The sequence below is a fragment of the Sorex araneus genome, chromosome 1 (genome assembly GCF_027595985.1).
Source record: "Sorex araneus isolate mSorAra2 chromosome 1, mSorAra2.pri, whole genome shotgun sequence".
NCBI classification, from domain to species: Eukaryota; Metazoa; Chordata; class Mammalia; order Eulipotyphla; family Soricidae; genus Sorex; species Sorex araneus.
The window spans coordinates 5,821,177-5,959,882 of NC_073302.1; the positions used below are offsets into that span (position 1 = coordinate 5,821,177).

Genomic DNA, 138,706 nt, shown 5'->3' on the forward strand with positions numbered 1-138,706 from the left:
TAGTCCAGCAGTTGTCTCTGAATCACATGATGTGTCTGACCCATCTGATTTTCGATGCCTTGGCAAACGAGACAGCGTCCCTGATTCTTGACCGTCGACGGAGGTCGGAACTCAGGATTCCTTCTCTCACTTGAGTGAAACGTGATACTCCAAGCATAGCTCTTTCAGTTCCTCTTTGGGAGACCGGAATAGCGTTCTCATCCTGTTTGCGTAGAGCCCAGGTCTCTGAGGCGTCTGTTAGTGCAGGAAAAACGGTGGAGTCGAAAAGATGCGCCTGGAGCCGGAGGTTCTTCGTCCTCTTAACCACTTCTTCGACACTCTTGAAGGTGTTCCACGCTGCTCTCTTCCTCCTGCGCAGTTTGGCGCCAAGTTGTTCCTCATGTTGAGTTCTCAACCCAGGTACACATAGCTGCTGCATTCAGAGATGTTTGTTCCATTAAGAGCAAATGGAGCATCAGGGACTAGTTCGTTTTTCATGAACATTGTTTTGGTGAGATTCAGCTGCAGTCCGACCTTTCCACACTCGCAGTCGAAGATTTCACTCATGTAAATATATTCATACTGATATGTGACAATTTAATATTAAAAACAAAATAATACTATATTTGTGTAGTTATCTACATAGGTAGAAGGGGGAAACATACCAACTGAGATTGGGGAGATGGTTCAAAGGGCTGGAAGGAAGGAAGAAAAGGAGGGAAGGAAGGAAGGAAGGCAGAAGGAAAGAAGGAAGGAAGGAAGGAAGGAAGGAAGGAAGGAAGGAAGGAAGGAAGGAAGGAAGGAAGGTGGTTGCCTTGGAGAACTGTAGTGAAGCGACTAGTGAAATGTGGTAGGAAGGAAGGCAACATCAAAGAGAATATGGCAAAATGTTAATGGCTGCCAACATGCGTGATTAAAGGAGGATTTTAAAAAATAATTTCAATTGTTTATTTTATTTTTAAAATTTTATTGAATCACCATGAGATAGTTACAAGCTTTCATGTTTGGGTTACAATCACACAAAGATCAAACACCCATCCCTCCACCAGTGCACATTCCCCACCACCAATATCCCGGGTATACCCCCCTTTCCCACCCTCCCCCTGCCTCCATGGCAGACAATATTACTCTCACTCTATTTGTGAGCATTATGGCTTGCAACACAGACACTGAGAGATCATCATGTTTGGTCCATTATCTACTTTCGGCATGCATCTCCCATCCCGACTGATTCCTCCAGCCATCATTTTCTTAGTGATCCCTTCTCTATTCCATCTGCCTTCTCCCCTCCGCTCATGAAGCAGGCTTCCAACTATGGGACAATCCTCCTGGCCCTTGTATCTACTGTCCTTGGGTGTCAGCCTCATGTGATGTTATTCAAAAGGAGGATTTTTTTTTTAAAGAATCATATTACTCTAGTCTTCCAAATGTGTGAGATATTTTGTATTTAAATCTTGAACAAAGGAATTTCTAAAACTTTCCAGTCAGAGAGATAGCATAGCACAGGTAAGGTGCTTGCCTTGCCACAGAGCGGACCTGATCTTCCTCGGCCCATAAGGACCCCGGAGCACTGCCAGGAGTGATCCCTGAGCGCAGAGTCAGGACTAAGCCCTGAGCACCGGCGGGAGGTGTGGTTCCCAAAACAAAATGAACAAGAGAATTCCTAAAAGGGTCTAAAATTCCAGGGAAGGATTGCTATTGGCCAAGCCTGGCTCGGTTGCCTCTAGGGACCAATCAGCAGAGTCCAGGAAGAGTGGGGCGTGTGCACGCCACAGGCAGGGAGAAGCCCAGGGCTGGGGCTGAAGGGTTCACATTTCCCCCAAACCTGTGGCCATCCCTAGGCCTGGGAAATCCGAGTGGGAGGATCGTCAGTCCCGGCCTAGGATGCAAAGCAGGTGGAACGTCTGTGGCAGGTGGGGGGTGCAAGCTCTCATCTGCCCAGCATGAACCCGCGCAGTGGCTCCTGCCGCCCCAGAGACGGTCAGTGTCCAAGGAGAGACGCGCAGAGAGAGCCGGCCTTCCAGGAAAACTCCCTCCTCCCGGGGTACCCCGGCCCCCATCACCTACCCGGCCCCGGGGGCGTGGCAGGTTCCGGAGGAGAGGAACTCGAGCTCCCCCTACAGGCCAGAAGTGTTAACGTGGGTGATTCGCCCAAGGTCCTTCGCCCGTGGGTTGAAAAATAGCAACGATAAAAACGGTGATGCCGCAGCGATGGTGCAGAAGTGTGCGCTAAGAACCTCCTCCCGGGAAAGGCGAAGTCAGGACACACCCCAGGTCGGTCCCCAGGGCCGCGTCATGGGGCATCTCGGGTGGTCTAAGCATCTTCCCGGGTGCAGCCCGATTTCTTCCCTCCCTGCAGGCCGGGACTAACGACCCCCCGTCCCACCCCCACCCCGAGCGCCAAGGCGGTGAGGCTGCCAGTGGCCTGACCGTTCTCCAGGGCCACGCCGTGGGCCTCAGGGGTCCCCCCCCTTCTGCTGGGCGTCCCTAAAGGTGCACACTAACGGCCTCCCCTGTGAGCAGAAAGAACGAGGGAATGAGTGAGTGAAGGAATGGTAATGAAGATGGCAAGCAAAAGGTAGTGATGCATGAGGGGGCTGCGGGGCCCGTAACCATAGCAACAGGATGGAGGTGATGGTGCTGGGAAGAGGGTAACCATGGCAACACGGCTGGCGAGCCCTATTTGGAAAGTCTCGTGCTGCCCGCTTCCCGGCCATGCCCAGCCCGACCTCATGCCTGCCCAGGGCAAGTGGTCACCGGGGTCTCTGCCGGCCCCAAGACACACCCCATCTCCCCAGCCGGGGCTGTGCTTCACAGGGGTCACGCCCTCTTCCCAGGCTGCTCCTGGGGCCCTGGCAATGCCATGTTGCGGGGGTCTGTGTGCCCGCGCGTGTGTGTACAGGGGTGCTGGCAAGTGTCCTTCTGACGGTGGAATGGGCGTGGTTTGTGCCAAGGACAGTCTGATTTGCTTGTGGGGCGTTCCAGCCAGATGCAGGAGGGGTGGGGCTGGGGGGCATGAGTGTGTGTGTGGCCATAGTGCGGTTCGGGGAAGTTGGGGTGCAGTGGCGGTTAGAGAGAGACAAAATGCCTGTGTTGGGGGAGGGGCGTGGAGTGGGGTGGGCATGGGAAGGACTCCGGGTGGGTCCTGGGCAGGGGAGCGGGCTGTGGGACTGCGGGGGTAGGGGAGTTGCAAGGTGCGAGCTGGGGGCTGGGGTCTGCGGGAGGGTGCAGCGTGTGGGCCGCGGGGCTTCCCCGGGGCTGCGGGCGGGTGCAGTGCGCGCGCTGGGGGGCTGCGAGCGGGTCGGGGCGCGGGCTGGGGGTTGCGGGCGGGTGCAGGGCGCGGGCTGGGGGCTGCGGGCGGGTGCAGGGCGCGCGCTGGGGGGCTGCGGGCGGGTCGGGGCGCGGGCTGGGGGCTGCGGGCGGGTGCAGGGCGCGGGCTGGGGGTCTGCGAGCGGGTCGGGGCGCGAGCTGGGGGCTGCGGGCGGGTGCAGGGCGCGGGCTGGGGCTGCGGGCGGGTGCAGGGCGCGCGCTGGGGGGCTGCGGGCGGGTCGGGGCGCGGGTTGGGGGCTGCGGGCGGGTCGGGGCGCTCCATCCATCACGCGCGCGCGGCGGGTGCGGTCTGCGCGCCCGCAGATCTTATCCTCTTCATTTCCGCCCGCCCGCGCCCGCTCCCTGAAGGCTCCATCCATCACTCAGGAGAGCTGGGGGGGCTGTCCCGGAGGGTCTCCGCGGCGCAAAGAGGGAGGGGGAGGCAGGAGCCACTGCACCCTTGGACGTCCGCAACCGCGGCAGGACGAGATGGGGGGCATTTCCCGGCCCCCTTTCCAGATGAGGGAGAGGCCGCCCTCTGCCAGAGGGGGCCTTGCGCGGGCAGGTCCAGTCCCGGCGGTGGGGGGGGGGGCGGCCTGGCTCTCCCACGCTGGGTGGGGGGACCGTGTCAACCCCCGCTCCGGAGAGGGGTTGCGGAGCGCGGGGCGCGCACCTGGACCCCCGGGGGTGCCCCACGGCGCGGGCGGGGGCGCCCGAAGGGCCTTATTTCATTTCCCCGCGCAGCCGGGCTCTGCCGAGTGTCTCTCGCACCTCTTTAAATTTTACGGCGCTGGGATTGCGGCCGGCGGCCCCGCCCGGGGAGGAAGCGGGAACCTCCCAGCCGACGTGGCCCCCCAGGCCCGCCGCGGGTCAGACGTGGGGCGCCCGGGTTCTGCGGGTGCCCAGCCCGCCCCCTCTCTCGAGTGTCCACGGAGGGGTCCGGGCCCAGGGGATGGGGTTGGCTTCCAGCGCCCCTCCCCCCACTGTGGGATTATTGGGGCATGGGGGGCTGCGAGAGGAGGGAATAAGAGGAGCAGAAGTGGAAACCAGACTAGAGCCCTGTGCCTTGCCAGCGACCCTGCCTGCCAACGTCTCCTGGCAGCGGGGCGGTGCCCCAGTTTCCCACGGGGTCAAGGGTACTGACCAGGGCTCACCTGTCAGGCTGGGAGCTGGAGGTGATAATGGGAGGGGTGGTCCCTCAGCACACTGAGAAGACCTCCAGGTGGCCAGGGGGACCCTCTCCAGGTGCCTGATGAGACTGAGAACAGAGACCTCTGTCTGGGGGCCCAGGTCAGCACGGGGTGGGGCACTGACCTCTGTCTGGGGGCCCAGGTCGGCATGGTGGGCACTGCACAGAGGCACACAGGGCTTCTGGTTTAACTGGATCGAATCCCTTTCTATCTGCCCCCCTGTTTCCCCCGCACCCCTCTCCCAGTGACCCCACTAACAGCCGATCACACACTCCAGCCCCCCGCAGAAGGAACCAGCTCAAAGCACACACTGGGCTCCCCCCACTTGGGAGGTGCGGGTGGAGATTGAAAGGGGGTGAGCCCCGCTTCCTGGATTGCCCCGTTCAGGGGGTGTGGGGAGCCCCCCCCTTCGGAGGAGAACTGGGCGTGGGGCTCAGCTGCAGCAGGGAAATGTTCTGCCCCTCCCTGGGTTGATGTTGGGGAAGTCACCCCAGGGTGCCCCCTGCCTCTTTAGAGGACGATTGGTCATCGCCCTGTGAGCCAGCAATGTCCCCCTGTACACCCCCGACCTCAAGGTCACTTCCTGGGCATGCTCTCTGTTCCCTACAGACTGGGCCTGTCTCTGTCCTGGGGTGACCCCCCAAGAGCCTCTCCCAGGCTGCTCCCTCCTCTGTCCCGGTCCCCAGGGCCAGCATCTGCCCTTGTGGGACCCTTCTGCACCCCGCCCCAGCTGTGGGGGCCTGGAGTCGGGACACACTGACCCCATTACCCCTCCCCTGGGGAAGCCAGAGCCCAGCATTGCCTCTGAGGCACCCTCTGGCCAGCTGCCCTGTGGCCCATCTGGCCCTGGCAATGTCACCTCACTCATGGTGCCAGCCTGTGCCCGAGGTACCCTCCCTTCTCTGCCAGGCTGCTGGGACATAAGTGGGGGACGGCTCTGCTCTGGCCCATCGTCCTGGAGGGACCCCCCACTCCCGAATTCCGTGGCCTTGTCAGACCTGGCCGTGGGGGGGCTGTCTGGGTCTCCTGGGGGGCGGGACCCTCATTGATCAGAGGTGCTGGTGGAGGGGAACTGGAGGGTTGGAACCCAGAACCTCGGGTGGTTCGGGATGGAGCACCTCCTGCCTCTTCCTCTCCTTCCTGGGCTCGGGAGCAAAGTTCCTGGGTGTGGAGTGGGGGATGGAGAGTGGGACTGTGTGGACATCACCCCCGTCCCACGCGCCCTGTGTCTCTCCTCTGAGCTGCCCTCACACTGCCCGCGAGGCTGCAAGAGACCTACCTGTCAGGGGCCTCCAGATTCCCGAACCTTCCGCTGGCCCCTGGTGGCTTTTGCATCTTCTCACAGAGGGTGACTGGTTGTCATGGAAACCTGGTGCTTCCAGCGCCTGCCCACTCCCCACCCTCCCCTTCCTGGGCGGAAGTCCTGTGTGGGCTCCGCTGAGCCAGGCTCAGAGGGAACCTGACTGAGTAGAGGGAACCTGACTCGGTACCCACAGTCCTCCCTGTGGTTGCACCCAGAATGCTGACCCGGCCCGCGGCACCGCGGGCACCAAGGGGCACCCTAGAAACAGGAAGCTCTGGGCGGGACAAGCCTCCCTCTGGCTTAACCATGCTCAGGGGTCAAAATGTTTGATTTCTCTCTCTCTCTCTCTCTCTTTCTTTCTTTCTTTCTTTCTTTCTTTCTTTCTTTCTTTCTTTCTTTCTTTCTTTCTTTCTTTCTTTCTTTCCCCCATCTTTCTTCCTTCCTTTCTTCCTTTCTTCCTTTCTTTCTTTCTTTCTTTCTCTCTCTCTCTCTCTCTCTTTCTTTCTTTCTTTCTTTCTTTCTTTCTTTCTTTCTTTCTTTCTTTCTTTCTTTCTTTCTTTCTTTCTTTCTTTCTTTCTTTCTTTTTTGCTTTTTTGGGTCACACCTGACGATGCACAGGGGTTACTCCTGGCTCTGCACTAAGAAATTACTCCTGGCGGTGCTCAGGGGACCATATGGGATGCTGGGAATCGAACCCGGGTCGGCCACGTGCAAGGCAAACGCCCTACCCGCTGTGCTATCACTCCAGCCTCTTCTTTCTTTAGTTTTGCTTGTTTTGCTTCTGGGTGACCCCCGGAGTTGCTCAGGGCTTCCTCCTTGCTCTCAGTCCAGGAATCACTCCTCGTGGGCTCAGGAGACCATATGGGTTGCCAGGACCAAACCTGGGTGAGCTGCTTGCCAGGCAAATGTCCCAGACTCACCATACCATCTCTCTGGCCCCTGTTTTGGTGTTTTGGGGGTCACACGCAGAGGTACTCAGGACTTACTCAGGGATCATTTCTGACAAGGGTTGGGGGACCATATGGGGTGACAGAGATGTAAGACTGCACCTTACTGGCTGTTCTTTCTCTCCAGCCCCCAAATATTTGATTTTCTGAGATTCCATTTCCCCATCTGTAAAATGGGAATAATAGGGGCTCCCAAGAATTTCTATTTGGGGCCAGGGGCTGAAACCGTCTGACTAAAAATACCATAAGGGGCTGGAGGGAGGTATAGAACACTTGCTTTGCACACGGCCAACCCAGGTTTGATCCCTGGCTCTGCATATGGTCCCCCAGGCCCCACTAGGAGTGATCCTGAGCACAGAACTAGGAGTGAACCCTGAACCCTGCCGTGTGTCATCCCCAAATGAAAAAATAATTACAAATATGATTAGATTCTGCCTGGATTTCAAAACAGGACCAATCACCCACAAGTTTTTTCTTTTTCTTTTTTTCCTGTGTTTGGTTTTTGAGTCACACCCGGCAGTTCTCAGGGCTTACTCCTGGCTCTGTGCTCAGGGCTCGGGGGACCATACAGGGTGTGGGGAATTGAACCAGGGTCAGTCACATGCAAGGCACGTGCTCTGTTCCCTCCACTCTCTCTCTAGCCCGCACCATGATTCTCAATGCACTGCTGGGCTTGTTAGACTCTAAGGGGAATCTCCACGGACTCAACATCTCTGCCCCCACCCCCCGCAAAGCACTGCAGGACAAGGCAGAGAGGTGGCGCAAAGGGCTGAGCCCCGAGTTCCACCCCTGCACTGCATGAGCACTAGCAGGAGTAACTCCTGAGCACTGAGCTGGGAGTATCCCCTAAGTAGTACCACCTGGTGTGACACCTCTCCCTGAAACGTAACAGAGGGAACCATAAGACAACGGGGAGCAGAAACCAAAGCTAGAAAACTGGCAGCAAAGCAAGCAGGTCAGGCAGGGGTGGAGAGGAACGGGGCGGGGGGGCAGCGGCGAGGGATCCTGAGCAGCCGTCCTGACCCAGGGGGGCAGCCAGCGCCCCCGGGGGGGAATGCACCCCAATCCCAGCCCCAGCCTTCCCCGAGTTAGAGGCATCCTTGGGGAGCTCGGGGCTGGTGGTCCCCTGCATGAGACAGGAAGGGGCCTCGGGGACTCAGCTCACATCACGACCACACGGAGGGGGCCGCAAACCCCCGCACAGCCGAGACACAAACCAGGGAGCGACAGGAAGCCGTCACGGCCCCAAACCGAAAACCAAGCACCAACCGCCGGGCAGGTTGGAAGGCAAACCAAGAAGACTCGGGGAGAGGAAACCGGTTCTCGGTGACGAGAGAACCTTCTGGGAGAGATTAAAGAGCAATTGGAGGCCGCTGGTGAGGGAAGTGTGCGGCGGGAGACAAATTCCACTCGGGGAGGGAAGGAGAGCAGAAAAACGGGCTGGCTCCGCAGGAAGGAGGGAGGGCACGGCCAGAGGGGCCCGAGGGGGTGGGCAGGGGAGACGCGTTTAAGCAACAGTGGCCGTGTCAGACACCAGCCTCCAGCTGGGCGCGCTTGCTGGGCTCCCAGAAGACCAGAGATGGTGAAGATCACACAAGCACCCCGAGGAGGGCCTGAGCAATTGCACAGCGGGTAGGTGTTAGCCTTGCACGTGACCGACCTGGGTTCGATTCCCAGCATCCCATATGGTCCCCTGAGCACCACCAGGAGTAATTCCTGAGTGCAGAGCCAGGAGGAACCCCTGTGCATTGCCGGGTGTGATCCGAAAAGAAAAAAAAAGCACCCAAGGAAAGGAGCCAATCGGTGGCGAGAGAGAACGTCGACCAGCAGCCGGCTGGCCAACTGGCCAGCAGGAGTTGGGGCCAGATGGAGGAGTGGGGGCCAGGGAGATGGCACAGAGGCCTGAGTCCGGCTTCGCACATGGAGAGCCCCAGCTCCGTCCCAGCTCTGCCTGGTTCCCCCTGCCAGACCTCACAGGCCCTGAGCACGGCCAGTGGGGCTCAAAGGCCAGATGGAAAAACCTGTGTGTAGCCATCTTCCACGGGCTGACACAAAATCATCCTCAGCCTTAATTTGCAATCTCAGTATAAGTCTTTTTTGAACAACAAAATTCAGTCCCTACCCCCAATTTTTTTTTCCTGTTTTGGGCCATACCCAGCGATACTCAGGGGTTACTCCCGGCTCTGTGCTCAGGAAAGCACTCCTGGCAGTGTTCAGAGGGCCATATGGAATGCTGGAGATTGAACCCGAGTTGGCTTTGTGCCAGGCAAGCGCCCTACCCACTGTAATATCTCTCTGGCCCCTCAACCCCAAAATGGAGCAAAATGGAGAGAATTCACCAGCAGATTTGCATTTATGGAAATGAAGACCCTTCTTCTTTCTGTTTTATTTTATTTTATTTTTTTTGCTCTTTGGGTCACACCCAGCGATGCACAGGAATTACTCCTGGTGATGCTCGGGGGACCCTATGGGATGCTGGGAATCGAACCCGGGTCGGCCACGTGCAAGGCAAACGCCCTCCCGCTGTGCTATGCTCCAGCCCCATGAAGACCCTTCTGATATGCTGAGGACATGGTGGGTAAGCTGGATGCTGGCCAGACAGCGGCTCAGAAGGTTGGACGTGTGTCTCATGGGTGAGGTCTTGGACTCAGTCCCCTGACGGCACACGTGGGCACACACAAAGTAGGGAACATAGGTCAGTCTGAGCCAGGCTTGTGTCAAAGGGCATCAATGACTTTTAAGGTCTCTAAGGTCAGAGAGAGGGCGGAAGGGCAAGGCGCTTGCCTTGACGTGGCTGACCCTAACCCAGTCTCTGGCATTGTGTGGGGTCCCCTGAGCACCGCTAGGAGTGATCCCTAAACTCAGGATCCCTTGGGTGGGGTGTCCAAACAAAACTAAACAAAAAATCAAGAAAGCATTGTGGAAAAATGCAACAATTTCTTTTTTAAGTGAACCACTGTTAGACACACAGTTACAAAGTTGTTCATAATTGGGTTTCAGTCAATGTTCCAACACCAGTCCCTTCACTAGTGTACATTTCTTTGCTACCAGTGTCCCTAATTTCCCTCCCATCCCCCCTACCTGCAGCCTGCCTCTATGGCAGGTACTTTTCCTCTCTCTCTCTCTCTCTCTCTCTCTCTCTCTCTCTCTCTCTCTCTCACACACACACACACACATACTCTCTCTCTCTCTCTCTCTCTCTCTCTCTCTCTCTCTCTCTCTCTCTCTCTCGCTCTCCCTCCCTTTTAGGCACTGTGGTTTAAATACGGTTGCTGAGTTTATTGTGCCTATCACTTTGCCTCCTTTCAGCACTCCGTTCTCGTCCGGAGAGATCATTTCCAGCTATCATCGTCATAGTGGTCCCTTCTCGGTCCTAACTGCCCTCCCCCTCCCTTTGTGGCAAGCGTCCTAGCATGGATCAGTCCTTCTGTGTCCTGTTTCTACCCTCTTTGGGTATTATTCTCATAGCATTTTTTAAAGAAATATCCCGCAAATGAGTGTGGCCAGTCTATGTCTGTCCCTCTCCCTCTGACTCATTTCACTCAGCATGAGACTCTCCAGGTCCATCCATGTATCAGCAGATTTCATGACTTTGTGTTTTCTAACAGCTGTGTAGTATTCCATTTTGTAGGTGTACCATAGTTTCTTTATCCACTCATCTGTCCTTGGGCCCTTGGGGGGTTGTTTCCAGATTCTGGCTATTGTGAATAGTGCTGCAATGAACATAGGAGTGCAGATGGCTTTTCTGCGTTGTGTTTTTTAGGCGACTGCCACCATTGCTGGGTCATATGGAAGCTCAGTTTCTAGTTTTTTGAGGAATGTCCATACTGTTTTCCACAAAGGCTGGCCCAGTCAGCATTCCCACCAGCAGTGAAGGAAAGTCTCTTTCTCCCATATCCGTGCCAGCATTGGTGGTTCTTGCTCTTTTTGATGTGTGCCAGTTTCTGTGCCAAGGAAAAAAATTTAAATCATGACCAGGGGCTGGCGAGAGAGTACAGGGGCTAAAGGACTTGCCTTGCATGCACTCAAGCCCAGTCTAATCCCTGGCAACGCTCACCCCCTGAGCACCACAGGGTGTGACCAAAATAAATAAATTAGACCAAACTGGGTTGATAGCATGGATGTAGGATAACTTCACATATATATATATGTTAGTATAATGTTATCAACAATATTGTGACTTTTTATAGATCATAATTATATATGATATTTCCCATGTGTGTGATCTGTTATCTGCTATATATATTATATATTGTAAAATGTCATTGATAAGTAAATATAGGTGGTGGCATTCAGAGATGAAAGAAGAATAGTTATGCATAAAAGCACTTCCTCAAGACCAATGTTTTCTTCATTAAAATTCTTACGAGGCATAAAAAGGAATTTCCTTGTGAAGTTTAAGAAAGTTACAGTAGTGAAAAACTAAAAGCCTTCTTCTTAACAAAACAATATCTTTCTAATCAACATTTTATTGGAAGTTCTAGTCAATATGTTCGAGGCAGACGGAGAAGGGAAAGAAGGAAGTTTTAATGATGAGAAAGAAACAAAACTATCATTTCCAGATGATATGATTATCTACCAAAGACCAAAGACAAAATAATATGCCGTGATTATTAGAATTAATAAGAGTTTATCAAGGTGGCAGGATATAATATTCACAATATAATATAAATTTCTCTGCTCTGCGCCTCCTTATAAAGCAATTCAGAGAATGAGAGTGTTTAGGAGAGCAAAGTCAGGAATCTAAAAATAAATCTAATAAAAGATGTACAAGGCCTGATGCAAATATAATGACACAACGTTATTGAGAGACATTAAAGAAGACCCAAATAAGCAGGAAAATTTATCTGTTCAAAGGGGGCAGACTCATTATCTGAATTCCCCCTGTTCTCCCCCTGTTGACTCATTCCAATTGAAATCCCAACAGGACTTTTAACTTTTTTGTTGTTTGGGGGCCACACCCAGTGATGCTAAGGGGTTACTCCTGGCTCTGCACTCAGGGATCACTCCTGGCGGTGCTTGAGGGACCCTAGGGGATACCGGGGATCGAACCCGGGTCGGCCATATGCCAGGCAAGTGCCCGCCCCGCTGTGCCGTCGCGCTGGTCACAGCAGGAATTTTAAAAGTCCTTCAGAAGCGGATTCTAAAATCTCTGGGGAAGACTCGAAGTTGAAGGTGGCTGTGCTGGGGAGAGAAGCGGCGCCAGCCTTGCCCTGTAAGCGGCTGCGTGTGACTGCGGCACTGCGGGGCCGACGCCAGAGCAAAGCGTCAGCAAGAAGGAGTTGGAGCTGGTGCAGAAGGGAGCATTCCCGGGCTCGTCCCGCTGGCCTGGGGAGGATGACCTGGCACGCCAGGGTGATACACACACTGGACACGCGTGAAATCCAACCCTAGCCTGGTCCCCGGAATCAGTTCTCGGGAATTAGATATTTCAATGGGAACGTCGGAGTTTTAGAATATGCCGGAAATGCATAGGAGAATCACCACGTGACTTGGTGACTCGGCAGGGAAGGAGTCTTAAAGGACCCCAAAAGCAAAGCACTGAAGCATTAAGCGTGAGAGATGACCCATTCGGCCAGTGCTGACCGCTGTGGTTCCTTCCGACCTCATTTCCTCTCTGGGCCACCCCTTGTCCTACCTCCTGGCCCCCTCTGCACCCCGAGATGCTCTTTTCATCTTGGAATAGCCTAAGGAGTGTGGGGACTATTTGCAATAACAATATATAATAGCAAAATATTTGGATGGAGAATATATATTGTAAAACCCTAGAATAAGAGACCCGCCCTCTTCCCCCCAATTAAATCCAGGACATAAACAAGCACTTTACAAAAGGAATAAGGCAGGAAAAGATGTTTCATCTCATCAACACGAAGGTGGCAGCAGATGACGATTACCTGGGCCAGGTCGAGACGGAAGGGCCCAGAGGGAGGTGGGGAGTGGAAGGAAATTCTTTTTTCACAGTTATATTCGTTATTTATTTTTCATTTTTATTTTTCATTTTTTTAATTGTTAAATCACCGTGAGACACACAGTTACAGAGCGGTTCATGGGTTTCAGTCATACAATGTTCCAACACCCGTCCCTTCACCAGTGCACATTTCCCGCCACCAACGTCCCCAATTTTCCTCCCGCGCCCCCCCACCTCTGTGGCAGATACTTTTCTCCTCTCTCTCTCTCTCTCTCTCTCTCTCTCTCTCTCTCTCTCTCTCTCCCCCCTTTTGGCATTATGGTCTGCAATCCAGGTACTGAAAGGTCACCGTGTCTGTCCTTTACCCACTTCCAGCGCTCAGTTCCTGTCCAGAGATCTTTTCCAGCCCTCCTTGTCGGGGCGGTTCCTTCCCTCTCCTGACTGCCCTCCACCTGTCACCACGTGTGGCAAGCTTCCAACGCTTACTGATTCCTGGTGTCAACGGTCAAAGCACTTTGGAGAACAGACCTTGCCAAGCCGCTCCTGTCCTACCCTGGCACCCCGACAGGCTGTGTTCTGTGTTCTGTATTCACACCTTTGCAGCACCGTTCATTCTGGTGAAACAGCAAACACCCAGATTCTGCGAGGGGGAGAATTAGCCTTGGCCATTGTCTTTGGTGACCCGCATACCACAGTGACCTGAAGAGGCTAGAACAGCGGCTCCCTGCCTCCGGGCTGCTGGTGTCAGTGGTGGAATGACTGGTTGTTCCACACAGTCCCGGGTACAGTGGCTGCTGTCGGCTTACTGGAACTGCACTCCTCCATGGTGGTCATGCCAGGACACTGCATTTCTCTGAGTGGACTGTTGGCTCTTCAGTGCATTTTGCTTGTTCAATTTTGGACCCCACCTGGATCTGTGCTCAGGGATCACTCCTGATGGTGCTCAGGGAACCACATGTGACATCTAGGGCCAGGTCTCAGGTGAGCCACATGCAAGGCAAACACTCGAACCCCTACGCCATCTCTGGTCCATAAAGTACTTCGGGACTAAACAGAAAAACATATATTGTGTAGTTGCTCAGCTTATTCTGCTTTATAACTTAGTTATGTGTTCCTATGCTTTATGTGTGTGTCAAACATAAAATAATAAAAATGAAAATGAGCTCAAATTATATGCTTAAAAAATATCGGGGGGCTGGAGCCATAGTATAGCAGGCAAGACGCTGGCTCTGCAAGCAGCCCATCTGGCGTCAATCCCTGGCATCTTATGTGGCCCCCAGGCCCTGCCAGGAGTGCTCCCTGAGTGCAGAGCCAGGAGTCAGCTGAGTATGGCCCCAAGACAAAACAAAAAGGAAAAATAAACCCCATCCGGGCTGGAGTGATAGTACGGCGGGTAAGGCACTTGCCTTGCACGTGGCTGACCTGGATTCGATTCCCAGCACCCCAGATGGTCCCCCTGTACCTTGCCAGAGGTGATCCCTGAGCTCAAAGCCAGGAGTGAGTCCTGCACAACGCAGGGTAAGGTCCAAAAGACAAACAACAACGGCAAATAGCACGGACAACTGAGAAAAGGAGCGAGAACGAATGTGAAATAAACAGCTGGGCCGAGACAGACAGGAGAGGGAAGGGCAAGCCAGAGAGAATGCCGGAGTCTGAACACTATTATCAAAGTGAAGTTAAGACCCGGTGCACTAAGCAAGACAGAGAGGACTCGATTTAATCCCAAGAGACACATCCCCCGGAGGAAACGAGGCCGTTATTACGCTTGTACCAAGCAGCAAAGCGTCTGACTACACAGGACTGGGGCTCCAGGGAAAACGGGCGTCTGCGAGAGCTCTGTTCCTGCTCAGGACCTGGCGTGTGTGTGTGTGTGCATGCCTGTGTGTGCGCGCGCGCGTGCGTGTGTGTGCATGTGTGTGTGTGCCCGTGTGCGTGTGCACATGTGTGTGCATGTGTGTGTGCCTGTGCGTGTGCACATGTGTGTGCATGTGTGTGTGCCTGTGTGTGTGCATGGGTGTGTGCGTGTGCGTGCGCGCGTGTGTGTGCCCGTGTGCATGTGCACGCGTGTGTGTGCGTGTGTGCATGTGTGTGCCTGTGTGTGTGCGCGTGGGTGTGTGTGTGTGGGTGTGTGCATGTGTGTGCGTGTGTGCGTGTGTGTGCCCGTGTGCATGCGTGTGTGTGCCCGTGTGCGTGTGCACGCGTGTGTGTGTGTGTGCATGTGTGTGAGTGTGTGTGCGTGTGTGTGCACGTGTGTGTGTGCTCAAGAGTGCGTGTGCAGGCCTGCATCCCACCACCACCCAGCCTGGAGAGGTCACTGTGACACAGTGATTAGAAGGGCTCAGGGTATGCCCAGGTCCTGGGGTCCCCTGGGGCTTCAGCCCGAGCCTCAGGCCCAGGCCTGCCATTGCCCACCCCGCCCCCCGGGCATGACGCCCAGTTCCTCCTGCCTCGCGTCTCTCTCCCAGCCCCCACCCTACAAGAGGGCTTCCCTGGGGTCCCCGCGATGGGGCGGCTGCACATCTCTGCCCTCCCTCCTCTCTTCTTTGCCCCACCTTCCCAGCTGACCGCTCCCAGCGTGGCCAGTCCCGGGGGCAGCCGGCGTGGGCGGGCCTCTGTGCTGTCAGTCTCGGGCTCCTGTCCCGGCCGGCCCCAGCCCTCCGCCCTGCGCTGAGAACACCCGGCTCCCGGAGCGGAGGTCTCCGGTTCCCAGGCGCTCCTCCTGGGGCCCGGCCTGGCCACCCCCCGCCCGCCCCGCTGGGCAGGGAGGGCTGCCAAGGACCCGGCTTCTCCTGGGTGGCCTGGCCCTGCTCCAGGCAGGGCTGTGAACGCTGTGAACCTGCTGGCCCGTCTCCCCTCAGGAACTCCGCCTGTCACCTCCACCAGGCCCCGGCCCTCGGGCCTCGGAGGGTCCATCTGCCAGTGGGGACAAGGGTCCAGTGTCCAGTGAGGGGGGGAACTCAGAGGGAGGCAGGTGGTACTGCCCCAGGCATCAGGGGCATCCTGTCCTCTCTCCCCTCTCTCCCCCTCTCCCCCTCTTCCTCTCTCCCTCTCTCTCCCTCCCTCTGCCTCTCTCTTCCTCTCTCCCCCTCTCCCCCTCTCTCTCCCTTTCCCTCTCTCCCCCACTCCCCCTCTCTCCCCCTCTCCTGCTCTCCTTCCACCCTCTCCCTCTCTCCCTCCCTCTCTCCCCCACCCTCTCCCTCTCTCCCTCCCTCTCTCCCCCACCCTCTCTCCCTCTCTCTTCTGCCTCTCTGCCTCCCTCTCTCTCTGTCTTCCTTTCTCCCTCTCTCTCCTACTCTCCCCCACCCTCTCTCTCCCTCTTTCTCCCTCTCTCCCCCACCCTCTCTCCCTCTCTCTTCTGCATCTCTCCCTCTCTCTCACTCTCTCATCTGCCTCTCACCCTTTCTCTTCTGCCTCTCTCCCTCTCTCTCTCCCTCTCTTTTCCACCCTCTCTCTCCCTCTCCCCACCCTCTCTTTCTCCTGCCTCTCTGCCTCCCTCTCTCGCCCCACCCTCTCTCTCCCTCTCTTCTGCCTCTCTCTGCCTCCCTCTCTCCTCCCATCCTCTCTCCCCCTCCCCACCCTCTCTCTCTTCTGCCTCTCTCTCTCCCCTTCTCCCTCTCTCTCCCACTCTCTCTACCTCTCTCTCTCTCTCCCTCTCCCTCTCTCTCTCCCTCTCTCTCTCTCCCTCTCTCTCTCTCCCTCTCCCTCTCTCTCTCTCCCTCTCTCTCTCTCCCTCTCTCTCTCTCCCTCTCTCTCTCTCTCTCTCTCTCTCTCTCTCTCTCCCTCTCCCCACCCCTCTCCTCCTTTCTTCTCTTGCTTCCTTTGTTGCTCACCCCCCCCCCGTCTGTTTTCATTTCTGGGCCACCCCTGGTGGTGCTCAGTGGTCACCCTGGCTCCGCACTCAGGGGTCAGCCCAGGGCCTTTGCACCGAAGCCTGTGTGCATGAGCAGCCCAGGCCCGTCGGCAGCGTCAAAGGTCGGCCCAGGGAGGTGCTGCTTCAGGGTCTCTGCCACACCTGGGCGCACAGAGGCCACGGCAGCTTCCTGCCCTGACGGTCACGGCCGGCCCCTTGTGACGGCTTGATTCTGGCGTTCACCAGAGAAGTCGCCCTGCCTGGCCTCGAGGCACAGCGTGTGAACAGGGCGGGGCGGGGGGATCCCGTCTCCAGAGGGGTGGGGGCAGAGGGCCCCCCAGACAGTGCTCGCAGAGCAGAAGCGCCCCCTCTGCCCTGGGCTCAGGCCAGCACTAGGCTGCCCGTCAGCTCCTGACACCGCAGAGCGCAGACCCCTCGCCCCTCGGGAGTCCCCCTGGAACACGGGCTCAGCCCCGAGCGCACGAGGGTGTCGCCAGCCGGAGCCGGGCGAGGTGGGGGCTGCTGGGGGCTGCTGGGGGCCGCGCCGGCGCTGCCGAGGTGCTCTGTGGCCCTTGTCTTTTCGGAGCACTGGTTTTGAGGCCAGAAACTTGCTCCCTTCGTCCCCCATCGCCGCCTGAGGTGGGTCGGGTCAAAGGCTCCTGGGGGTCCTCTGATCCTTGCGGGGGGTCCAACAGCCCCTTAAAGCCAAGCCCGGGGTGGGCCCCGAGCCAGAGTGCAGCGGGAAGGGCACAATGCCCGGCGTCCCAGATGGTCCCCCAAGGCCTTGGGGAGTGATTCCTGAGCATCTCCACATGTGGCCCCAAAACGTCAAAACAAGAATAGTGACGCCTGGGGCCTCCTCCTCCTCTTTCCTGGTCACTCCGGGGGCCTCTAGGGCTCCCCCTGGTGGTCAGGAGCAGAGTTGCCAGCACGCCCGTAACTACGCTGGCGTCCGGGGGTTAACCCTGGGACCACCCGTCAGGAGTCTGGCAGGGACCCGCCCCCGCCACCTGTGCCTCAGAGCTCCTCCGGCCTGGCCCTGGCATCAGGGAGGCCAGCGTGCATGCCAGCCTCGGGGCAGAGGGCAGGAAAGGCCGGTGTGCCAGGAGACAGTTTCTGGAAGCTTCCCAGATCCAAGGGGCGTGGGTGGTCACTGCTGACTGAGGCCAAGGATGGTTCATGGGCTCCTCCAGGTTCAGTGTCCGGCTGAGACTGAGCTTCCGGGTAGATGAAGTCAGGGGCATGACTCAGTCTTTCTGTTTATTTGTGTCTGGGCCACACCCCGCAGTGCTCAGCAGTACTCAGGGCTGACTCCTTGTTCTGTGCTCAGGAATCACTCTTGGTGGGTTTAGGGGACCTTTTGGGGTGTCGGGGATTGAACTGGGTGGGCTCCGTGCAAGTCAAATGCCTTGCCCGCTGCGCTATCTCTCTGCCCTCCACTTGCTTAGTTTTGGTCTTTGGGGCCACACTTGACTGTGCTCAGGGCTCACTCCTGTCTCTGTGCTGAGGGGTCACTCCTGGCGGGCCCGGGAGACCACAGGGGGTGCCGGGAACCAAACCCAGGTTGACCGCGTGCAAGGCAAATACTGCCACCACCACCCCCGCCCCCATCACCATGACTCCGACCCCCTCCCCCAGCCTGTTTTTGGGCATCCTGGGTGGGCTGTGCTGTCTCTTCCCCTCGCGCTGTGCTGGCCCCTGGGTCTGTCAGGAAACTGCGCCTGAGCGGTCAGGGGGCTTGGTCCCGGCACGTGGCCAGCGGGTGGCAGCCTGGGATTTCGCCATGACCGAGTCATCCTGGAGCTGGGGACTCGCGGTGGGCACCCCCGAACCCAGAACCCAGGCCTTCCCCGTTACCCCCCACCCCCACCGACACGTGTCCGTCGGTCCCGAGGACTGAAATGGCCCAAACAACACGCTGGCCCTGGACGAGGGGGCCTTGGTGCCGCGGACCCCAGGCGGGTCAGCACCCTCGGACATGGACGCAGCTCTCCTTCGGGTGGGGGGCTGCCACGTGTCCCTGGGCCTGCCCACCCGCCCTGAGGAGGCTGGGAGGGGGCCGGGCTGTGTGTTGGGGGGCGGGCGGCCCCTCTCCTCTGGGTGGCCCTGCCCCAGGAGCCAGAGCGCTGAGGACAGCCAGCTTCCCCCCAGGCTTGGGACCTCCCCTGACAGACCCCACTTTCCTTATGAGTGAACTAGGTGTGTGACAACAGCCCCCACTGAGGTCGGTGAGAGGGACAAGCACGGTGGCAGCACAGAAGCAAGACGCCCGCCTTCCGCTCCCTCCTCCCGTTCCCCATCCCACTTCTGCAAGCTCCCGGCTGTGTGACCTCAGGCAGGTTAATCAACTGCTCTGAGCCCTCTTTCCTGTTCTGTAAAATGGGAATGTTCTTACAGTTTCTCGGGGTGGGGGTGGGGGGAATCATGAGGGAGGTGACCCTGTAAACTGCCCCTCCTGGTCACGGGCACAGAAGCCTTTTCCCTCCGGGCCTCTGGCCTCCACCCCGCCCTCCGGCCTCAGGCGCCCACCTGCCTGACTCCCGATCGCCACCTCGTGGCCTGATGGGAGACTGCAGGCTCAGAGCAAAATCCAAACTGCACTCCCGCCTGGTAGGGGGAGGGCCAGGAAAGCGGGGTGTCGCCCGGGAGAGACGGGGGGGGGGGGGGGGGCTCACAGGCTGGGGGCATCAAGAGCCCCCGCCACTGGATCCCTTCCTGTAGACTGTGTGCTAGAACTCCCTGGCGCCTTGGAGGTTGAGTTAGCTCTGCCCTGGGTCGGTCTGGGGAAACAGAGGCGCCTGGGCTGGAGGGGGGCCGCGTGGAGGGTCCCCGCGGCTGAAACGCACATTTCTTCACTCTTCTGTGGAAACCAGGGTTTTGAGGCTTCATTCTTCCTCAGGGCTGTGTCCAGCGCCTCCTGCTGAACAGCGCGGCCACCAGCAGCACCTGTCACCTGCCCTGTCTGTCATTCAGCCACCTGGGACCCCAACTCAGCCTGGGTGCACCCTGCTTCCTGGCCCCGGTGCACACACGCACACGCATGCACACATGCATGCACACACATGCACACAAATGCAGACACGCGCACACATATGCTGACACACGCACACGCATGCACACGCACACACATACATGCACACACGCACACACATGCACACGTATGCACACGCACACACACATGCACCCATGCACACATGCACACATGCATACACACGCACACACATGCACGCTCATGCACACGCACACACGTATGCACACATGTACGTGAACACGCGCACACACATGCACACACACCCCACCACCCACCACCTCTCAACCTCTGAGCACTGGGTCCTGGCTGGCCCTTCTTCCTGAGTTCCGGTCTTCCCCACGCTGGCCCTTCCTGGGGGGGCTCACCCCACAGTTCCTTCTTCCGGGAGGCGTTTCCTGACTTCCCAGACCCCACTCCCACCCCACGTCTGCCTGGATCATAGTAGTTCCTTCCTATGCCCTTCCCGGGAGCACTGTCTTGGGGAGCGCTGCCTAACAAGCAGGGGGTGGGGAGCAGCAGGAAGAAACGATTGAGGCCCACCACCGTTGGCCAGCCAGGCCCCAGGGTGGGGCGGGGGTCCTGAAATTAAAATTCGGCCCTGGCGCCCCTCCTCCAGTACCCGGGGTCGAGGTGGCCTGGCGCGGGGTGTGCTAGCGGGCACGGATGGGAGCCTGTCTGGGGGCTCTCCGCAGCCCTGGGCTCCGGGCGCCTGGGGACGGGACTCGGGGGCGCCGGGACCCCCGGCCGGCCGCCGGGGCGCGTCAGCGGGGGCAGCGCCCGCGGCTCCGCGCGTCCCGCCCCACAGCGGCTGCCGCTGCGGCTCCTCTTCCCTGGGCGCTGCGGGTCCCTCCTCCCGGCCCCGGGCCGCGGTGCTGCCGCGGAGGTGCCCGGGCTCCCTGGGGTGCGGGGAGCCGGCCGCGGAGGTGCCCGGGCTCCCTGGGGTGCGGGGAGCCGGCCGCGGAGGTGCCCGGGCACCCTGGGGTGCGGGGAGCCCAGCCGCGGAGCTCACGGGGGCGGCGCTTCGGGTCCCGAGGCCCCCACCCCCCGCCGCTTCGGCCGGACCCTTTGCGGTGCCGCGGACCCTTTGCGGACCACTTAGCGGGGCCGCGGGCAGGACCGGGAGGGGCGGGGTGGGCGGACCCCCGCAGACCCCTCAGACCCCCTCAGACCCCGCAGACCCCCGCAGACCCCGCAGACCCCGCAGACTCCGCAGACCCCGCAGACCCCTGCAGATCCTGCAGACCCCGCAGACCCCGCAGACCCCCGCAGACCCTGCAGACCCCCGCAGACCTCCTCTGCGCCCGCCTCCGCGCCCGGGGCCAGGCGCTGCGCGTCGGGGTCGGGGCCCCGGCCCGGGGCAGGCAGGGGCAGGCTCTGGGCTGCTGTCCGTCTCTCCGTCCGTCTGTCCGTCCGTCCGGCCCGAGGCGGCCGGGCCCGCTCCCCCCGCCCGCCCCCTTCCCCGGTTTCGCCTTGCGGGCTGCGAGAAGACTCGGGAGCGTGGATTAGCACAGCGCGCCTCCGCCCCCCACCCCCACATTTTTTAGTGACAGGGCTCAAGGGTTGCTGCAGGCGAGAGGGCTGGGGTGGGGAGGGGGCGCGCAGACAGCCGCGCGCCCCGCCGCCCGGGAGGTCGCGGGGCGCAGGGCCCCGGGCAGTCGGGGGTGGGGGTGCGGGCGCCGCTGCCCCTAGGGGGCGCCAGTGCCCCAGGGCGAGGGAGAAACCTGCGGAGGCTGCCAGGAGGAGCCGGTGGGAAACCCGCAGCGCAGCAGGACCCCCGGACCCTACACACACGTGCGGCGACACAAGCTTCTCCCCCCGTGTGGGGTCACCAAGGAGCGCACGTCCAACCAAGCCTTGGACTCCGGGTGCAGACACAGCGAGAGGCGGCTGCTCACGCCGCATTGCACGCATCTGGCAGGAGCCACGGAGCCACGCACACGCGTGCATGCACACGCGCACACACACATGAACATGTATTCACATGTGCACACGCGGACTCACAGAACATGTTCATGCACACATGCACACACATGCACTCAACGTCCACACATGCACACACACATGTACATGTGGGCACATATACACATGCACACACATGCACGCACACACACATGCACTCGCCCAGGTTCTCTGAGGAACCTTGGGGCATCGAGGAACACACTTTGAGCACCACGTCCCTTTGTGTCTCTGGCAGGGCCCCTACATTCCTCCCAGAATGCTCGGGGTTGGCGCCACCACCCCCCCCACTCCAGTCCTCTTTTCTGCAGGACGGCACCACCCACCAGGCTTTGCCGCCCTGCGGACCCTTGAGCCCTGCCCAGGAGGTGCCCAAGACCCTCCCCCATGTGGAGGCGCCTGGCCCTGCTGGAACCCACTGCCCCCCCCCAAGTCAGCGTCCCCCTCTCTTGGCGGCCGGTGGCCTCCCTCCAAGCTCCCAGATGTCGGCCCCTGCGTCCAGCTGCTCCTCCCTGTCTCCAACTGAGCCACCCGGAAGTTTCCCAGGAGCCCGGTGCATTCCGGGTGTCACCCCTGTCCAGACCCCGAAACTTCGGGTCGCAGCTTCGCTTTTCTTCCTGGGTCACACCCGGCAGTGCTCTGGGGCGACTCCTGGCCCTGCACTCGGGAATGACTCCTGGTGGTGCCCAGGGGACCACACGGGATGCCGGGGATCCAACACAGGTCGGCCGCGTGCCAGTCAAGCACCTCAGCCACAGCACCCTCTCTCCAGCACATGTCTCATGCCCCTTCCTCCAGGAAGCCTCCATGGAGGGGGTCCCGTCACCAGGCGCCTGCACCTCTCGGAGGCGCCTCCTCTTGGTCCGTGGAGTGAGGGGCCCAGGGCTGCTGGGAGTGGCGGTGGGGGTGAGGGCCCAGCCCCTCCCGGCCGTTGTGGTCATCAGGCTCACACACAACACAGTGCACGTTTCAGGGGTGGGGGGGCCGGGGGTCCCCAACAGCAGGGCCACTGAGCGCGTGCGTGGCCCGCTCTGGGCCCAGCCATGGAAGGCGCGGCTGCCCCGACACAGACTCCCCACCCGAGACCACACCCCGCGGTGCTCAGGACTGACTCCTGACCCTGTGCCCAGGGGTCGCTCCTGGCGGGACCCGGGAGCCCTCTGGGTGCCGAGCACTGAGCTGGAGTCTCGGTGGGCCAGGCAAGTGCCGTCCCCGGTGCCCTGGGCCAGGGCTGGGCAGCTGGGGGGGGGCTCGCCCCCCCTCTTCACAATGCTGGTTCCAGTGGCCACCGGGAAGTCCGTCCTCCCTCCGGGACTGGCCTTGGCCCCCCCCCCCCACTGAAGGAGAGGCGGTGGCGGGTACAGGCTGGTTTATTTACAAATATACCGATGTCTTTGTGGCTTCCACTTTCTGCTTCTGTGGGGAGAGGCGGAAGGCGAGTGTGGAGGACGGGGGCGGGTGGGATGTGGCAAACGCTAATAAATAATTTAACAATGACAACTTATTAAATAAAATGTGTCTGGGACGGCGGCGGGCAGTGCATCTGTACAAGGAAACAGAGGCGGGGCCGGCGGGCCCGGGGACCCCATGCCAAGGGCGGGCACCAGCACCCGAGCGTCTCCCCGGGGCCAAGCGGGGGGTCCTTCCTGCCCCCCCAGCCCACGTGTGGGTTTGGGTCCGGGTGAGGGCCTGGGGAGATGCCCAGGGCTCCCGGGATGGTGCTGAGGGCCAGGCCGGGGCCCGCGGCCTCACGGGTCTACACGTGGGAACCCTCCCCTGCGCCCCGCCTGGCACCGGCTCCTCTCGGGGACTCTGCAGCAGCTCCTTGCGTCCCTCCTTGGCCGGCTTCTCCCTGCAGGCCCCACCTCTGCCTTCCCTTGTGGGTCCCCAACACCCCCCCCTGCCCTCTTGGTGCAGCAGGGCTGGTGGGCCAGACCCCTTTGAAGCCTCAGTTTCCTCGCATGAGAAACGGGACCCCCGTGAGGCGAGGGCGGGCAGTGGGAGCCCCTTGTCCTGTGTCCCCATACCCAGGCCGGGGACAGAGAGTCAAGTGAGCAGCGCCCGGGGGGGCTCACCACCGTGTACCGGCATTGCCAGCTCCCGGCCGGGTGGGGGGGCGGTGACCCAGGAGGTGGTGAGGCCCCAAGCGGCCCGGCTGTCCCCCTGCGGGGCCCCGTGCACGGTCACCGAGAGGGTCCCTGCTGGAGACACGAGCAGGGCAGCGTGGGGTCCCCGCCAGGCCAGGCTTGCCCCGGCACGAGGCGGGGTGGCCGCCGGCTCTGAAAGGCAGAGGGTGGGGCTGGCCCCCCCTCCAGGGGCTGGTGAGGCCCAAGGGGGCAGGGGGAGAAGCCACAAAAGCGAGGGGGCCCCCAGATGGGGAGTTCTGTTGGGGATAAGAGGCGCCTGGCTGGGGCGGGGCCCGGCAGGGAGGGGCAGAGGTGGGCAGAGCTCCAGCCCGTGCCAGGGCAGGTGGTCACTCTGGGCTCAGCTTCCAGGTGGGGTGCACCTGTGAGCACCTGCACGGCGGGGCTGAGCGGGCCGCGTGGGCCCCCCACAGGAGAGCAGGGAGACAGACGGCGGCGTCCCCATGAGGGCGGGGCAGGGGCCAGGGCGCCCCCGGGAGGGGCAGGGCCTGGTTCACAGGCCACCGCTGCCACGCCGGCGGTCACGGAACTTGGGTGCAGAGAACTCCCCGGGGCCAGGGACAAGGAAACAAAGCGAGATCGCAAAGCAGGCGCCTCACTGGGCCGGAACAATAAATAGCCCCCACCCCGCTGGCACCCAGGCCCCTTCCGCCTCCCCCAGCACGCGGAAGAGAGGTGAGAGTTGGCGGCTGTGTCACAGTTGGGCAGGGTGGGTCTCCTGTGGCTGTGACCGGAAGCACCCGCCGGCTGGCAGGCCACATTAACAGAGGCAGGGGACCTCAGACAGGGGAGGTGACGGGCGGGCTCCCGGGGGCGGGGGCGGGGGGGCTGGCTGATGTCAGTGGGGCCATGCTGGCTTCCCAGCCTCAGAGGGAAGAGCCAGAGCCTGGCGCAGGGGACAGCTGTGGGAAGGAGGGCGGGAGAAATGCAAAGCCCAGCCGCCGCCGAGGCGAATGGACAGGAAGGAGCCGCTGACCGGTGGGGGTGCTGGGGAAGGAGGGGCTCCCCGGCCCAGGAGGGGTGTGAGAAGAGGCTTCCCGTGGTCCCTCTCCACACGGGGCGGGGAGGGCTGCCGGCTGGGGCATCGGATCCTGCCCCCTAGTGGGTGGGGGGGCCTCACTCAGCCCAGGCCCCCCGGGAGCTTCCCACTAGCCCCGTCCGTCAGGGCAGGGCAGGGCTGCCCACAGTGCGGGTGTCTGGGGGCTTGCGGAGGGCGTGCCCCGCGGGCGAGCCAGAGTCCCTTCTGAGCTGGCCCGGGCTGGAGCGGGAGGGGGCCGTCGCAGGCTTGCCCCGGGCTTGGGGCCTGGGCTGGGGGACAGGCCCGGGGGCGGGGCGGGGAGGGGCCCTGCTGTGACCTGGGCCCAGGCCGTGAGAGGGGGCCGGACACAGAGAAGGCGTTTAAAAAAATAGAGAGAATTTACACTTCCCAAAAAAGAGAGAGGGCGGGAGAAGGAGGTGATGGAGGCCCAGGCGGGGCCGGGGGCCAGTGGCTGTCCGAGGACTCGGGGTCCCAGGGGGCGGGGGGTGCCAAGCCCCTGCCCGGTCCCGGCCAGCGTGGACCCACCGCAGCGGGAGGGCACCGTATGGCTGTCTGCAGTCTGTGCGGGCGGCGGGCGTGGGGTGGGGGGGGCGGGGCGGCGAGCTGGAGGCCGCGGGTTGCCCCCCTCCACTTCCCGCGCCACCCAGAACGCCCCCATCCCCACCCCCGGCCCCAGCGTCCGTGCGGCCCGGCCGGCCCTCAGGAGGCGAAGTAGGAACTCTGCATGGAGTAGAGCCGGTCGATGGGGTTCCCCACGCGGGCCTGCAGGGAGCCCACGTCCGAGGAGCCCAGGAAGCAGTCGCTGAGGCTGGTGAGGGAGGTGTCACTGTCGATGTCATGGAAGATGGAGTCGCCCCCTGCAGGGCAGAGGGCCATCGTCAGCGGGCGCCAGGCGAGGGCCAGGGGGCGAGGCGGGCGGGTGGGGGGCGGGGGGGCTGAGGGTCCGGGGCTGGGTCCCCGGGGCGGGGGAGGACGCCCCTGTCCTGTCCGGAGAGGAGGCCTGGCTGGGCGGGGGGGACCTGCGTGGGCCCCGGGACAGGAGGTGGCCGTCGAGAGGGGGTCCCGCCCCTCCCTGCCGGGGGGCGGGGCGGGGCGGGGCCGGGCGGCTTACCATAGGGGTTCATGTGGTCACCTGGCATTTGGGGCGGCGTGAGGCCCTGCTGGAAAGGGTCGCTGCTGCCGTACGGGCTCTGCTCCATGGCCACGATCTGCTGCTGCGGGGGCGCGAGCGGCGTGTACGAGGCCATCATGCCCTCCATCCGGCTGGACAGCACCTCTGGGGGCACAGCGCGCCGTCACCGCCCACCCGGGCCTGCCCGGGGAGCACCTCCCCGCCTCCGACGCTGCCTGAGGCTGACTCCCACCCTCCCACTGCCCTCCACCCTCCCCACCCCTCCACCCCCACTACTTCCTCCCACCCCACCTCAGCTCCCCCCTCTTCCCCTCCTCCACCCTCTGGTGCCGGGTCTCAGGGTCTCAGGCAGGAGACTCGAGTCAGCCTGTGTGTGAGAGCACTGAAGGGGGACACCACGCTGGGTCAGAGCGGCCCAGGAAGACTTCCTGGAGGAAGGATCCTTTCCACCCCGACCCACTTTAAGGTCTGAGCTAGGCTGGAACAGGGGTTCTCACAGAGGGTCCCCCGCCCCGGGGCCGTCCAAAGCCAGGAGCATCTTATGTGGGGAGGCTGGGGGTCCGTCTCTGGGCTGGTGGGAGGAACCAGGGGTACGAGCGGGCACAGGAGGGAGGATCAGGGTGACCTAGGGGAGGGGATGCCCCGCCTAACGTGCAGGGGACAGACGCGTGCGTGTGGAGAAGGACGGGGAAGGAAGTCACTCCCCCGGAACTGCAAACTGGCAGGGACGCACCCCAAGAGCTGAGACTGCAGGCTGTCGGCGGGGGGTGGAGCTCCGGGTCCAAACCTCCACCTTCACCTCCCGCCCCCAGGGTCCCGAGTCCAGTCAGGGACCCCCACCACGTCAGCGGCCCCAGGGAGCCACTTCCACCCCCATGCTCTCCCTTCAAGACCCCCAGGACTCAACACCCCCACGGGCCCTGGGAGACCAGCCCCGGGCCGCGGTAACAGCACTCTGACAAAGCCCCGAGTGGACCACCGAGACTGACCGGACCCCCACAGCCCCACACTCTAAGCTTTTCTTTTTAAATGAGCTGACATATCTTTATTTGTTTGTTTGTTTTGTTTTTGGGTCACACCCAGCGATGCACAGGGGTTACTCCTGGCTCATGAACTCAGCAATCACTCCTGGCAGTGCTCAGGGGACCATATGGGATGCTGGGATTCGAACCCTCGTTGGCCGCGTGCAAGGCAAGTGCCCTACCCGCTGTGCTATTGCTCCAGCCCCACTCTAAGCTTTTCTTGTGGCTCCCCAGTGCCTCAGTCTCCCCATCTAGGGACCAGAAGAGGCAGTGTCTTTCCTCATGGAGCCCACGCAGGACAAGCTGATGGAGTGTCCAGAAGGAGGAGCGTGTCCGGGTCCGTCCCTGCGTCTCTCCCCTCCTCCAGGCTGCCCACACTGGTCAGACACAGGCCTCAGGTGGACTCCAACTCTGACCCCGACCCTCGCCCTGGCCCCAGCTTACCTTGGCCCAGCCGCTGGGAGTTCTGCTGCTCCTGCTGCTGCTGGTGCCTTCGTGCCAACTTCTTCATCTGCGGGAGACCCAGTTGGTGCTGGTCCCTACCTCGTAGTCCATCGTGGCCCCGCCCACCGGCACCACCCACCACACCCCCCCCGCCCACCGACTCCACCCATTGCAAGGCCCCGCCCACCAACCTCACCACTGTACTGGCCCCGCCCACTGACTCCACCCACTGCACTGGCCCCACCCACCAACTCCACCCACTGCACTGGCCCTGCCCACCGAAAGCACCGCCCATCACACTGGCCCCACCCACAGACCCCACCCACTTCAGGGTCCCGCCCACTGACTCTCCAATTGCCGCCCCCCCACCACACACCTGGCCCTACCAGACCCAGGTCTTTCCCTATTTCTTCTGTGCTCACCTTCGCTCTTTGGTTCTGGAACCAGACCTGGACCACACGGACGCTGAGCCCCGTCTCTGCGGCTAGTGTCTCTCGGACCTGCCCAGACAGGGGGAGCCGGGTCAGCCTGGGGGGCGGCAGCAGCCCACTGGGACGGGCAGGGGGCACTGCAGGAAAGGTGGGCAGGTGGGGGGAAGCCTCGGGCCCCAGCGGGAGGGAGCGAGGGCGCCCCTCACCTTCCGGCAGGGCTTGGAGGAGACTTCGAAAGAGGCCTTGAATGCTCTCCGCTGCTGCGTGGTGAGGATTGTCCGGGGTCGCTTGGGCCTCCGGGGGTCCTTCCCGTCGTCCCCGCTGCCCTTGCTCTGGCCGCCCTGCCCCTTGGCCGGCTTCATGTCCCCGTCCTCATCCTCGCTCTTTACTGTGGAGGACACGCCAGGCCTGTCAGGATTCCAGGGGCAATACCTGTCCCAGCCCGGAACCCGAAGGCCGGCTGCCCAGCGCCCTCCTCTCCCGGGCCCCTCGGCCCCCACCCCGACACACTCCTCTGTGCTCCTGCCAATGGACACACACGGCTGGGGGGCCCAAGTGGGAACGGGTCTGTCAGCCGGAAGCAGTACGGGGTCCACATGTGGCCTGTGGCTGCCCCTGAGCGTGCACGGACATGGCGACGTGCTCCCGAGACCAGACCTGGACATGGGCCCACTCGGGGAGGGGCTTGTTCTGGCCTCAGCTCTCCCAAGCCCGTCTCTCCCCAGGGAACCCACCTGCTCCCGCCGGCCCTGGCCTGCTGGGGAGTGCAGCCCAATGTCAACCTTCGGGGGGTGGAAATCCCAGACTGGGGTGGGGCAGTGGAACAGCGGGTCGGGCACTTGCCCTGCCTCTCTCTGACCCAGGCCTGATCCCCAGCGCCCTGTGTGGCCCCTGAGTGCACCGGACGTGAGCACATGCTCTGCAAGCAGGAGGCTTGGGCTCGGGCCCGGCCTCCAGCACCACAGCGGCCCGGGCCCCACTGAGAATGAATCCCCAGTACCACTGGGGGCGGGCCCCCAAAAACCCAATCCCAGTTCCTACCACTCCCACCCCAGCGAACCGGGCCCAGGGCAGGTCCCAAGGAGAACCCTTCTTTCTTGAAGTGTCCCAGACTAAGATACACCCCGACATGTCACCCAGGGGTGCTGGTGACCTGGGAGGCCTGTGTGTACACACCTGGTACAGACGTGTACACCTTCCACACACTGCCTCAGGCTGCAGGGGGGCCCCAGGGACTGTACCCATGCTGCTCAAGCATGCACACGTACAGCTCACAGAAGTGTACATGCATAGCTCACTGGCATGCACACACAGCTCAGACACGCACATGCACAGCTCAGGGAGTGCACACGCAGCTCACAGGCATGTACTCACAGCCACGCACAGGCGCAGCTCACAAGCATGTACCCACAGCTCACAGACATGTACGGGTGCGGCTCAAAGACATGTACAGACACAGCTCACAGGCATGTGCAGGCGCAGCTCACAGGCATGCACACATGCAGCTCACGGATGTGCACACACAGGCACTCTGGCGAGCACGGGTGGGACCGGGCAAGCAGGGGCGCATCTGAACAGGCACACGTCTGTGCTGTCGAAGCATGTATACCCCAGACCTACTCTACCCACCATGCACACGTGGCACTTCCAGGCCCGGGAGCAGGTCCCATGTTGGCCTCCCCCACACCCCCCGCCCCCTGTGCCTCTCTGACCCCACTAGTGACCCCAGCGCCCTCTGCAGGCCTATTTCTCAGGGGGGCTGCTCTCCTTTCTGAGACCCCCAGGCCTGGGGTACTTGGGCTCTGGGAGCCTCAAGTCACTGGCCCTCGGGCCAGGTAGCCAGGGGCCAATGGCAGGTGTGGACAGACGGGTGGGGAGCCCCAGGCCACCTCCAAGGGCACCAGCAGTGACCAAGCCTGTCCCTAGGGCCTCTGGGTCACCAAGGGCCAGCAGACTGCCTCTTCCTGCTCCGTCTGTCCTCCTGCCCCGTGCAAAGTGCTGCTCTGGCCCGCACTTGCCCTCTGGAGGGCTTGCCCAGCTGCCCCGAGCGTCCCTTCCCCCAACCCACAGGGAAGGCATACAGGGGCCACGGAGAGACGGGCCGGCGCACGTGCTCCACGCCGGAGGCCAGGGTGCAGTCCCGGGCACCACCTGGCTCCCAGCACCATCAGGAGCCCCCGCCCCCGCCCAGGGAGGAAGCAACCCCAGAGCACTGCTGGGTGTGACCCCCCCAAATCAAAGCATCAGCAGGAAAGCAGGCGTGCAAAGCAGATGGGGCACCCGAACACGGGAAACCGTGCAGCCCAAGACGCAGGGCTCTGGGCGAGGGACGGGAGGAGGCCAGAGGACACGTCAGGGCCCCCTTCCCGACGCTGAGACAATGGCGGCAGGCCAGGGCGGGCAGGGCTGGAAGGGGAGCGCGGATGTGTGGGGGCACCCCTAGGCCGAGCCAGGGCACGCGGGCCCCCGAGGGCCGGCCTGCTGCCCGGGGGCGGGGCGGGCGGCTCACCCGAGTCGGACTCGTCGGGGCTGACGGAGCTGAGCAGGTCCTTCTCCTTCTCGTAGTCGCCCTTGCACAGCAGCTGGCCCTCCTTGAGCACGAACTCGTCGCCCTTGCGCAGCTGCCGCTCGCACACGCAGCAGCAGAAGCAGCCCAGGTGGTACACGCACTCCAGCGCCCGCATCACGAACTCGGTGGGCGCGATCTTCTCCATGCAGCCGCTGCATTTGGCCGCGAACAGCCTGCGGGCACAGACGGGCGCAGGGCCGGGCTCAGGCCCTTCCGGTGGCCCCTGCTCCCCCCCTCGCCCGCCTCTCCCTCCCCACGGGAACCCCGGGGCGCGGGCGCACCCTCAACTGGGCACCGCGCGTCGTACCACAGGGTGGGCCAGCCCCGGGCAAGGCAGGCCCAGACACAGTGGCCAGCAGACGGCACCCAGGTCCTGAGCCCCCACATCCCCACAACCATCCCTCCTCTCGATCTCAGGGACCCCCAGTTCCCTCCCGGGGCCCTTCGTCATCCCTCCAGGATGAGTTGGAGTCTTTCTTGTTTGGTTTTTGCGTGCATGTGTGCGTGTGTGTGAGTGTGCGTGTGTGTGTGCATGTGTGTGAGTGTGCATGTGTGTGTGCATGTGTGTGCGTGTGTGAGTGTGCGTGTGTGCGTGTGCATGTGTGTGTGTGAGTGTATGTGTGTGTGAGTGTGTGTGTGCGTGTGCATGTGTGTGTGTATGTGTGTGTGAGTGTGCATGCGTGTGTGTGTGTGTGCATGTGTGTGTGTGTGCACGCACGTTGGGCCATCCCCACCAGGGCTCAGGGGCTACTCCTGGCTCTGTGCTCGGGAGTGACCCCTGGCAGTGCTCAGGGAACCCTGCATGGTGCCGGGGATTCGAACCAGGGTTGTAGCTGCTGCTGCCACGGGCGGAGCAAGTGCCTGAGCCCTGCAGGGCTCCTTCTACCCCCCAGTGACGGGGCAGCGGCTGTGTCTCAGAGCTGGCACACGGCCCTGGCATGCACGGAGCCCTGAGTTTAAGCCCCCGAACTGCACAACCCCTGAGCACTTCCAGGTGCTTTGGTGCTCCGTGAGCACCTCCCCTGCAGACCCAGCACCTGGTCACCACAGCTTGGGACCTCCCCCGAATAGGGCGAACAAAACACACACCTGGGGCTTCCCCGGGGCCCTTCGTGGCCCTGCGGCCCTTTGTAGGACACCGCACTCTGCCCTTCGGGCCCCCTGGGGCCCACCTTCTTCTCTCACCAGCTCTGTGTCCCCAGGCCGGACCCCACCGGGCGGCCCAGTGCCGGCCCCTGGCTCCGTGCCCTTGGCCTTCTCTGCCTGGGCACGCCCATCCCCCAGGCCCCACTGCACGCGGCTTCTCCCTGGCAGCGTTTCCAAGCACGTGCCCCGGGCCCGCCCCTGGGCCCCATCTGGGCTCTGACCCCGCGGCAGGGCCGGCGCACGGGGGGCACCCACCTGGTGCCCCTTGGAGAGACGCGGATGCCGAGGTGGGCGAGCCAGGCACAGGCACCCGTGCAGGGAAGGTCGGCTGAGCTCGCCCCTCCGCCCCTCCACGGAAAGTGGGTCGCCCTCCACGGCGGGAGACAAATCGGGGGAGGCGGGGGGTCCCCCATGGCTGGCCCGGCCCCTCCTCTGCCCGCACCCACTGACCGCCCCTCCTGCCCCTCCCCCTTGTCACGTGCCCTGCTCTGTGGGAACTCGCCTCAACCACACTTTGATGGAAAAATTTATGAAGAATCAAATCATTGCTGCTGGGAGGGAATTAAAACCATTTTTCATTCCGCGCGTCCCCGGGCCACGTCTGCGGGCGCCACCTTGGGAGCGCCGCGCACATCCCATCCCTCTTTATGGCCCGCCCGCCATCGCGGCACAGATTACAGCTGCAATTCTCCACTAATCGGTTCTGGAACAGACACGGCCATAAATGCCAGGCCTGCCTCCTTCCCCGGGCTGCCATCCGCGCCGCCCACGGAGGGCTGGCGGGGCACTGGTGGGCAGGGGCCAGGCGGAGCTGTCTGCTGCCTGGACACCGGCCGGGGGCACTCGGGTGGGGGCCCGCCCCAGTCACCCTTGCCACCCCCTCTGCAGTCCCGCCAGCAGGCTCCTACTCATCCTACAATGCCCAAGTCGGACACCACCTCCTCTGGGCAGCCTTCCTGGATGCCCCTTCTCGATGTTCCCCCGAGCTTTCTCCTGGCCTTAGCTCTGTTCCCTACTACAGTACAGATGCCCCGAGGTCATCCTGCAAAGGGCGGCTGCCAGGCCTCCGTGAGACCTAGCGTGTCACTCGGGGAGGGCCACGGGGGCACAAAGTGTGCTCCTGTGAGCACCTGGACCCCTCCCTCCCTGGCCCTCTGAGCGTGGGTGCGTAAAGGTGCAGGGGTGGTGGGCACCCTGCAGGGGCTCCCGGTGGGCGCTGGGACTGGACACTGGCTCCGAGGAGGACCCCCACCCCGAATGCAGGAGCCTCGGCCGAGGCCCCTGGAACGTGCGGCCACTGCAGCTGCACCCGGACAGGCGCAGCTTGTGGACCTGCTGCTCGGACCCGAGACAGTCCCCGATGTCCCTGTCACTGTCCCGGTCAGTGCTCTACCCTGGGCCCCCGGCGTGTCTGGGTCAGCGGGGCAGGGCCTGGGGCACGCTGGGGAGAGGCTGGCGGCAGCGGCAGCGGCAGCGGTGGCGGGCGGGTGACCTGCATTCACAGTTGCCGGTGCAGCCCCGGCGCAGGGCTGCCTTCTGCCTTCCGAACAGCCATGCTAATGCCTTGGCAGCAGGGGGTCGATTGCTACTTTCTCCAAACTCATCAACACAATCTATTATTAATACTTCTCCGAAGGCGCTGAGCCGCCATTACAGAGGCAGCGCCAGCCACTCGGGGCCTCATCTGTTATCTAGATTGCAAAAACTCGGGAAATAAAACAAGCCGCGCGCACTTTATAAACGGAATGTGCCATCCGCTGAGCCTCCGAGCATCTCCCCACCCAATAAAACATCAGGGGGGGGGTGCATGAAATACTCGCTCCCGATTACGGGGCTGCCGCTGTCTACTTGCCGGGGTGAGAGCTACTAAGGGCATGCGCGGGAGGGGCTGGGGGCCAGCAGGGTTCCTCCTCTCCCCCCCCCGCCAGTCCCTCCCGCCGTGCCAGGGCACCGAGCAGCGGGCACCTCCCGGAATGATGTGGGGTGTGAGTTCCAGGCCCGGTTCCACCACGTGCTGGTCGGTGGCGACTCGCCGCCTTCCCAAGCCTTAGTTTACCCATCTGTAGAACAGGCTCGGCGTCCCTGCCTGCTTCTTGAGCGGGGAGTGGGGTGGCAGCAAGTCCAGGGCCTGGTGGCATCACTTACCAGCAATCTGAGCCTCAGTTTCCCCCCCCAGCAACTCCTCCTGGGGTTGGGGGAGGGCAGGAGCGGCCGAGGGGTGCTCTGGGTGCCCCCTTCTAGAGGGCAGATTTCCAGGGGCTGCCACGTGGCATTTCCCCCCGGAAAGGGTGCGCTTGCCTCTGCCTGGCAGAGCCCGATGCTCTCATCTCGCTCACATCATTGAGCCCCGGCTGAGCCCAGCCTGACGTCACAAAATGCTCCCAGAGACCCACGGGTTACAGAAGGACACACGGGCGCAGAGAGAGGACGGCTCAAGGTCACACGCAGCAGCTCAGGTATCAGGGGAGAGCCCCCCACACCCAGGGTCTCCAGGGGTCTTTCTGCCCCCGGCGGCTCTCCTGGTGCCAAATCTCCCACCCGTCCGTGCGCCCTGGGCAGGGCTGCGGCAGGCCGACTCTCAGGCCTCAGCCGGAACCCGGGGGCCGGGGCAAGTGTCTGGGCTCTCCTGGAGCCCTCTGGGGCCCCGTGGTCGGCAAAGCACCCGGCCCCAAGGCACAGGGTTGGGCCCGGCCCCGCCCCACGTGCTGGGTGCAGACCTGGGCATCCTTGGGGTGTGGCCCCCAGGGACCATGACGCCTAAGTGCTGGGGTGCCAACAGCCAAGCCCTGCTCGCACTGACGCCCGTGACCCCGGTCCTGGCTGGCAGCCACCCCCGGGGGCCCCTCTGAGGGCCGGTGCTACCCTGAAACCTGTCAACTCCGAATACGGCTCGGCCGGGCCCTCACTGGCTTCTCTGTCGAACACTCGGTTTGCTAAGCTTGTCGGCGAGGAAGCAAAGTTCTCAGAAACTCGCTTTTTCCCTGTGAGCTGCAGATGGTACATCAGGGGGTGGAGGGGGGGCATTGGCACGCATGAGGCCAATCCAGGACGGATTCCCGGTGCCACATCCCGCCCACTGAGAGCTGCCACGCGTGAGCCCTGAGCACAGAGCTGGGGGAAGCCCCGAGCACCATCGCGTGTGTCCCTCAAACCAACCCACCACACAACATTTAAAAAACATTTTTTTCTTTCTTTCTGGAGCCGGGGGAGAGGAACGGCCAACTGAACGTGTCAGTTTCTCTGAAGCCACCGACACAGGCCGTGTGGCCGGTCCCGCTCGCTCCAACAACACCGTCCTCCTGGGTCGTGTTGGGGAGGGAGGGTCACAGCCTCCCCGCCCCCCTCTCACCCCACATCCCGCCGTCCATAGTACATTCACCTGGACTCCGAGCTCTGTCCTCCCGACCCCCGAGTCTGAGACATTGCTCATGTCCTTCTCTCTGAGTCTCAGTGTTCCCCTCTGTCCAATGGGGCCACTGCCCCCAGAGATGGTCCCGGCGGGGTTGGGGACCTCTCCCAGCCCCCCTACCCAGCACCACATGCCTCTTGGGGAATCCTCAGCGTCCCACTCACGGTGCTGCAGTCCACTCCCCTTTCCCCAGCCACCTGTCGGGTTTGTTGCCCCGGGATCACCCTACGCTTTCAGGAGGAGTGACACGTCCGAGTCCCGGCACTGGGCTGGTGCCAGCTTCCCTCTGCCCCGCCCGGCTCCGCACCCAGAGCTCCACCTGCCTCAATGCCCTTCTTCTCTCCTCTTCCTCTTTTTGTTTTTGCCTGGGGGCCACACCTGGTGGTGCTCAGGGCCTACACCTGGCCCTGCGTTCAGGGGTCACTCCCGGTGGGGGTCGAACCCGGACTGGCTGTAGGCAAGGCAGGCGCCCTGCCTGCTGTGCTATCGCTCCAGCCGGGCCCAGGGGACCCAGTGGCCACTCCTGGTGAGGGCCGGAAGGTTGGACAGGACAGGTCTCAGTCTCGAGGTGCAGCAGTGCCCGGGATGGGGGCTCCGGGGCGTCTCCCGGCCCTTCTCTCCCGCCCTCCTCTTGCTTCTTGCTAAACTCTCCTTCACCCTTCTAGCCCTGAGCTTTCCAAACGTATCTGCCCTACGGCCCCTTCTCAGAAAAACCAAACCAAGCCACTTCGTATGGGGAGGAGAGACACACAGGAGCTTCCAGAAAGGAGATCGACAGCTGGCCAGTGGGCAGACGGAGGGTGGCTCTGCCTCCCGTGTCCCTGGGGAAAGGCAGGTCGGAACAAGGAGACAGCGCCTCCCTCCGGTGAGACTGGCACCGTCAGAGCTGGCACAGGCATGGGAAGAGGGACCCTCAGCCACTGCTGACGGAAACGTCGAGGGGTTCAACCTTCTTGGAAAACAGTTTGGAAAGTCTAAAAAAAAAAAAAAACACCCACTGGGGCTGGAGCGATAGCACAGCGGGTAGGGCATTTGCCTTGCACAAGACAGACCCGGGTTCAATTCCCAGCATCCCATATGGTCCCCTGAGCACCGCCAGGGATAATTCCTGAGTGCAGAGCCAGGAGTAACCCCTATGCAGAGCCAGGTGTGACCCAAAAAGCAAAAAAAAAAAACACCTAGGGTGGAGCTTGCACATAACCCTTCTCGGCATCGACCTTAAGGGCCCCAAAGGTTTATTCCAAGAAGACATTTGCTCCCTTATCCTCATTCCAGCACTCCTCACAACAGCTCCACCCTGGAAACAACTCCAGTGTCCAAGACAGATGGCTGGATAAAGGAACTGCGGTACCTACACTCACTGGAATATTACTCAGTCAGAAGGAAGGGCAAGAGCACGCACCAGGAGGAGAGGGACAGGAGCAGAATGCAATGCGCTCTCATACACAGGATACAAAGAAATATAAATCATACATGGGATACAGAGAAATACAAGTCATCCATGGGATACAAAGAAATACAAAACGAGCAGATGACCGGATGTAACAGAACCTAAAAGCTGGTCTAGGAAACAGCTTCCCAGGGTGATGAGACTGGGTGAGCGGCGAGGGGGGTTCTGGGGAAGGCTGAGGGGGACCCGGGGTCAGTGCTGGGGGAAGCCGCACGGGTGGGAGGTGTTCCACTGGAATGGTTCGTGCACGAGACCCTCCCATCAAGAGCGTTGTAGAATCCTAAGGCACCGTGGCTGGGGCCAGAGCTGGAGAACGGAGGGTAGGGTAGGACGTTCGCTTGGCACAGGGTTTGATCCCTGGTGCCCACACGGCCCCCCCAAGCCCCACCAGAAGTGATCCCTGCGTAGGGAGCCAGGAGTGACCCCTAAGCACTGCAAGGTGTGACCCCCAAACAAAACAGAACAAAGGATGTTACAGGAACTAAAATCACATCCAATCAAGGGGCCGGAGCAATGGCATGGCGGGTGGGGTGCCTGCCTTGCACGCCGGAGACCTTGCACGCCGGAGACCTTGCACGCTCAAGCCCTGGCACCCCGATGCTCCCCGAGCACTGCCAGGTGTGATCTCTCAGTGCAGAGCATCGCTGGGGGTGCCCCCGCCCCCCATTTTGTGTGTGTGCTTTTATTATTTGGGAAAAAGAAATCCACGCGGCGCCTCCTTGGAATTCTGCCTTCTCTCAGTGGACAAGCAGGAAGCAACCCCAGTAGCATCCCAGGACACGACGGCTTCCCTGCCCAGCCCCCCTGAGGTGCCGCCTCTTCCGTGCAGCCCTTCCCCGTGCCCACGGGCCCAGGGATTTGTACCTGAGACTGCCTGAGCCCCACCCGTCACCCGTCTCTCCCTGCTCTCAGGAGGGCTGTCCCCAACCCCCACATCCTCAGAGATGGGGTGGGGGTTCCACACTCCCCCCGGCCCCAGGTATTCTGTAAAATGGGGGCTCACCCTCCCTCGCTGGTGTCCCCACCTGGGAAACCGCCAGAGGTGCGAGAAGGTCCAGCCCCTGGTCTTGGCAGGTGTGTGCCCACCCCCCCCACCCACCTCCCGCACAGTAACCTGGGGCAGCCCCCTGGGCTTCCTCCCCGCCCCTCCTAGCCAGCACCCCGCTGTCCACTGTCTGTCCTGCAAGGGAGGGTGATCAGAAGCCCTCCTCCGCCTCCCTGTGACGGCCAGGGTTCAGGTCCCACTGTCTCCCCCCACAACATAAGCCCTAAGGCCGGCACCGGGAGCTCCAGCCCCTCAGGGGACCCAGCAAACACCAGATCGGGGAGGGGGGCTCAGGTCTTGGCCAGGAGGAGCAGGGCAGAGGGAGGGGCAGGCAGGCCTGAGGTCCAGGGTCACCCGCACTGTCTGAAGCTGGGACCCCGGCCCTCCAGTAGGTGACAGAGTCCTGGGGCAGGTGGAGGCCCGGGGAGGGCGGCAGACGCCGGGGCTGCGGCGCTGCAGGGCTCGCTGACATCTCCCCCACGTGCCTGCCGCGTCCTTATCATTCCGGGCGTAGCTGTTTTTTATTTTGAGACAAAAAGAGGCCTGTTGATGGGGCTCCAACTCAAACCAGCTGCAAACATCTGCTTTGATGCGGCGGCGGCGGCGGGCGGGCCGCAGGCGGGGGCCCGGGGCGCGCGTCAATCACGCGGCTGGAATGCGCGGCGCGGCCGGGCTCTCGGACCCGGGGCCAGCGGCGCGCGCCTGCCCCGGCCTCCCTGCTTCCTGCGACCGCGCGGGCCCCGCTCCGCCGCCCTTTGATCCGGGCCGGGGGCGCTGCTGGGGGCCCCGGGGGCCGGGGCTGGAGGTCAGGGCCTGGCGGGGCAGCTCGGGGACCGCATTCCGCGCTCGCTCCCACGGCGGCCCGGGGGGGGGGGTTGGGGGACGCGGCGTGGGCCCGAGACGCAGGGCAGGGGTGCCCACCCCGCGGGTGAGGGCTGCTGGGCGAGGGCCACGCAGGTGGGGGCTCCCCGCCTCCCGGCCCTCACCCGAGATGCCAGCCAAGGGCGAGGGGACTTCAGGTTGGGGTCCTGGGTGATCCGGAGGGAAGGGGGGCTGGGGAGCCCCAGACTTGTGCTCGGGACCACCAGAAGGAGGAGCCGCAAGGTGTGCAGGAGGGACAAAGGCCAGCGCTGGCCCCTCCCCCACTGCCCTGGATACACCCACCCAGGTGGGGCCGTGCAGACCTTCCCTGGGAGTGGCCCTCCTGGTGACAAGGGGCAGGCGGGAGGGCCAGGCTGTCCCCTTGGGGGCTCCGAGCAGGTTCCGTAACCCCCAGGGCCTGCTTTCCGCCCCTCACGGGTGCAGGGTGGGAGTGTGGGGGACACACCTGCTCCCGGCCAGGGGCTGACCCCGGGCCCTTCCATTCCCACACACACCCAGTCACCCTCTCCTGCCGCCACCCCCACGGCCATTCTGACTGGCTCCACTGAGGTTTGCTGAGGGTCTCCCGAGGACCCCTCCAGCCCTGAGCCACCCCCTCCCCCCCATGCCCACTCACACCCGCACCCCCAGCTCACAGGGCTCCCGGGAGGGGTGCTGGGCTCCCCCCTCCCCACCCTTTGGAGTCCTGGAGAGGCTCAGAACCTTATACTCTGAACAGAAGGGAGCTGCTGAGGTTTGCATATGAGGGAAGACTTCCTGGAGGAGGCAGCTGCAGAGCAGAAAGGCAGGAAGGGGGCGACTCCTGGGGCTGGGAGGATTCCAGGGGCGTCTGAGCTGGAATCAGGGCAGGGGAGGGGGGTGAGGACTGGGCTACAGGCTCTGAACCCAGGGCTGAAAAGGGCTGCCCTTTAGTTCCCACCCATCCACGTTGAACCCTCCCCTTCCCCCCGACACGTGAACTCGCTCAGTCATCCAGCCCTCCAGGTGTGACAGGCCTCTGGACCGCACACACCTGCCCACACAAACATGCCCCCCAGGCCCCCCCTCCCCTGACCCATCCAGCCCGCTCCTTCCTGGGCGCCTTCTCTGTCTCGGGAGCCAAGCCCGCCTTTACGGGGTCTCCCGGGCGAAGGGGGCGCTGGGCGGGCAGGCTGTCAACCCAGGCCGGAGCCCCGACATGCCCCCTGTGATTCCCCCGCCCCCCACGCTGCCAGAGCTGAGATCACCGAGTGCCTCCCACCACACGAAAACCCAAACCCAGGGGCTGGAGCGGTAGCACAGCGGGTAGGTTTGCCTTGCACGCGGCCGACCCGGGTTCGATTCCCAGCATCCCATAGGGTCCCCCAGGCACCGCCAGGAGTAATTCCTGAGTGCAGAGCCAGGAGTAACCCCTGTGCATCGCCGGGTGTGACCTAAAAGCAAAAAAAAAAAAAAAAAAAAAAGAAAAAGAAAGAAAGAAAGGAAGGAAGAAAGAAAGAAAGGAAGGAAGGAAGGAAGAAAGAAAGAAAGAAAGAAAGAAAGAAAGAAAGAAAGAAAGAAAGAAAGAAAGAAAGAAAGAAAGAAAGGAAGGAAAACCCAATCCCAAACCCCAAAACGTCCTCTTCAAGGCTTTTGCTCTGAGACTCGTTTACCTGAGTCCCAGGACGGCGGGAGCCGGCAGGGCTACCACATGGGGTATTTCTCTCCAGAGAGGACCCGGAGACGGGCTGCAGGGAGAGGGGGTCCAGGAGACACTCAGGGAGCACTGGAGCGTCTCAGCTCTGACCCCACTGTCCTGACCCCGCGGAGTCCCGGCTCCCTCATGCACAGGCCACGATATTTTAATTAGGGTTGTAACAACATTGATAAACTTCCTCGAGCGAGTGTTTTTCTGGAACAAACTCCATTAAGGCAATTTAATTTTTTGATCAATTTTCTTTCCAGTGCAGTTAAATAATTTACAACTTTTCCCATTTTCATTTTTATTTTACTAACATTCTTTTCATTGAGATAAATTATTTTCCATAAGGAAATTTCAATAAAGGTTTGCTGGATGCTCAGCCTGGTGCCCCGATTACCTCTGACTGATGACGGGCTGCCTCGGTGCGTCTGTACCAGTGAGGCGTCTCCCTCTCACCCGGGGCCAGTGAGGCGTCTCCCTCTCACCCGGGGCCAGTGAGGCGTCTCCCTCTCACCCGGGGCCAGTGAGGTGTCTCCCTCTCACCCAGGGCCTTCACTGTGGCTTCGGTGGCATTTTCTGCTGGTTCATTTCCCCCGTCAATTCCCCCCACCTCTGCCCCGGCCCGGAGGTTCGTGATCACCAAACTTCCCCAGGGAACCCACGGAAACTCGGTCCAGGGTTACAGCCATGTGTGGGTGCCACAGGATGTCACAAGCGAGGTGCTAAGGTGCAGTTTCATCTGCCACCACACGGACCACGGATTTCGCGGTTTTTTGTCCTTCACTCAAAGCTCTGAACCCTCCCTCTCTCCCCCCCACCCCGTCTCTCGAACAAGCCTGAGTGTGTCCGAGCGGTGCTTCATGCCTGGGTACCTGGCCAAAAGAGTTCTCAAAAGGAGAGAAGTGACTTCCCCCTCCTCCCTTTCAAACCCTATACTCCTCATGATGCAGCCACGCGATACCACTAACTTTCTGGCCCGGTTCCCGAAGATTCCAGTCTCTTGCCAAGTGATCCGGAGCATGTCACCCGCGTCTCTCAAAACGCACGCAGGAGCAGGAGGACTCCTTCCTGGCAGTGCCCCCCACTTGCTGAGTCTGTCCATCCCTGGTCGGCCGGGCGTGTTAGCGGGCCCGTAGCCAGAGTGTGGCTGAGCGAGTGCAAGTGTCCTGGGCCCGAGGGGTGGGTGTGGGAGGGGCGTATTCTGAGGGCAGAGGGGAGCCCCTCTCCTCAGCTCCCTGGGTCTCGAACTCAGGTGAGGGGCGCTGGGGTCCGGGCGGCAGCCTCGAGTCCCCCTCCCCAGGCTGCCCGTTTAGTGGGTAACTGATCGCCCCGCGCCCCGCCCCGGCCGCCCGCGGCCCGCCCGAGCCGCTTAATCACCGCCGCCCGGCCGCATTAGCATAGTAATGGCCTTTAAATTGAGCCTCTTTGTTTTTTAATTAAGCTCCCAGCAGGTACAGGGAAGAGCGATTATTGAGGAAGCTGCCAGCGCTAATCGCCCGCAGTCATTTGACAATTAAAAAGCGCCCGGCTTTAACCCTTTCCCCGGGCCGAGGGCTCACACACCTTCCCCGGGGCATCCCCGGGCCTGCGGGGCGCACGGCGCTCGCCTTGCACGCGGCCGGCCCGGGTTCAATCCCGGGCACCCCCTCGGCGCCCTGCCAAGAGGGATTCCTGAGCGCAGGGACAGACAGAAGCCCCGAGCACCGCCGGGTGTGGCCCCAAAAACAAACAAGGAAAAGCGGTTTTCCAGGAGCCTGCCCACGTTTCCCCTTTCCCGGAGGGGCAGACTGAGACCCAGAGGAGGGAATGTGGCCCCCGCACCCCGCCCCCCCGCGAGAATCACAGCCCGGGCAGGCCCGGGGCGCGGCTTGGAGCAGCCTCGCATCCCGCAAAACCCCTCCTGGGGCCTTCAGGGCTAGGGGTAGCCCCTACCTCCACGCTACAGCCTTCCGCCCCCCCTCGGAATTCCCTGGGTCCTTTCCCGCCCCCTGGGACGGACTGGGCCTTTGGGGCTGGGGGCGCAGCCTGCGGGGAGGAGAGGGGCAGGGGCAGAGGGCCGGGGTCCGCGGCACGCGGGGGCGGGGCTGCCTTGCTGAACTGGGAGTTTGGGGATGGGCCAGAGGGGAGGGAGCCCCAGCCGGGCCAAGCGTTTGTATAGGCTGCGACGGGAGGGGAAACAGAGGCAAAGCGCAGAGGAGGCGAGCCGGGGGTGAGGGAGCCTCGGCCCTCACTAGGGAAACGGGCAGTTTTACAAACCACATTTCGCTCAAGGAGGGTGCGCCGCACGCGCGCAAACGCACAGACGGGGTCACTGGACGCTGCGCGCCTGCGCGCCTGCGCCCCCGCGCCCCCGCATCCAGGTCCCCCCCAGAGGCAGCCAGGGAAGGGGTCGCACCCGCTGCCCGAGACCCAGGCGGGCAGCGACAGGGGAACCCCCGGAGTCTCCCGTCCTCGGCCAGCGGGGGGAGGTTTGTCCACGCTCTCTCCCTTTTACGCAAACGTTGATGTACACGCTGTGGTCCCCAAGGCCCCTCCCGGCCATATCGGGGGACCCCACCTGATGCCCCTGCAAACCCTAATTTACCTGACCGGTGCCGCCAAAGGCCTGGGGGTCACTAAAAGGACTTTTTTTTTTTTAAGTCTTAACCTCAAGAACTCTGGGGAACCCGCTGGAACCTGGCAAGTGGGGAGTGGCCTGAGTAATTCCCGTTTTAAAGGAGCACTGAGGCTGCGGAAAGGGAGGGGGGGCTCCGCTAGCCCAGAGAGACAAGCGGAGGGAAGAGGGCCGGGCGGGGGTGATGCTGAGAGGGGCCTGCGACACGGACATGCCCCGGTTGGGGTGGGGGGTCTCAGGGAGGATGGGCGTGGGGTGGAGGACCTCGAGGAGCCCCGGCACCCAGCCGGCATCGGCTTGGACACGGGTTGGGACCTCTGTTTGGGAGGGGCAAAACCCTCCATGTTGTGCTGCTGGGGGGACCCGCCCCCTCGCGCCTGCAGCTGGAGCTGGGCTCCCTCCGCCCCGTCCAGCCCTGGACACCCTGCAGCTGGGCCTCCTCCCCCAGGTGGGGGGTGCCCTGCACGGAGGAGCCTCCACATTCAATCCTGAGCACCGGGGGCAGGGGCGCGGGGTGGGGCCAGAAGCGCTAGTCCAGTGGGCAGAGACCCTAATTCCATCCCAATTCCCCCTGTGGCCCCCGAGTCCCGCCAGGAGTAAAGACTCAGGGACCAGCCCTGAGCACTGCTGGGTGTGGCCCCCAAACCCAAAACAGGGGGTGTGGCCAGCCGCGGGTCCTGGAGTCCCGCCTTCTTCCCCCATCCCCTCCTCAGGCTGGCGGGCCGGAGTGCCCGGGGAACTGCGGGGAACTGCGTTCCACAGCCTGAAGGCGGCTCCCTCGGGCAAGCAAGCAGGGGGCCGGCGCTGCGGACACGGAGGGCCCCGTCCTGCCTCTGGCCACCTCTGGGGAGACCTTTGCTTCTGCCCGGGCTCCCGAGTTGCAGAGTTGCATACCGTGCGTGCCCTGGACGCCCCCCCCCCCCGCCCCCGCCATCCCCGACCCGACCTGGTATCCCCTAGGGAGGGCGCCCGCCCTCCGGTTCCCTCCTCCCCGGGGAAGCCTGCTGAGCGCAGGGCTCTGCAGGCAGCGAGGGGTTAAGCGCCCGCCCAGCCCCCCGCCCGCCCGCCGCATCTCCCCATCTCCCCGCAGACGGACAGCCGAGGCAGCTGTCCAAACAGGCCTGTGTACCTGGCCAGCCGCTGGCTCCGGCCCTCCCCCACGCAGCCACACTTGCCCCGTCGCCCAGCGCTCCCGGTGGGGACGCGCCCTCGCTGCCCCTCCCAGTCCCGCAGCCCGGAAGATTCCTCCGTGCTCCTCGCTGAGCCCAGGAATGTCCTTGCTCAGGGCTCTGGCGTGGGGGAGGATGGGGGCAGGGGTGGGGGGGGACATCTCAGGATTCCGTGATGTGCCGGAGGACCAGCCCAGTGGGGCCGCTAGAGCCAGGCCCTGGGGAGGCTCGGGGAGCACAGAGCTCACCCCCAGTGCTGGTGCCCGCGGGGCCTGGGGTCAGCACCTCCCACCATCTCTCAGGCTCCCTGGGCTGCCCGCCAAAGCCTCCTGGTCTCCACACCCTGCCTCTTCCTCTGACTCGACCTCCCTGATGTCACTGTCTCTTCCCTCCACACCAGCCCCACACCTGACCAGAGCTGGTCGCCAGCAGGTCTCAGTCCCATCCTTCACTTCTTCTGTTGGTGACTCCTCCCCAGGCCCAGAGCAACCCCCCCCCCACACTGCCATCCCCCCAGTGAAGGGGCCCCTCTCTCTGACCTGGGCTCTCACCATCCCGGTCCCCGCTGCTGTCTGCCTGGATCTGCCTCTGAGCCAAGATGGACCCATTGTACAGAAGAGAAGACTGAGGCTCAGAGCGGCCGTGTATCGGGGGACACATGCTTCAGAGCGCCACGTTGTCACAGCGCCAGAGGGAAGGGTCTTGGGGACTTGGTCACAGACATAAGAGCCTCTGATGGGTCCTCAGAGGGCTGAGCTGCTGGGCTGAGCAGGACAGGAGGGGACAGGACTGTGACTTCTGCTGTGTCCCCCAGAAGGGGGGTGTGAGGAGCCCCTCCGGCCGCCGGGTCCTGCTGGGCTCTGAGGAACCCACTCGTGACACCTCTGGGCACGTGCTGGGCCTGTGCGGGGCTGGCGGGGGGCGGGGAGGCCCCTCTCAAGTCACGGATTGTAAATTCCTGGGCCCCGGTTTTTCCATCCCTAACAACCTCCTCCCGGGACCGCAGCGCCTGTCCCTTCGAAGCCAATTTAAATGAGGGGTCCCAGACCCTGGAGTAAAGCATTCCAGGCCGCGGGGAGGGGGCAACGATTGTTTCTCCGGGAAGAAATAAAATAAAATCAAATCGACCGGCCCCCGGCGGCATCTAATCACTCTCACATGTGTGGCGCCCGGGACAGCCCTCGGGCACACGCCCGGCTGCTCCCCGGGGCCTGTGTGACCCCCAGCCCTGGGCTCCAGTGGGAGAAACTGAGGCCGGGGTGAGGTAGGGACCCCCACACTCCCTCCCGTCTCCCGCCAGACCAGGCTCTCATTCTGGTGCCCCAATCACCACGTGCTGACAGACAGGGCCCCTCTCCCCCCCGGGGGGGCCAGGGGGCGCCTGGTTCAAGGTCAGTGGCCCTTGTGTGGCCTTGGCCGGGCCACCATCTGCAGTGGCGGTGGCCCCTGGGGCCCTAGGAGCCTGCCCCCGAGGCCCCGTCCCCACAGCCCTGGCCGGGGCAGGTCCCCCGTGGGCTCGGGAAGCAGAGAACATACAAGCTGGTTTTTAATAACAAAGATGAATGTATCTGGAGGGCGGCTCGGGGAGGAGGGGGGGACCCCCGAGGTGGCCCCCGGGATCCCCCTGGACTCGGCGAGGGCTGGGGGGCAGGACTGGAGGCCTGGGCCAGTGGCCTCTGGGGGCGGCCGAGGGGCCCGGGCCGCGGGGGGCCTGGCGTGAGCTGTCTCCGCTGGCCCTCGCTCTCCCCGTAAGCCACAGGATATTGCGCTGCCTTTGTGTTCCCGGTGACCCAGCTGCCGGTTATTGAAAAATTCCACCGCGCGGGCGCAGGGCAGGCCGCTGACCCCGCATCCCGGGACGCGCCTATCTTTCAAAAGATACGGGATTAGAGCGGCAGCCCGACCCCGAGCAAAGCCCCGTCTGGGGCGTCTGTGTTTTCCCGGCCCCTCGGGACGCTGGCGAGAGCGGGCTCTTGGCACGGGGTTTAATTAGTTGGACTCAGCCCGCGATTACGGCGGCGACTATTTACCCAGCCACTCGGCAGTCTGAGCCCCCGCTCGCGCGGAACAAAGATGGGCCCCCTCAGCCCTGCCGGCCCGGCCGGGGGCCCCAGCTGAGCCCGGGCCCAGCTGCCAGGGGGGAGCGCGCCGAGGGCCGCCCAGACCTTCGGTGGGGGGACCCCACTGAGCCTGCGCTCGTGGGTTTCCGCAACGCAAAGCATCGATGTGGGACTTTAAAAAAATAACAATAAAGCATCTCGCGATGTTTATGGCCCACTTCTGAGTGGGGGTCCTGGCCTCCAGCTCACGGCTCAGGGGCCAGGGCAGGAGAGAGGGTCGGGGGGTGGGTGGGGGGTGCGGTGGGACTGACTCTTGCCCGTGGCACGGGGGATCTGGGTGCAGGAGCTGTGCCCAGGGTGTCCGGGCGGGGCGAGTGTGGAGGTGGCCTCACTCGGGGCTTCCCCAGCCCCACTCTGGCCCTTAGGGGCGAGTCTGTCTGTCTGTCTGTCTGTCTGTCTGTCTGTCCACAAGCAGCCAGAGCAGCCAGCCGGGCGGAGAGGAGGCCGTGCATGTGTCTCCCGACTCTGGGGCCTGCCCCCGGTCCTGTCCATGGGCCTCCTGCCTCCCGGACATGCACCGTGGACACCCCCCCTTTGCCTCCCACCCCCGCGCCCCAGCCCACTGGTCTCCATCAACCTGCTGCCTGCAGGGGCAGCCGCTCCGGGCAGCCAGTGGCCTTGGAGAGCATGTCCCCGTGCTTGGCTTTCGCAAACGCCTCTGTGTGCCCCCAAAGGGTGTCACTCACCAAAAGAAGCCATTGGGGACGACTCTTCTTTGGGGACCAATGTGGAGATGGCACCCAGGAGGCCCGGGTGGGCTTCGCAGCAGGCACCCGAGGCAGCAATCCCCCGGCTCCCTCCCGGGGGTCCCAGATGCGGGCGTCCTGCTACTCTGGGCCGAGGCTGCTGGCGGGACCTTCGGGGGGTCCAGCTGGGCATTTCGAGCGTTTCTGCACCCGTGAACAGGCGCCGCTTGGCTCCGCGCCCTCTGGCTGGCAGGAGAGCTGCTCCAGACAAGGGGGGAGCCCCCCAGACGAACCCCGACCCCGACAGCCACCCCCGTGCACACCCACAGGGAGGCTGCACCCCCAAAGCGCCCTCGCTCAGGAGGCTGCGGGGACAGCTGGCGGGCACCGCTCCCCGTGTGCACGAACCATCCCCGTCACTTCACACGTGCACATACATGCAGGTGCGTGATGGGGTCTGCCCCACGGGCCACGGTCCTGCTGGCCGCCCTCCGGAGAGGAAGGGAGACTGTGCCCCTGGGGAGGCAGGCCAGACCCAGGACTGCCAGGCTGGGGGTCTGCCCTGCCCCACCCGCAGGAGTCTCTGGAAGGGTCCATTCCACCTACCTCCCCCCGCCATGGTTCTGGGGTGCTGGGGGTCACCCTGAGGCCCACCCCTCTCGACACAGGTGCCCTGGCCCAGCACCCGTGCCAGGTTCGGCAGGGAGGGGTGGGTGCTTCGAGACTCCCATGGGGACCAGGACAGCACCGGACACTCCGGGCAGACGTGTGGGGACAGACACTGAGGCCCACACGGGGGGCTGAGAGACAGCAATGTGAGCACACAGCCGCACACACGTACACGCATACCCACTGTGAACATGCACGTGTACACGTGCACTGGTGCACACTCACATGTAAGCACACCCCCCCTCCCACAGGTGTACGTGTGCACACACAAACACACATGCACACAGACACAACGTGGGCCTGAGTCAAACTTCTTTTCGGAAGAAAGGTCCAGCAGAAGGGTTGGGGCTCTGTTTCGTGACGTCTGGGGGCCACACCCGGGAGAGCTGATGGCTGACTCCTGGCTCTGTTGCCCAGGGGTCACTCCTCGGGGGGCTTGGGGGGCCGCTTGGGGTGCTGGAGACTGAAGCAGGTCAGGCAAGCGCCCTGTCCGCCGGACGACTGCTCCGGCCCAGAAGGAGTGGTCTGACGGGAAGGGTGACTGGCCGAGGGTGGGCAGGGAAGCGGGGAGGCCCAGGTGAAGTGGGGGTGCCCAGGCCCGCCCCCAGCTCGCTGATGCTCCCCTCCCAACCCCCCAGTCCTACCACTGGCCTCTGCCCGTGGGCCCAGCACGGCTCCAGGCCTCCTCCCCTCCCCTCCGAGGCCCCAGGCACTGCCCCTCGGTGCTGCCCACTCTGCCGCCCCATCCCCGCCCGCCCAGCCACGCTCTTCTCCCCTCCCCCCGCCTTCATGCTCCCCCAGGCCAGGCCGGGCCCCTCCTGTAGCCTGGAGAGCCTGGGGGACTCCAACCCCCAGGGTCTCGGCCTCTGTTCTCAACAGAGAATTTCTCTAAGGCTTCAAACACACCGAAGGCATCCAAGGGGGTTGCTTTGTTCTTCATTTTCTTAATTTTGTGGAGGAGGGGACTGGGGCCACACCCGGTGATGCTCAGGGCTTACTCCTGGCTCTGTGCTCAGGGACTGCTTCTGGCAGGCTCAGGGGGCCCTCTGGGGATAGAACCTGGGTTGGGCGCATGCAAGGCAAGTGTCTACCCGCTGTGCTATTGCTCTGACCCCGTTTAAAACACAGTTTTGTTTTGGGATCACACCCAGCTGTGCTCAGGACTCACTCCTAGCTCTGCACTCGGGGACCACACTGGGTGGGGGGTTCAGGGCACCACACAGGGTGCCCGGGATTGACCCCGTGTTAGCCGTGTGCAAGGCAAGTGCTCTACCTGCTGTGTTATCCCTCTGGCCCCAAGTCACATTTATTTACTTTGGTTCGGGGGCCATACCTAGCGGTGCTCAGGGGTTCCTCCTGGCTCACATGGCAGGAATGACTCCTGTGGTGCTTGGGGACCACGTGGGATGCCGGGGACCCAACACCCTACCTGCTGTCCTTCCTCTCCAACCTCTTCTGGGGTGGGGGGCAGTTCTGAGGTCTCAGGCATGGAAAGCAGCTGAGTCCCAGACCCAGCGTGAAGATGTTTGGGGTGGCGGGGAAGGGACAGCGGGGGGGTCTGCTCCCTGCCGCTGTGTCCTCTGTGCTGAGCCCTGGGGGATCAGTGTGCATGTGGGGTTCTGGGTGACGCGGACTTGTCTCAGCTTTGTCACCTGTTTCAAGGACCCCACAGGAGGGGTGCAACGCCTGGTGGGCTCAGGAGGTGCCATGAGGCAGGGACAGTGCTCAGGAAGTGACGGCGAGGCGCCCCGGGATGGAGGTCCCTGGGGAAGCTCGGCCTCTGTCAGAATCCCGGGCCCAGAGCCCCAAATAAACACCGAAGTCCACCTTCATCCTGTCGTCTGCTTCCCGGCCCCGAGCCCTCACCTCCTCAGCCTCACGGTGGCCGCCCGCCTTCCCGCGCCAGCCTTGCTCTGCGGGGACTGTCCATACCCGCCGTGCCCCTGTGCTTCCTACACACACAAATGCACATACAGGCACACACACACAAGTGCACGCGCACTCAATGCACATACATGCATGCACACATGCATACACATGTGCGCACACACGCACACACAAATGTAAGTACACATGTACACATGCACATGTGCACACATATGTGCGTATGCATGTGCACACACATGCGCACACATTCATACACAAACATGCGTACACAGTCACATGCATGTATGCGCACACATGCACACACATGCACATGCACACACGGACACACAAACACATGCATGCACATATGCCTGCCGGGTTTCGGGGCTTTATCTATTCCCCCACTTGTTCCTGTGACCCGCTAGTGTCCACAGAGCAGATAACCTGTGTCCGGCCCTGCTCAGTGCTCAGGGGCCACTCAGGGGCCACTGCTGCCTCAGTGGTCGGGGGCCCGCCCTGGCTCTGTGCTCAGCGCTGGGATGCAAACCTTTGTCAGGGCCGCAATGGGAGTGCCTGGGTCTCCCCCGGTCCCCCTCTCTGGCCCGCTCACACGCCCTCCTCAGCCCCCGGCCACCGCCATTGTTCCCTGGCAGTGATGGGCCACGTGCCCTTGTCTCGGAGCTTCTCCAGCTGCTCCCAAACGCCCCTCCCCAGGGAGCCCCCAGCTCTGCCCAGCCCCTCGCCCCGCCTCCCCAGGGCCCAGCCCCGAGGCACGGCCCGCATGCTCCACCCCGGGTCCGACACGCGGCACATGTGCGCCAAGATCTATGGGCCGGGACGGCCGCTGGGGCTTTGTGTCGGCCGCCGGGACACGCTGGCGGCGGCCCAGAGTGCCGTCGGGGGCGACGGCGGAGAGGGACTGACTTCATAAATCAAAGCCCACCCAGTCCCCGGGCCGCTCCTGGAGGGGGGCTCCCCCGGGGGCCCACGTGGGCAGGTGTCCCCAGCACTGCTCCCGCCAAGGACAGCCGCGGGCAGGCGGGCGGGCGGGCGTGCCGGGAGAGCTGCCATTCTGGGGCTGAGGATGACCCCGTTTTGCTTGACTTAAAGCTGCTTCGTCTGAAATTTTTTTCAGACCTCGGAGCACTTCCAAGCAAGCGTCCAGAGCCAGGAGTGGCCCCAGAGCATGGAGTCTCAATGACTCAGGGAATCAGAAGGAGAAGAGAGGGGCTGGGAGGGAGGGAGGGAGGGAGGGAGGGGGGCAGGAGGGGCCGTAGGAAGGATGGAGGGTCTTGGCCTTGCACACCCCCGCCCCCCCCATCCTCAGCATCCCATATGGTCCCCCGGGCCTGCCAGGAGTGACCCCTGAGCACCACTGGGTGTTACCTAACCCCAAACCAGACATTTAAAAAAGGAGCAGCAAGGCCGCAGGCAATGGGCCGCTCTCCGCACCCCCCACACTCAGGCCCTCTGGACCCGGTCTGTGGAGGTGGCAGTGGTCGGGGTCCTGGGCCTGAGTGGGGCCTGGTCCCCACTCCTCGGTCCCCGAACGGCCCAGAGAGCCCCCACCTCGCGGGCCCTGGTCCTGTCCCTGTGCCCCGCCGCGTCCACCCCTGCCGGACCCCACACACCCTGCTGGGTCTTCTGGGGGCTGACTGGCCCCTCTTTCCTCTGCCCGGCTCTCGGGGATGGACACCAAACATCACGGCACGGGCGGGGTCTGGCAGGCCCCTCCCTAACCCCCACCCCCCCACCCCGCCCCGCCAGCAGCCTCGCTTCCCTCCCCCAGGCCCACAACGGCGAAGGTGGGGACCCGGGCAGGGACGTGAGTCTTGCCCGTTTCCTCTTGCTTTCTTTGGGGCTCCCCCACCCCTCTCCTCTCTCTCCTACCACCCAGCCCTGCTCCCTGGCCTGGCTCTGCTCCCTTCAACACACCCCTGCCTCGGGAATACGGGCTGGACGCCCTCCAGAGAGCCCTCTCCGCCCTGCGCCTCTGCTGCCCCTCTGGGTCCCAGGAGCCTCCCGTGTCCGCCCTCGTGCCTGGCGCCTCTGGAGGTGGGGGTCCCAGCGCCTAGGGCTCCCTGCAGGCTGCCCCACTGGGCAGGGCCACGGAGGACAGTCCCGTCCATCCGTCCAGGGCACGGGCACCTCCCCGGCTTTGGCGTCGACGCTGCATTAACCCGGGAGACAATGTGCAGCCCTCGGGAGGGCCCGTGCCCCCCGCCTGGGGGTGGGGGGTGGGGGGCGGGGGGCACAGCTGAGGAGCCCTGGGCTGGCACAGGCTGGCCCTGCAGGGAAGCGGCTGCCGAGGGCTGGCGGGGGGCAGCTGGTGCCTGCTCCGTTCAAAGGCCGCGATTCTCCACGCTGGTGGGTGGTGGCCACGGGGGTTGTCAGGCAGCGACCCCCCCACCCCCACCCCATCAGCCCCTCCCCGAACACACACAGCCCAGGGAGGGGGCTCGGAGACTCGCACGGGAGCCGTGGTGGGTGGGGGCCTTTGTCTCTGTGTGAAAGTGCCCCCCCCGCCCCTCCAGACAACCGCGGGGCCCTTTCCCGGCACTCAGCAAATACTCCGCACTGCGCCGCCGAGGCAATAAATAGTGCCGGGAAGGAGCCGGACCCCACTGGCCACCAGAGCGGGAGGGCGGTGAGCAGGGCTGCGGAATGTCACCGCACAGCTGGCAGCCCCGCCCCTCCCCCCAGGCCAGGCTCCCCAGGCGGAGGGGGGGCGCAGGGGGGGGTCTGGGGAGCTGGAGGAAGCCGGGGAGGTGGGGGCCACAGGGCCTGGTGACAAGGACCGCAGCAGGGGTGGCCCCGGGCCCACAGGGCCTGGTGACAAGGACCGCAGCAGGGGTGGCCCCGGGCCCACAGGTGCAAGAGGCCACGGCCACAGTCGGGCGGGAAAGGTCTTGCCCAGTGCAGCCATCAGTGAAGACCCCCGTGTGGCCACCCCCTGCTGGGGCCGACCCTTGTTCCTGGTCCTAAAACAAAGGCCTTGAGGCTGGGCCCGAGGGTGGCATCCGGCAGGGGTGCTGCCCCCGTCCGGAAGGCCTGGCCTGCCCCGGAGGTGGCCGCTGCCCCCTGCCCAGGGGGACAGCAGGGGTCTGCTCATCTCCCTGCGCCCAGGCTGCGCCTCGACTCCGGCTGCTGAGTTAAACGGGAGAACGGACAAGGCTCCCGGGGTGAAGGGCTCTGCTTGCTGCCATGGAAACACACGGGGGTTGTCGGGGAGGCTGCACCCCTGTGACAGATGTGCACCCCCCCTCGCCCCAGTCCCCAGCCAGCTGCGGGCGGGAGGCAGGACAGACCCCCGGCCCCAGGTAGAGGCTCTGGGGGCAGGCGCAGGAAACACAGGCAGATGCAGCCGCCTCCCACCCGCCCCGGCTAAAAATAGCCCCGTGCTGGGAGGTGGCTGCCAGGCGGGGATTCCCCAGACACGCTGGCCGGCTGCCCCTGCGCCGTGGGGGGCCCACCGGGGTGGAGCCCACTTCCCAGACAGGGAAACTGAGGCGGAGAGCGGTGCACGAGGCCTGGAGCATGCCCTTGGAAAAGGCCTACTGGGCTCGGAGGCAGCTGGAGTGTCCTGCTCACTGTCCCCGCCTCGCACCCGCTCACTCCGGGCCCCGTTCTACCTGGCCTGGGTGCGAATCTCACCTCAAAAGGGAGGGAGGTGGGCCAGAGCCATAGTGCAGGGGCTAGCGTGTTTGCCTGGCGTGTGCTGACCAGGATTTGATCCCCGGCATCCTACTGGGTCCCTGGAGCACTGCCAGGAGTGATTCCTGAGTGTAGGGCCAGTAGCAGCCTGTGAGCACTGTCGAGTGCGACCCAACACACACACACACACACACACACACACACACACACACACAAGATAAAGGCGGGGAGAAGGGCAGGGAGATGGCCCAGCGGACAGGGCATTTACCTCGACGCAGTAAACCCCAGCTCCGTCCTCAGTACCATATACGGACCCCTGAGCAGTGCCAGGGGTCGCTTCTGAGCACAGAGCCTGGAGCAGCCCCAGAGCACCACTGGGTGAGGCCCCAATCCCCATCGCCCCAAGGATAAAGGATTAGTATCCCCACTTTACAGATGACAAGATGGAAGCTCTCAGATGCACTGACCCCCCTGCCCCCCGCAACCAGGTCACGCAGCTGCAGAAAATGACGGAGCCGAGATCTGAACCTAGGTTTCAAATGGCTCAGTTGAGACCAGCAAGGTTCAGAGAGGGGCATTCACCTGCTTCGGGCCACACAGTGACAGAGTCGGCATTAGAACCCGCACCCGGGTGCTCCTCCAGCACCCCCTGGCAGCGGCCAGTTCATTCTTCCCGCTTGGCAGCCCCGCCCCCAGCCAGCCTCTGCAGCCTGGCCACGCTGAGGGCACCAGCCTCCCCGCCCGGCCCCCCGTGGCACGGCCAGGCCAGGGCCTGAGGCTGCCCCGTCTAGACGCTTTTCGAAACTCGGCAGTGGTGGCCGCGCTCAAGGGCCTGGCCCGGCGGGGCCGGCAACAATGAGCCCTCTGTGCCCCGCGCGGGGCCTGCTCCGACAGGCCGCCCCCGGCTCCCGGCCCAGCCCCAGCCCCACACGCTTCTGCCCGGGCTGCACAGGCCTCTGTGCCCACCCTGCGCGGGGGCCCGTGCCCCGGGGCCCGGGCGTGGGAGTCTCACGGGGCCAGGCCAGGCAACTGGTTCTGCGGAGTTCCCAGGCCTCGGCGCCCAGGCGGTCTCCGGGCGCCGGGACGGAGGCCACATGCAAGCGGGGACCCTGCCGTCCAGCACCACCGTCTCCCCCGGGAAACTGAGGCTCACGGGGACGGAGCCTCGTGGCGAGAGTCAGCCCTGGGGCTTCTAGCTGGGCAGGGAGCGTGATGATGACGACGAGGACGAGACCTGCGGGGAACTAGACCTGCACGGGCCGGGCACCGGGGTCTGGCCTGAGCAGGGGCCGGCGTTCCAAGGAGCTGCCTTAGCGCCATCGGTGAGCCCCAGAGTCCTCCACCGAGCCCGCTGCCCTGGAGGTGCCCAGGCCGCCCCGGTGGGCCTGGCGCTGGGGGCAGGCCCCGTTCCCGCGCCATCCGCCCCCACAATCCCCGCATTGTTGATTCATGAGGTCATTTCCCTGGAAGCACTGGCTGCAGGGAGTGGGGGGAGACGAGTGTTGGGGGAGGCTGGGAGGCTGGGGTGGGGGGGGTGGTGGCTGCAGACCTCCCCGGGCTGGGGCAAAGGTCGCACAGGCCAGGTGTCCGGGCCACACCGTGAGTGGACGCTAGGCGGGCTGGGGGAGAGGGGGGGGCGGCGCGCCCCTCCTGCCTCCCAGGGCCTGGCATTCCCTGGCCCGGGAGGGGCAGACGGAGCCCCAGGCTGCCGCTGGTCCAGCTGGGCCGGGTAGTTAGGGCGGGAGGGAGGGGGGCTCCCTGGACAATGGCCCCGGGGCTGGGCCACTCAATCTGCTCTCCTGTCCTCAGCACAGACAGCAACCCTGTGTCGTGGCTCAGCTCCAGCGCCCTCACGCGCCCGCCCTGCCCGCCTCTGGCCCTGCCTGGCCGCGCTCCTCCTGCCGGCCCGCCCCGCCCTAGAAACTGTCCTGTGAGGGGTCGGCACTGCCCTCAGACATCGTCCTGTGGGGAGTGGGGGGGGGTCCTGTGAGGGGGTCCTATAAGGGGGTCCTGTGCGGGATGTGCACCGCCCTCAGACACTGTCCTGTGAGCGGCCTGCCCTGCCCTCAGCCACCGTCCTCTGAGGGGATTCTGTGAGGGTGTCCCGTGAGGGAGGTCCCGTGAGGGGGCCACAGTGCCCTCAGACATAGTCCTCTCTGGGGCTCTGTGAAAGGGTCCTGTGAGGGGTCCGCGTACCCTTAAACATCATCCTGTGAGGGGCTCACACTGCACTGAGGAATCGTCCCGTGGGGGTGTCCTGTGAGGGAGTTCTGTGCGGAGTCCGCGCTATCCTCAGACACTGTCTGGTGGGGGTGTACTATGAGGGGTTCGCACTGCCTCAGATATCATAACTGGGGGGGGGATGTCCTGTGTGAGGGCCACACTGCCCTCAGGCATCGTCCTGTGGGGTTGTCCTACAAGGGGGTCCTGTGAGGGATCCTCACTGCCCTCAGACATTGCCCTACAGGGGCCGTCCTGTGAGGGTGTCCGGTAAGAGGGTCCTGTGAGGGGTCTGCACTGGCCTCAGGCATCATCATCCTATGTGAGGACAGTCCCCTTCCTTCCTCCCCAGCCCACCTCTTCTCCGTTCAGAGTCTGCGCGCAGGTGTTGCTTCTTCGGGGGCACCTTCCATGAGGCCCTCTGAAGAGCTCCTGCTTTGATCCCCTCAGCTGAGGGGTGTCTCTCTCCTAGCACCTACCACAGGCCTGTCCTCTGCCACACTGTGTCCCAAGTCCAGTCATGGAACCACAGCTGATGTGGTGTGTAGCTGATGGCACGGCCCATACAAGGCGCTAAGGAGACGGTAGTTAGTGAAAAGAAGGGAGGGAAAAATAGATCTCATTTTACCAGAGATGGGCCAAAGGGTTCACACACGCCTGGCAAACGCAAATACTGTCTGTGGTATTCCAAGCCCTGCCACAGCGCTTACTGTGCTCCAGAATCTAGAACAAATGTTTAATAACATCACCTCCATTAACCCTCACTGTGACCCACTGGGTGTTGTTACCACCCCGTTACACAGGAGAAAACGGGACCGAACAGGTAGGAGAGACAGTAAGGTGCTTGCTTTGCATACGGCCGACCTGGGTTTTAACCCTGGCACCCATGTAGTTCCCTGAGCGCAACTAGGAATGATCCTTGAGCACAAAGCTGGGAGTAAGCCCCGAATACTGAAAATCAAAATCAACCAACCAAAAAAAAAAAAATCAAAGAAAAACAGATGAGAAAACAGGCACAGACCAAGCTGGGGTCTGGCCATCAGGCCCCCAAATTCAAGGCTATACTGTTCACAGTGGCTTCAGAACTCACTTTCTGGGCTTTGAGAATCCTAGACTGACCAGGGAAGGCTTGTGTCTTCTTGACCTCACCAGATAAGCTTTAAAGCCAGTGCATAGACCCATAGGCCGGACCATCTCTGAGGGCAAGTAGACAAGCCCTCGAAGGACATCTCTGGGGCCGGTGAAGACAACTCCTTAAAGGACATCTCTGAGGCCAGTGTGGACAATTGCTCACAGAACCACTTCCAAAGCCCGTGGAGACAACACTTCATAGCACTACCTCTGAGACCAGTGTAGACAACCCCTCACAGCACTACCTCTGAGGCCAGTGTAGACAACCCCTCACAGAACCACCTCTGAGACCAGTGTAGACAACCCCTCACAGCACCACCTCTGAGGCCAGTATAGACAACCCCTCACAGAACCACCTCTGAGGCCAGTGTAGACAACCCCTCACAGCACTACCTCTGAGGCCAGTGTAGACAACCCCTCACAGCACCACCTCTGAGGCCAGTGTAGACAACCCCTCACAGCACCACCTCTGAGGCCAGTATAGACAACCCCTCACAGAACCACCTCTGAGGCCAGTGTAGACAACCCCTCACAGCACTACCTCTGAGGCCAGTGTAGACAACCCCTCACAGCACTACCTCTGAGGCCAGTGTAGACAACCCCTCACAGCACCACATCTGAGGCCAGTGTAGACAACCCCTCCCAGAACCACCTCTGAGGCCAGTGTAGACAACCCCTCACAGAACCCCTCTGAGACAACTCAGAGGACCAATTCTGAGTCCAGTATAGACCACCCCTCACAGCACCACCTCGGAGGCCAGTGCAGACAAGCCCTCACGAGAAAGCAGACACTCTCTCCCAGGATATTTGTGAGGCCAGTGGACAGGATTTCTCACAGGGCATCCCTGAGGCCGGGCGGCAGCTGAGAGAGCGAACAGGGTCCCTGTCCCGACCTGAGCGCGGAGGGGGCGGGCGGGCCTGGCGAGGGGGGAGCGAGTTGCTTGCGGGCCCGCCCAGCCCGGCCCAGCTGGGCCACAGAGGGCCTCCCGGGGCCAGCGTGAAATCGCCATTCTCTGCCGAGGGGCTGCAGCAGGAGGGAGCCTTCTGGGCCCAGCTTGGAGGGGGTCAGCCGGCGCCTCTGGACATGTTCCTCCCCGGCCCGGGACCCTCCTGACCACCTGCCCAGCACTGGTGGCTGGGCCGGGAACCAGACGGGCCTGCGGCACGAGCTGCCTGGAGCTGTCGCGCTCGGTGGGGGCGGGGGCGGGGGGGGGGTCCCATTCAGGCCTGTGACAGGGCCCTCCTGGCGGGGCCAGACAAAAGGCACCAGCTCCCAGCAACACAGCCCGGGTGTGTGCGAGTCTGTGCGTGCGGCTGGGTCCGCGGCGCCTGAGGGTGTCTCCGTGTATGTGAGCAGTCGGCGGTCCCAGCAGGCTGGCCCTGTCCTCAGCCGTGGGGAACACAGCCCCCGGCCCCCCCCCCGCGCCAGCACTGGACCTGGTCTGGGGTTTCCTGCCCTGCACGAGCGCCCCCCCCCACACCCCCTCTCCCCGCCTTTACAGGAAGTCCTGCACCCTCGCCCGCCCAACGTGGCCTGAGCAGGGCAGGGGCGAGGCCTTCGGACGCCTGGCCGCCCCGGCGCTAATTAATGCAAATGGTTTCCCAAGGTTTGGGTTTGATAATTTGATTATTTGTTCAGCATTTATCTTAAGCAAAGTGGATGACAAATAACTGCAAACTAATGTGATAAAAACCATTTATAAGGCGGCCTCGTTCGGGGGCCTCCCCCTAACTATTTATGACAAGGTAATAACGCTGCTGCGTGCGTCCGCCTGACTTTAAATTGGTTACTTAGAGGCATGATGGATGAGGGGCGAGGCCACCTTCTTCTGAGGAGCGCTCCTGATTTCTGATCTCATTTTTGAGGATAATGAATTATATCTAATTAGTCCTGCCCAAATCGAATCAGGAGGTGGGAATCGGGACCGGAGGGAGGGGCTCGCAGGCGGCGCGGAGGGCAGAGGGTCAGGGGCGACGGCGGCCTCGGCCCCAGAGGCCGGGCTGCCCGGGGGAGGGCCGGGCCCGGTGGGCCCCCTCCCCCCCCCCATGACTCCTGGTCCACTTCCTGCCCTGGCCAGCGCGCTGCAGAGCCGACACGTCTCTCCCCGGCTCACCCTCCTCCCGAACCCCACGCCGGGCCTTGGGGGGGGGGCTTTGCAGCCTTTGGCCTCCTGGCCCCCGGGTTACCTCCCCCCGACTCGCGCCTGCGCACTGGGCATGCCCCCAAGGAGGCCCTGTCGGCTCTGCTGTCCCCGCTCACCTCCCCGAGCCCCACCCGTGTCAGGATTTCTCAGATTTCTCCCAGCCCACCGCTGTCTCCTCCAGGGAAGCCTGACTCATCCCTTCACCCGGTCCGGCTCTTGGAGCCCAATGAACCAGGCACCCACCCCTTCCTCTGGCCAGAGCCCTGAATTGGGTGCGTTTCCGGCTCTTGCTAACCCAAGGCTGCAGGCCCTTGTTCAGTGAACAGCCTGCACAGCAGTACAAGGACAGCCTGGGGCGCCCTCACCAGCACCGAGGCGCCACCCCCACCCCGCCCCCGGGTCCCCCCCTTATCTTGGCGTGTCTCAGACCCAGTGCGGGAGGGGCCACACAGCACAGCCCCAATTGCCGGCTGGGCTCCTGGCGGGTGAAAGGGGAAAGCAGTGAGACCCCTTTGCAAGTCCCTGGCCCTGGAGTTGCTGGCCTGGAGGGGTGGGGGAGGACTCACGGCCCTTCCTTGGGGAAGGAGGTTCTGGGACGAAAAGGCCTCGCTTCTCCCCTCTCTGCACAGCATCTCCCACCCCTGCAAGCCCCGCCTCCCCGCCTCCCCGCAGCCCCCTCAGCCCCCGGCTCGCTCCTGGTTCCCCGTCAAGTCTTGCCCTATTGTTGCATTTTGCTCTGGGGACATGCCTGGTGGTGCCCAGAGCTCACAGGCCTGGCCTTGCGCTCACAGATCACGAGAAGGAGCGCTGGGGACTGAACTCCGGTCAGCAAGGCAAGCGCCCTACCCACTGTGCTATCTTTCTGGCCCCCCGCTGCTCGGTGATGCCTGTGAATGAGCGGCCGCCACCCGGGAGCACTGACTCTTCCCGGGTCTGCGTCCCACTCTCCTCATTTTTTTTTACAAGCTCAGAACAAAACCGGGTGAAACGTGTTCTTAAAAAGCTGCACACGGGTTGCTTGGAAGGGGACAGACACTGGGGTCAGGAGAGGACTCGGGGAGGCAAGCGCCACCTCAGAAGGACGTGACATAGGCTGGAGCGAGTGATGGCACAGCGGGGAGGGCATTCGCCTTGCACGCGGCCGACCCGGGTTCAAATCCCAGCATCCCATAGGGTCCCCTGAGCACCGCCAGGAGTAATTCCTGAGTGCAGAGCCAGGAGTGACCCCTGTGCAGAGCCAGGTGTGACCCTCCCCCCAAAAAAAAGACGTGACAGTCTCCCCCATCGGGGCACGGGCAGCAGCTGGACTCGGGGAGAGGAGCGGTTTGGGGGGTTGGTGCTGAGCAGGGCCCAAGTGTCCCCCTAGATGGGGGCTCAGGGTCTGTCGCTAGTGAGGGGTGTGGGAAGAGGCGTGGGTGCCAGGGACGGCTGGCACGAGGGCCACCGAGCCAAGGAACAAATGAGGAACCAACGGTCAGACGGGGCCGGGGGCCACCACCCACCCACAGATCGGGGACCCTAAGTCACAGCCCCCAGCCCCCTGTGGCCGCACCCTTCCACACCCCAGAAATGCTTTTTCCAGACCACCACGAAGACTCTCAGGGCTGGAACCAAACTCGGGGGCCGGGGGGGGGGGGGGAGAGACGTTTCCGCTGCGGCTCTCACAGGCAGCACCTGGCAGGGCTTGGGGCTGACGCCTGCCTGGGTCCCACCCCGAAGACACCTGTGGCATCTGGGCCTAGGAAGAGGGACAGAGTCCCCTGCCACGACTCATCGGAGACAGCGAGGGGCCTGGTCCCCACGGCGGCTGCTGGCTGCTCAGAGCCTGTCACCGAGGGAGCTGGGGGCTGCTGGCACCTCCCCTGCCCACAGCCCGTCGGTCGCAGGCCTCACCCCGCAGCACAGGAAGCAGAGCGTGCCCGCGGGCAGGAGCCAGGAGCAGCCCATCCAGGCGCTCGGCGGGCACACACAGGCACACACGGGCACACACGGGGCGGGGGGGGGGGGGACAGGTCACGTTACTCGGACTCTTGGAACACCCCAGACAGGACGACGCGGCACGTGCTCTCCCCACTTCCCGCACACGCGCCACGAGGGAAGGCGGTTTCCCCGGGGTGGTTGACTCCACAAGGGTCCAGGCCCCCGCCACAAGCCACCTGTGGTGAGGGGCTCGTGGGCTGGCCACCTTTCCCGCCCCCCAGACCTGGGACAGGATATTGTTTGGTCTCGGGGCCACTCCTGGCGGTGCTGGGGGACCGTATGGGGTGCCGGGAACTGAACTGGGTCGGCTGCATGCAGGGCTGATGCCCTCCCCACTGTACTCTCACTATAGCCCCCGACCTGGGGCAGTCGGGTCACTGGCCGCCCCCCTCCAGCACCCTCGTGCCTACCTCCCTCTGACCACCACGTCCCCCCGCCTGGTCCTCTGAAAGAACAGTCTGGGAGAGGCGGAAGACTCAGACTGTCACCAGAGGCTGCGGACACCCTCCTGCCGACGGCCCCCAGCGGGGGACGTCGGGGTGAGGGCGGAATCACCGCCCCCGTGGGGAAGCCCAGCCTTTTCACGGTCTTGCCCGCAGTGACCTCAGTGGGCGCACAGGCCTTGGGGAGGGGTCACGCACAGGCCGGGCACGGGCTGGCTGAGTGGTCCCAGTCCCTGTCTGCCCCTGTGGCACCCAGCAGGCGTTCTGCCGCCACTCCCCTCCCTCCTGCCCCGGGCTGCAGAGACCGGCCCCCTCCTGGGACTGGTGGTAACTGGGCAGAAGGAAGCAAGTGATCGCCCCTGGGTAGCCCACAGACCTACAGCTGGCCCACGCAGCCCGCACCGCGTGCACAAAAGGGCTGAGGGCTGCCTGCCCCCCTCCACCACACACACACACACACACACACACACACACACACACACACACACACAGAGCCACAGTCTCTGCCTCCCTGTTATTTGCCGTCTGGGGGACGACGACGGGGCTGGTAAACAACCTAACAATACCGGGCTGAGGCACAGGCCCGGGTGCGGGGCTGGGGAACAGGCACACCGCCCCCGCCTTCCTGCTGGGCACTGCCCGGCCGTGGGCCGGCAGGTGGGGTCAGAGGGTGGGGGCCGAGGGGTGCGGGCCCTCAGGAACTCGGGCACGGGGGCATGGCAGTGAGGCGGGTGGGTGCTGCCTCTGAGATGGGACCCCACCCGCCCATCGGGGGGTGTTGGTGAGGAGGGGGGATGGAGAGGAAGCTGCAGACCCCATCAGAGCGAGGGGCAGCCTCGGGAACCCGGGCCCTGCTCACTCCTGGGGGCTGGAGGGGAGGAGGTCCTGGAGACGGAGCCAACTGGGAGGCCTGGCGTCAGGGTGCCGCTGCCCGGGCCAAGCACAGCCAGCCCCGGGGTTTGGGGTGCTGCGAAGAGGGCTGGAGGGATTCGCACGGGGCGGGGGGTGGGGGATGATAATTCTGAGCCTGGGCTGTGGGGGTGCAGGAAAAGGCGTTATCCTGGCACAGCTCTGCTCCCACGCACGGGGGCTGAACACGCACGGGGGCCAACACACACATGAGGACGCACACACAGGGGCCACGCACGGGGGCCAACACACACACGAGGACACACACACAGGGGCCACGCACGGGGGCCAACACACACACGAGGACACACACACAGGGGCCACGCACGGGGGCCAACACACACGAGGACGCACACACAGGGGCCAACACACACACGAGGACGCACGCACAGGGGCCACGCACGGGGGCCAACACACACACGAGGACGCACACACAGGGGCCAACACACACACGTGGACGCACGCACAGGGGCCACGCACACATGAAGATGCACACATGGAGCCATGCATGAACAAGGACACACGCACGGAACAAAGAGGTGCACACGCAAACGGATGCACGCACGCACAGGGGCCACGCACACATGAGGAAGCACACACGCATCCAGGGGCCACATGCACAAGGGCCACGCACGCACAGGGGCCACACATGCACAGGGGTCATGCACGCACGAGGACACACGCATAGGAGCCACGAACCAACAAAGACGGACGCGTGCACGGGGACCGCACACGCACAAGGATGCACGCACAGGAGCCACGCACGAACAAAGACAGACGCACGCACGGGGGCCGCGCACACACAAGGACACACACACGGGACAAAGATGTGTGCACACACGGGGGCCACGCACGCACGAGGACAGAGGCACGCACGCATCCCAGGGGCCACACGCACAGGGGCACGCAGGGCAGGCTGGCGCAGAGGCGGGGTCCGCGCACTGCAGACTGGGCGTGTCAGGACACTGCCTGCCCCCGCGCTGCAGAGCCAGGGGCCAGGGCACGGACGCGGGGCTCCTTCTCGTGGGAACCCAGCGTTTTCCCGAGTTTGGAAGGTCGGACTGAAAAGCACCTATTCCAATGGGAGGGCACAGGCTCGGGGTGGGCGGTTCAGGATGAATCCTACTTATTTCTTATTTTTATTTTCTTGCTTTTTGGGTCACACCCAGCGATGCCCAGGGGTCACTCCTGGCTCTGCGCTCAGGAATTACCCCTGGCGGTGCTCGGGGGACCCTATGGGATTCTGGGAATCGAACCCGGGTCGGCCACATACAAGGCAAACGCCCTCCCCGCCGTGCTGTCACTCTGGCCCAGGATGGATCCCATTTAAGTGGATCCACCTAATCAAATGGGTTTCAGGATCTACCGACCATGTGATGCCTCCAGGTCCACTAGAATCACGGCTGGCCGCTGGGGCGGCTGCAGAGGTTCTCATGGAGGAGGCCGGAGGAGCTGGAGGCTCTCGGCGAAGTCCACCCCGCACAAAGGTCCTGTCCCAGCCCATTAGGGTCTGCCTGTCCCAGCACGCGCTCCCCTAATTTTACTGCTGCTTCTCCATCAACACCCCCAGACCAGGACTCAGCCTGAGGAGTCCCACCCCTCCCCACTGCTGAGCCGAGAGCAACCTGGGATAACTCGCACTCACATCTCCTCGGCCCAGGCCCAGGGATGCTCCGTGGCCACCCCAGGCCCGCAGCCCCATGCACTCACAGGAAAGCGTGTGCATTCCGAGCGCGGGGACCCCCCCACCACCACCACCTGCAGGCCGGCTTCTCCCTTCTCCGCCAGGTGCGGTGAGCAGCCCCAAACAAACTCCAGCTGATAAGGCCGTCTTTGAAGGGGGCCGGCCTGGCGATCAGATAAGCGGCCCAGGGAAGAAAGAGAAAATCCGGGTTCTTGCTCCTCCTCAGCCTCCCGCCAGGCCGCTGGGAGCTGGGGCTGCCTGGGGGCCCGCAGCCCCTCTCAATCACGCCTGGGATCACAGGCAGGCTGACAGCCCGTTCCTCCGGTTTGGGTTTCAAGCGGGGCGCTGCAGCCTCCGGCAGTGGTGGGGAGGGGGGGCGACACCTGGCCCTGCTGGGGCCACTGGGGGCCTCTGCTGTCAGGACCCCATCTCGGAGGTGCAGGGGCGCCCTGCACCCTGGCCGGAAGTTGCCTTTCTGTCTTAGCACTGGGGTCCCCCTGTATCCCTGAGACCCTGGCTCTCGGATGTGGCGTCCGCACACCCCCTGTCCTGAGCCCCGCCCCTGTTACCGAGCTCTAGGCTTCTGGGGGTCCTGCTGGGCCCCGTCCCACAGCCCTGGGTGCAGGGTCTCCAGGCAGGTGGAAGGGCCAGTTCCCACGCCCCCTCCCCGGACCACCGCCTCGGGCTGGGGCCTAATTAGCGGTCTCAGGTGTGTGTGCAGTGGGGTGGGCTTTGTTTGTCCTTCACAAAGACCCCCTATCGGGGGCCACCACCCCCCTGGAGACATTGCTGCCCCCAGCTCCAGCACCTGCCAGCTGCACCCCAGGACCAGCCCCGGGGCTGAGAGGCCACAGGCCGGGCTTTCCCCAGAGGAGGCGGGGCCGGGGCCAGTGGGAACCCCCTCTTGCCCCTCCCAGCCAGTTTCCAGGTGCCTCCCCCGCTCAGCTGACTCGACAGAAAACCCCATGATTTATTTATGCCCAGGAGCTGCCTCTGCCCAGGATGCAGATGGAGGAGGAGCCCATCTCCCCAGGGAGGAGGGAGAGAGGGGGGGGCGGGGGAGGGGGAGGGGGAGGAAGAGAGAGAAGGAGAGAAAAGAGGGGGAGAGGGGGAAAGAGGGGGAGAGGAGGAGAAGGGGAGAGGGAGGAGGAAAGAAGGGGTGAGGGAGAGAGGGAAGGAGGAAAAGGGAGAGAAGGGGAGAAGGAAGGAGGGAAGAGGCAGAGAAGGGGAGGAGAGGAGGAAAGGGGAGAGGTGAGAGAAGGTGAGTATGGGGGAGGAAGAGAGAGAAAGGGAGAGAGAGGGAGAGGGGAAGACAGAGAGAGAGAGAGAGAGAGAGAGAGAGAGAGAGAGCGGGAGAGGGGCGAGCGCTGGCCTGGCTACCCCCAGCCCCGTCCAGGCCCTGCCCCTGCTCCCCACTTGCCGCTGCACCCTTCCCCATCACTGCCTCATCTGGGCCTGAGCAGACCCAATTACTTATAATAAACAATTCCGTTTATCTTTATCAGAATCATTATCTAAATTGGCTACATGACACATACTGCTCTCTAAGTGCGCCCCGGGGAGGAGGGGCCGTAAAAGCCGGGCTCTGCACTCCGTAATTATCCCTCCATGGGCCATAAACCATTACACTGGTGTTTAAAATAGGTATGGCGAGCAGTTTCCCGGCGCCCAGGGCACCCACGGCAGGGATGCCCGGCAAGTTTTGCTGCGGCCGACAACTTGCCCGGCGCAGCTCCGGATCCGTGTGCAGACCCTGAGGTCCCGGCGGCCCCCCAAGGGTGCGGGGGGCCAGGCCGAGCAGGGGGCGGGCCCTGGGCCAGTGGCAGGAGAAGGCGCGGTGGCCGCCCGCGTGGTGCTGGCTAATGAAGACTCTTCCCGAGCGGCGGGCGGTGCTGACGGGGGCTTTCCGCGCCGTTTGCAGAGGCGCCCGCCCACCCCGAGCTCCCCTCGCCGTCCCCAGGGAGGCCCGTGTCAGCATCTCGCTGGTGATTAAAACAAAACACTGGGCTGCCCCACCTGCTTCCAGCTGACCGCCCCTGCCCTGTCCTTCCCAGAGGCCTCGGCGAGAGCTGACCGGGGCCTGGGTCCCTACAAGTGGCCGTAGGTGGGACCAGGGCTGCCGGGGTGGGGGGGGATACAGGGAGCCAGGCTGAGTGTGGGGGTTCTGGTGATGGGTGAGAGTTCCCAGTGGGGTGGCAGCGGGCGGGGAAGGTGGGGGGCTCCCTGGGCTGAGGGGAGGAAGGGCAGGGACCCCCCCGCCCCCCCCTCAGCATGGGGCAGCAGGGGGATGCTCTGGAGGCGAGTGCCTGGCTGAGGAGCGGGCACCAGCCCCATGCCCACACTGAGGTCCTCCCACAGCCCCACCGGGCCCTTGGGGGGCACGGGCACCCCCGCCGCCATTCTGATGTTCCTGACTGCACAGCCGAGGGCCAGACCAGGCGCAACTGTGACACCCAGACCCCGTGAAGGAGAACGCTCGGGACCATGCCCCTGCTGCCTCGCCCACCCCTCAGGGGACGTGATTCTGGCGGGTGTGCGAACTCTCAGGCTTCACCCCCGGTTTCCAGGGTGTTTCTCAGAGGGGGGAAGGGGCACACTCACAGTGCTCAGGGGTCTGGGGGTCGGTTACGTGGTGCTGCAGGTGGAACCCAGGTCAGCCGCAGGCAAGGCCAGCACCTTAGCCCTGGCCTCTCTCTCCGGCCCCCAGAACGACTTTCTGGGGTGGGGCTGTGTGCGCCACATGCGGTGATGCTCAGGGCTTACTCCTGGCGGTGCTCAGGGGACCATAGGGGATGGCGGGGTCAAACCCGGGTTGGCTGTGTGGAATGCAAACGCCCTCCCCGCTGTGCGGTCACCCGGGCCCCCAGATCGCCGTGTTGGAAAGAAAATTTGAGTTTGACTTTCGGCCGTAGGCAGTGGGGGAGGGGAAGGTCGGGGGGTTGAGGAGGGGTCTGCCCAGCAGGAGGGGGCAGAGGGAATGAAGGGGCCCATCCCGGGAGGGCTTCCCGGGCGGGGTCCCGCCTCAGCACCGGCTTCCTCGGCAGGTGCAGCCATGGGCCAGGAAGTCACTGCCACCCTCTACCCGGTCACATGACCCCCCGGGGCCCCCCTGCAGTCAGGGCCTCAAGGTGCTAGTGGGCCCCGGGGCCTCCCCCCACGCCCAGTGGCTCCAGCAGGTGGGCCTGACTCCAGCCAAGCACCTCGCCTGGACAGTCACCCGCCCACGTGCCAGCACGGGTGCCCACTTCCCTCCAGCAGGGCGGGGCGGGCAGCTGGCAGGGGTCTCCGTTAGAGAGGGCGCCTGCCAGTGGCCAGGGAACAAGAGGGAGCGGGTGGGGTTTGAACAGAGCCCACCCCCCACCCGCCCCCCGCCGCCACGGGCACCCGCGTTTCCTCCAGCCACGAGCCACAGAGCCGAGGGGCTCCAGGGGCCGGGCCTTGCCTTCCGGGGGGCTCGGGAGCCTGGGGCTCCTAATGTGCCCATAACTCATTCCTGGGGTGGCTAATGTTCCCGGCGATTAGCTGAGCACAGCTAAGCAAACTACAAAATATTCCTCCGACTCGACAATCAATTTCCATATTGTTACAAATGGAGTCCACGCCCAGCGCGGTTCATTTTTCTTCCAGGGCCTTCTCTTCCTCTCTCCCTTGCGCGCTCGCTCTCTCTCTCTCTCACGCTTTCACTTTTTCTCGCTCTCTCTCTCCCTCTCTCCCCCCTTCCTTCTCTCTACCCAGCCCAGTGAGGAAGTCATTATCGGCTGTTATGAATCCACAACACACTAGGCAAACAAAAGTCGCTCCTGTTCAGAGACGGGCCACGTGGGGGCCGCCCCCTCCCGGCTGCAGGGACCCCTCGGGACGCCTCAGTCCCCCGCCCCACAAGCTCCAGGTCTCCTCCCTCTGTGCCCTCCAAAAAGCACCAGCCGGGGCCTGGAATCCCTCGAGTACAGAACGTTCTGGGCCCTGCCACCTGCACCGCCCACTGAGTTCCCCAGACCCTCGGGGACCCCTGAGTGCACGCCTCGTCCCTCCCCAATGACGGCAGCACGGCTCCTCAGGGGGGCGGTCTCTGTCCTCCATGGGGGGGGGGTGGACACGGGGCCAGTGGGCAGGGGCTGAGGCCCAGAGCACAGGAAACTGCCCTCTGAGAAAACGCGAGCGTGTGCGGTGAGAGCGCGTCCCGCGAGGGCCTCTCGGCTCGTCCTGCCCCCAGAGGCTCGCACGCCCATGTGGGCAGGAGTCTGCTAGCGCGCCTGCAGGAAGCCGCCACCCGGGGCTTCCCCTCCAGCTCCCCACCCCCCAACGCCCGCATCCTTCCAGGGTCTACACCTCCCCGCGCCTTCTCCAGGCCTGGAATGTTCCGGCAATGGTAGTTAATAAAAGATACTGGTTCAAAGGGGAGAATGGGTTTCCTCTCCCCGACGACCTTTCCTACCTGCCCAGGCAAAACGTGGGCATCGCCCCCCCAGCAATGCCCGGCCCCTTGACCAGGGAGCCACCGGGGCACCTGCCACACTGCGTCTCCTGCGCCCCCTGACGATTGGGTCCACTCACCTTGGCAGCACAGAGCCAGCTTGAGGCCCGGAGAACACGCCCCCAGGGCAGCGGACTCTGACGCGTAGGGCAGGACCTCAAGAAGGAGGGGGACTGCGCCCAGAACCCATCCCGGGGACACTCTTCCCCGGAACCAGACCCAGAAGCCAAGGGGGGGTGGGTCCCCCTAGCCAGGCCCCCAGTCACCTGAGGGTCCCTCTGTCTCTGCATGCCCAGCACCGTGCCTCGAGGGCAGCCCCACCCGGAGGTGCCAGCGCTCTCTTCACTCGTCTACGAGGGGTCTGGCATGGAGTTGCCCCTCAGGGAATATCAGGTGGGTGGGTGGGTGGGCGGATGGGTGGCTGAGTGGATAGTGCGGGCGGATGGGGGGATGAGGGGAGGATGAAGGGGTGTTTGGGCTGTGGGCAGCAGGGAGGTGGGTAGATGAGGCGGTGGAGGGGGCGTGGGAGGGCGAGGGGGGTGGGGAGACGGATGGTAGGTGGCCGGGTAGGTAACTGGGCGGTCGAGGGGGGCCGGGAGGAGGAGCGAACGGAGGGGCGCGCAGATGAGCAGACGGAGAGGATGAGTGACCGAAAGCACGGCGGGGGGTGGGTGAAGACACGGGCACGGACGGTACCCGGAGAGGGGGGACGGGTGGGCCGACCGCTCCGTGAGCGGGAGGGAGGGTGGGCGGGCAGGTGGCACGATGGGGGAGAGAAGGGCGGGGAGGCCAACACACACCTCCACTTTTCCCAGGCGCTTGGACACTGGCCGGGGACACGGCTCTTCAGGGACGCACGCTGACCGCTGACCGCTGGCCGTCTCGTCTCCACAGGCTGGACAGCGCAAGCACAGGCCGCGGAGGCGGGGGTCTCTGCCCCCCCTCGGAACCGCGTCTCTAACCCCGGGGGCCAGACAGTGCAGGAGCTAAGGCACTGGCCCTGCACGCGGCTGTGGTGGTGGCACGCCCCTGGCCCGAGTCCCCGGCCCCACACAGGGTCCCCCCAGCACCGCCAGGAAGGCATCACCTGCTCAGGAGTCAGTCACCGGGTGCCCCCTGCTGCCAGGCCTGGTGGCAAAGGGGCCGACCGAGGCGGGCAGGCCTGCCCTCACTGCCCTTCCACCATGGGCTCTGGGGGCCGTCACCGGCCTCCCTCACCAGCGCCCGCACCACAGCTGGGGTTGGCTCAAGTGCTCAGAGGAGAATCCCGAGTGTGCGCAGAAGGAGCCCCGAGTCCTCTCTCGAGCCTGTCCCCGCCCGCGCGGGGCATTCCCCAGCTGGCGCCGGCCGTGCGTGCTCTGCCCGTGCCCTGGGCCCCTCTGACGCACGGGGCTACCGGCCGCTTCCCCGGCTTGTCCCGTGCCCTGCTGGACACGAAGCTCCAGAGGGCCGAGGGGGCTGACCTGAGCCCAGGCTCTGCTCCCTGGCGGGACCCCGGGGCCTCGGGAACCCTCCCGGTCTGGGGGCTCCCCCAGGACAGGCCCGTGCCCGCCCCCTGCTCCCCTCCCGCTCTGGCTGGGTGGGGCTCCCCGTCCTCACTCTCGGGGGCCTGGCTGGGGGCACTGCCGGCCGAGGAGCACCCACGGGGCAGATGCGGGGCGCAGGCTGCCACGGGGCCAGGTGGGAGGGGGGAGATTGATTGACAGCAGGTGGGCGGGGGGGCAGGCAGCGCCCTGGGGAGCCCCGTCCCTGTCAGCGCTTGGCAGGGCCTCAGAGGAACGCCACATCCTCGCCCAAGGGCCCGTCTGGCTGCGGCAGAACCCCCGGGGGACGTGTGCATGGACGTGCCATCTCCCTCGGCCCCGCCCGCTGTACCCCGCAAGTGGCCTCGCCGTTCAGGGTGGACGGGCAAGCTGAGGGGCAGGGAGGGGCACTCGCTGCCCAGGGGTCCCGGGGCGGGGAAGGAGGGGCGGCGCGGAGAGGCTCCCGTTAGGACCGCCAGGACGGCTGTCTGGGTGCTCCCGCCAGGGGACCCCCACCAAGCGCCCCAAGCTCGCGCCCTGGGCGAGGCACCTCCTCCCGCCCCGCCCCTGCACCTGACCCCCAGCCTCCGCTGGCTGGAGGAGCCTCCCAGCCGATCAATAGCTCCCCCAACGAGCAGGGCTTCCGGCCCGGGGTTATGGCTTTCTGTGCGTCTCATTCTTTACTCCTGACAGCTGCCGGGCCCGAGGGGGCGGGCGGGCGGGGGGCTGGCGGGCAGGGAGGACTCTTCAGCAGGTGCCTCGCTGGGGTGGTGTGGGGCCGGAGGGCCGGGGGCACGGGCAGGCCCGGCCCGGTGGGCTGGTTACCTGGCAGGGAGTGAGGGGACCCACCTGGCCTCCAGATGGCCCTTTATCAGCCCGGCTTCCTCTGCGCGGCACCAGGCCCGGCCTGCCCGCCCGCCCAGGGGAGAAGCGGGTGCCCCGGCTGGGGGGGTGTGGCCGGACGTGGCAAGTCACCAGGTCCTGCTGAGCCCCAGTTTTCCCGTCTGTATAGTGGGACCTGAAGTGAGGACCTGGGGCAGAGTGGTCGTGCCGCAGGCAGGGCGCCCGCCTCGGGTGGGATCAGAGCCTGGTCTCCGGCGTCCCACACAGTGCCCTGAGCACCCCCGAGTGAGCCCTGAGCACCGCCAGGTGTCCCCTCAAAGCCAAACAAGAGCGGAGGCCTCTGCCCGGGCCACTCCTGCAGCGCCTCCCGGGGTCCCCAGCCACCGCGGCTGCTCCCTTTCCGGCCCGGAGGGGCCGGGGCATGGCCAGTGGCGCCAGCACGGCACGGCCCCCTCGGGTGACCACTCTGCAGCCCCTCAGGGACCGTCGGAGCCACACACGGGACACACCTGTCCCGCACGGTGGGAGAGCCCTGAGGGCGGCACGGCCCCCTTCACTCTGACATGCCCCGTGGGGACAGGGAGTCCCACGGCGGGGTCGGCCTAGGGGACCCCATCTCCCAGAGCACGTGGGGGAGGAGGGAGTGTGTGTCTGTATGTGTAGTGTGTGTGGTATGTGCGTGGCATGGTGTGAAGTGTATTGTAGTGTATTGTGCTGTATAGTGTGTATGTGCTGTTGTGGCATGGTGTGTGGTGTGTGTATTGTAGTGTATGTATGTAGTATGTGTGTGATGTGTGTGGTATGGGGTGTGCAGTACGTAAGTGCAGTGTGTGTGGTGTCTGTATGTGGTGTGTAGTATATGTGTGGTGTGTGTGGTGTCTGTGTGTGTAGTGTGTGTGGTGTGTGCAGTGTATGCAGCTTATATGGGTGTTTGTGGTGTGTGCAATATATGTGGTGTGTGTGGTGTGTGCAGCGTGTATGTGTGGTATGTGCAGTGTGTATGTGTGGTGTCTGTGTGTGGTGTGTGTAGTGTGTATGTGTGGTATGTGTGGTGTGTGCGGCTTGTATGTGTTGTGTTTGTGGTGTGTGCAGTATATGTGGTGTGTGTGGTGTGTGCAGTGTGTATGTGTGGTGTCTGTGTGTGGTGTATGCAGCTTGTATGTGTGGTGTGTGGTGTCTGTGTGTGGTATGTGCAGCATGTATGTGTGGTGTGTGTGGTGTGTGCAGCGTGTATGTGTGGTATGTGCAGTATGTCTGTGTGGTGTCTGTGTGTGGTGTGTGCAGTGTGTATGTGTGGTGTGTGGTGTCTGTGTGTGGTGTGTGCAGTGTGTACGTGTGGTGTGTGTGCTGTGTGCAGCATGTATGTGTGGTGTGTGCAGTGTGTATGTGTGATGTGTGTGGAGTGTGCAGCTTGTATGTGTGGTGTGTGCAGTGTCTATGTGTGGTGTCTGTGGGTGGTGTGTACAGCGTGTATGTGTGGTGTGTGTGGAGTGTGCAGCTTGTATGTGTGGTGTGTGCAGTGTATATGTGTGGTGTCTGTGTGTGGTGTGTGCAGTGTGTATGTGTGGTGTGTGTGGTGTGTGCAGCGTGTATGTGTGGTATGTGCAGTGTGTCTGTGTGGTGTGTGCAGTGTGTATGTGTGGTGTGTGGTGTCTGTGTGTGGTGTGTGCAGTGTGTACGTGTGGTGTGTGTGGTGTGTGCAGCTTGTATGTGTGGTATGTGCAGTGTGTCTGTGTGGTGTCTGTGTGGTGTGTGCAGTGTGTATGTGTGGTGGGTGTGGAGTGTGCAGCTTGTATGTGTGGTGTGTGCAGTGTATATGTGTGGTGTCTGTGTGTGGTGTGTGCAGTGTGTATGTGTGGTGTGTGGTGTCTGTGTGTGGTGTGTGCAGTGTGTACGTGTGGTGTGTGTGGTGTGTGCAGCTTGTATGTGTGGTATGTGCAGTGTGTCTGTGTGGTGTCTGTGTGGTGTGTGCAGTGTGTATGTGTGGTGGGTGTGGAGTGTGCAGCTTGTATGTGTGGTGTGTGCAGTGTGTATGTGTGGTGTGTGGTGTCTGTGTGTGGTGTGTGCAGTGTGTACGTGTGGTGTGTGTGGTGTGTGCAGCTTGTATGTGTGGTATGTGCAGTGTGTCTGTGTGGTGTCTGTGTGGTGTGTGCAGCATGTATGTGTGGTGTGTGTGGTGTGTGCAGCGTGTATGTGTGGTGTGTGCAGTGTGTATGTGTGGTGTCTGTGCGTGGTGTGTGCAGCGTGTATGTGTGGGGTGTGTGGTGTGCATACATGCCCCACGGGCGGCAGCAACTTGCTTCAGAGAGCGCGTGTGACTTTGTGAAGGGCCCACCAAGTGCCCGGGAGTCCCAGGAGTGAGCACTGGGCACAGCCCGGCATGGCCCTCCCAGGCCCCCAAAGGGGAGGGTCCGTGACGGGGCCTGAGGCCTGCGGGGGCCGGGCTGGGTGGCCCAGGACGGCGGGCAGGCGTGTCGGCGGGGGCATGGGCCAAGGCTGAGGCCAGGCGGCTCCCAGTGGGGCACCCCGAGACTCCCGTTTCCCTTCCCGAGTGGACACCAGGGCCCGGGCCTGGCCTCACCGCTGACGGGGCGAGCGTGCGGCCGGGCGCCCGGGAACACCCAGAGCTGCTCCCTCAGACCCGCTTCCCACCCCCGCCCACACCCAGGGGACGGGGCCCCACAGACGCCTCACCGGCCACCCAGGGCCAGGCTGTAAGGGGGCAAAGGGGGGCGGCCAAGTAGGCCAGAGCAGGGGTGGGGGGCAAAGTCACGGCCTACAGGGCAGCGGAGCAGGGCTGCCTGGGCAAGGGGAGGAAGGGCTCTGGGGGGGACAGGTGTGCCGGGGTGGGAGAGCTGGTGAGGGGCACTGAGGGGTGCTGAGGGGGTGTGGGGGCAGTGAAGAGGTGATGAGGGATGGAGAGAGTATGAGGGGACAATGAAGGGTGGTGAGGGGTGGTGAGTGTGTGTGGTGAGGGATGGCGAGGGGTGGTGAGGGGTGGTGAGGGGTGTCGGGGATGGCGGGGGGATGGTGAGGGTGGTGAGGAATGGCGGGGGATGATGAAGGATGGCCAGGGGTGGTGGGGGATGGTGAGGGATAGTGAGGGGTGGTGAGGGGTGGTGAGGGGTGGTGAGGGGTGGTGAGGGATGGGGAGGGATGGGGAGGGATGGTGAGGGATGGTGAGGGACGGTGAGGGGTGGTGAGGTTATGGTGGGGGATGGTGAGGGGTGGTGAGGGGTGGTGAGGGGTGGTGAGGGGTGGTGAGGGATGGGGAGGGATGGGGAGGGATGGTGAGGGATGGGAGGGATGGTGAGGGACGGTGAGGGATGGGGACGGATGGGGAGGAATGGTGAGGGATGGGGAGGATGGTGAGGGATGGTGAGGGGCGGTGAGGGGCGGTGAGGGATGGGACGGATGGGGACGGATGGGGAGGAATGGTGAGGGATGGGGAGGGATGGGGAGGATGGTGAGGGAAGGTGAGGGGTGGTGAGGGATGGTGAGGGGCGGTGAGGGGCGGTGAGGGGTTGTGAGGGGCGGTGAGGGGTGGTGGGGGGTGGTGGGGGATGGCGAGGGATGGTGAGGGGTGGTGAGGGGTTGTGAGGGGACGGTGAGGGGTGGTGAGTGGTGGTGGGGGGTGGTGGGGGATGGCGAGGGATGGTGAGGGGTGGTGAGTGGTGGTGAGGGATGGTGAGGGATGGTGAGGGGTGGTGAGGGATGGTGAGGGGTGGCGAGGGGTGGTGAGGGATGGTGAGGGATGGTGAGGGGTGGTGAGGGGTGGTGAGGTTATGGTGAGGTTATGGTGAGGGAGCTGAGGGGTGATCAGGGGACAGTGCTCGTGCGGGGTGGCAGGGACAGGGGTGGTGTGAGGGACAGAGTGCTGTGGACAGGAGGACCTAGGAAAGGGGCCTGTCTGTGGGAGGGACAGTGAGAGGAGAACCGGGCAGTGGGCATGAGGGGGTGGGGCGGGTGCAGGGCTCAGGGGAGGAAGCCCGGTCCTGCGGGGCCAGGGGCTCGCTGGCTCCCGGGCTCCCTGGCCACGGGCTGTGTCCAGGCAGGACAGCGCCGGCCCGCCCCGCCCAGGTCTGGCTGCCAGGGACCCCGGGCACCAGGGGACCCTGAGGGGCGCTGGGTGAGGCACGGCGGGGACATCTTCAGGCTCCCTCCGTCCCGGCAGCGGGTGGCCTCTCTGTGCCTCCGCTGCCAAATGGGGCTGCCCACGGCCAGGCCCGGAACCCGGGGAGGACGCGGGCGCTGGCCTGGATAAGGCTGCATGGGCGAGCTGTCCCCCCTGCGTGTCTCCCACTGGGCAAAACCCGCAGGGCCAGGGCGGACTCCCCCTGCAGGGCGGGGAAGATGGGCACAGGGCGCGGAACAGGGCTGAGCCCGCTGTCTACTGGCACAGAAGCCCGGGGTCACTGCTGAGGCTGAGGGGGAGAGGGAGGGAGGGGGAGGGGAAGGGGGGGAGAGGGAAGAGGGAGAAATGAAGAGGAGGGAAGGAGGGGGAGGAGGAATAGGGATTCGGGTTAGAGGAGGAGCAGGGGAGGAGGTAGAGGGGAGGGGAGGTGGGAGGGGTGAGGGGAAGAGGACCAGGCTGGTGAGGAAGGAAGAACAGCCGGGAGGTCTAGAGAAGGGAGGAGGAGTAGGGAGGAGGGGGAACAGAACAGGGCTGAGTGGAGAGGGAGAGGAGCAGGGATGAGGCTGGGAGGAGGGGAGGGAAGGGGAGGCGGGAGAGACAGAGCCAGGAGCTGTGTCTGCCCGGCCTGGGGGGGTCCGAGCTCTCTCAGCCCCTTCCTGGTCCCCATCGGCCACGCCCCCGGGCAGGTGTCCTGTGGCCTGTGCGGGGCCCAGCAGAGCGGGTGGGCCCACGTCGTGGACAGGAGGCAGAGCGGGGCCCACGGCCTGCAGAATCCTTGGACCCCCGACTCTCCCCCCTACCCCGCCACCTCCCCCAAGGCTGAGCTGTCCCAGAACTGCAGGTGGGACCCGGAGGAGCGGGCTGGCACCCCTGCCCCCTCAGGCCTCTCTCCCTGCCTGGGTGCCCCTGGCCCCCGGCCCTTGGGCGTCTGGGGCCCACAGCAGGGGCTGGTGGGATGGAGTCGGGGAGGGGGAGCAGGGGGCCTCTCCTGGCGCTGGTCCTGCCTGGACGGCCCCCAGGAAGCCAGTGTGGGGGCCCCGGGCTGGGCAGGAGTGGGAACAGCCCGCACAGGGCAGGGGTGGACACACCTGGGGAATGTGGCTGACCCCGCCCCCTCCCGCCCTCCAGGACTTGTCACGCACCTGTGTGTCACACAGACACTCGCGAGGGCCAGGCTGGGGGGCCCTCCCCGGCGGGCAGCAGGGGGGAGACCGAGGGCCAGGCTAGGAGCTCCCGGGAGAGGCCTGGCCACGGGGCTCTGGCGGCTGCTGGGCTCTCCACCTGGACCCGCGGTCCACTCCCCTCCCCTCACTCGCCCAGACACCGCCAACCTGGAGGCTGGCGACACCTGGGCCCCGGCTCCCAAGTGGACGCCCCCTTTCAACGGGCACATCCTGAGACCCAGAAAAGAGGGGGTGTGCCCGGCCCCACCCCACCCCTGCTCTCCCCTCCCCGCTGGGCTCTAAAATCTGGGCCATCCCGCCACCCGCATTAACCGCGTTAAGAAGGAATTATAAAAAGAAATCAAATTTCCCATAGCATTTGAACGCCATTAAAATGCCAAACAATAAACTACCAGGCTGCAAATTAGATCAGTGGAAATATCAAACACATTGAGGAATAAAATCCGTAATTGCATTTAGTGGCAGCCGTCCCCGGGGACGCGCGCTAAAGATCAGCGCCCGCGCGGCAGAAGCTATTGACAGAAGAATAAAAATCGACAGGTCGGCGGGAGCCTCATCAAATATTCAGCAGCGGGAATTTGACTACGGGCCGCTCCCCTCGCTCCCCCCCTGCGCCCCCCGCCCGCGCCCCCGCCCCCGGCCGGCAGGAGGCCGTCGCGGGGTGGGGTGGGGGGTGCTGGCCGCAGCAGTGCGGGGTGGGGGGCGGGGGGGGAGCCCCTGGATTATGATTATTGGCGGGCGGGTGTTATTAGCTTTCGCCCTCAAGTCTTTAATTAGGTCATTACGGGGTAATTTCCAGGGCGGGTTTAACTCCTTAGCAGCCCGAGAGCCTCCAGCGGGGTCCCAGAGGGGCCGGGGGGCGCGGGGAGGGGCGCGGGGAGGGGGCGCGGGGAGGGGCGCGGGGAGGGGGCGCGGGGAGGGGCGCGGGGAGGGCGGGGCGGTCCCCGAGGTCGGGCCGGGCGCGCGCGCCCCCCGGACCCGCCGCCGCCGCCGCCACCCCGGGGCCCGGGCCGGGCCGACGCCCCCCACCCCCGGCCCCCGCGCCGGCCCCCCATTTCTCTTCCAATTACGCCCCCCATGTATAATGCATGCGGCGGCCCCGCGCGGGCATGCAGATGCGGCGGGCGCGGAATGTCAATGGAGTAATTACAGTTGCCCGCGCCCGCGCCCGCTAATTTTTCACCGGCCCCCCGGGAGCCGCGCCGCGCCGCACAGCTAATAACGGCCGCGCCGCCGCGCGCGCCCCCGGCCCTGCCCGCGCCGCTCCCCCGGGAGCCGCGGCCCGGATAACGTGATTAAAAACTGCCAGGCGGGCCTGGCAATCACCCGCGCCGCTGTCAGCCCCGCAAGACGGATCTCCGCGAGCTGCCTCTCCCCCCCACCCCTGCCGCTTCCTTTGTGAGCCCTGCGCCGCCGGGGCGCGGGGCGGCGGGGGGGGGGGGGGTTGCGGGTCGGGGTCGGCGCCCCCCACCCCCGGGCAGGGCCGCGCTGGTGACCCCCGAGGGCGCGGGCGGGAGGCTCCTGCTGCCCCCCCCCCGCGGCCCCCTTCCCCCCGCTGCCGGCTCCGCCCACCGCGGCGCCTGCACACCTGTTGGGGGCTGGGGCACACGTGCAGGGAGGACGCGCCCGCCCGCCCGGGCACACCTGTCCCCATCCACCTGCTGCCTAGACCCCAGGCCAGGCCGCCTGCCCGCAGCCCTGCCCCTCCCTCCTGGGCCCCACCTAGGGGAGGGTAGCCTGGTGGTCACAAGTCTGGCCCCAGAACCAAACCTAGACTTCCAGCACCCCCCCTTCCCCGAATTGGCCCAGAGAGAGGAGGAAAAGGGAGGAGAGGGGGGAAGGGGGAAGGAGAGACAGAAGGGGAGAGGAGAGAGGGAAGGGGAGAGGGAAGGGGAGAGAGAGAGGGAAGGGGAGAGGGAAGGGGAGAGGAGAGGGAAGGGGAGAGGAGAAGGGAAGGGGAGAGGAGGAAAAGGGAAGGGGAGAGGAGGAGAGAGGGAAGGGGAGAGGAGGAAAGGGAAGGGGAGAGGAGGAGAGGGAAGGGGAGAGGAGGAGAGGGAAGGGGAGAGGAGGAGAGAGGGAAGGGGAGAGGGAAGGGGAGAGGAGAGAGGGAAGGGGAGAGGGAAGGGGAGATGAGAGGGAAGGGGAGAGGAGAGGGAAGGGGAGAGGAGGAGAGGGAAGGGGAGAGGAGGAGAGAGGGAAGGGGAGAGGAGGAGAGGGAAAGGGAGAGGAGAGGGAGGGAGATGGGGGCAGCCATCCCTGTGCCCACCCCGCACACCCCTCACCCAGTGAGCAGACTCCTGCAGACACGGGGCGGCTCTCGGCCCCTGCTGCTCAGCGCCCCTGGGCGCCCCGAGGACAGCCCCGAGCTGGGTCCCCCGGCCCTGGCAGACCCGCAGACACAAGAGCAGCCCCAGGGCACAACCCCCCACAGCGCCAACAGTGCCCGCACACAGCCCACCCGCGAGCAATGCCAGGCCGCCCCTGCCCCTGCACCTCTTGGGCCTCGGACCCCCTCACCCCGCAGACACACCCCAAGGCCCCTACCCAATGACCTCCCCCAGCCCACCTCCTTTTCCAGGTGCCCCTGGGCACACCTGCCTTGGCTGGGCACACACTCACCTAGTCCTGATTACCCCCTGCTCCAGGAGGTCCTCCTCCAGGAAGCCCTCCATACACAGGGCAGCATCCTCTCCCCGGCAACAGTGGGCTGCAGGGGACAGCCTCAGCAAAAGCCAGGGGGAGGGTCCCCGCTCTGAGGGGAGGTGGACGCATACAGGAGGGCTGGGTGGGCTGTACAGGGACACCCAGCACACCTCCAGGCCCCCGCTTCCCTCTGCAGGAAGAGGCGGTCACTGTGCCCCTCCCGGGCCACTGCGGGCCAGGCGGTCAGGCTGGATCTACGGGTGGTACCTGCCTGCCTTGCTCCTCCCTCCCGTCTTTCTTCCTCCCTCCTTCCCTCCCTCCCTCCTTCTTCCCTTCCTTCCCTTCCCTCTCCCTCCCTCCCTCCCTCCCTCCCTCCCTCCCTCCCTCCCTCCTTCCTTCCTTCCTTCCTTCCTTCCTTCCTTCCTTCCTTCCTTCCTTCCTTCCCTTCCCTCCCTCTCCAGTGCTCAGGGGTCACTCCTGGCTCTTCGGCTTGGGGACCATATGGAATGCCGGGGACCTAACCTGGGTCAGCCGCGTGCAGGGCAAGCACCCACCACTGTACTGACCCTGGGCCCAATTCTGTGAGACTTGAACTTTTTTTTTTTTGTTTTGTGGGTCACTCCTGGCTCTGCACTCAGGAATTACTCCTGGCAGTGCTCAGGGGACCGTATGGGATGCCGGGGATCGAACCTGGGTTGGCCGCGTGCAAGGCAAACGCCCTCCCCGCTGTGCTGTCACTCCAGCCCCCTCTGTGAGACTTTAAAGACGACAGTTGTTTCTACACATCATTCTGACTGGTTTGGGGGAGGCTGCACCCAGGGGTACTCAGGGCTTAGAGTCCTGGCCCCACAGGAAGGGTCACTCCCAGCAGAGTATGGGCGGGAGGGCAGGAGGGGGGCGGGTCTCCTTGGCCCTTTAGTCTGAGGCCCCTAATCTGAGCTCTCGGGTCAGGCCGGGGTGGAGGGCAGGAGGTGCCCGTCCCAGGCTCTGAGACGCACGTTCTCCCTCTGGGTGCCGGGGCCTCGGAGGGCCGCGCAGGCCAGTGGGCTGAGTGAGCAGGGCACAACCCCCGCTGCCGTGACCCCCACCCATGCCGCACCCCTCCTCTCCCCAGGCGCAGCTTCTCCTGTCTGCCTCCTCCCCGCTGGCTCCCCACCTGCCCGGTTCAAACAGGGCACCCCCTTGTCTGGGCGGGCGCCCCGGGCCTCGCTGCTTCCGAGGGGCAGGTGGTCCCGGTTTGTTACTGATTCTCACGGTCATGACAGGCCAGTGGTGGGTGCATTTGTGCTCAGGGCGGGGAGGGCGACACATTTCTTTCCCTGCTTAGGGAAGGGGGTGTTGGGCAGCGCCCCTGACACACACCCCCCGTGCTCGGGGGCTATTCCTGGCAGGGCTGGGGGGGACCCTATGTGGTACTAGAGATTCGAACCCAGGACCACAGGATACAGGCAAGCGCCTTGGCCCTGAGCGTTCTCTCGGGTGCTCATGTCGGTACTGAGTGCTGAGCTTTGTGCTTCCCCATTGTGCAGGTGAGGACATAGTCCAGCACTCAACAGGGACTGGGGTGGCAGGTGGGTGGCCAGGGACAGGGACAGGCTGGCCCCTCGGTCAGCCTACCAGCTCCTGACCTGGCCGCACACTGCTCGGGGCCGGGTGAAGCTGGGGCCTCAGCTGGAGCATGGCTGCACCCCTCTCTCCCCCGAGCAGCCCCCAGCCCCCAGCAGACCCTCACCCCCCTGGGCGTATGGGAGCCCCGGGACTGGTGGGCTGGGCTGCCTTTCCCTGCACCCCTTCCTCCAGAACAGCCGGGGCACCTCCCTGGGCCAGGCGCTTCCTAGAACCCCAGCCCCAAGGTGCGGCGGCCAAGTGAGCTAGGGCCTCGGAGAGCCAGTGGCTGGGGGGTCTCAGGTAGGGGACAGCAGCCCACCTCATGGTCCTGTGATTTAACTAGACAAGACTGACTCAGAGCCACACAGCGCCACACTTTCACATACACACACTTCCACACGCACGCTTTCACACACACGTGTGCACGCATGCATACACATGCACACATGCACGCACACACATGCACACATACACATGCACACATACGCATACACATGTACATGTGTGCATGCACAACACATGCATGCATGCACACATGCAATGCACATGTGCATGCACGCACACATGTATGCACACATGCGCACATATGCGCACATGCACATGCACACAAAGCACATATGCACACACACACACGCACACACATGCATTCCCACTTGGCTCACAGCAGCCGCTGCACCATCACACAGCCTCAGGCCCACCGGGAGGCTGCGTGTGCCCTCTTTCACTCAGCACGTGGGCACGACACAGCTGCAAGTCTGAGGTCCTGTGCCTGCTGGTGGCCCGGGACAGAGGTTCTCAGGCCTCGGTCTGACCAGCACTGGGGGGATGGGGGCGGAACTCAGACCCCGGGGGCTGCCCCAGGGGCTCCGGTCCTGCCCTGGACTGAGAATTAACAAGCAGGGCAGGACAGGCCTGAGGTAAGGGGATGGGCGCGGCCAGGGCCAGGGCCAGGGCATGGGATGGTGACACTGCTGCCCGGCTCCCAGAGGAAAGGACCAGCCCAAAAGAAAGGGGACACGTCCTGACAATCTGAGCTACAGCCTCAGCAAGAGCTGGAGGGCCGGCAAGATGGTGCAGTGGGTAGGGCACCCGCCTTGCCGGCAGCTGACCGGGGTTCGATCCCTGCCCCCAAAGAACTGAACGCCACCAGGAGTGACCCTGCAGTGCAGACCCAGGAGGGGGCCCTGTGTACCGCCGGCTGTGGCCCCCCAAACCAAACAAACACAGTTGTGCAGGAAGAGCAGAAGCAGAGCGCAGAGGAAGGGGGGCCGGCCCAGCCGGGGGAGAAGCCAAGTGGACTGAGTCTCAGGTGGGGGCGGGGGCACCTCGATTCCAGAGACTGGACCCCGCGTCTGAGCCAGGGGCTAGGCCGGGGCCCAGCAGCAAACTGAGAGCACACATGCTGGCCTGCAAGTGAGAGAAGGCCCTCTGGGGGGGGGGGGGGGCGGGGACGGCAGGGGCATGTGGCCGGGACCCGGGGCCCATCAGGGCCCCAGCCAAGGGCGCCCCGTGCTCAGGTGCCCGGGAACCCATCCGGCCAAGCTCTCTCGGCCCTTCCCTGTCCCCTCAGCACACCCCAGCCACCAGAGCCCCAGCCTGGAGCGCCAGGCTGCCCCCCAGCCCCCTGGACCCGTGGCTCCAGCTCCCTGCTCCGGGCATGCGCCCAGGGCGACCCAGACTCAGGGGGCCCTTCCCGACACGGCCCTCTCCCCCCGGCCGGGTCAGACTGCCCGTGGGTCCTTCCCCGACTCGGCCCTCTCCCCCCGGCCGGGTCAGACTGTCCGTGGGCCCTTCCCCGACACGGCCCTCTCCTGGCTCATGCCTGTCACCTCCTCGCCCGACCCTAGAAGCCGGCTTCTCTGCCCCTCCCACTGTCCCCATGAGCCCCAGAGGCTGAGGACAGCAGCAGGGTCACAGGCTGGACCAGCAGGGTCATAGCTCCTGAGTCCCCCCAGACGCTTTCCTTGCACTAAGTCAGCACCTACCGTGGACGGAGACTGTCCGGGCCCAGAGGGGCCACCCCGGACCCCCAAGCACCGAGATTCCTGGCTCAGGAACCCCCAGCAGCTCAGGTCCCAGGCGAGGGAATGTGCCGGAGAGTCGGCCAGCCCTCACCAGCCGTGTGCTTGGGCCTCAGAAGGCTGTGAGGGGACCAAGGGACAGACAGACAGGAGGGCGAGGCCAAGGTCACGGCCAGTTGCGGGCAGGGCCGGGCCTGGGGATCTCTCGCGCTTCTGGGTAGTTGCTGGAGGAATTGGCGGTGGGTCTCCAACTCCCTCCCCTCCTCCCCCACCCACCCCGCCCCGCCTGCTTTAGCAGGGGCCCCTTTGGGGGGGCTGGGTCCCTCTAGCTGGGGCACCCTTACCTCAAGGGCCCCACGGCAGGAGGCTGCTCCCAGGCTGCTGGATGACCGTGAGGAGCAGGACTGCTGATTTAGGACTGAGGCATCCGAGCTGCTCCCCCCAGACCCCAGCCGCACCTCTGCAGCAGGACCCGTGAGAAGGTCCGGCCTGAACTCCTGCTGACAGCCGGGCCAGGGGCGGCCACCCACTCCCCCAGGGCGGTACTGCTTGCTCACCAGGCCGAGTGGGCGCTGGGGCCACAGCTCTGCCCCTCCGGGGCCCTGCCGAGGGGGTCGAGCGGGCCCCAGGCCCCGCCAGCTCACAGCGACACCCTTGGCGGCTGTCCCCTTCAAAGGGCAGACGGCCAGCGAGTGGGGCAGCCTGAGCGGGCAGGCGGGGGTCAAGGGCCCTGCCAGGACTAGCTGAATCCCTCCCACGGGGACAGCTGCCCTGACCAGGACGGCCTGTCCTGCTGGCCCCAGCTTGCTGTGCAGCCCTGAGCAGAGCACTTGCCCTCCCTGGGCCTCCTGTCAGGGACCCATAAGCAGGAAGCTGCCAAGGAGAGGCGCGGGAGAGCTGGCTTGGCCGGCAGGGCCTGTCACCTGCGCGCAGCCGGCGCGAGCTCAGTCCCCAGCACTGTGTGTTCCCTGAGCACAGAGCTAGGAGGGGCTCCAGCGCACCACCAACCCCCAAACTAAAAGACTGAAAAGTGAAAAAGGACGGTGGCGGGGGCAGGGGGGACCCTGCCTTATAAACATGGCCGACCTGGGTTTGACCCCTCACAACCCATAGCCTGGCGAGGAGCGATTCCGAGTGCAGAGCCAGGAGTGAGCCCTGAGCACCACTGGGTGTGGCCCCAAAACCAAAATAATAATAACAATAATAATAATAACAATTTACAAATATTTAAATAAAAGAGTGCAAATATTTGAAAAGGAATTGTCAGGTTGGGTCCAAAAACCAGATGGATAAATAATAAAATATCTTTTTTTTTTTTTTTTGCTTTTTGGGTCACACCCGGTGATGCTCAGGGGTTACTCCTGGCTTTGCACTCAGGAATTACTCCTGGCAGTGCTCAGGGGACCCTATGGGATGCTGGGAATCGAACCCAGGTCGGCCGCGTGCAAGGCAAACGCCCTACCCGCTGTGCTATCGCTCCAGCCCCCTAAAATATCTATTTTTCAATGTTAAAGGCTGCCCGGGAAAGCTGGGGCCTGATCGCCCCCAAAGCCAGAGAACCTGAGTGCGAGTGTCGCCAGCCGCTCCCTAGCTGTGGGCCTCGGGGCTCGCGCCTGCTGTCTCCCGGGGCCTCGACTTACCCTCTGTGACTCGGAGCTGGGCTGGGCTGATGCACGGACATGCCCGCCCCACCCACTCCTGGGCGCCCCCCCCCCATTTCTGGCACAACATCTGCGCTGCCTCCTATGGGCAGGACTGTTCAGCCCTTGGAGACCCCCCCAGAAGGCTTCCGGGGGCTCCCCCCAGCCTTGGGCCCCCCAAGGCCGAGGCGAGGCCAAGAGGACCAGTCCCGGCATCTGAGGGTGCTGGCTCCAAGCTGTGTGATCCGAGTGTGTATCTATCCCTCTCTGAACCCCAGCCTGTTCCCGGGAGCCTGAGTAAATTTTGGGGGGGGGAACTCATCAGGATCTGGGGGGCCCAGCTCTGAACCTAGACAAAACGAGTGTCGGCAGATGGCAGCCTGGACCTCCGCCCTCCAGTGCTGTGTGACCTGGGGGAGGCACTGCATCTCTCTGTTCCGGCAGCAATGTTACAAAGCAGGAACTGATATCAGTAGCCCCCTGTGCCCCCACCCCTGGCAGTGAGGACTCAGGGAACAAATGCAGGCAGCACAATTCTCCATGATCCTTCGCTTGAGACATTCACTCCATCAGGCGCGGAGCTGTGGGCCTGGGTGGGAGGGACTGGGCGTCCGAGAGGCCCCCTCCTCCCCACCGCATCCGGCCCCCAGCGAGGGGTGGAAACCGACCCTCCGAGGGAATCCCTGCAAGTTTCCCCCCACCAGACTTCCTGGGCTCCGGTCTCAGCTCCGGTCATTCTCTGTGACTTGGGGCAAGTGACTACACCTCTCTGTGCCAGCAGGGTGGTTGTACCCGCTGCAGGAAACAATCACAACAAACAGCACCTGTACTGCCTCGGCCTTAATAAAAACCACGTGCTCCGAGCAACGCCCCAGTGCTCCACAAGCCCTGAGCACCCCCGCCCTTCCGTGCTCTCCTGTGCCTGCCCCGGCCCGAGTGGGGCGGCCCCAGCACCCGCGGGAGAGAGGCCTCCGGGTGCTTCCTCCCTGCTTCCCCGCCCTGGGAGTCAGAGAAGCTCCCGGCCTACGGGGCTCGTCGGGGCAGGGCTGGCTTCACCGGAACCGGGCTCGGCACTCTGCGGCACCACGAGGGTTTTCCCTGCACGCGGCTCCTGAGAGGGCAACCCTCGCCTTTTCTTTTTTAAAAAACCTAATTGGAGACACCACGGAGCGTAACTGTGCCGGAGTTTGTAATAAAAACACGACGGAGGGGAACATTCAGGGCTCCCCCCATCACGGCAACGTGCGTGGCGAGCAGGGCTGTGACACAGCCGCCTCCCGGCCCCGCAGGCCTCCCGCTCGGGCTGGGACTGGCTTTGGGGCTGGACCTATGTTGTGTGTCTGTGTGTGTGTGTGTGTGTGTTGGGGGTGGGGGTGGTGGATAAGGAACAGCAGTGAGGCTCGGAGATAGCCTGAAAAATATCCTGGAAAAGAAAAACATATGCCAAGGAGTGTGGTGTAAAAGTCATATTTCACGGCTGACTTTGGAGAATGTTAATAAGGATTAGAACCATACTCCGACAGAGCAACTATCAGTCAAGGCGGGGTAATTAATTTTGCTTCAGATCTCCGCTTGGGAAAATGAAAGCGGCAAGTGTTTCACAGCCCGAGTCCGCCGTGCTAGCAGGGCCCCGAGAACCCCGGAGCCTGGCCCCGGGCGGGCTGGGGGACACCGCAAGGCAGGCAGGCACGGGGCCTCTCCCGAATGCTGCTGTGGGTCTGGGGGAATCTTTTCCCGGGTCAGGAGGATTCCAGATTCTTTTTATTTGCTTTTCCCCCAATTTCAGGATTGGCTGATAAATATGATTAAGATAACACGTCCCCAGCCACATGTCCTCTGCTGAGCCTCTGACATGTGGAGGGCAGATGTGTCTCCTGAGTGCCGATGACCCAGCCGGCCGCTCCCCCGAGGAAAGCACCCTGGGATCCAGGGCCCGGAGGGGTCCAGGCAGCCCGCTGGCCCTCGGTGGCCCTGCCCAGGCCCTGGCCTCCCCGTGACCCGCTATGCTAGCAGAGAGTCCGCACGCAGACCTTCAGGGGATGGAGGATGAGGGGACGGGCTCGGGACTCACCTGCCTCTCGCCCCCCCCCCCCCCAGTCATGTGGAAAGCAAATGCCCCCAACCCACGTGGCTATTCAGACCCCCCTTGTCTTTCCCGCCAAGGGGCACTCCTGAGAAGTGGCCCTGAAGAGGCGTCCCCTCCCAGTGACCTCAGCCAAGGGCAGGCAGGAGGGCAGGCAGGCAAGCCAGAGAGCCGGACACTTGAAGAAGGTTCTAGAACAGAAGTACGGTACAGTCCCAGAGCCCTCTGGCCTGGTGCTGGGCACTGTGGGATGCCCGTCTTCACGGGGGGCCTCCGTGGCCAGTTCCCACTGCCGGCCTCAGTGCCCCCTGTCCTTCTGGGGCTTGGGCGTGGGTGAGCCCCGGGCTGGGACACTCTGGAACTGCCAGAGCCCCCCCACCCCCCGCCGGGGCCCCGAACGCAGCCCTCCTGGCCCCTCGCTGCCCGTAGGAGAGCCCCAGCGGGCACAGGGAGAACCAGGCCTGGCCGTGAGGAACACCTGGGGTGGGGCAGAGGGCAGAGGGCAGTGGGGAAGGAGTGTCCCCCACCCCAGCCCTGCCTGCACCCCAAAGCAAGGCTCTGAGTCTCCTGGGGAGAAAAGTCTCCCCCTACCCCCATGGGCCCAGGCCAGACAGATAGACAGACAGACAGACAGACCGGGATGGGGGACTGGAGGGAGGGGTGTTCCTGACAGCGCCTGATCAGGTGTGGCCCTCCCACAGGAGAAAGCCCCTCAGGTTCCTGGGGGAGGGACCTGGATGAGCCTCAGCTGCCCGGGGCAGGGCTGGGGGCGGGGGCCCTCCGGGGCTCGGCAGGGCCCAGCCAGCCCGGCGCATCCCGGGGCAGCTTCCTTTTGGAGCCCCCCTGGGGCCTGGACCACCTGGAGGCCACCGTGTCACTGGTCACCTGGCCCACCGGGAAGCGCCGGCTGTGATCTGCCCCCGCCCCCACCCGGCAGGCGAGGCTGCTCGGCCGCTGGTCTCCTCCGGAGACCCGGGCTTCGTCCCTGGCGGGGAGGCCGGGCCGGTCGGCGGGCAGCCGCTGTGCGCCCAGGGCTCTGCCCGGCCCGGCTGATAGGAACCATCTGCGTTGTCTTAGGGCGCCCCTCTGCCCACCGTCCCTGTGAACTCGCCGGTTCCCGCGGGCCGTTTGATGCCTTGCCGGGTCACAGACCCCCGCACACAAATCACCGCGGCAGGGCTGGGGGTGGGGCGCGGGCGCTGAAACCCAATCCGTAAAGTTTGCTCTGCCGCCGCACTCCTTCCCCGCCCGCCCGCCCGCCACCAACCCCTTTCCAAACAAGGCTTATTTTTCTTGCCAAAAAAACAAAGTTGGTATCAAGTGTTTGGAGGGAGAAAGTCTCCCCCGCCCGCCCGCCCGCCGGCCGGCCGGGGCTGCCGGCTGCGCCCGCACTGCAGAGCTGGCGGGCAGGGGAGCTCCAGCGCCCCGTCCCGCGGCCAAGCGTCCCGAGCCGGCCCGCACGTCCGTCCGTCCGTCCATCTGTCCGTAGGTTCCTGGGACCCGCGCCCTGCACCCAGCTCCGTCCCTCTCTCCCGGAGGGAAGCATCCCTTCCTGCTCTTTCTCCCTCCCCATAAAACAGCCCCTGCCTGTCGCTTTTACGAGGTGACACCAGCTCTCCGGCGGGTCCTCCCGGTGCCCGGCCGGCCGCGGAGGGAGGAGAGGGCCAGGGCGAGCAGTCGGGGCTTCCAGGGGGCCCCTCGAGGCGGCCTCGAAGCAGTCTAGGAGCCTGGAGTGCGGATTCCTCCACAGCCGGGGTGCACGCCCCCCCCCCCACGAGCACGCCCCTGTCCCCCGCAGGGTGCTGGCCTTGCTTTTCATTCCAGCAGCCTGCCCAGCGACTCCGCATTCGCCACTTCCCACTGTGCCCCCGGGGCTCTGGCGGCTGAAATCCTCCTTCGCTCCTTGGTGTTGGCGGCCAGGGCGGCGTCCACAGCGCCGGGTAGCTGTGGTGACCGGGCTGGCGGCTGGGGGCTCTGCCGGTGAGCGGCCACATCCAGGGCTCCGGCCGGCCGGCCGGGGTCTGCATGGCCCGGGGGCGCCCCAGGGAAGAGCTCCAAGCTGGCATGGGGTGGCGTCGGAGGCGGCGAGGATAAAGGCCCCGCGGCCCCAAGGAGGAGCTGAATGAGAAGCCGGTTTCCGTGGGGGTCGGACAAAGGAATTCGCCCTCGGAAGAAGGGGCTGAGAGCGCACAGCCAGCCGCGGGCAACCGCAGAGAACGAACGAGACGAGGAACGGGGCCGGTTTGGGAGCCAACGAAATCCACCCCGCGGGGGCTCCCCCGCCTGGCGCGGCCCCGGGGCCGCAGGCCGCTCCTCAATCAATCCCCTTTCGTGGGGGTGCCGCCTGGCAGCCCTAGGTCCCCCCTTCCCCAGAGGAGGCCGTGGCCGTGGCCGTGGCCGTGGCCCCCGGCTGGCAGGGGGTCCCCGGATTCCTCTTCCCTGACCTGTATCCGTTGCCCCCATTTCCCCGAAGCTCACTGTTGAGGCTCTCGCAAAGCCACCCCCCCACCCTGCTGTCATGCATGGCCAGCTCGGAGACCCCAGGCCGCTGGGGAACTAAAGGCTGGCGGGTGGGTGGGGGGCAGCGCTAACGTCTCCCCTCCCACACCCCCAGCCCGGCCCTCGGAAGGGGTGGAGGGGACAGGGTTGTAAGGTGCCCGCTTCTTTTCTCTGCTGGACATGAATAAGGGGATTAGGATGCCAAGTTTCCGTCCCTGGCTCGGGGGACAAAGGGCCGGGAGTCCGGGGAGCCCGGGCTGTGATTAAACCACCGAGCCCTGTCACTCAGCACTGTCCTAGGTACTTGTGTTCGTGACATAATCTTATTAGAAGATAAAACCAGCAAGATCCTTTTCATAATGAAAAGTTACATTTAATGGCTGGACAGCCCCCCCCCACCCGTGGGCCCCGGCCACCTCCCCCGTTGCTCTTGGATATGGCTGGCCCGTAATTGGCATTTAAAGCACCAAGTCCGGGAGAAAAACGGGGTTTAGGGTTTTTGTAATCCCCCTAAACTGTCTTTGTTCGAAATCTCCACAGATACAAGTCTGTTAAGAGTAAATATTTGTGGATTGATACAACCACATTTCCCCCCTGCAAACCAAATCTGAAAAAATTCCGCCCTCCCACCGGGCTGCGGGGGCTCGGGGAAGGCGGGGCTGGGGTCTGCCCCAGCTTCCCTGCCGGGAACTCAGTGTTGTTTTTTTTGGGGGGTGGGGAGGGGGGCTGGCCGTCTCCAGGAGTGAGGGGCTTCTGCACACTTCTCTCCAGCGGGAAAGGGATCTTAGACTCACTTTTCTATTTTTTTTTCCTCTTCCCATCAGCAACTGTCCTGGACTTGGGGGGGGGGCAGCCCAAGGGGGTCCGGCAAAGAAGGACGCAGCACCAGCACCGGCACCGGGAGATGGAGTGAATTTCCAACAAAACCGGGAGCCTCCCTGCCAGCGTCTCTCGCCTCCTGCAGGTCTGAGTGGCCCCACGGGCAGCCAGAAGGGCCGCGGGCCCAGGGAGCGCGAGTGGTGCTCGGCGGGGCCCCAGCCCCGGTGCCCGGGATCGGGTTCCTCCATAAATCAGCGGCTAGGTGAAAAGGCTGCGCTCCGGCGAGGGCAGGGCCGCGTGCGCGCATTAGTGTGCGGGGCTCCCAAATCCCGGCTAAAGCCCTGGTGACACCGAAATTCATCAACCCCCGCAGGCCAGGCAGCGCCAGCAGCGGGCGTGGGCTTGGGAGGGGCCCACCCAGAGCACACCCAGAGCCGGGGGGAGCCCCTCGGCACCCACGCGCCCTCCCGCCCCCGGGAGGCAGTGATTCCGGCCCTGCCCGTCCTTGGTCCTTGCTCAGTGAGGGCCGGCCCGGTGGAGGTGGGCTGTGTCGGGCGGGCGGGGCAGTGACCGTCACTCCCCACCTCTGCCAGGCCCTGCTCCCTTCCAGCACCCCAATCTGGGACCCTGAGAAGGTCAGGGCCTGAGGACCCCCGGGCATCTCCTCTGTCCGCTCTGGAGAGCTGGAAACACCCTTCCCCGCCCCCGCCCCTCCCCAGTCTCCTCTATGGAAGACCTCTGCACCTGGAGGGGTGAGGTGACCGCCTGGCCTCACTGGCCCCCGAGCTGAGTGACACGGCAACAGAACAGCGCTGCTCGGCCGCAGACCCACCCTGCGGGGCAGCCAGGGCTCAGGGCTCGGGGTGCTCATTTCCTCACTGGGGAAAAACTGTCCCTGGGAGGTTCGCAGTTCCTGCTGGCCAGCCCCCTGCCCCCTTCTCTCTGGGGGGCGCAAAGCCCAGGGACCCCCGGGTGAGGTGCAGAGGGTGCCCTGTGCAGCAGGGGCTCTCTCGGGGGATGCCCAGGTCCGGCAGACAATGCATTCCTGCCCAGGGGGTGCAGGGGAGCAGGGGAAGGGAAGGAGGGGAGGGGGCTGGCTGGAGGCACGTGCCTAACGCAGCCCCTTCTCTGTGGGGTTGTTGCATCGCTCTAGACCCAGTGAGGAGGGGGCCCACTTCCCAGAGTGGCTCAGCACGGGACAGACAGGGGGACACTTCTCCGTGGGCATGCACGCCCCACCCAGGAAGCCCCATGGAGAGGGGTGGGGGGGAGGGAGTTACCTGATTCTGTCACCAGCCGGTCCCCACCCTGGCCAGGCGCCCCCCAACCGCCTCATGTCCTGGATGCTGCAGCACCAGCACCGGGACCCCTGTGTGCCCCCCCAACCCAAACAGCCCCCACCTGCTCCCCATCTTGCATCAGCCCTTGCAGCGGATGGAGAGGGCCCGGTGCTGCTCTGGGCATCCCTCAGAGCGCCCCCCCACCCCTCCCGCTGCCCACAAACCACTGCCCAGCTTCCCGGGAAACCTCCCCCAGCGCCGCTGGCCAGCAGGCAAAGATCTTTGTTTCTTCTGGAACCCGCCTCCAGGAACCGGGGTTTTCCTATGCTCCCTGATAGCAAACCTGCCAGGTGTTCTGTCAAGAACACGCTCCCCCCCGCCCCCGACACACACACACCCCACCCAAGAAAAAAAGTGCACACGCATCCTCAGGGCCCCGGGCCCCCCCGGGCCCCCCGCCAGGGCCCTGGGCCTCCGCAGCAGCTGCCACTCAAGCCAACAGACAGAAATGGATCCGATACCGCCCCGGGAAAAACAAAGGAAGGACCTGCGCAGACATTTATTTGTACTGATCAAGGGAAGCAAAGGTAAAAGGCCCCGAGGAAGTGCTGTCAGCCGGGCGGAAACCCCAGAAAGTTGCGGTGGGGAGCGGTGGCTCCTGCCAGCCCACCACTCCGACGCGGCAGTAGTTAAAGCAAACACAGAACCTTCAGTGCTCGTCACTGGCACCTTCCCCCCCCCCCCCAGGTCACACACACTCGGAAGGGCCATTCTGAGGGGAGATGGATGCTTCGGGAGACGCGAGGTCAAGGCTAGGCTATTTAAAGTATATCATTAACAAATAAACATTTACTGCGAAGGGGGGGAAAGGGAGAGAAAGAGAGAAAAACCCTATAGGCCACCAGGGAGCCCCGTCGTGTTGCTCTTGGCTTCAAATGACAGGAGACATGGAGGACGGGGATGGAGATCACCCCGCTGATGGAAGGACCCGTCCGCAGCCAGCCCTGGCCTTTGTGCATCAACTTTCTCAGACGCGGGTCCAGCCTCACCCTCCCTCCCCGGCCACCCGCTCACTCCGGAGGGCAGAGAGAGACAGAGAACTCTGGTTTTGTTCTCAGCTTCCCTGGGCTGGGGGGGGGGAGGGCAGCGGAGGTGGGGAGGACAGGGCCAGCCGGGAGCCGGGCAGGACCCTCCAGCACCCTCCTGCTGACTGACAGCTCTCGGGGTCTCCCTGGAGAGGGGGACCGGCCCTGCTCCCAGCGGCGGTGGGGCTGGCCTGGCCAAGGGCGCGGTTGTAACTCAAGGCCCTGGGCAGGTCCCTGCCGGCTCCTCAGCCCTCACCAACGCCGCCACCGTCAAAGTCGCACTGGATTGCTTTTCCCTCCTTTTTGTTCTAAAACCAGCCCCTCTTAGAGGGGAGCAGGCCGCGCTAACTGCTCCACCTCCGAGTCTCAGCGTTCTCCTCCACCCCCTCCACACCGCCAAGCCTGTCCAAACCCTGTAAAGAACCCACACCCACGGCCCCCAGAGAGGACAAGATGATTGTGGCGGCCACTTTTCTAAACTCTGCCCTGCCAGGATGTCAACGCGTCCCAGGCAGGATGTCCTTTTGCCCTGAGCCCCTCCATGCCCCTGCGTACCCCCAAGGAGACACAGGGCAGTACCCTGGGCCCACCTGCAGGGCTGCCTTCCTGATGACCCGAAGTGGGCATCTATTTCCCCCCAAAACAATCCCAAGGGTCTGGAGTGTCTCTGGAGGGGTGGGGAGAGGTTGGTGGACCCCAGTGGAGAAGGGGACATGTAGAGGACACCCACCAGGGGCCCCGTGGAATCTTTACAGCGCCCACACCATCCCCCCTGTCCGCTGACAGAGAACGGGGTGCAGAGAAGCAGCCCTGGAACTGGGGAGGGGGCTCTGTGTCGGCAGGGAGCCGGCAGACGCCAAGGCAGACCTGCTCTGAGTCTGAGGCTCTTTCCTTCTCCAAGCGGGGAGGGGCGTTCCTTGAGAGTCCCCCCCTCAAGCAGAGGGAATGGGGGTGCCTCTCCCCATGCCTGCACGGGCTATGGGGGAGGCGGGCAGGCGGGCGGGGGGCTCGGAGCCAGCCCAGCATGCCAGCATGGAACCCCTGGGCCTGGCGTGTGCTCGGGAACAAGGCATTCCTTGCCACGCGGATGCGGGGGAGCGGTGTCAACCAGCATCTCCAGATTATTAACAGCTCGCCAGGCCGAGTGCCAGGTGCTCGGGGCCCATTATCCGCAGCCCTGCACGGATACCTTCCCCCAGGTGGGGTGCCCGCCTTGCGCAGAGGAGGTGCTGGGAGGGAGGGAGGGAGGGAGGCGCCCCGGCTGCTGCGTCCTCCTGTGCCCGGCTCCCTGGCCCGCCTGGGCCAGCAGGAGCTGAGAGTAGCCATTCACATCCCCCGGTGGAGATCCGCGCGGCTTCCCCCACTGGAGAGAAACCCAGCAAACAAATTAGGCTGCAGCAGCCCGGAGCCTGGGGAATAGAGGGTGAGCCAGGAGTCAGCTGTGAATAATGGCCCCGTTCAGAGGCGGACGCAGCTTCAGGAAGGCCCCGGCTTACCCTTCCGCCCGCAGCCGAGGTGCTGGGGTTAAACGGAGGAGTGCCCTCCTGGGGGCACGTGGGCCCCCCCGCCCCGGGCTGGCCAAGAGCGCCCTTCGCCTCAGCCTGCCTGTGGCCTAGCTGCGGGCTGAGTGTCCCCCGCCCGGGCAGTGTCCTGCCCTGGCCACTGGCCGGGCAATGTCAGCTCTGCGCTAGCTGGAAGGCTGGGGCCCCCCGGGGTGGACGGGCGCTGCTGCCACGGGTCCTCCTGAGAAGGGAGAAAACCCGGGTCAGGAGGCTCCAGGCCTCCCAACACCCCTTGCTCCTGGGGGTGGCCAGGACCCCAGAGAGGAAGCTCCGGGAAGACCTCCGAGGGGCCACGCCCCAGGAAGAGAATGTGTCCGGGGAAGCGGGGCCTTGGGTTTCCCAAAAGCTTTGCCAGATGGAGTAAATTCGAAACAAACAAACAACGACAACAAGAATCCACGCCCAAGACACCAGAAATGCAGAGCTTGGCTTCCCGTGGCCCGGAGGTGAGGGCACCACGGAGGAGCGGGGCTGGGCGCTCCAGGGGACCCCGGGCAGCTCCAGGTTCCACAGGCCGGGCCGACTGGCGGGGAGGGAGGGGGGGCGCCAGCCGGTCGCAGGCGGGCAGGCGGGCAGCAGCCGCCCGGCACCCCGAGGACAGTCGGTGGGCAGCCCGCGCGGTCTCACGGTCTCACAGGCCACAGGACTCCATTTTGGGACATTTGGGGGCGACCCCGCCGGCCCTGCCCATCTCCGCCGGGAGCCCCTCCAGGAGAGAGGAGTGAAACCCCTTCCAGGAGAGCGAGCGAGGGAGGGCGGCAAGAGTTACATAATTCCACAGTCCCGATCCGCCTCCAACGGTGGGGGCGGCAGAAAAGGAGCTTGTGTGATGCCACGGAACTCCCCCCTCGGTTCCCGGGGAAGAGGGGCGGAGAGACGGGCCAAGGGGGCTCCGTTCTGCCCCGCGGGTGTCTAACCCAGTGGAAGGAGCGCGCTCAGCAGGGAGGGTGGCGAGGGCCTTTGTTTTTATTTGTTTTGTTTTTTTTGAATAAGGAATCCCCCGCTTCCCGAGGGCGGGGAAGGGCAAAGGCTTTTCGCTTTTCGAAAGACGCATGAAAATACCCGGTGGCCCCAGGCCCCTATCTTGGCCCTTTAGGGACCTGCGGGCTGACTTGATCCAACACAATTCTCCACACCCACCCCGAGATGGCCGTGAATCACCCCTGTGGTGCGTACGGTAACCCCGTTTCTGGGTGTCTGGGTGATCTTAGAGACCCAGCGGGAAGGAGGAAGAGACGCTGAATTTAGCTTTCCAAGGCCCAAGCCGGTTCTGGTGCAAGGGCATGTTTTTCAAAAGTTAAAGGGAGTGTGTGTGTGTGTGTGTGTGTGTGTGTGTGTGTGTGTGTGTGTGTGGTGGGGGGGACTGGAGGGCCTCAAAAGTGGGGAGGGGAGGGAGGGAGACTGTTCTTTTCCCAAAACCGCGGATGCAGACTCCGCAAAATCTAGAAGGCACGTTTCTGCGCCCTCTCGCCTGGATTCTCGTCTGAAAAGCATTTAGACACAGATGCAATAAATATGCATTTGCGATCTTCAAAGAAAAAAAATAAATCGTGGAATATATTTTTTATTGTGCAAAAAGATCATCGCTTTCCCCCCCAAGCCTCCCCGCCAGCCCGGCTGTGCCGGCGGGCGCTTCCTTAGAAACGGTGCCGTCCGGCCAGCGGGGTGTTTGCTTCCAGGATTGTCTCCACAACCCGCCTCAGCCCCCAGCCGCCCCCATGCCCCAACGAGGGGAGGGGAGCAGAGACAGTTAATTGGTGCGGTAGGGGGGGAAGGGGGGTGTCAGAGGAGGAGGGTGCGGGAGTGGCGTGAATAATGCCGCCCGCAGCAGCCGCCCCAGGTAGGGGAAGAGCACCCAGAGGTTTGCCCCTCACCAAGCTCCAAAATTGACTGCAAACGTCCGCCCGCCCCGGTGGTGTGAAGAAGTGCGGCTCTCCAAGAGAGACTTCTTTGTAAGGCAAATCCACTTTCCACAAAAACCACCCCTCACGTCTCATTGTTCTCTGTAAAATGAGGGGGTTGGCCTCTCTGCTCTGGAGGAACCTCCTGTTCACGTTTGGAGGTTCCTTCCCAGTGCCCGGGCTTTGAAGAACCCAGGGCATTCTCCACGGTTTACGGAGATGCCCCAGAAACCATCCCGGGTGGAGGGGGAGAAGCAGCAGGGCGAGAAGACGGGGGGAAAAAGTCATTCCGATATGTTTAAAAGAAGGAAAAAAAATCCCCCCAACCCTGCGCACAGACATGGAGGCCCCCTTTCCCTGCATTCAGGGCCTCCTGTCCCCAAGGGGGAGGGGGCCGGGCCAGAGGCTGAGCTGGGTGCAGGTGGGCGCTGTGAGCGCTGGGCTCTGGGAGGCAGGCCAGGTGAGGGGTGCGAGATGCGGGGAGCCGGGCCTGTGGTTTGCTGGCGGGCTAGCCCACCGCCCGCAGCCCCACTTCCCCCAAACTTCCTTCCCCGTTTGCTTTGTGCCCCTCTGCTCCAGTCACCTTCTCCGCCCACAGGAGCCCCTTTAGTCCAGGGCACCCCCCTAACCCGGCTCCTGGCAACAGGCCTCGGAGGTGGACGGGCTCTGGGGCCAGCAAAGGCGCTAAGAGCAGCGCCCGCCCTGCCAGGCTCAGCGCTCACTCCTAGGGGGCTTAGCCCAGGCCCTCTCTCTGGGGCGCTGCTCTACAGCCCACCACCTCCAGGCCTCAGCCCAGCGGAGGGGTGGCCACAGGACACCCCCTCGGCGCCTCTGCTTCCTGCCAGGTGGGGCGGGCCTGGGTTGAGGGTCCTGAGCAGAGCAGGAGCCACACGCCCCCGGGGCGGCTGGCCATGCCAGCTTTCCTGAGTTCGCTAAGCAGACCCCACTCCTTCCACCTCCGTCCAAGAGCCGAGCCAGAAAGTTCTCACAGGCACCGCTTGTCTCGGGAATGCCACTCACTCTCGAGACCCTCCGCAACTCCAGGCACCTCACGGACAAGCCCTGAGCCCCGAGAGTGAAAGGAAAAAGCCTCCATCGATGCCCCTCTGTCCTGGGGCCCGTGCCAGCCAGGACCCAGGGACTCTGAGCCAGGCCCCAAGGAAGAGGAGCGTGGGGCCCAGAGGCCACCCACCCCCAAGCCCTAGCAGAGAGAGGCCTCGAGAAGGCTGGCTTGGGCTCCCTGGCCCAGGGGGGCCCCACACTGGTCTGGGATCTGGGGTCCTCTTCCTGAATGAACAGCATCTCCAGCCACAACAGCGGGAAGGGCCACCACATTCTCCCGCCGAGCACGGTGTATGGCCCTTGGGCACCCTTGTCTCTGCGCGGGGGGACGAGGGTGCCACCGAGATCCTGGCAGAAAGAGGCGCGACACTCTGCCTCCTGGCTCCCGGGAGGACCCCAAGCTGTCCCCCAAGCCCACCTGGCAAGGCACATGCCGAGCAGGGCCTGCGCCCACCGAAAGCTCTGCCTGCCCTTGGAAATCAAATCTCTGGTTCCACTGCAGGCCTCCTCCCCCGGGGTCAGGCCCTGCCTCTGCCAAGCGATCCCAGTGCCTGGCCGGCCTTGCCCGCACACACACACACCTCCTCCCGCCCCCCGAAATCGGCGACCCCGCGCCGCGTTCGGTGCAGCAGGTCGGGGCGCCCCACCAGGGTCGGTTCGCCCCGGCCGGGAGCGGCTGGCGCGCAGCCGGCGGCGCGGCGGAGTGCGCGGGGCGGACGCGCGGCGGCGGCGGCGGCGGCGGGCGGCGGCGGCGCGGGCAGGGGCGCGGGCAGGGGCGCGGGCTGGGCGCGGGGCTTACTGTTGGTAGTCTTGTTTGCAGTAGAGTTTCCGATCCCGGAAGTAGCAGCTGGTGGTGAGGGCTTGCTGACACGCCGCGCACTGCAAACACTCCTCGTGCCAGGAGGACTCGTTGACTCGCATCAGGAAGCGGTCGGAGATGGGTCGCTGGCAGCCCTCGCACACCGCGGGATGCGGGCAGTCGGAGCCTGCGGCGCGCGGGGCGAGACCCGCCGTCAGCGCGGGGGTCCGGCGCCCGCGCGCCCCCACCCCGCCCGGCCCGCGGAGCGCCGGCGGGCCTGCGCGGCGCTCGCTTCTCCCCGGCGGGGCTGGGGGGCCGCGGGGCGCCCGGGCGGCGAGGGGCGGCGGGGGCGCGGGCTCGCCGTCACGCCCCGCGGTGGCCTCCGAGGTCCCCTAGCCCAGTCTCCCCCAGATCTGCGGCTTGGGGGAGCGCAGGGACATTCCTCCTCTCGGAAGCTTCCTCCCCCCCGCCCTCAGGTGACCTGGCTAAGCAGCCTGGCAAGGTGACCGCCGGGCCCTCGGTGCGCCCGCCGCCGCCCCCGTCGGTCTGCCCGAGGTCCGAGGAGGATGGTGAGCTGGGCGGGGATCCGTCCCGGCCTCCGGCCTCCCGGCAGGAGCCCCCATCCCCTCCGAGGGCGCGGGTGCCCGGGGGTGCCCGCGCGCCGCCGCCGACCACCCCGGGAGGCCGGCGTGCGCCCTCCTCCCCGCCGCGCCCCCGCGGCCCGCGCTCACCCAGCAGCACCCCGAGCGTGGCGGGCCCGGGGCGCAGGGCGTGCTCCTCCATCTTGATGCCGTCCAGCATCTTGGCGCAGTCCGTCTGGGCGCGGGGGAAGCACCTCTCCAGCGCCTCGGGACCTGTTGCTATATCCATGGGGCGCGGGGCGCGCCGCGGGCCCCGCCGGCCAGGGTGCTCGGCCGCCGCCCGCCCGCCCGCCGGGGATGCGCTGCGGCCGGGGCGCGCGGGGAGCGGCGGCGCGCGGACCCCGGGCCCCGGCGCGGCGCTCGGCCGGCCGCTCGCGCCTCTGTCACCTGCTTGTCAGCCCCGAGCCCCGGCGGCGCGGCCGGCGGAGCCGCGGGGCGGCGGCGGCGGCGGCGGCGGCGGCAGCGGCGGCGGCGGCGGCGGCGGCGGCGGGGAGGGGGCGGGGGTGCAGGGGCGGCCCCGCGGGCTGCGGGTGGGGGGGGCAGGGCGCGCGCGGGCGGCGCGGCGGGGTCCCGGGCGGGGCGCAGCGGGCCGCGGGGCTCCGGGCGCGCTCCCCGCGCTACTCCAGTGCCATGGTGCGCCCCGGGAGCCGCCGGGTTTAGAGCCGGGGCGGGCGGCGGAGGGATACTCCGGCCGGGAGCCGCCTCACCCCTCCTCAAACTTCCTGACATTTGAACTCATTGGCGCGCCTCGTATCCCTGCGCCGGGATGAGCCGGCGGCGCCGCGTCAAATAGTGCGGCGGCCGCCCCCCCGCCCCCCGCGGGAGCGCTCCCCGCGCCCCCGGCCCGGCCGCCCCCGCCGGCCCGCCGCCGGAGTTCGCGGCGGCCCGCCCGCGAGCGACCGTCGCCCGCCGCCCGGCCCCGCGCCGCCCGCGCCGGGGAGCGGGGGACGACGCCGGCGGGCGAGCCCCTTCCGTGCCCGCCCGTGGATCGGGGTCGTGTCCGGCCGCCGCGCGGCGCGGCCCGCAGCCCCGGGGATCCCCCCGACTGGCGGCCGAGGTAGGTCGCGCGGGCCGGCCGGCCGGCCGCGGGGCGCCCCCCGCCCCGCGCCGACGCCCCGCTCCCCGGGGCCGGGGGTCCGCGGGGCTGGAGGGCTGCGGACGGGGCGGCCGCAGGGGCGGGCTGCCGGCCCCGGGAGAGGGGGTGTGGGCCCGGCCGGGAAGGGAGGGACCCGGGGCCACGTCAGGCCTGGCTGGGCTCGCGTGGAGGCGGGGAGCGCGGGTCCCGGAGCGGCGCCGGGCGAGGATGGGAGGCGCGCGGCGGCGGCGAGGCAGGACAGGCCACGGGGAGTGTGGGGAAAGGGGTCCCCGGGCCGGGCCGGGGGTGCCGGGGGGCGGGTCTGACTCCGCAGGGCTCGGGGCGAGGGGCACGCGCAGGGCGGGGACGGCCCGCGGCCGGAGCCCCGGGATGGGCTGCGACCGGCCGCGCCGAGGAAAGCCGATTGCCCGCTAGGACGGGCGACTTCTTTGGGCCATCGAAGCCCCGGCGCGGGGTCGGGAGGCCGCGCCGCGCAGGGGCAGCACCCCCGAGGTGAAGTGGGCCTCGGCCCGGGGTGGGGGGCGGGGGTGCTCCCCGGCCCCGCGATGCGAGTCCGGCCACTGTTCGGACCCCGCTGGCCTGGAGCCCACCTGGCCTGGCACGGGCGCGCGGTGGTGCGCCAGCCGCTGCGTCGGGGCGCGCGGCGCACGGTCCCGGCAGGCTCTGGGGCGGGGTCCCCGGGTCCCCACGGAGGCCCGAGAGCGGGGCGGGGGGCTGGGGTCGCTGGGGCCGCGGGGCAGGCGCGGCGGGGCGGCCGCGGCCCCTCCCGGCGCGGAGCAGTGGCGCGGAGCGGGGCGGGGGCGGAGGGCACGGGAGGCGGGTCCCCTGACCCCGCTGGAGGCGAGAGGGCGGATCGGATTTGGAGGCGGCAGGGGGCTCGGTCAGAAGTGGCCCCCTGTGCCGCGGGGCCCCGCGGAGGGGCCCGGCTTCTAGGGGGGATTAGCGGCTCCCGCCCCGGCCGAGTACCTGCGTGCGTGGCGGGGGCACCCGTGCGTGTCCGTGCGTGACCACGAGCCCGCCTCCTGGGCTTTTGCGGGCGTGTGTCCCGGGGTCCCTGGGCACACACGACACTCCCGCGTCTCTGCGACTTTCTGGGCTCCTAGGGAGCCCGGGTCTCCGTCCCCGCATCCTGCCGGCGCGCGTCCAGCGGTCACCAGGCGCGTCCTCCTCCCACGCCTCGGTGGCTTCTGCTTTTGTCGGTCTTTGTGTGTCCCTGTGTCTGTCACTCCCGGCCGGTGCGTCCGTCTTTGTGTGTCTCTCGGCCTCTGTATTGTGTCTGGGCTCCTTTTTCTGTCTGTGTGCCTCGTGTCACCTTTGTGTATGAGTGTCTCCAAGTTTCTGAAGGGTTCTGTGTGCTGGCGGGTGGCTCAGAGTTTGGGGGCCTTGGAGAGGGAGGCCGCGAGTGGCTTTTGTGTCTGTGTGTGCTTCTGGGCGTCTTTGTGTGTAAGCCAGAAGGGTGTACGAGTGGCAGTGGGGTTGCCCTCAAGCGCCCCACGGGCCCTTTCCCGGGGGAGCCTGGAAATCCAGGCCTTGCGCCCCCCGAGGTTCTCCCGGGGTGTCTGCTCGGGCGTCTGGGCGCGGGTGCTGCGGCTGGAAGCTGGGCCGTGGGCATCAGCACGCACAGCCCCGAGGTGCAGAGCCTGGCCGGCGGGCAGACCGGCCGGGCGCATCCTGCCCTCTGCTGGCAGCGCGACAGGCTTGCACCCGTGGTCGGGGACAGACAGTAGGCGCAGGGTGCCAGGCCCAGACCCTCGCCTTCCCCTGCGGTACTCTGGCCCTGCCCCACCGCCCCAAGCTGCTCTCCATCCCCTTTCCCAGGCTCCCCCGCTCTCCGCGCACTTTCCCGGGGAATGGGCTCCCAGTAGCTGGGGCCGCCTAAGTCCCGGTGCCCAGGCTCCGGAACCCAGGGCCACCTGCCCGGGCTGTGTCTGCTGGGGCAGGAGGTCGTGTGGTTCATCTTGGGGGTGCGCCCTCAGGATGTAGGCGCTTCTATGGGGGAGTCACCCCGTGCCCCTGCACTTCCCTGCCGGGACACCCCGGATCCGGAGGAAGATGGAAGGGAGGCGGCCGGGAGGGCCCAGGTGTGTGGGCTGCGCCCCGCTTGCTCAAGGACTAGCTGGGACACTAACTGGACACTCCACGCCCTGGCTCCCCGTTTCCATCCCCATCCAGGTCGGCCTTTGTCCCCGCCGCCCTCCCGCCCGCCCGCCTCCCGCACCTAGGCGCAGAGCAAGTCCCGCACCAGACGCTGCCGCGCTGCTGCCGCGCTCCTGCCGCCCCTGCCCCGGAGGAGAGCCCAGCTGGACACTGGACAGCAGAGCGGGTGGAGAGGGTGGGGACGAGGCCCGAGTCTGCTGCAGCGGTGCCTGGAGGTGTTGTGGCGGGTCCCCGGGGTGCCCGGTGCCCTTGTTACAGCACTCCAGTCGGCCGGCAGACCCGGGATCTGGACTTGGGCGCCAACAGCGGGAAACGCCTTGTTTGCTGATGGAGCCAGGGTGTGAGTCTAACCCTCCCCGCTGACCCTCCGATCCCGGCTTCCTCCCCTCCTCAGGCTCCAGGCCGCTCTCCTCTCCCAGACATTCACTTCTCCACATTTTATTTCCTTTGGTCCTTTGCTTTGGGGCCAGCCTGTGATGCTCAGGAATTATTCCTGGCTCTGCACTCAGGAACAGGGACCCTGCCCAGGAGGGGGACAAGCGGCCTCCCCCCCACCATCTCCCCAGCCCCTGCGCTCCCTCGCCTCTGCCTCCTACCCTCCATCCCCCTGTTCTTCTCCCCTGTTTCTTCCCCACTTCCCACCTCACTGTGCACCCCCCCAGCCCCGCCTTCCCCGGCAGACCCAGGCAGGCAGGGGCCGTCAGTGCTTCCCTGGGAACCCTGAGGGTCCCCTCACACAGAGCTGCTGTTCCCAGGTGCAGGGGGCCCTGGGCTGGCCTCTGGGCAGGTGAAACTCCATCCACAAGCAGCAGAGGGCAGAGGGCAGGGGGCAGAGGGCAGAGCCAGCCAGGGATCACCTGGCCCTCCTGTGGGCTTGATACTCACACCCTTACACTTGACCGCCCTCAAGGCTCAGGCCCCTCCTCTGCCGAGTGCTATGGTGTCTGCAGGGCCTCATGGAGACCCCCCCCCCCCACCCCAGAGCTGCTGGGAGTGGGGGCGGAAGTCCAGGCTGGCGCTTCCCTCTCTCCCACGTGGTTCTATCCCCAGGTCCCTGTCCTAGGGGTGGGGTGGAGGGAGGTGCCGGGTTTGCACCCTGTGGGGAGGTGGCAGGTGTGAGGCTTGGAGGCGGGGTTGTTGGCGGTTCCGGGGAGCAGTCTGGGGGAGCCCCTCAGCTCCTGTCAACTCCCTCTGTCCTCCACCCCAGGCTAGGGCCTCTGGATGTGGACCCAGGCACAGGGTCCCCATCATTGGCATCCCCCGGGCCCTGTAGGGTGGGGCCGGAGGCGTGGCTCGCTCTGACCCAGAGTCTGCAGCGTCCAGCTGGCCCTGGTGATGGGGTGACAGGGAGGGCCAGGTGTCAGGGGAACCTGGCCTCAGCGTCCTCATCTGTAAAGTGGCTTTACCCTGCCTGGGGTGTGGGGGGCACCAAACGGGGCAGGACTCTGTAAATACCAGGAAGGCTGGGAGGGCGGCTGGGATACACGGAGTCAGACACACACTCCCAGACTCTCCCTCCCGCTCTTCCTCCAGGGCCGCTTCAGGCTGCTGCGGGCTGAGTCCAGGACCCCCCAGTCAGACCCCCAGCCCCAGCCCCCTGGGCATCCCTGAGTCCCCTTGCCCTGGCTCTGGCAGCAGAATGAGGAGCATTAGGGTTTTTTTTTGGGGGGGGGTTGGTGGGTTTGGGTGGGGGGTGGCAAGCCCACAAGGGGTTCTGGGGATCAAACCTGAGTCATCTGCATTCAAGGCGAGCGCCCGGCCCCTGCCTTGGTAAGGGGAGTCCAAACCAGCACTTTGCTATCCTAGTATCCCTCCCCCCCCCACCCTATGCGTTTGTTTTTGAAAAAGACTTTCTTCAGGCATCCTCACACTTCTTGCCAGACGGCTGCTGTGCTGGGCTATGTCAGCAGCCCTCCGGAGTCAGCAGCTGCCCCGGTCAACTGAACTGAGCCAGAAGGAGAAGGCCAAGGACCGTGTGTGCGGCCGGAGCAGCCCCGTGGTGACGCCTGAGCAGCGGGCAGCATGAACAGGAACCAGACACAATCCGCAGATGCTCCCTGGCCTCGCCCCCAGAGCCCTTGGCAGCGTGTGGGGGGCCCCCGGGGCCAGGCGTGACTCGGGGGCCAGCGCCCGATCCTATTTGATCTTTATCTTCAATCTACTTCAAAACCCCGGGGACCGGCGGCGTTGGAGGCTCGCCCCTTCCTGCCGTGATTTGGTGTCTAGTAAAGTTTTTATGAGTGTCTGTGCACATAAATGCATCGGGTGTGCATTTGTGGGGAGCGTCTCCCTCGATACAGGAGGCGTGTGCGTCTGCTGGCGCGCGGAGAGAGGAGAGGAAAAGGGAAAAGGGAAAGATAGCCGGGATGCTGGGGGCCGCCCGAGGGGCAGAGGGGGCCCGGTCCCAGAGCAGACCCGCCCCACGCACCACCATCTTATGGCTGCAGCGGCAGGCCTGGTGGAAACCAGTTTCTGACCACAGCCTCTGCCTGCCCTTGGGCGACCAGCCTCAGGGTGCTCTTTGGGCAGTGAAATGAAGCATGAGTAAGGGTGCTTTGGGGGCTGCCACTTTATATCGTCGGCTTGGCCAGGTCTGCCTGGTTCTTTAGCGTTTGAACTCAGCAGAAAATCAGGTGAGGGGGCTGGAGCGATAGCACAGCGGGGAGGGCGTTTGCCTTGCACGCAGCCAACCCGGGTTCAATCCCCAGCAAGCATCCCATACAGTCCCCCGAGCACCTCCAGGAGTGATTTCTGAGTGCAGAGCCAGGAGTAATCCCTGTGCATTGCTGGATGTGATCCAAAAAGGAAAAAGAAATCAGGTGAGGAGCAGTTTGATTTTTTTTTTGTGGGGGGTCACACCCGGCTTTGCACAGGGGTTACTCTTGGCTCATCCACTCAGGAATTACTCCTGGCGGTGCTCGGGGGACCGTATGAGATGCTGGGAATAGAACCCAGGTCGGCCGTGCGCAAGGCAAACACCCTCCCTGCTGTGCTATCACTCCAGCCCGAGGAGCAGTTCGGTCAGAAATGAAATTCCCAGGGCCAGAGAGACAACACGGCAAGGAGGGTGCTTGCCTTGCATGTGGCTGGCGTAGTTTCGATCCCCGACATCCCACAGGGTTCCCTGAGTATCCCCAGGAGTGATTCCTGAGTGCAGAGCCAGGAGGAACCCCTGAGCCTTGCCAGGTATCACCCAAAAACTAAAAAAAAAAAAAAAAGAAAGAAATGTGGGGGCCAGAGCCATAGTACAGCAGGGAGGGCGTTTGCCTTGCACGCAGTCGACCTGGGTTTAATCCCCGGCATCCCATATGGTCCCCCAAGCACTGCCAGGAGTAATTCCTGAGCACAGAGCCAGGAGTAATCCCGGAGTATTGCTGGGTGTGACCCAGAAAGCAATAAATAAATAAATAAATAAAATGATCCACATTCTGCAGCTGAACAAAAAAAAAAAAAAAAAAGAAAGAAATGTGATTCCCTTTTCATGTATGTGTGTACGTGTAGGGGCTACACGGCTGCCAGGAAGAGGCTGCCTGGACCTTCCCCCTACCCCTGGGGAGCAGGGGTGCTCCCCGATCCCAAATAAGGAGCACTCAGGACCAAGAGCACTCACCGTCTTGCTGGCACCTGGAATGCCATGAGGTGACACAGGTGACGTGGCCCCGCCTGGCAGTTTCTCCCCCAGCCCTGCACACTAGGTTTGTTTGTCCTTGAGTTATGTTAGAATTTTTTCTTCTTATAATTTTCAAAAATTAATGAAAGAATTGTGATTTACAAAGTTTTTGATAAGTTCTAGGTGCATAATATTTTGATACCAGTCCTTCCACCAGCATCAGCGTCCCTCCTAGCATTTCCCTTGAAGTATGCTGCCGAGAGGGAAGCTGCAAGTGCAGTGACAAAGGGGACATCCGTGTGTCCCCGGCGGGCAGAGCAAGGCAGAACCTCCCCTCCCAGCTGCTCCCCAGCTCCCCGGAAGACCGTCGGCGGGTGTCTGTGCCCGCCTGAGTCTTAGCAGTGTCTTCAGCTTCTCCCGAGTGGGGCGCTGGGCACTCGGGCCCATGCTTCTCAGATGCCCAGGCCAGTGGTCCAACACAGTTGTCCAGGGACACAGTGCTGGGCACCACCTGGCCACCCCAGCAAGGCCCAGGGGACCATGGGGTGTCAGTGACGGTTCCAGGGTGACCCTTTATCCCCTGCACTAACTATATATATATGTACATATATATATGTTTTTTTGCTTTTTGGGTCATATCGGCGATGCACAGGGGTTCCTCCTGCCTCTGCACTCAGGAATTACTCCTGGTGGTGCTTGGGGGACCATATGGGATGCTGGGAATTGAACCTGGGTTGGCTGCGTGCAAGGCAAACGTCCTACCCACTGTGCTATTGCTCCAGTCCATATATCTATATCTATATCTATCTATATATATACATATATATATATACACACACACATATTTTGCTTTTTGGGTCACACCTGGTGATGCACAGGGGTCACTCCTGGCTCTGCACTCAGGAATTACTCCTGGCGGGGCTCAAGGGACCGTATGGGATGCTGGGAATTAAACCTGGGTTGGCCACATGCAAGGCAAACGCCCTCCCCACTGTGCTATCGCTTCAGCCCCTGCTCTTTATATTTTTAAATTTAATTTATTTTTTAAAATTTGGGGTGGGGGTGCTTGGGCCAACCTGGCACTCCTGAGGACTGATTGCTGACTCTGTGCTCAGGGGTCACTCCTGGTGGACTCAGGCCACTATATGTGGTGTCTGGGATAGAACCCGGGTTGTGGCACGCAGGGCAAATGTCTTAACCCCTGTACTATCTGTCCAGGCCCAGCTTGACTTTTTTTTTTTTTTTTTTTTGCTTTTTGGGTCACACCCAGAGATGCACAGGGGTTACTCCTGGCTCTACACTCAGGAATTACCCCTGGCGGTGTTCAGGGAACCATATGGGATGCCGGGAATCGAACCCAGGTCGGTTGCGTGCAAGGCAAACGCCCTCCCCGCTGTGCTATCACCCCAGCCCCCCAGCTTGACTTTTGGGGGGCTTTTTGGCTTTTTTCTTTTTGCTGGGATGGGACACAGGGGTTACTCCTGGCTCTGTGCTCAGGGCTCACCTCTGGAGCGACTCAGGGGACCATACGTGGTGTTGGGGATCAAACCTGGGTCGGCCGTACAAGAGGAAAGGGCCCCGCCCGCTGTACTCTCTCCACCCCAGCTGACAGAAACGGTACCAGGGATGAGACCCCCTCACTGCATCTCCATCGCGAGACTCGGCGTGGAAGGCGCACGGGCCAGCCTGCCCCCTCGCTCCCACTTGATCACCTCAAGTTGCCCTTTGCCCCTTCCCCTGCCTGCTGACCCCATCACGGGGCCAGGGAGCACCAGTGTGGGCCACGCCTGCCACAGACCCTCCCTCCCCCTCCATCTCTCCCCTCCCCCTCCATCTTCTCCCCTCCCATCTCACAGCCCCCTAGAGGGGGAACCCTCAGGCCCCCAGCAGGGGAGGAAACGGCCCCTCAGAGAGGTCAAGTTCTCTTCTGGAGTCTCTCTCAGTCGCCAGCACTGTACGCCCGGGCCTCTGGACTAACCAGGACCCGGACCCGGAGCCCCCGGCCCTTCCCCGCAGAGCAGAGGCTGGCCTTTGCCTGGAGGGAATGCCGGGAGGCAGAAGCCTTCCCTGGAAAGAGGCGTAGAGGGCCCCCAGGCCCCAACAGCCTAACTCGGGTGGGGGGAGTGCAGGCCCCCAGATGCAGAGCAAGGAGGGGACCCACCCTACCCCAGGCCGGGCCTCGCCTGTGCTGCTGCAGTGTGCCCACAAAGGGGAGTGGTTCAGCCCACTTTCTGGAGGGGAAAACTGAGCCTGTGGTCTTGCTTGGATCTGTAGGTGGGGCCACGCTAGGGGTGGGTCACACCGCTTGGCTTCAGTGGATTTGCTGCTTCCTCATTGCCTCTCTTTCTTTCTTTCTTTCTTTCTTTCTTTCTTTCTTTCTTTCTTTCTTTCTTTCTTTCTTTCTTTCTTTCTTTCTTTCTTTCTTTCTTCTTCTTCTTCTTCTTCTTCTTCTTCTTCTTCTTCTTCTTCTTCTTCTTCCTCTTCCTCTTCCTCTTCCTCTTCCTCTCCTTCTTCTCTTTCTCCTCCTCCTCCCTCTCCTCTCCCCCTTTCTTCCTCTCCCTTTTCTTGGGGGAGGTGGGCGTGGCACACACAGTGATGCTCAAGGCTTACTCCAGGCTCTGCACTCAGGAATCACTCCTGGAGGTGCTTGGGGGACCCTATGGGTTGCCAGGGATCGAACCCAGGTTGGCCTTGTGCAAGGCAAACGCCCTCCCTGCGGTGCAATTGCTCCGGACCCAACACTTGTCTTGGCTTCAGGGTAGAACCCAGAGTCTCGGACATTGGGAGAGAGTATCCCGCTCTTTCTCAGCCCTCCTGTCTGAGCCTGTCCTGCCCGTTAGGGTGGGGGGTGCAGCCAGTCCCTTCCTCCGAGGGCTCAGAGATGCTGTGGTCTGTCTGGCCTGGCTTGGGACTCCCTCCTCCACATGGTTCTTCAGGCCTCAGTTTCCTTCCCTGCAAAGTGGGCATGATCTTTCAACTCTGCTTTATGCTTGGAGTTTCAGCCAGCTCTGTGGGCTTGTGGATTTGGAAGGGCAGACAGTGGCCTGCTAGAGGGGCAAGAGGGCTGCTGGACGTGCAAAGGTCCTGAGGCAGGAAAGCACTTACTCAGTTGGGTGTGTTCTAGGATGGCACGCAAGTGTAAGCCGGGGCTGGAGGGTGGTCCTGCTGAGGCATCTGGACTTGAACCCAAGGGCGGGGGGGGGGGGTCAGGGGAGGGCTCATCTGGGATAATGCCCCGGCTGCGTCGTTGTGAGCTATTGAAGACCCCTGGCGGAGGGGAGAGGGGGCCGAGACCCCGAGGTGGGCGGCCAGGGGGGTCTCAATGTCCCTTTTGTGTGCTGCGAGGTTGGGCCGTCTGCAGAGCAGCCCCTTATCCCCTCATTTCCCATCGAGGTTGTGTTTCCAGATCCAGGGTTTCAAGTTACACAGAGTTATTCTTTCTGGAATGTGTCCCCCGAGCAACCCGGCGGACCCTCGCTGGAGGGAGGGGCCCTTCCGAAGGCGAGGTGCACATGGCCGCAGGGAGGGGGGCGGGCAGCGCCGGGCTGGGGAGCCCGACGGGCAGCAGGCCAGCCGCAGCGTGGGCCAGGCAGGGGGCACCCTCACGACCCCCTTCTGCCACCACCCCCACTCCCGGCGACCCCCCACACCCAGGTCTCACACACCCACTGCACAGATGAGGAAACTGAGGCTCTGAGCGGGGAAGTGCGTGGCCCAGGGTGACCGGCAGAGCCAGGCCAGGGCAGCCGCCGTGGGGAGGGGGCTCAGGAACCGGGTGTTGGCCCTCCACGGGCAGGTTGGCCACGGTTCCACGCGCGCCAGAATATTCCGTCCCCACCTCTGCCTCCCCCACCCCCCGCCCGGCGGGGTGCTTCTCCCTGGACGGGCTCGAGAATTCAGACTTTTCCAGAGCCAGAAAAAGCCTCGGAGTCTAGAAGCCTCCCCGCGGTTGGAAGGTTGGAAGGTTGGAAGGCCTCCTGGCCCGGGGCCGCCGCCGGCCTGCGCCTCCTTCCTCGTCTCCGCACCCCTGCCAAGCACACTGGCCCGCGTTCAGCCTCTCCAGCCGCCTTGGAGCAGTCCTGCCCTCTCTCCCACTGCCGGGAAGGGAAGGCGCTCTCTGAACGCTTCCCAGCTCACTCCTGGCCGGTCTTTCTCAAGCCTCGGATGTGTCACCGCCTCCAGGGAGCCCGCCTTCACCTCCTGAGCGAGCTGAGCTCTGCTCCTTCCTCTTCAGCTGTGCTTTCCCTGCACGTGGCCACCAGGGCTACCTGTCTTCTGCCACCCCTGCCCCTTGCAGTCGCGGTGGGAGACCCGGCCACCAGGGAGCAGGGAGTGGTGTGGATGGACCCTTCAGGGCCCTAGGGAGGGCAGGGGTCTCCCAGCCAGGGGGCTTGTGCTCCCTTGGAGTCTAAGCTGGGCCTCCCTGCTCCGGCCAGCGGGCACAGCTCCAGGTGACGGGTCTGGTTGCTCATTTCTGTTTTGTTTTTCTGGTCACACCCCCGCCCTACTCAGGGCTTACTCCTGGGATCACTCCTGGTGGCCGGGAGTGGGGGACCAGATGGGGGTCTGGGCATCAAACCCGGGTCAGTGGTGTGCAAAGGCAAGCACCCTGCCTGCTGTTCTGTCTCCCTGGCCCAATGACTGCTCCCTCCTTCCTTCCTTCCTTCCTTCCTTCCTTCCTTCCTTCCTTCCTTCCTTCCTTCCTTCCTTCCTTCCTTCCTTCCTTCCTTCCTTCCTTTCTTCCTTCCTTCCTTCCTTCCTTCCTCCTTCCTTCCTTCCTTCCTTCCTCCTTCCTTCCTTCCTTCCTTCCTTTTTCCCTCCCTCCCTCCCTCCTCCTTTCTTTCTTTCTTTCTTTCTTTCTTTCTTTCTTTCTTTCTTTCTTTCTTTCTTTCTTTCTTTCTTTCTTTCTTTCTCTCTTCCTTCCTTTCTTTCTTTCTCTCTTTTTCTCTCTTTCTCTCTCTTTTTCTCTCTTTTTCTTTCTTTCTTTCTTTCTTTCTTTCTTTCTTTCTTTCTTTCTTTCTTTCTTTCTTTCTTTCTTTCTCTCTTCCTTCCTTTTTTCTTTCTTTCCTTCTCCCTCCTTCCTTCCCTCCTTCCTCCCTTCCTTCCTTCCTTCCTTCCTCTCTTTCTTTCTTTCTTTCTTTCTTTCTTTCTTTCTTTCTTTCTTTCTTTCTTTCTTTCTTTCTTTCTTTCTTTCTTTCTTTCTCTTTCTTTCCTTCTTTCTCTCTCTCTCTCTTTCTTTCCTTCTTTCTCTATCTCTTTCTTTCTTCTTTCTTTCTTTCTTTCTTTCTTTCTTTCTTTCTTTCTTTCTTTCTTTCTTTCTTTCTTTCTTTCTTTCTTTCTTTCTTTCTTTCTTCCTTTCTTCCTTCCTTCCTTTCCTTTCCGAATGGTGTCACATCCGGCGATGCTCAGGCTTTCTCCCAGCTCTGCACTCAGGAATAAACGCTGGCAGTGCTCAGGGGGCCATCTGGGGTGTGAGGGACAGAACCGGGTTGGCCGCATGCAGAGCAAACAGCACCCGGTTTCTCTCTCTCAGGCTCCGTTGCCCGTTTCTGAGTGATCAGTCCCTCTCCTCCCTTCGTCCCTCCCCTTTCTTCCCTTCTTCCCCCACGGGAGAGGGAGGGAAACACTGGGGCCGTCCAGCCTGGCTAGCCAAGTGGCCAGGGGTGATGCCTGGCTTTCCGGGCCGGGGATGCGGTGGCCGGGGGGAGGGAGAGTGGCCGAGGGCCTGAGAGGCGGCTCCCAGGGCCTCCAGTGACTCCTGGGGCCGCTGTGCCGGTGCCTCAGTTGTCATCAGTATCAAGCTGGGGGCGCCAGCACGAGTCCACCCTTATGCCCGAAGCCCTTAGTGGCCACCGGGTTGGAGACCGGCGTCCCTTGGGGGCGGGAAGCCCACACCCAGGGGACAGTGGCTGCCTGAGGGACCCTCCGTAGGAAGAGTGTTGGGGACGATGCAGACGTGTGCAGCCTGGCCCGGGCCAGCTCACCTCCCCTCGCGACGGAGCACTCCCGGGGAGGGGCGGGCGCGACGGGACGGGGACCCGGGCTCTGGCCGTCCTGGGGCCTGCACAGTGCGGGGTTGTCTGGGGGGTCGGGGTTCACGGGGAGCCCCCGGGGGGCGAGGGGTCCCAAGCATGCAGCGGGGGATGGAGCTTCCTCCCGAGAACACCCCCTTCAAGGGTCCCAGCCACCCCAGGGCGCCGGCTCCCCGCGAGGACACAGACCCCCACGGGCCTCAGACCAGCAGTGTCCGAGCTGGGCGCCACCTGCCACACTGCAGCCACCCTTTCAGTTGTCACTTCAGATGGCACAGCCATAACGTTGGGAAAAAGGAATTCATAAGTCTAAGTATATATACCTCTATCTGTCTATCTATAGATACAGATATAGATATATCGCTTTTTGGGTCACACCTGGCGATGCACAGGGGTCACTCCTGGCTCTGCACTCAGGAATCACTCCCGCCAGTGCTCGGGGGACCATATGGGATGCTGGGAATCAAATCCGGGTCGGCTGCGTGCAAGGCAAATGCCCTCCCCACTGTGCTATGGCTCCAGCCCCTAAATATTTTTATTTATTTATTTATTTAATTATTTATTTTTGGGTCACACCCGGCGATGCTCAGGGGTTCCTCCTGGCTCTGCACTCAGGAATCACTCCCGGCGGTGCTCGGGGGACCATAAGGGATGCTGGAAATCGAACCTGGGTTGGCTACGTGTAAGGCAAATGCCCTAACCACTGTGCTATGGCTCCAGCCCCTAAATATTTTTATTTATTTATTTATTTATTTATTTATTTATTTATTTATTTATTTTTGGGTCACACCCAGCGATGCTCAGGGGTTACTCCTGGCTCTGCACTCAGGAATTACTCCTGGCGGTGCCCGGGGGACCATATGGGATGCTGGGAATCGAACCCGGGTCCGCCCTGTGCAAGGCAAACGCCCTACCCGCTGGGCTATCGCTCCAGCCCTCTATTTCTAATTTTTAGGGCCGCGCCTTACAGTTCTCCATAGAATAATTGTGTCATTTTTCATTCCCAAAGACAGGGTACCAGGATTCTAATGTCTCCTAGTTCTCAGGGTTGTTTGTTTTTTTGGGGCCCACACAGGCCCAGCGGTGCCCGAGGGCCACTTCTGGCAGTGTGCTCAGGAGTCACTCCTGATGGTGCTTGGGGGACCGCCCCATGCTGGAGCTCGAACCCAGGCGAGCACAGCAGGTGAGTCCTGTGCTGGTTCAGTCCAGCGAGCGAGCTCACTAGCCCGCGGGTTCTTGGTGTTGCTTCTTGGGGTGGGATGGGGAGGTCACACCTGGCTGTGCTCAGGGCTCGCTCCCGGCTCTGTGCTCAGGGCCCACTCCCGGCTCTGTGCTCAGGGCTCACTCCAGCTCTGTGCTCAGGGCTTGCTCCCGGCTCTGTGCTCAGGGCTCACTCCAGCTCTGTGCTCAGGGCCCGCTCCCGGCTCTGTGCTCAGGGCTCACTCCCGGCTCTGCACCTAGGACTCACCACTGGCACTGCTCAGGGGACTACTTGCAGTTCCAGGCACCGAACCCAGGTCAGGGGCGTGCAAGGCAAGTGCCTGATCCCCTGTACGGTCTTTCTGGCTCCAGCCCCTGGGCCTTTGACCGTCGTGGTCCACTGTGGCTGGGGTGGCACCTCCTTGTGGCTTTCATTTGCATTCCCGGTGACGAGCTGGCCGTCCTTTCATGTGCTGATTGGCCATCTGTGTGGCCATTCAAGGCCCCGTGTTTGCTCTGGGCTGCCAGTGCTCCGGCTCTTTCTGTTTTCTGGGCATTCATCCCTTATCACATATCTGATTCGCAAATATTTCCTCCCCCTCTGCAGGGTGCCTTTTCATCCTTTTCTTTGTGTCCCTGGGTGCCCAGGAGTTTTTGATTCTGCAGCCCTGTGTATCTGGCTTGTCTTTTGTCGCCCGTTTCACCTGCGGCTTTGAGTCTGTGTCACTTGTCACTGCCCCTTTGCGGGGGTCCAGCCGCTCCCCCCCCCCCAGTGCCAGCTCCGTTTCATTTCTGTTTTGCTTCCCTTCGCGCCTTTGTTTCTGGGTCACACCTGGCGGTGTTGGCGCCTGCTCCTGCCTCTGTGCTCTGGCGACCGTGTGCTGCTGCGGGGGTTTGACCGGGTGCTCCAGCCCTCTGTGCTCTCGCCCCGATCCTGCGTCCTGATCTCACACAGAGTCAGGGATGGTGCTGGAGAGATCCCCGCCAACTTACTGTTTTTCGCCAAAAGTTACTTCAATCTCTTTTCATAGATGGTCAGCACAGCTTCTCTATTTCTCTCTCTCTCTCTCTCTTTCTTTTTCTTTTTTTTTTCGTATTTGGGTCACATCTGGTGATTCTGAGAGAATACGTGTGGCTCTATTCTCGGGAATTACTCCTGGCAGTGCTCGGGTGGGGGGGGACCCTCTGGGATATCGGGGATCGAACCCGGGTCGGCCACACAAAGCAAAAATACCTCCCCTCTGTACTATTGCTCCAGCCCCACAGCTGTTTCTCTAGGTAAAGGCTTGTTTGGGACCATCTCCAGCTCCTGCCTATGTGAGACCACACTCCCAGGAAATTTTTTTTTTTTTGCTTTTTGGGTCACACCCGGTGATGCTTAGGGGTTACTCCTGGCTCTGCACTCAGGAACTACTCCTGGCGGTGCTTGGGGGGACCATATGGGATGCCAGGGGTTGAACCTGGGTCGGCAGTGTGCAAGGCAAATGCCCTACTCGCTGTACTATCTCTCTGGCCCCTCCCAGGAGAATTTCTAAGGCTTCCCCTGCCTTTCAGTTTGTCAGGCTGCCGGAGGATCACTCCATGAGGTCACCGCAGGCAAAGGCATCTTCCCCACACAAATTTCTGTGGGTCAAAATGAAATCCTGGGGGCTGGAGCAATAGCACAGTGGGTAGGGCGTTTGCCTTGCACGCCGCCGATCCGGGTTCGATTCCCAGCATCCTATATGGTCCCCTGAGCACCGCCGGGAGTGATTCCTGAGTGCAGAGCCAGGAATGACCCCTGTGCATCGCCGGATGTGACCCAAAAAGCAAAAATAAAATAAAATAAAATAAATTCTGGCGAAAGTGCCCCAGGAGATGACATACATTCACCAGAGCCACTCTCGGAAGTGCTGTGTTCTGACGGATGGGAGGAAGCAACCACAGAAATAACCACACGGGGAGACCCCACTGCAGCCTGGCACTGTGCTTCACACACAACAGAGAGAGAGAGAGAGAGAGAGAGAGAGAGAGAGAGAGAGAGAGAGAGAGAGAAGAACAAGAGGCTTATGCCCCCGATCCACAGATGGGAAGATTGAGGCTCAGGGAAGCGAACGTATATGCTGGGAGAACTAAGGCTGGAACCTGTGTCTCTCAGAGCCAGGCTCTGCATATGTCCCACCTGGCTTGTACCGACCATGAGCGTGAGCCAGATAGGAGCCCCCTACCCATTCTCTGACGCTGCTGCAGGGAGGGTGTAGAGTGTTCCCAGCTCGCGCCCCAAAGGCTGGCTATGGTGCTGGGGTGCAGCCCCAAACTGGGCTCCCCCTGCCTGGGGCCTGGCGGTCCCTCGATGCAGGCTGGTGTGTCTGGGGGCGGGGGCGGGGCTCGGTCAGGGCTGCGAGAAGCAGGGAGGGAAGAAGGAATATCGGGGAGAAGGCGCCTGCACAGACCGCCTGGTCAGAGCAGAAGCGCGAGAGACCCCGGGTTCTGCCACGTCCGGTAAAGGGGGCTTTGGCTTTTGGTTTTTGGGTGATTTATTTATTTATTTGTTTGTTTGTTTATTTGATAATTGAAGTCCTTCTTTTTTTTTTTTGCTTTTTGGGTCACACCCGGTGATGCACAGGGGTTACTCCTGGCTCATGCACTCAGGAATTACTCCTGATGGTGCTTGGGGGACCATATGGGATGCTGGGATTCGAACCTGGGTCAGCCACGTGCAAGGCAACCGCCCTACCTGCTGTGCTATCGCTCCAGCCCCAGAAGTCACTTTATTTTATGTACAAAGATCTGCCTGTGTTCCAACTGCCAGGTACATGTTTCTGATGACCGACTCCAGAAGTTCACTCAGTCCAACCTGATGAAGCGGATGTTCCTTCACGTACTGATGAAAACACTGGCGGCACATATTCAGGCCGTATTTCCGGATCAGGCCGTGCCGGTTGGAGCAGACGCGGCAAGAGTGCGACCCCTGGCCGAATTTTCCCGGATGGCTCCAGTAGAGCTGCTGGTGACCCATCTTGCTCGCCCAGAGGCAACGACGCAAAAGCGATTTATTTATTTATTTATTTATTTATTTATTTATTTATTTATTTTATTTTATTTTTTTGCTTTTTGGGTCACACCCGGCGATGCTCAGAGGTTACTCCTGGCTCTGAACTCAGGAATCACCCCTGACAGTGCTCGGGGGATCATATGGGATGCTGGGATTTGAACCCGGGTCGGCCGCGTGCAAGGCAAATGCCCTACCTGCTGTGCTATTGCACCAGCCCCGATTTATTTATTTTTTTACGGAAACGTTCACAGACACCACGGACGGTGGCGGCCACCCAGCGTCCTGCCCGGCCTGGAGGTATCTGCGACTGCCCCACTTCTGTTCCAGCGGGGTGTCTGGGAGCAAACCCCAGACACTCGTACCCCAGCCGTCTGGGTTTATCTTCCTTCCTGGGGGGAGTCTGGGGAGCCCGGGAGCCCGAATGGGAAGGGCCAAGCAGGGGCTTCCGTGGGACCCTCGGGTGTGGGGAGGGTGTGCGGGAGGATGCTTGGTGGTTCTGGGGTTTCCCAGCCGCCCCGGTGGTGTTTGGGAACTCCAGCGCTGCACCTAGGAATGCCGGGGGACCAAGTGGTACCCGGGTGGGTGGGCTGCATGCCCTGTTGAGTACCTTGCCCTCTGGACTACCTCCCCAGCCCTTGTTTTCTTCTATCTTTCTAAAATCTAAAGAAATCTTCTCCAACCCCTTTGTTTTTTTTTTTTGCTTTCTTTTGTTTTTTGGCCCAAACCTAGCAGTGCTCAAAGGCTACTCGTGGTTGATTTTTTGGGGGTACTTGGGGAACCGTGTGATGTTGGGGATTGAACCCCCAAAGCCGGTGCTCTGGGCCCTTGAATTATCTCTCCACCCCCAAGATATGGAAATCTTATGAGTGTGACCTCGGTACCCTGGTCACGGAGGGCGTCTGTGGCTGCTTCCCCCCGTCCGCCTGAACTGCCGGTCTCTCTGTAGCTGATCTAGTCCCGTCTGGAAGGCAGACACGTGGCCTCTGGGCCCAGGTTTGTCTCAGAGGCAGAAGAAGCACCTGCCTTGCACGCATGAGGCCTAGGGTTCGTCCCCTCACCGCCCTCATATGCCAAGTGTGGTCCCTGGGGCTCTGTTATCCGGAACCCACCCCCCTCCCCATGCTGCAGTGTCAGAAGCGCCATAGCCAGGTGTGGGTGAGCACTGTCACGAAAGTGTGTGAGCCCTCAGCTCAATGTGTGAGCACTGTGGCTTGGAGCTAGCACACAAGTGAGCTTGCACTGTACGTGCGTAAGCCCTGCAGCCAAGTGAGACCCAGCCAGTGTGCGTGCAAAACGCGTGTGCATAACCCGGATCATTGCAGCCACGGCAAAGGGGAGGGAAAGGGCCAAACTAGCCGTGCACGCGTACAGCGGGGCCAGTTGCTATTTTCCCAACTGTCCTTCTGGTGCTTTTATTTTTCTTTAATTTTTGGACCACACTTGGGTACTGTTTTGCTTTGTCTTGTTTTGGGTCACACCCAGCAGTGCTCAGGACTGACTCCAGGCTCTGCACTCAGGGATCACTCACTCCTGGTGGGGCTTGGGGGACCATGTAGGGTGCCAGGGATCCAACCCGGGTCAGCTGCGTGCCAGGCAAGTGCTCTCCCCATTGGACTGTCGCTCTGGCTCCACACGGGGGGGGGGGGGGGGCGCCGAGGGCTACTCTTGGCTCTGTGCCCAGAAGTGACCCGGGTGGTGCTTGGGGGACCATATGTGGTGCTGGGGCTCGAACAAGGGGTCTCCAGCCCTCCTGCTGTGTTTTGTCTCTTAGTAAACCGGCTTCTCTTGAGGGAACCCCCCCGCCTCTCCCCTGCTCCTCTCTCCCCTCGGGGAGGACCTGGCGCTTGGGATCTGACCGGAGGCTCAGTCAGATTCAGGTTTGATCTGGGTCACCGTGCTCCCCAGGGCGGGCGTCCTGCTGACCAGGGGCGCACGCGGCCGGCCGTCACCAAGGTGCGTAGGCTCGACTCAGCCTTCCTGCGGGACTGCGGAATGACGCCCTAATGCTCCGTCCTTCGCTTGCGTTCGCAGGCGCAGTGTTGCCAGCGGCCGTCTCCACAGGCGTCTCGGCACGTTGAAGGCGGGCGGCCACCAACCGTGAGCGCGTGTGGCGTCCTGTCCCCTGCGTGGCTGTTTGCCCACCTTTGGCAGTTTGTGTGGTATTTATTTCCCATCACTGCCCATGGTCGGGCACCTCCTCTGTCGTCACTACGGCTGTTGTGGACCCACAGTCACACTCCCAGCACCGCGCTCCTGCCCTCGGCTGTGTCTGGCGCCCTTAACACCCCCGCCCGGTCTGTTCCCGGCTCTCCTGACACGCAGCAGCGGGAAACTGGGCCAACGACGGACCCCCGCGAAGAGCCCCTCACCCCCTCGTGTCCCGCCACCCAAAGCCGGGGTGAAGGGGCCGCGTGAGGGAGGCAGGTCGCAGGTCTGAATTCGCCAAGCCAAGAGGTGAATGCAGAGGGAACGTTCCAGAAGGCGGCGAGAAGTGATGGCCCGGGAGGGCTTCTCGGGGGGCGCAGGGAGAGCAGGTGACGTGTCCTCGCGGCCAACGGGGACGTCAGACCGGACCTGCCACCACGGGCTCTGGGGCCAAAGCCTGGGCCAGGACGAGGCTCTGCCCCCCCCCCCAGGGCTCCGCAGGCCGCGAGCGGGGAGCCCCCGAGAGAAGGTGGAGCTGACGGGGGAGGCCGAGGGCAGAGGGCAGCGACTCCTGACCACGCGCAGAGGAGCCGCGGGGGTTCCCCAGGTCACGGAGGAAGGTGGTTCCACACCCAGGGCCCCAGCCCCCTGGGACAGCCGCCTGCTGGGGGCAGATGCCAGGGAGACCCCCAACTCGGACAGAGCACAGGTGGATTCCTGTCAGGGCCCAGGCCGCTGGTGCCCTGGGGTCCTTCGCATCTGTGACTGACGCTCACTGACCCTTCTGGAAACACCGGGGCCCTGAGGGCGAGGCTGACTGACGGGGTCTGTGCTCCAGAAACGCAGTGACGGCCCCGCGGGGCACCAAGGGTTGGCAAGAGGTCAACCAGATTGTATTTGAGAACTGCTGCTCGGAAAAAAAACTTCCCTTCGGTTTTTATATTTCAAAATATTATTGCTCATGGATAATACATGAGGTCACAAGGAGCTCTGGTGGAGGTCTACAAAGAGATGAACATGGTTTCTTAGTTTTCGGTGTATTTTGGGGTGGAGGGGGCACACCAGCTGTGCTCGGGGTTTAGTCCTGTCTCTGCACACAGGGATCACCCCGGGGACCCTGTCTAAGGCGCTGGGGATCAAACCTGGGCTGGCTACGAGCACGGCAAATGCCCTACCTGCTGTATTATCACGCCGGCCCTCACAGGATTTTCATCCCTGTTAACCCAAGCTCTATCCTGCAACCCTTGGGTAAAGGAGTTTTATTAAGCTTCTTGCTACTAGAGAAATTCATTTTGTAGGCGATCACTGTCATAGATAGTGAGTCACCAGTGAACCTGGAAAAAATCCATTACGAACCTTCTGGAAAGGATTCACCATTCTCTTACCCCTTCCTCTAATTTTTAATTTTATTGAATCACTGTATAGTGTACACTGGAGCTATAGCACAGCGGGTAGGGCATTTGCCTTGCACGCGGCTGACCCGGGTTCGATTCCTCCGCCCCTCTCAGAGAGCCCAGCAAGTTACCCAGAGTATCTCGCCCGTACGGAAGAGCCTGGCAAGCTACCTGTGGCGTGTTGGATATGCCAAAAACAGTAACAAGTCTCACAATGGAGACACTACTGGTGCCCGCTCGAGCAAATCGATGAGCAACAAGATGACAGTGATACAGTGAGACTCAGTGATTGAATCACTGTGAGACAGGGCATTACAAAGCTGCACATGATTTAGTTTCAGTCATATAGTATTCCAACACCCATCCCTCCACCAGTGTAATTTCCCAGCACCGGTGTCCTCAGTTTCCCTCCCACCCCTCCAAACCACCCCCCAACCCCTCCTACCTCGATGGCAGGCACCTCTCTTTTCTCCCTTTCTCTTTCTCTCTCTCATTTACACATTACGGTTTGCAGTACAGATGCTGAAAGGTTATCATGCATGTCACTTTACACACTTTCAACACTCAGTTCTGGTCCAGAGTGATCATTTCCAACGAATGTTGCCACAACGGACCCTCCTCTATCTTAACCACCCTGCACCCCCCGCCCCCTTGGGGTAATTTCCAACTACTGACCAGTCCTCCTGGACCGTTTTCCCTGGCCTTGGATATTAGTTTCATACTGTTTTTTAGTGTTTCATAAAAAATACTCAGTCATTCTGTATCTGTCCTTCTCCTCCTGAATCATTTCACTCAGCATGACACTCTCCAAGTCCATCAATTTATACGCAAATTTCATTACCTCATTTTTCCTAAAAGTTGTGTAGTCCAATGTAGATGTACCATAGTTTCTTTATCCATTCCTCTGTTTCAGGCACTCAGGTTGTTTCCAGATTCTGGCTTTTGTGAATAGTCCTGCAATGAACACAGAAGTGGGATTCACCATTCTTTTATTATTATTATTGTTATTTGTGTTGTTTTGGGGCCACACTGGTAATACTCAGGGCTTCCTCCTGACTCTGCACTTAAAAATCACTCCTGGTGGTGGTCAGAAGACCATATGGGATGCCAGGTATCGAACCCTGGTCAGTCGCATGCAAGACAAGCTCCCTACTAGCTGGACTGTCTCTATACCCTGAGTTCAGGAGGAATCCTGGGACTCTAGATGCCAGGGAGAAAGCTCCCAATTCATGGGTGGAAGTCGAGAGACTAATCTTACTTAGCAAGATCTTGGAAGAAGTTGACTCCAGTGTCTTTGGATGACTGAGAGGGGTTCAGACCCCAGTGGAGGAAGCCAGCACAGATGTGGAAACAGCAGGGACAGGAGGAGTCGACGTGGAGTTGTAGCCTTCTCAGGCAAAAGCTTTCCTGATGGACGGTCAGTTTCTACCGATGAACAAATGTAGTCTGGTCCCTGGGAAGCTGCCCTGAAATCGGTTGAAATAACAGAGTATTTGGAGTATGGCGTCATTGATAGGCCCATGGCAGGCCTGAGAGGGCAGACGCCACCATTTGTTTGGCTTTGTTTGGGGGCCACACCCAGCGGTCACTCCTGGCCATCTCAGGGAACCGGATGGGGTGCCAGGGAATGAGGCTGGACTGGCCGCATGCAAGGCCCTACCCGCTGTGCAGTTGCGCCAGCCCCCGTGGGCACCTCAGTTTGGAAAGTCCGAATGCGGGGGCCGGAGCGACGGTATGGCGGGGGAGGCACTTGCCTGGGAGGTGGCTGACTTAGTTTAACTCCCTGGCACCCCCTACGGTTCCCTGAGCACCGCCAGGAGTGATCCCTGAGTGCAGAGCCAGGAGGAAGCCCTGAGCACTGCTGGGCGCGTGCCAAAACCAAACCAAACCAGTTTTACTGTGGTTTCGTTGCGTGTGCTACAGAGAAACCTTTCCTGAGAGGAACCGTACCCGAAAGAGGCAGCCTTCCCCGTGGTCTCAGTCTTTGGCTTGTTTTGGAGTCAAACCTGGCTGTGCTCAGGGATTACTCCTGGCTCTGTGCTCAGGGATTACTCCCGGCTCTGTGCTCAGGAATCACTCCTGGCAGACTTGGGACAGCATGGAGGATGCCGGGGATCAAATCCAGGTCGGCCCTGTGTTAGGCAAGCGCCCTCCCCGCTCGACTACTGCTCCCCGGTCTCATTTTCAGCCACCCCACCCTTCAGCACCCGGTCACTGACCTCCGCCACCACAAAGGTCACGGATCAGGTGGAGTTTCGCTGCTTTCAGCAATAAACCCTTGTGGGGGCGGGGAGAGAGGACAGCGGGGAAGGCCTTTGTCTTGTATGTGGTTGACCCAGGATCCACTCCCAGCACCGCTTGTGGTCCCCTGAGCCCCACCAGGACTGACGCCTGAGCGTAGAGCCAGGAGTAAGCTCTGAGCACTCCAACACAAAGCAAAAACACAGTACTGTGAAATTAAGGTGCAGGAATTTTTATTTTGGATATAATGCTGCTACATGCCCAAAACATCCACACTAGGTTCAACATAACTTTTATCACTGTAGCACTATCGTCCCGTTGCTCATCGATTTGCTCAAGTGGGCACCAGTAACGTCTCCATTGTGAGACTTGTTGTTACTGTTTTTGGCGTATATCGAATATACTCCATGGGGTGCTTGCCAGGCTCTGCCTTGAGGGCGGGACACTCTGGGTAGCTTGCCGGGCTCTCCGAGAGGGGCAGAGGAATCGAACCTGGGTCAGCCGTGTGCAAGGCAAACGTCTGACCCGCTGTGCTGTTGCTCCAGCCTTTCATAATCACCCAGAAACCAACCTGCTCTCGTGGTTGGCCCGCCCGTGGCTGTCTGGAGCCAGCCTCCCACACCTTGAGCTGGGCCTCTGTGAGCTGGAACTTTCCGGAATCCAAGGGACGCTCCTCTTCACGGACACGTTAGCTCACGGACGGTTAGCCATTTCCAAGCCGTGAGTAGATTTCCCCTGCTGACCAGAGCACTGGGGCTCGGAGCAGAGTGTGATGCATGATGCTCTGGTGGAGGTGCATGTCGTGTCTCACGCGTGTGGACTGACAGAATGGAAACGGCTTCATCACGGCGTAGCAACGCTGCCTCGTCCACAGCCATGGTGACGCCTGTAAGATGCTGCAGGTGGCTCAGGGGGAGCAGGGAGGAGGTGGGAACTCCAGACCTTTGCTCAGTTTTTCTGTAACCCTAAGACTGCACACACACACAAAATTTTATTTATTTACTTATTTATAATTTTATTATAATTTATTTTAATTAATTTTCTTTTAATTAATTTTATTATAATTTATTATTATATCATGGTGAATCACCGTGAGGTAGTTACAGACATAACAATCTTTCGTGCTGGCATCTCATACGATGACCGAGTACCCATCCCTCCACCAGTGCCCATTTTCCACCACCAAGGGTCCCAGCATCCCTCCCACCACCCCCACCCCATCCCCTCCACCCCACCCCGCCTCTGTGGCAGTGCATTCCCTTTTGCGCTCTCTCTCTCCCAAAATTTTATTTTTTTATTTATTTCATTGTATCACTGTCACTGTCATCCTGTTGCTCATCGATTTGCTCGAGTGGGCACTAGTAACGTCTCCATTGTGAGACTTGTTACTGTTTTTGGCATATCGAATACACCATGGGGAGCTTGCCAGGCTCTGCCTTGAGGGTGGGATAATCTTGGTAGCTTGCCGGGCTCTCCCCCTCTCCGAGAGGGGTGGAGGAATCGAACCCCTCACGGTGAGAGCCCGGTAATCACCGTGAGATACAGTTACAGACTTACGAATGTTTGTGATTACATTTCAAACAGCGTTCAAGTGCCCTTTCCTCCACCAGTGCCCATTCTCCACCACCAATGTTCCCAGCAACCCTCCCGCCACCCCCACCCCTCCCCACCCCCTGCCTCACACACACAGAATTTTATTGTAAAAATAAAATCTTAAGGGGCTCACAGTGATACTCCTAATTTCCCCCAAAAAAGTATTGTGCTTATTGTTATTTTTTATTTTTTTTAATTTATTTAATTTTTTGGTTTTGTTTTTTGAGCCATCCCCAGCAATACTCGGGGGGTTACTCTTGACTCCGCACTCAGGTGCTCAGGGGACTATATGGGATGCCGGGGGTTGAACCTGGGTTGGCCGTATGCAAGGTTAATGCCATCCCTGGGAAAACACCAAACACACCACAACCAGTATCACCTGCAGACGTTTTTCTTAGGCAGTTTAGTTGTTTTGCTTTGTGGAACATTCTGCTGAGGGGCATCTGCCGACAAGTCACTGAGAGTGAGTTCACGCGCTTGTCATCAGCTTGCTGTACGCCATTGGGTGCTGGTTGGGTTTTGCCTTTAATTGTTTTTTTTTTTTTTTTTTTTATCTTTTGGATGTTGGGCCACTCCTGGCTGTGCTCAGGACTTACTCAGGGATCACTCCTGGTGGTGTTCAGGGGATCATATGGGATGCTGGGATGGAACCCAGGTCAGCTGCCTATAGGCAAGCACCTTATCCACTGCGCCAGCTCTCTGAGCCCTCTTTCCTCTTTGTTTTTGGTGGGGTGGGGTTGGGGGATGCACACTGGAGTGCCCAGGAACTTCTTCCTCCTCTGTGCTCAGGGGGCCCTCCTGATGGTGCTCAGGGGTCCCTCCTGATGGTGCTCAGGGGTCCCTCCTGATGGTGCTCAGGAGTCCCTCCTGATGGTGCTCAGGAGTCCCTCCTGATGGTGCTCAGGGGAACGTGTGGTGCTGGGAAAAGAACTGGGGTTGGCACATGCAGGTCAAATGCCTTACCCGCTGTTCTCCCTCCCTCTCTCTCCTCTCTCTCTCTCTCTCTCTCTCTCTCTCTCTCTCTCTCTCTCTCTCTCCTCTCTGTCTCTCTCTTTGTCTCTGTCTCTATCTCTGTCTCTCTCTCTGGTCAGCTAGGGTTTTTTTTTTTCCACACGTCCAACACCGTCTTATGAGCAGGTGAAGCCTGTGTCCTAGGTCACCTTCTCCGGATCATGGAAGAAGGTTTCACCTTCTCTCGCTTCCTCTTCTCCTTCCTCCCTGCAGGGAACATCTGTTGGTTGCAAGTGTCGGCTTGTTCTACTGTGTTGTGTTGTCCTGTATTTATTTATTTATTGGTGTGGGGGCTGCTCCTGGCTGGGTGCCCAGGGGTCACTCCCAGCAGTGCGCAGGGGCCTGGGTGGTGCTGGGCTCCAACTCCGGCCGGCTGCACGCAGAGCCAGAGCTCCCCCTCTGCTCTCTCAGCTGCGGCCTATATCTGTCCTTTCCTTTGAGAGCGTAGTGCCTCCTCCTCTCACTCTGAGAGGCCACGCTCGCCTCTCTGGCCTGCACCCCACATTCGCCAAGGAAAACTGACTTATGATCTCCCTCACGGACACGCCGCTGTTTCCCTGGGATGCCCAGAGACTTTCCCCCTTAACTCAAACAACCCCACAAACCAGCTTTTTTGGGGGGCCACACCCAGCGATGCTCATTCATTACTCCTGGCTCTGCACTCAGGAATCACTCCTGGATGTGCTCAGGGGACCATATGGGATGCTGGGAATAGAACCCAGGTCGGCCATGTGCAAGGCAAACACCCTACGCGCTGTGCTATCATTCCAGCCCCCACAAACCAGCTTTTTGGTTTTTTTGGGGGACCACACCTGGCGATGCTCATTGGTTACTCCTGGCTCTGCACTCAGGAATCACCCCTGGCAGTGCTCGGGAGACCATATGGGATGCTGGGAATAGAACCCAGGTCGGCCATGTGCAAGGCAAACGCCCTACCCGAGGTGCTATTGCTCCAGCCCCCACAAACCAGCTTTGTGTGGGGGGTCGAAACTGGAACTCCTGAGATCCACACTCCTCCCTGCCTCACCCGGTTTTCATCAGTGTTTCTGGGTCTGTTTCAGACCCTCTCCCAGTCCTGGGGCGCAGGGATGTACCGGACAGAGCCTTGTCCACACCAGGCTCACATCTAGCAGGGTCATTTGTGTCTGAGCATCGATGATTCGGGACTGTCCATCCATCTTCCTGTGGCTGCAGAACCCCCCTCAGGGGAACCTTCATCTGGGCCCAGTCTAGCCTCAACAAATGGATGTTTGTTGAATGAATAAATAAGTGACAAAAGTTAAAAGGAAAGCAAAGCTTGAGGGTATTCTGGAAGTCTTATGCCTTGTATATGTTGGAACCTTTGTAAAAAATTTAATAACTTTTAAATTATGGATACAATATACTTCATTATAGAAAACGTGTAAAGAACAGAAACACCCAAATAAGAAAATAAAAAGAATCCATAATGCGAACCCCAGAGTGAGTCTTTCTGTTGATTCCCTCACTGCTTTTTAAGGTATAGCCACTTTTTTAAGAAAGGATTTTTGAAAGGATATTTGAATCATGTCACACATATACACATTTCTGTAGTTGGCATAAAAAACAAACCAACATGGGGTTATGGAAGGTGGGTTCGGGCTGTCCATGCTCCACGAACATATTTCACACTGAACATCCTTTTTTTGCTTTTTTTTTTGGGGGGGGATCACACCCGGTGACGCACAGGGGTTTCTTCCTGGTTCTGCACTCAGGAATTACTCCTGGCGGTGCTCAGGGGTCTTGGAAGCTCAGGGCTGTTACGGGCGTGTTGCTTCCTACACTTTTTTTTTTTTTGGTCACACCTGGCGATGCACAGGGGTTACTCCTGGCTCTGCACTCAGGAATTACTCCTGGCGATGCTCGGGGGACCATATGGGATGCTGGGAATCGAACCCGGGTCGGCCACGTGCAAGGCAAATGCCCTACCCGCTGTGCTATTATTGCTCCAGCCCCGCTTCCTATACTTCTGATCTCTGCAGGGACCCCCCCCCCCAAAACGCTCTTTCTGCATGAGGAACCATGGCCCAGGCAGGAGGGCGTGCGAGTCGGGATGGCTCCGGAGTGGACGCGTGGACGCCAGCTCACCCTGGCTCTGCCCGAGACAAGCCCCCGACGCATGCCCAGGACTGTCCTAACGCTGGTGTTTCCGGCTGCACCTGCCGTCCGCAGCCCTGTCAGAGCAGCTCCGTGCCACCCGTGAGGCAGCCCCTGGGTGGCCGCTGTGCTGGAAGGTTGCACAGGGCACAATCTCTCTGGTCTCCACCTCCAGCTGCCAGGGCCGGAGCTCCGAGCTGGGTGTGCGGTTAGTTCTGACCCCGAACACTCCGAGGCAGCCCGGGGTAAGTGAGCTTATGGCCTCTGGAGAGAGACCACGGGGATTCAGGTCCTTCTCCCTTACCGTCTGCGTGACTTCATTGTCATTATTGCTATTTGGTCTGGGGGCCACAGTCAGCGGTGCTCAGGGTTTGCTCCTGGCTCTGCACTCAGGGTTCACCCGATGTGGTGCGGGGATCAAACCCGGTCAGCGGCACGCAAGGCAGGCCCCTTCACCCCTGTAGTACCTCTCTGGCTCCCCCATCTCTGTGATTTTTTTCTTTTGGGGTCTCACCCAGCAATACTCAGGGGTCACTCCTGGCTCATGCACTCAGGACTCACCCCTGGCGGTGCTCGGGGGATCCTATGGGATGCTGGGAATCGAATCCGGGTCGGCTGCGTGCAAGGCAAACGGGCTCCCCACTGTGCTATGGCTCCAGCCCCATCTCTGTGATCTTGAACAAACTGTTGCCCCTGCCTGAGCACCAGCTCCTTTAGGAACTCGGAGATGGTGTTCTTGGGGGATGGCTCCCCCACTGCCCAGCCCCGCCTCCCAGCGTTTATGGTTTTTTTTTTTTTTTTTTTTTGCTTTTTTGGGTCACACCTGGCGATGCACAGGGGTTACTCCTGGCTCTGCACTCAGGAATTACTCCTGGCAGTGCTCAGGGGACCATATGGGATGCTGGGAATCGAACCTGGGTCGGCCGAGTGCAAGGCAAATGCCCTCCCTGCTGTGCTATCACTCCAGCCCCGCGTTTATGGTTTTTGCCTTGGGAGAATCAGTCCTTTGCCACTTGGACCCATCATTTCCCTCCCTGGCCCTGTGGTGATGGGACATGTGATCCCGACTTAGGCCAATCACTGCCTTCTGCATCCTCACCACAGAGAGGGTCCTGAGACCACGTGACCAAGCCCAGCCCTAGACTTCTTTCCCTTGGCCTTGCAGCGATGAGGTTGTGACTGTCAACTGTTACAAAGTCTCCCTGCTCCCAAATGGGGTGAGTTGTCTGCGAACAGAGCTGCAGAGAGGCCGGTGTGCTGAGAGCATGTGACTTCCTGCAGGAAGCCCGTCAGGATTTTCCTTCGATGCATCTTTTTTCAACTTAGCTTGAGTTGAGTTTTCAACTGACAAGATCCTAATAAAAAAAAAAAAAAAAAAAAAAAAAACCACTAACCTGGGGCTGAAGAGACAGTCCAGCGGGCGAGGCTCACGCCCTGCCGCAGCTGACCCAGACTCCCAACGCCACCAGGAATGATCCCTCACACAAGGCAGGAATACGCCTTGGGCACAGCCCGGCGTGGCCCCACACAAACACCCAAACGAAAAATAGCAACAAAGCAGAACTTGTCTCCCGGAGTTACCGACAGATTACACGAGGACACACAGAGGCTCTCCGTGCCAGTACCGAGGGGCCAGAGTGGTAGCACAGTGGGCAGGGCTGCTTGCTTGCTCTGCACACGGCCAGCCAGGGTTATCCCCCACCGGGCCCCCCCAGCCCCCCACCGGGCCCCCTGGGGTGATCCCTGAGCTCCGAGGAAGGAGCGAGCAAGCCCCGAGCACCACCACTACCTTCTCTCCCTCCCGTCAGACTAGGGACCGCAGCTGGGGGCCCTTCACCTGCCGGACCCGCCCCGCCCCCTCCCCATCCCAGCTGGCTCCAGGGGGAAGCAGGGGTGGGGGAGGCTCACAGGGAAACTTTTGTTCTCACCTAGAACAGATACAGGCTGGGGACTGAGCTTCCCCTTGGCTGCCACGGAGACGGAGACAGAGACGGGGCCACTTGAGTTCATGTTTATTTTCACAGTGTGGGGTCCATGGAGAACATCGGAGGGCCGGCGGGGTGGAAGGAGGTGCGTGGGAAGGGGGCTCAGCCCCCGGAGAGCACCTACTGTGTATGAGACAGGGGCTAGGTGGGAGCAGGTGACACCCAGCCTCATGCACCCAAGTCCCAGCTGGAGGAGGAGGAGGAGGCAGCGGGGCTCAGAGCAGGCAAACGGTCAACTGCAGCTGGACGCCCCCCCCCACCCCAGGGGGGCTGTTGTTGCTACATGGACCCCTTACAGGCCAAGCACCAGGTCTTCCCAGAGGAGGCACTTTCTAGGAGTCATAGCACAGCAGGGAGGGCGTTTGCCTTGCACGTGGCCGACCCGGGTTCGATTCCCAGCATCCCAAATGGTCTCCCGAGCACTGCTAGGAGTAATTCCTGAGTGCAGAGCCAGGAGTAACCCTTGTGCATCACCGGGTGTGACCCAAAAGTTAAGAAAGAAAAAAGAAGCAGCCAGAGGAGGCGCTTTCTTAGGCGTCGCACAGGCCAGGGCCCCAGAACAGGAGGGACAAGATGTTGCTTGACCCCTTCACAGGGCCTGGGGTAAGCAGCGCTCCCGGCCTCAGTCTTGTCTTCTGTGTAATGGGCTCAGAACAGCGTCTGGCTTATCTGAGAACTGGTCAGAGCGGGCTCACCTCAGAACTGGGAGGGGAGGCAGAGAGATAGTACAGCGGGTAGGGCCCTTGCCTTGCAGGTGGTCAACCCAGGCTTGATCCCTGGCATCCTTTATGGTCCTGAGCTCAGAGCCAGGTGGAAGCCCTGCCTGGCTACGAGGTGTGGGACCCAAACAAAACAAGATCAAAAACAAAGGACTCAGTGATGCCCGGTGCTGGCACAGACGTGTTTCACTGACGTGGACCTGCTGTGCCCAGGGGCAAGTCTGTGGTTGGTCCTGGGCATCTCCCGCATGCCACGTGAGGGCAGCTTTACCCGCCAAGGCTGAGAGGGGTGCATCGGAAGCCCCCCTGCAAACCTCCCCCGAGGGAGAGCTCCGGGCCCACCCACCACTTCCTCCACTGCCTCCTCCTCGTGGGACTGGCGCCCCCCCACTCCCGCCCCCTTGCCCCCCTCCCCGCCACTCTCTCTCCATCCTCCCCCGGTTATTGATCTGCTTTGCTGGGACCCACTTTCCCACCCCTTGCCCGGCTGAAATACCTCTTGAAGCCCCACACAGGAACGCCGAGTGTCCAGCAGAGAGAGGGTCAGCGGGCCGGGCCGCGATGCACGAGGACCCCAGGAAACGGGCAAATCAAAACCCAAACATGGAACCAATCAAATCCTTAACCCGACACTACAAACTTCCCACAGACTTCAGAGAAATACTTCGGGGAGTGCACGACCTCGCCTCCGCCCCGGCTCCCGCCTCCTCCGGCGGCTCTTGGTAAAATACAGGCTTGACCCGTCACTTCCGGCCTCTGAGTCCGGCTTCGTTATTTATTATTCTTCTCCGCTCACATTTGCCCAGGTCCCTGCTCCCCCCGCCCCCGGGCCTCGTGTGCGTTTGCTGGGGAGTGGGGGGGCGGGGGTGCTCTGTGGCTTCTCTGGGTCTCGGGGATGACGGAGTGAGAATACGGGGGGACTGTGGGGGTCACACAGCAGGAGGACTGCGTGCAGGACGCTCACCAGGGCAGCGGCCCGACCCCCGGCCCCACCTCTCTGCTAGGAGCCTGGGGTCTGCTGCCTGCCTCCCTGGGCCCCCGAGTCCCCGGGTTCATGTCCCGAGTCAGGGGCCACCTCCCGGCGCTCATGCTGACCTCGGGGGACGCGTTGACGGTCACTCCGGTGCCTCCCCCACGCCTCGTCCCCAGGACCTCGGCGGCTCTTGTGATCTGAGCTTCTGAGCCCCTGGCAGCCCCCATGCGCCCCCATTCTGGACCCGGACCGCCCCTCCCTTGAACTTGTGCATCCTGCTGACTTCTTTCCACTTCCGGACGCCGGGACCTGCCCCCCCACCCCACCCCACCTCCTGCCTCTGCCCCGCCCTTCTTCGCCCTGCCCTCACCAGCGCCCGGCAGGACCCCTCTGACTCCCACGTCATCCTCTGTCTGGGTTTCCGTCCACATGTCCCCGCCTCAGCCCTCCTCCCAGGCTGTCCCTGCCCCGGGCCCTGGACAGCGGTGCCCTCCCTGCGTACCCCAATTACACAGCACCCCACCTCTCTGGTCTCACGAGCCAATGGCTGCCTGGTGTCCAGGGTCTTCGCTGGGCTTCCCTGTGGGACTCAACACATCCCGGGGGGCTCTTCGTCCCCCTCGGAGGCTCCACCAGCCGCTGCCTCCCGGGAGTTGCCACACCAGCCCCACCCGGCAGGAAGCCAGAGCGCCTGCCACCCTCTCTGCCCCGTCCACTCCTGCTCTGTCCCTTCTCCCGTGGGAGTCTGGGGCTCCTGCTAGAGGCGCACCCGGGCCACGACCCGCATCTCAGCCCTGCCTCCGGGGAGTCTTCACCCTCTGTCCGTGGGGCAGGCTCAGTGCCCACAGGAGCCCCGCAGGTCCCCTCCGGATGGCATCGGTGTCTTGGCTGGGAGGGAGGCTGGGCTCCTGCCCACCCCCCACTTCCTGTTGTGCCTGCAGCCAAGTTCTGTCCGTCTCGAGCATGGCCCAGAGGCCGCATTGCTCTGCCCCCCGAAACACGCAGTGGGTCCGCCTGAGCCCCTCAGGGCTTTTGCAGGCACCCCGGAAAGTGAGGGTGTCTTGTTTTGTGAGTCCCGTGCCACCCCTGACTCCCCAACCCCTCCTCTCCATGCTCACTGTATTGAGGGGGTCTCTCTTTCGGTTTGTTTTGGAGTCCAGCCCCATCTGGTGTTCAGGGGAGACTCCCAGCTCAGTGCTCGGGGAACCGTATGGTGCTGGAATGGATTCCAGGGCTCCTTGGGCAAAACCTATGGAAATGCCCCTGAACCAGGACTTTCCCGGGGAGCCCTTGGGATGGGGGGTTGTTGCCCTGCGTCTCTTGTGCTCCCCTGGGGTTCTGGCGGGGAGAAGAGCTCAGGACACATTGGTGGCATTGCCCGCAATTCAGAGAAGAAAATTGAAGAAGCAAAAATGGAAATGACGGTTTAGAGGGTGAACTGGGGGGGCTGGGGGGGAGCTTTAACATAGCCAGGTGAGGGGTCCCCCAGGCACCACAGTGCCCCCCCCCCTGAGACCGGAGCTAGGTCTGGCATCACTCCCTGGATCAGCGTGTGTGTGTGTGTGTGTGTGTGTGTGTGTGTGTGTGTAGTGGGGGGGGGTGCAGACAGTCATCCGACTTGGGGTCTTGGGCGGGGGGTGTCTCATCACCTCACTCAACCCGTCTCCAGTCTTGAGCCTGGGGATGGGCGTGATCTCCCCAGGCTGCCTGAGTTCACAAACTGATTTCTTCTTCTTTCTTTAAAAAAAAAAAAGAAAAAAAAGTTGAGGCTGGAGTGATAGGACAGCGGGTAGAGCGTTTGCCTTGCACGTTGCCGACCCGGGTTCGATTCCCAGCATCCCATATGGTCCCCTGAGCACCGCCAGGAGTAATTCCTGAGTGCAAAGCCAGGAGTAACCCCTGTGCATCGCCGGGTGTGACCCAAAAAGAAAAAAAAAAAGAAAACAAAGTTTTGGGTGGGGGTTGGGGCGGGATTGAGGCCATTCTCGTTGGTGCTCAGGGCTTACTCCCGGCTCTGTGCTCGGGGGTCGCTCCCGGCAGGGCTCGGGGGAGCCTGTGTGGGGTCAGGGATGGGGCTGGGGCTGCTGCGTGCAAGGCCCACCCCAACGCTCCTGCTCTCTGCCCCAGCCGCGGTGGGTGAGTGCAACGGGGCTGTTAGACACGTGCCCACGCTCACGGCCATGCAACCTGGGGGGCCTCCCTGGCGGTCCCAGCCCCTGGCCTGCACCCCCGCCAGTCCCGGGAGACCCAGCAGGGCAGAGTAACGACCAGACAGGGCAGCTGCCCTCTCCCGGCCGTGCCGTGCCATCCTCCACGCTTGCCAAGGAGGAAGCCTCTCGGAGCGGCCGGGCTCTGTGCCCAAGGTCACACAGTCAGCGCGTTTGAAATCAGGCTCAATTTTTTTTTTTTTTTAGGGAGGGAACTCTGGACTAGTGCTCAGGGGCCCACGGACCCCTGTGGGAGATAATCTGCTCACCCGTGAGGGGCGTTGGCCTGGGGCTTTGGCGCTGCCAGGCTGGGTGCCACCGGGGCCAGGCCTGCCCACACAGAACGAGCGTCACACATCTGCCCCGCCGAGCTCCGAAGGCCCCGGGCCGCTCCGTGGACCCTCGCCGGCTCGCGGGGGGCTCCCGGCTGCTCCCGGTCCTGGGGAGGCGCCTGCCACCGCCCCGCCTGCCCCCTGCCCACCGCGGCGCTGTTTAAACTAGCCGAGCGGGGGGGGCGGCGGGGAGCCCGCCGAGGAGGTTCGGGGCTGTTTGTTTTCCTTGGGGGTTTATATCAACATTGGTCTTGACATTTCGCCTGTTATTATGTGTGGTTCTTTAGAGGGTGAAATAATATTTTCTTTTGCTTGAGAAAAGGACAAAGTTCAGATAGAGCTCTTGGCCCCAAATGGATTTTCCTCCTTCGCTGCTTCCCACGTGCCGGAGCTGCCGCCCGCGCCGCCAGCCCCGCTGCGCAGAGAGGCCGGAACGGGGACCCCCGGGGCCGCCTCTTGGGCTCACCTGGGCTGTCTCAGTGACACGGGGCCTCGGAGGCCCCTGGGTGGGTGGGCGCTGTGGCCTCTGCCTGGGTCCCCTGACTCGCCGATGCCTCTCGGCACTCGGGGCTCTCCCTCCCGGCACCCCTCAGGGCGCCAGGCTCATCTGTGAGGAGAGGGGCTGGGGGAAGACCGGGGCGCCATGAAGCTGGTCCCCTCAGGGCCCGGGAGTCCCTGACGCAGCCCGATTGTCTGAGAGGGGGACCGGGACTGCCGGTGAGGGCATCATGCCTGTCTGGGAGGGGCCTGGGTCTGTCTGTGAGGGTGTCGCACCCATCTTGAGGGGGCCGGACCCCTCTGTGAGGACGTTACACCTGTCTGGGAGGGTGTTGGGCCCATCTGGGAGGGTGTCACGCTTGTCTGTGAGGGTGTCACGCCTGTCTATGAGGGTGTCCCATATGTGAGGGTGTCACACCTGTTTGTGAGTCACACCCAGTCTGTGAGGGTGTCACGCCTGTCTGTGAAGGTGTTTGGCCCATCTGTGCGGGTGTCACACTTGTGTGTGAGAGACCTGGGCCTGTCTGTGAGCGTGTCACACCTGTCTGTGAGGGTGTCATGCCTGTCTGAGAGTGTCACCCCTGTCTGTGGGGGTGTCACACCTGTCTGTGAACATGTCACACCTGTGAGGGTTTCATGCCTGTCTGTGAGGGTGTCATACCTGTCTGTGAGAGTGTCACACCTGTCTGTGAGGGTGTCACCCCTGTCTATGAGGTTGTCATGCCTGTCTGTGAGGGTGTCACACCTGTCTGTGAGGGTGTCATGCATGTCTGTGAGGGTGTCACCCCTGTCTGTGGGGGCGCCACCCCTGTCTATGAGGTTGTCATGCCTGTCTGTGAGGGTGTCACGCCTGTCTGTGAGGGTGTCACTCCTGTCTGTGAGGGTGTCACCCCTGTCTTTGAGGGTGTCATGTATGTCTGTGAGGGTGTCACGCCTTCTGTGGGGGCATCACCCCTGTCTGTGAGGGTGTCATGTATGTCTGTGAGGGTGTCATGCCTTCTGTGGGGGTGTCACCCATCTGTGGGGGTGTCACACCTGTCTATGAGGGTGTCATGCCTGTCTGTGAGAGTGTCACCCCTGTCTGTGGGGGCATCACCCCTGTCTGTGAGGGTGTCATGCCTGTCTGTGAGGGTGTCATGCCTGTCTGTGAGGGTGTCATGCCTTCTGTGGGGGTGTCACCCGTCTGTGGGGGTGTCACCCATCTGTGAGGGTGTCACCCCTGTCTGTGAGGGTGTCACGCCTGTCTGTGAGGGTGTCACCCCTGTCTGGTGAGGGGCCTGGGGCGGTGACTCCGCACCCCCTTTCCTGCCTGCTCCGTCCCTCAGTGCCTGCTCCATACCCAGAAGGTGGCCTTTGTCACCCTCCCCCCACCCCGAGGCCTTTTATTTGGAGGGGGGAGGGCATAGCCAGCGGTGCTCAGGGCTTACACTCGCCTCTGCACTCAGGGGTCCCTCCTGGTGGCTTGGGGGACCATGCGGGATGCTGGGATCAGACCTGGGTGGGCCATGTGTCACTCAAGCACCCTCCTCGCGTGCTGTCACTCTGGCTCCCGACCTCTGCCCGCTTGCGAGACGGTCTGGGTTACCAGCTCGGGGGGCACGTCCTGTCTGCAAAGGTGCCGGGTCTCCGGCCGCCCCTCCTGAGGGACTTGGTCACGGACCAGGGACCCGGGGTCCAGTCCGGGCGGATCTGAAGCGACCAGCCCCCGCTCGGAATGAATGAAGGTGCCGTTAGTTTACAGCGTGGAATCGAATGGCCGCCCAAGTTCCTGGGTGGCTGCCCCTGCCCCCCCACCCCAGAACAGACCCTCCCCATCCCCGCCCTCCCCCCTCCGCCTTCCTGTTTTTAGTTTTCATGTCTTTAGTTTTCTGCCAGCTCGCAGTGCTGGGCAGGGCCTCGGGTGGCCCCCCACTCTGCCCGCCTGTCTCGAGGCTTCCCGCTGGCTCACCCACTCCACGTTCACATCGTTGCCCTCCTGACAGGGCAAGACTGGCGCTGGGGCACCGGCCTCTCACCCCTGGGCACTGTTATGCTGTCCGTGCCCAGGCGGTCCCCAGGTGGGCGCCCCCAGGCCTTTGAACCACCATCGTCCCCGAGAGGAGGGGCAGAGTTCATCGATCCAGGCCCCTCACTGGGGTCCCAGGGACCCCCCACCCCTCCCCAACACAGCCCTTGCACGGAACCCTTCGGTTTAAGTGCCGCTTCTGGGCTGCCCAGGGGAAGAGTCTCAGGAGGGAGTTTGTAGGAACTCTGAGGCTATGACATCTGGCCCGCCCTGGGCTGCAGGGAGCAGTCTCGTGCCCGCCCCGAGCCATTGCAGTGGTCACTACTGGGCCGTGGAGGACGCCCGGCCAGGCCTCTCCATCCCGCTGCTTCCTGCTGTGGGGGCCCAGGTCCCGTGCAGGGGCACAGCTGGCCGCCGCCTCGGGTGGGGGGTCGCTGGGTGCTTCGGCTGCTCAGAAGTGCAGCTGGCATCTGGAGCGTGTGCCTGGGTCTGACTCCGCAAGCCACATGAGCCCGGGATGAGCCCCCAGACCCTTAAGCGGAGAGAGGTATTATACAGGGTATTAATGCTTGTCTGGGGGTCATGTGAGGGAGGAAACGGGGTGACAGCACCTGCAAACCCTCTCCTCTGAGACTCGATGCTCGAACGGCTGTCACTGCATCCTGAAGCCTGCGCGCCCAACCTCCCCTCGCGTGTGCTTCCTGCGGGGTGCGGGAGCCGCGCCTGGGCTGGAGACTGAGGCGGGTCACGATGCCCTGCAGGCTGCAGGAGCGTTTGGGCAACCAATCTCTCGTCACGTTCTAGAAGAGTCTTTGCTTGCAGGGACTCGCAAATGAATCTTGGAAGCGAGCAGCTCGCTGCAGAGATTTCTCTGGACCCTAATTATTTAAAATTTCAGAGTTCCAGGAGCGGATGTCTCATGTTATTCGTAACAAGAGGTACAAAATAGATTATCCAGCATCTGCCTGTGGGACAGGCTTGAGTGGTGGTGGGAAAATTTGAAATAATGGTGGTGGGAAGGTGTAATGGTGGCGGGATTGGTGTTGAAATATTGAATGTAATCCATTATTGTGAACAACTTTATCACTGTATCACTGTGTCACTGTCATCCCGTTGATCGTCGATCTGCTCGAGCGGGCCCAGTAACGTCTCCATTCATCCCAGTCTGAGATTTTAGAAGCCTCTCTTTACTCGTACTTCCCAATGGTGCCGCATTAGAGGCTCTCCAGGGTCAGGGGAATGAGGCCCATCATTGTTGCTGGTTTTGGCATATGAATACGCCACGGGGAGCTTGCCAGGCTCTCCTGACTTATAAAAATAGATGCAAAAAACCCTCAAACACTACCAAACCTAACCCAGCAGCACATAGAGGCTTATACACCATGGCTAGAGGGGTTTATTACAGGAATGAAGGGTTGGTTCAGAGCAAGTAAATGTATACATGTAAGATACCACATTAAAAGGAAAGTCAGATGGTCATCTGAATAAAGGCAGAAAAGGCATTTGACAAAGTTTAACATCCTTCCATGATAAAATACGTAAACTAGGAATAGGAGTAAGTTCTAGATGAAGGGAACTTACTAATGAAGGGAACCTGGAAGAGACTGAAAGCTACAATAATATGGAATGATGAAAGACTAAAAGATGTTACCCCTAAGATCAAGACCACGACAGCCTCTTTAATCACTTCTGCTTTATATTGTATTGGAGGTTCTAACAAGGGAAATCAGTCAAAAAAAAGAAAAAGAAATAAGGGCACACAGATCTAGAAAGAAAAAATTAAAACTAGCTATTATTTAAACATGATATGAACTTGAATTCAAAAAATCCCAAGAAAGCCACAGAAAATTATTCATCTTCATCATCATCATCATCATCCCGTTGATTGTCGAATTTCTCGAGCGGTCTCAATAACGTCTCCATTCATCCTAGTGCTGAGATTTTAGCAGCCTCTCTTTACTCGTCCTTTCCAGCAGTGCCACATTGGAGGCTCTTTCAGGGTCAGGGGAATGAGACCCAGCTTATTACCGGTTTTGGCATATGAATACACCATGGGGAGTTTGCAAGGCTCTCCCATGTGGGCAGGAAACTCTCGGCAGCTTGCCAGGTTCTCCCAGAGTGAGAAGCAGGCTATAAGATGTCATGTGGCCGCAAAGCAGCCGTGAGCTTCCAGGAGCTTGATTTTAAGTCACTGAAAACTATTATAGCTTATAAATATAGTTCTAGATCAACATACACAATCATGTATAATTATTGTTTTCAATAGTCTGAAAGTAAAATTAAGAGAACCACTGCCTATGCTATTAAAAAATACACAGAAGTAAATTTAACAAAGTGCAAGACTTGCACACTGAAAACTATGAAACACCATTATTGGGGGGTGGGGGGTGAGTGTTTTTGGAGGGGGATGGTCACACCCGGCAGTGCGCAGGCACACTTCTGGTTCTGTGTTCAGGGAACTAGTCTTGGCAGACTTAGGGACTGTATGTGGTGCTGGAAAACGAACCCTGGCTGGCCGTGTGCAAGACCCATGTCCTACCTCTGTGCTATCACTCCGGCTCCTGATAACTTTAAGGATTCGCTTGTCACTTTATACAATTAAGGCAGTTGGAATTTTGACAGGGATTACACTGAATCTGGTGAATCAAGTGAGTTGTACCGACAACTTGACACTATTCTTCCGATCCACAAATATGGATGTTTTTGAACAACTTTATAAAAATAGAATTTAAAAAGAAAAAAAAAGAGTCTTTGCGTGTTTGGGGGCCACGCCCAAGGGTGCCTGCGACTTACTCCTGGCTCTGCATTTAGGGGTCCTACCTGGGAGGTGGGCAGAGACCATGTGTCGTGCTGTGGGTGGAACCAGGGTTGGCTGTGCGAGGCAAGTGCCCTACGCACCGTGCCATCTCTCTGCCCTCTCCCCACTCCTGCTCTTTATTTTCTGATGTGGGGGTCCCACTGGTCAGTGCTCAGGGCTTACTCCTGGCTCTGTGCTCAGGAATCTCTCCTGGTGGGGCTCAGGGGACAGTATGGGATGCCAGGGATCAAACTCAACTTGGTTGGTGGTGTGCAGGGCAAGCGCCCTCCCCTCTGGACTGTCCCTTCGGCCCGTTTTCACCTCTGGCCGCCTCTGATCCGTCTGTTCCTGAGCAGTGTCATTCCGAAGCTGCCGTGAGCACAGCAGCACCGTGTGACCCCGGGGCTGACTCTGTGGCGAGAGCCAGCCCGGCACGCGGGTGTATCGGCTCGACCCTTTCTTCTGAGGTTCAGTGTCACCTGACCCCTATGCCCCGACGGTTCCCCGCAGGCGTTAGCCATCAACCACTCACTCGAGGGGACGTGTGTCCCTGACGTGTACTTGGCAGCCGGGAGTCTCGCGGCGTTGAGAGAATCAGGGGCCCCGAGTGCTTTGCAGAAACGAACATTTCCACGGCCCAGGTGCAGGTGAGGCGAGGACAGACCGAGCAGGACGAGCCACGTGAGGGGCTGGGCTTGACCCCAGGGGCGTGTCCCCGACAAACAGCAGCGCCCCGAGGGATGACTCCACACGCAGGAGGCTCCACCCCCAGCACCAGAGAGACCCCACATCCTCAGCCGAGGGCGGCCCCAGGCCAGCTGAACACCCAAGCAACAGAACCGAACAGTGACCCCAACACAGAGACTGCCAAGGGGGCTGCTTTGTGCTCAGGCACAGAGCGGGGGAGACTCAAGGTCCCAACTCTGAATCCCTGAGTCCCCATTTATGTCCACACTTGGGGGCGGGGGGCTGCCCGGTGCTGCTGCCCAGCACGGAGAGGGGCCAGTGCAGACTGGTTCCAGGGTCTGGGTTCTGTTGGCAGGGAGTGGTGGGGACGGGGCTGCAGAAAACCTGACATCCCGCTGCCCTGAGAGGTGCCAGACCCTCAGAGGAGCCTCACACCTTGTCTGCTGCCTCTGCCTCTCCTTCTCTCCCTGCCCATGCTCCCTGTCCCCTGCCAGTGCAACCTCTCTCCTGCAGGTGCTCCCTAGATCCCTGCTGGTGCTCCCTCGCTCCCTGCTGATGCTCTCTCTATCCCTGCTGGTGCTCCCTCTCCCCCTGTTGGTGCTCCCTCTCCTGTGGGTGCTCCCTTGCTCCCTGCTGGTGCTCCCTCTCCCCCTGTTGGTACTCCCTCTCCTGCTGGTGCTCCCTTGCTCCCTGCTGGTGCTCCCTCTTTCCTGCGGGTGCTCCCTAGATCCCTGCTGGTGCTCCCTCTCTCCTGCTGATGCTCCCTTGTTCCCTGATGGTGCTCCCTCTCTCCTGCGAGTGCTCCCTCTCTCCTGTGGGTGCTCCCTCTCTCCTGCGGGTGCTCCCTTGCTCCCTGCTGGTGCTCCCTCTATCCTGCGGGTGTTCCCTAGATTCCTGCTGGTGCTCCCTCTCTCCTGCTGAAGCTCCCTTATTCCCTAATGGTGCTCCCTCTCTCCTGTGAGTGCTCCCTCTATCCCTGCTGGTGCTCCTTCTCCCCCTGCTGGTGCTCCTCTCCCCTGCCTGTAGTCAGATAGATCGTCTGCCCGCTGCCCCCAGCCCTACTCCCCATGGCCCGTGCTCAGGGGCCCAGTCACCAACTGCTCCCTGGGGTGCGTTTCTCCAGCCACTGTCCCCAGAACAGCACAAGCCTGTCTCCTGTTGCCCCTCCCCCCGCACCCCCCCACCGGCCTGTGCTAGAGGTTAGAGGTCAAAGCAGAGCCTCCCCCCTCCATGGCTCCTTCAAGCCTCTTCTCAGGCCCCAGCCCCGTCTGTCCTGTTCTCCCCGCCTCCCCCCTTCCTCGAGGAGCCTCTGCAGAGTGGAGCCCCCAGACCCGCTCGCCCTGCAGGTGTGCGTGTGCGAGGAAGGCAGCGGCCTGCTCCCGCCCGAAGCCCCCCCAGCTCACCAGCTCAGCGGCTCGGCTCAGGTGTGCGCCCACAGCCCCGCGCCCCCAGCTGGCCGGGGGCCGGAGCACAGCCCTGCGGGGACGGCAGAGTGGCACCGCCCGCACCCCTGCACCCGCTCCCCGGGCACGGGCCTCCCGGGGCCTTGGCCCGGCTGAGCTGCTGCGGGCGCCCTCCTGCCCCGTCTGCCCCCTCGGTACCCACTCAAGGGGCACCTCGAAAGCGGCGTCTGTGCCCTGCACCTGCCCTCCGTCCCCTCCCCTGCGCCCAGCCCTCCGTGGCCGCGCTGTCCTGTCTGTGCCCCGAGCAGGGACAGGAGGGCGAGGACAGAGTCAGGGGCCCAGCAGGGCTGGGACAGCGCCCGGCCGGGAAGGCCCCCGGGGTGGCACCTGGGTCCCATCTTTGCTCAACCTTCCCCCGCCACACACGACCCCACGATGGCCACCGGCCCGGACCTGGGTCCCGCCGGCCCTGCCAGGACACTGGCCTGGGGTGGGGCCCTGACACTGGTGACAACAGGGCACGGCGCCTGGTGCT

The 138,706-nt window shown here is 62.7% G+C and overlaps 1 protein-coding gene and 1 pseudogene across 3 annotated transcripts; both read right to left on the minus strand.

Annotated features, from left to right (window-relative positions):
• Positions 1–22,827: 22,827 nt before the first annotated feature.
• On the minus strand, positions 22,828–97,242 carry LMX1B (LIM homeobox transcription factor 1 beta). 3 transcript variants are annotated; one of them, XM_055123829.1, is made up of 8 exons: positions 97,028–97,242; positions 96,297–96,483; positions 30,195–30,427; positions 27,892–28,073; positions 27,677–27,754; positions 27,255–27,321; positions 25,768–25,932; positions 22,828–25,513 (listed from the first exon to the last, which is right to left on the minus strand). In XM_055123829.1, exons 1-8 carry the CDS (start codon positions 97,164–97,166, stop codon positions 25,356–25,358), a joined length of 1,209 nt encoding a protein of 402 aa, XP_054979804.1. In that variant the 5' UTR covers positions 97,167–97,242; the 3' UTR covers positions 22,828–25,355. The 3 variants fall into 3 exon arrangements, with proteins under 3 accessions (XP_054979804.1, XP_054979805.1, XP_054979806.1); XM_055123830.1 differs by having other exon boundaries at positions 25,789–25,932; positions 97,028–97,241; XM_055123831.1 differs by lacking the exon at positions 97,028–97,242 and adding an exon at positions 96,778–96,930.
• Positions 97,243–113,858: 16,616 nt separating this feature from the next.
• On the minus strand, positions 113,859–114,032 carry LOC129400811 (40S ribosomal protein S29-like; annotated as a pseudogene).
• Positions 114,033–138,706: the final 24,674 nt, after the last annotated feature.

Excerpts from the sequence above, each read along its gene's own strand:
- LMX1B (XM_055123829.1), bottom strand. The coding sequence starts at position 97,166 with ATGGATATAGCAACAGGTCCCGAGGCGCTGGAGAGGTGCTTCCCCCGC. Across the intron at positions 27,322-27,676 it reads TCCAGAACCAAAGAGCGAAG|ATGAAGAAGTTGGCACGAAG; the intron begins GTGAGCACAGAA and ends GGTCTCCCGCAG. Across the intron at positions 25,933-27,254 it reads CTCCCAGCGGCTGGGCCAAG|AGGTGCTGTCCAGCCGGATG; the intron begins GTAAGCTGGGGC and ends CTGTGCCCCCAG.